We start from the raw sequence: 120,496 nt of genomic DNA on the forward strand, positions 1-120,496 counted from the left end.
TTGGAGTTTGGAACTAAAATGATTTTAACATCTTTGATTGTTAACATCTTCAGTGTCATTTTTTTATTTCACAAATTCATCCTGCGGGCCAGATTGGAACCTTTGGGGGGCCAGTTTTGGTCCACGAGCCACATGTTTGACACCCCTGATCTAAATGATCAATGAATTAAATATAGGAAAATACAGGATTTTCACTGAAAAATTACAAAATACAGATGATAACACTGGTCAACAACACATTTATTGTTTAAGTTTTTTGAGCTGATTTAGGATCATTTTGGTGTGCTGAATCCAAAAATCACATTAATTTTGCTCAATCAGGTCAACTTTCTGAACTATGCTACATATTGGCTTTTTAACATTTTTGCTTACATTTATGGGCATTTTCACATCATACGATACAAAATTCTTTCATATTTCTTGCAATAAACGAGTTCTGAAGATTTTACTTTTGCCAATTTATGATTAATGGTTTTTTTAATGTTACAGGTGAATGAAATGGCTTTGACTAGAACATCTTGCAAAAATAAGCCTGACGTATTCTGCTACATCTGCGGTGAATACACCATTGTACCTAACAGGTACGATGGTGAAATGATTTTTTTTTCTCTTAAAACCTATTTTGGGTGAGAACTATATAAAAAATCAACTGATAAAGTCACAAAAATGTAATCAATTTTGTGAGATCAAATTTTCCAAAATCAAATTAGCAAAAAAACCTGACCTGATTGAGAAAAACAGATGTCATTTTTGGATTTAGCAGTGCAAAATGGTCCGAATTCAGTTGAAAAAACCTAGACAACTTGCAAAAAACATTTTTTGTAACCCAGTGTAATATTATAATAAATGGTGATAAATCACTTCAGAAAGGTTACACTAGAAAGAAAAACTCATTTGGAAGTAGCGCTGGGTCTTTATGGGTTAAAATGTGAATAATCGTAGTTTAGGTTCAGCAACACTAACAGATGAGTTGGAATAGATAGACGAAGGTGCTGAAAAACCTGAACTCTATCTGCCTTTTGTTGTAATTCTTCCACATACCAGACCGGTCTATTTTATCTGTGTGTTTTATTATCCATGTAGACTGAACACGTGTTTCAATTTCAGGAACAAATGGACATAAAGGACAGTTTATTATTCCAACACTCCGCCTTTGCCAAGCCGACCCTTTTTGTGGAGATGAGAGGGATGTCACTATCGCTGCAGCCTGACGTGTTAAATAACCGTGCAATGGGATCCTCAGTAAATGGATGTACTGGTGGAGGACGCATGAGGACAGCGCTCAAATTCGAGGTAAATCATACTAATTTGCATGTAAATCTGAATCTTCTTTATCGACCACATGCGTAAGTGCACACCAACACAAAATGCAGACAAACCAGTCTTGTAGCTTTCCAGAAAAACACAAGAAACCCACCAAACCAAGCTGGTTGGGTTGATTTCTAGCCTCAAGACCTGTTGTTAGGTTTGGAATAAGACAGCGCACTTTACTTTCTGACTACATAGATGCAAACATGTCAAGCTTCTTCATTGATTTTGGTAATAACTTTACATGAACACACTGATTATTGTTTAAATGCGTTTTATATCTTAAGATGTACAAGTTTTCCTGTCATGGAAAATCCACCATTAGCTGAAAAACTAAATATTTGAAGTAAGTATATGTTGTTGACCATTGGTTATTTTGTTGCAAAATAAAATCAGAAAAACTACATTTCTGTCTCTTTTTAAATTTTTTTTGTTTTTTAAACAAAATCGGAAAAACCTTAAAGCAGTCATATTTTGCTATTCCTACTTTTATTAGTCTTTGCTTCATTTATTTGTGTATTTGGACCCTAATAGTTCCAAAAGTTTGAATTTGAACGCTCCAGGTGCTGCAAAGCTATTTTATATTCAATTTGGCAAAAACTGAGTGGATTTCTACAACCCGTTTTAATTCCTGCTTAATTACTAGTTACGTCACGACATTTGCACATATAAGGTCCAGACTTACGATGAACATTTCTCCGAGTACGACATAATTGTTTATCAGCAGTTGTAGTAAAAACTGAGAATATGTCCAAACTTCGAACGATTACCTAAAATGTTCAGTTGTTAAAAAACACGAGAAAACCACCAAACCAAGCTGGTTGGGTTTATTTCTAGCCTCAAGACCTGTTGTTAGGTTAGGAATAAGACAGCGCACTTAACTTTCTGACTACATAGATGCAAACATGTCAAGCTTCCTTATTGATTCTTGCTAATAACTTTACATGAACACACTGATAACGTTTAAATGCGTTTTATATCTACAGATGTACAAGTTTTTCTGTCACGGAAAATCCACCATTAACTGAAAAACAAAATATTTTGAATAAATATATGTTATTGACCGTGTACTGTCCATTCATTGGTTATTTCATTTCGAAATAAAATCAGGAAAAACTACATTTCTGGCTCTTTTATAAAAGGTTTTCTTTTTTAAACAAAATGGAAAAACCTTAAAGGGGTCATATTTTGCGATACCCACTTTTATTAGTCTTTGGTCCATTTATTTGTGTATTTGGACCCTAACAGTTCATACAGTTTGAATTTGAAACCTCCAGGTGCTGCAAAGCTATTTTATATTCATTTTGGTAAAAATTGTGTGGATTTCTACAATGTGTTTTAATTCCTTCTTAATTTGTTACGTCTATAACTAGTTACGTCAACACTTGCACATATAAGGTCAAGACTTCCGACAAACATTTCTCCAAGTATGACATAATTGTTTAGCAGCAGCAGCGGTTGTAGTCCATACTGAAAATATGTCCAGACTTCGAGCCGATTACCTAAAATGTTCAGTTGTAGGTTGAACGGGACAGAGCAGCACAGCCAATAACCTGGAGGGGGTGGGGCCTGAAGTAGCTCATTTGCATTTAAAGGGCCAGCGCTCAAAACCACCTTTCTGGTGTCATTACTCAGAAATAGGGTTAAAGATGAACCTGTGGATTTGAATTAATGAAGATTCAGACCCAAGCATAGCATTTACAGTTTATGTAGACCACAGGAAATGTTTTAAAATGCATAATTCCAGTTTAAAAAAAGAAGTAAAATATCACTCTTTTAAACTTAAAATGAAACATCAGACCGTTTTTTAGTTATAGACCTCTGTCCATAATGAAATCTGCAGCCATCATAGATAAAACCAGAGATACTTTAAGTGACTTTGATGAAACTCATCACCTCGCACTTCCACTTCACACTTCTGGTGTCGCAATAATAATAAAACCAAAATAATAACTTCATGTTTTCTTTTGAATTAGCAAAATTACATACAGGTATGTTAAAACATTAGATGATACATTTTTTTTCTACCCAAGTTTAGAAAAGGAAAAAACAAAAATAAAACCCAAATATTTTTTTTTTCTGATTTATTTTGAAATAGAATAACAAATGAACACATGGATACAATGAATACATGGATTCTGTTGGATACAATAAAGATTAAACCACATTAGTACATTACATTTTACAGTCCAAGATAAATATGTGTAGCCCTGGAAGCTCAAATCTATTCAGGACTTTTCATCTTTTATGTTCCTGCTATGAATTTTGAAAGCAGTGCGAACAGTTCACACTTAAGCAGGTTTCTGGGTTGTGAGCATGCAATCTATGTGACATAATGAGACAGAGTGTGAAATACATATTCCTGTTTAATCTGGGGCTCTCCAATGCGTTCATCTCATTACATAGTCATATGTGTGGTTCTTCACAGGCCTTTCATGTTAGATATAGTAAAACAGTGTCACTGCTCCGTGATTGGCAGCAGCACATTGACTACAGCCTTTAGTCCATTTGTTACTGTCACTGGGTCAGAAAATGGAGATGTGATCGAGTCCTGTCAGCTGGAGCTAAAGGAGGTAAATGGCTGCAGATATAAAAGGCTGTCCTCTCATTTACAGTTTATTATAAACCCTTTTACATGTGTATTAGCCAGAGGTGAGAAGTAACTAAGTACAAATACTTGAAGTGTTCAGGTATCGGTACTTTCTGACAACTTTTTACTTCTACTCCCTATATTTGAACACAAATATCCATATTTATAATTCTTACATTTTCAAAACAGGCTTTAATTTTAAGGCATTTTACGGAAAATGTTGATGATTTTGCTTTCTTTGTGATTTTATTCTGCACCATTGCACACCCTCTAAATATTGAGGCCAGTTTCAACAGGAATGCATGGAAAAAACAATCCCTTTGGGGTATACTGTATGTCACAAACAACAAATGTAACAAAATAAAAATAATGTTCAAGTAAAACAATGTACTAAAAACTTAAGAGGAAGAATTGTGCAATTTTGTTGCGCAACTGGTGGAATGACAATAATGCTATTCTATTCTATTCTATTCTATTCTATTCTTCTTTCTACTCTTTTCTACTCTATTCTATTCTGTACTATTCTATTCTATTCATTTTTATTCTATTCTATTCTGTTCATTTTACTCTATTCATTCTATTCTTATTCTATTCTATTCTATTCTATCTATTCTATGTAACATGTTGAAAATGCGAAAATGATGAAACATGAAAAATACAGTATAATTGGCGAACGAAACTTAGCTTGTCGAAAAATCTGAATCTGAAAACACTGTGATATGATAAAAACAGTGTAAAAAGGACAAAAGAACAAAAGGTCACATGCCATTAGTTTGATAAAAACTAAAGGAAGAAAACAATGCAACATGTAAAACCAAAAAGGAAAACGTATTGTGCAATAACCAAAGAGCTAGATAACAGAATCATCAAACAGAGTAAAGGACAAAAGAAGGAAACAAATTCACATGGTGTGAAAGACTGAGACACATGGCGGAAATAGAAAAGATGAAAAGAAGAAAACACGATAAAAACAAAATATGTAAAAGATGTAAGATGAAGGAAACAAGATAAGATAACATGTTGAGAATAGTGTGAAAGATAAAAGAAGAAAGAGCAAAGTAATGAGATAAAAAAGACAACACGGGCTATTTTTCAGGGTTATACTTTTAGTACATTTAAGAGCTGAGTAAAGAAGGTAAATCAGTACTTCTACTTCAACCTGAATCTGTTTTTTTTTTACGTCCCTTTTCCTTCCACCATCTGCGATATGGCTGTGAAACTGCTGTTCAGGTCATGTCATACTTTAGTGATTGATGGTCTTTATTCTTGTGGCTGTACGGAATGGGGAAACAACTGTTGTGTGAAGGACAAATAAACACATCTATCTTTCTATCTGTTAACCCGGAAAGACCCAGTGCTGCTTCTGTGGCAGTTCCCAAATGAACTTTTCTCTCTGCTTAACCTTTACTTAAGTGATTTCACTATTTATTATAATATTATCCTCTAGATTTTGCATTTTTCATATTTAATTTCCTATATTTACTTTAGATGTTCATAAAAACTCAGGGTTAATTTAAAGGTTGTTATATCAAAACCGATTAAATTGTGGGAAAAAGTGACTTTTTTTAGCAAATATATCAATAACCGAATATAAAAACTAGCATCTCCATCCATTGTTTTTTTTTAAATCAAACTACATGGGTTTTATTAGTGAATTAATGTTAGAGACGATGACAGTGTTTCTGTGTTCACTATTGCGCATCTGATGAGTCATATCTGATGACAAACTGTATTTTACACTAATTATTTACATGTATTAATAGGATTAACCCTTTATCAGGCAAGTGACTATTTTTGGTAATTTCCACAAACATTAAATATGGGTTTTTATAACACTATACAGCGATTCAGAGAGATTTTATAGAAATTTTGAAGCTGTAAATAATGAATATGAGTTTTTTGGGGGTTTTTTGGTCAGTTTATGAACTTACAAAAGTTGTTTTATGGCATGTGTTTACTTTTTAGCAAGTAAAGTCACAGAAAAAACTATTAGACTATCAAAAGTCATCAAAAAATTGTGTGTGGCAATAAAACAAATATCAAACATAATTCAGTTTAAAAAAAGATATAAGAAATTATTCTTGAGAGATACAGTGTTTAATAATGACAATGACACCTGTTTGTTTATGGATGACGTTGTATTGATAAATATGCTGTAATATTGAAGAAAATGGCTGAATTGTTGAGTCTGTTTGTATGACTGTACTGCCATGATCATATTGTTGTGTGTAATTCAGTTACTGCATTATGTATTTGTTGTGGTTCGATGCTAAAATTAGGAAAATTGTATTGTTTGATTCTTGTATCAAGTTAGTGATAAAGGTGTAAAAGCACTGAGGGGTAGGATTAACCCTTTCATGCATAGTGGTCACGCCAGTGGACAGTTCTTCTCCAGCTGTTCTCTTGTATATTCATGGATTTTGTCATTTTAGTTCCATATCAGCCAACACAGTGGACGCTTATGCATCATCCCATACACTGACATTCATACCATTACTGTAACTTTGCTGTTCTTGATAAAACTAACCTACAGTAAGATGTCTGAGTGTAAATCAATTGCTTGTTATTGTTACTGTACTGTAATTAACAGTTTTTTGCTTTTTTTTTTTTTTTAAACAAAAAGGTTTATTTTTGCATGTTATCTCCATGAAGTGAGTAGTAACCAGTATTAGAATATGTTAAAATGTGAGAAAACATCAAATTAGCAGCATTAAAAATGTTTTTATTTCATAGTGTTCACACAATACAGGGTGGGGAAGCAAAATTTACAATATTTTGAGGCAGGGATTGAAAGACAGTGTATGACCATTAGTTTATTGAAAGTCATGAGAATTTATTTGCCACAAGAAAATTGACATCATAGAAAATGTTTTTATTCTATGTGTCCTCCTTCTTTCTCAATAACTGCCTTCACACGCTTCCTGAAACTTGCGCAAGTGTTCCTAAAATATTCGGGTGACAACTTCTCCCATTCCTCTTTAATAGTATCTTCCAGACTTTCTCGTAATAGTTTTGCTCATAGTCATTCTCTTCTTTCCATTATAAACAGTCTTTATGGACACTCCAACTATTTTGAAATCTCCTTTGGTGTGACGAGTGCATTCAGCAAACACACACTCTTTGACGTTTGCTTTCCTGATTACTCATATGGGCAAAAGTTTCTGAAAAGGTATGGATAATAGTGTTAGGTATGATTATGACATCAATATATGTTTGGTTTCAAAACAACTGACGTAGTGCCTGCTGAGAAAAAGCAACTAAATGTTGATTGTAAATTTTGCTTCCCCACCCTGTATATCAAACACATGTTTTTTGCTTCAAAAATTAAACAAATGGTGTCCAGCTGAGTGGACATTTTTGGAACTCTATGAAAAATTGGTTCATAAGAAAAATTTCAATGGCATTGTCTTTTTCATGCCTAAAGAGGAATAAAAACACTAAAGAAAAAAAATCTTGATTAAGGTTCTCATAATTCATGCATGAAAGGGTTAAATAAGTTTATACTTCTTCCTACTCCTTTTCGACCATGCAAAATTCCGACTTGTATGTGCTTGAAGATAGATTCTGTCCATTTAAATTTTTTTTTGTTTTATTTGGTTTTGTTTTATTGTTTCTTTGCATGTTCGAAATAAATAAATAAATAAAATAAAATCAAAAACAATGGTTATAATCCAGTACTAACTCCTGTGTGTGTCATGTGACTAAAACAAACAGAAAAGAAAACATGAAATGCCTAAAAGCACTGTTTTAGGCAGTACAATGCCATAGATATTGATGTAAGAACTGAAGGGATTTTGATTATTATCAAAAAACCATGGAAAATGGATAGATATCAGCTCTGAAATTAAACTCTTATGAGCTATTTTTGTTGTTATCATTATATTTGTCCAAACAAATGCGCCTTTAGTTGTACCAGGCGTTAAAATGAACAAGAAGTTGAAGAAAACAAGGGGTGGTCTAATAATTTTTTCCACGACTGTAGGTAGATGACGATGTCCAATAACACACCACAGTATTTCAACGAGTTCCCTATAAAGAGTTAAAGGTTCAACAGTTCTTTAACATTTTAGATCAGTAGATGCTTTTGGTCGATGATGGAAGTTTGTGTCTTTATGGGTTAACATGTGATCTCTCTCTGGTTAAGGATGTGTGATCAGTGGCATTTAGGGGAAAAAACTTTGCTCTTATCTTGACTGTGGCCTTTGATCAGGTCATGCAGGAGGTGGATAAGCTTTCAAGTTTTTTTTTTTTTTTTTTTTTTTTTTTTCATCTTTGAAGAATGTGGTTGTGCTGGACTGGACAGACCACACTGATACTACACCTATCTGAGATTTAGATGATAGTCAAAGCGTATCCAGCTAGAAACGGGGTGTGTACCGCGTGCATCTAGATCCCATTTTAACCCATAAAGACCCAAACAATTACCATCATCCAAAAACATCTACTGATCTAAACTGTTTTATACCCGTTGATCCATTAATTCTATCAATCCATGTAAGTTATTGATGTAAAATGCAGTTTGTTGTGTTTCATGATCATCAGATAGGCTCCATAGTTAGCGTGGAAACACTGTCATCTTCTACAACATTGATTCACCAGTAAAACCCATGGAGTTGGATCAATGATAGTGGATGGAGACACTTGGATTATGTTCAGTTAATGATATCTTTGCTGAAAAAGTCAGTTTTCTCCATTTCTGATATAATAACCTTTGAATTTATGCTGAGATTTGTGAACGTCTACATAATGGTACATTAAATATACAAAAATACCTGTTTTTTACTGAAGAAATGCAAAATAAACAGGATAATAACATAATAAACGGTGAGAAATCACTTAAGAAACATAATATAAAGAAAAATTCATTTGAAAACTACCACAAAAGTCACACTGGATCTTTATGGGTTAATGCACAGGTGTCAAACATGCGGCCCGGGGACCAAATCCGGCCCGCCAAAGGGTCCACTCCGGCCCTTTGGATGAATTTGTGAAATGGAAAAATTACATTAAAATATTAACAATCCTTTTAGTTCAGGTTCCACATTCAGACCAATTCAATCTCAAGTGGGCAGGATTCAGTAAAATACTATCATAATAACATATAAATAATGACAACTTCAAATGTTTCTCTTTGTAAATGTCAATATTTTTTATGTATTTACACTAAAACAAAGTATAATTTTGCAAAAAAATATGAACAACCTGAAATGTCTGAAGAGAAGTAAGTACAATTTTCCAAAATTCTGCCTGTTACTCAATGTTTGTGTGTTTGTAGATCCACTGTGATCTCTAAGTTATAATGAACATGTGTAAACGATAAACTGAGGCAGAATATTGTTAAAATTGCACATATTTTTTTCAGTTTGTTCATGTTATTCACATCTTTGGAAAGGATAGTTTGTAGATGTAAACCTGTTCATAATGTAAATTAACTTTTTTCGCTCTAAAACATAGAGAAAAGTTTGGAGTTGACATTATTTATATTATTATGTTATTATTTTACTGGTTCGGCCCACTTCAGATCAAATTTAACTGAATCTGGCCCGTGAACTAAAATGAATTTGACATCCCCGGGTTAATGCTACAAATTGAAAGGTAGTCCTCGGAGTGTCTTAGCACATGTAAAACAGCAAAAATAACGATCTGTTGTGTTTTTAACAGAGCTTCCCTTGTAAATATGGCACCAACTATGACATTTTAATTGGTCAACCTGGTAATGATGTCATTTCTACACCATCTCATACATGCAGGGTGGGGAAGCAAAATTTACAATGAACATTTAGTTGTTTTTTCTCAGCAAGCACTACGTCAATTGTTTTGAAACCAAACATATTGATGTCATAATCATACCTAACACTATTATCCATACCTTTTCAGAAACTTTTGCCCATATGAGTAATCAGGAAAGCAAACGTCAAAGAGTGTGTGATTTGCTGAATGCACTCGTCACACCAAAGGAGATTTCAAAAATAGTTGGAGTGTCCATAAAGACTGTTTAGAATGTAAAGAAGAGAATGACTATGAGCAAAACTATTACGAGAAAGTCTGGAAGTGAGGAGAAGCAACAAAAACGTACCAAAGCTTTTATTAAAGCTCTCAAATCCAAAATCCTAAAGGATCCAACCAAATCCATGAGAAAAATGGCAATTGAACTTGAGGTAGACAACAAGACCGTTAGAAATGCAGTAAAATGTGATTTGAAGTTAAAATCTTACACAAGAACACCAAAACACTTGTTGACAACAGCAACAAATCCAACTTTAGCAATTTTTGGGAATCATGTTTATGGCCGCCTTCTAGCCCAGATCTAAACCCTCTGGATTCTGCTATTTGGGGCGTTTTAGAACATGCTAGTAGAACATCACACAGCAATGTCGACTTTCTTAAAGATACTATTAAAGAAGAATGCGAGAAGTTGTCACCCGAATATTTGAGGAACACTTGCGCAAGTTTCAGGAAGCGTGTGAAGGCAGTTATTGAGAAAGAAGGAGGACACATAGAATAAAAACATTTTCTATATGTCATTTTCTTGTGGCAAATAAATTCTCATGACTTTCAATAAACTAATTGGTCATACACTGTCTTTCAATCCCTGCCTCAAAATATTGTAAATTTTGCTTCCCCACCCTGTATTGTTAAAGATTAAAAGTGAAATATGTACATTGGACTTGTGGGTCTGCAGTAAAGTGTCATAACTCATGTGTTGATATGTCATAAACAACTTGCTGCTGGTTTTCTACTGGTATTTATCTCTCATTGTGTTGTTTTGAATACAACATCCTGGAGGTAAACACACTTTTCTAACGCCAGATGCACCACATAAAAGGGAAGGTGAAACTCGTGCGGCGATAAGGAAGTTGAACTGATTACAATGTCTGCAAACGAGGTAGTAATCAGCCAAGTCATCTGCTGCTGTGAGCTGGTTGGCATGAAAATGTGCAGACTTTGTGCCTCCAAATCACAATGTGGCTTTTCTTGCTCTTCACACTGTTTGCCCTGAAAAGAAGAATGCGTTTGCAATAGTTGAATAGCCAATGGAAAGTTCCTGTTACTCAGTATTTGAGCAAAAAAGGGGCTTCTTTTTCTTTCCTTTCTTTCTATCCTCTTTTTCCCTTAAGCTTCTTTCTATACCATTATTTAAAACCCTTTACTGATTTCTCGCTTTTGACCCTCGTACTTACTAGATTGTCAATTTTGTTTTCATTCCCTCTTTGATCTCCACCTGAATATGTCCAATTCGCACAAAATAACCATAAATAATCACACATATATACACACGCATGCACAAACACATGTAAAAAGCCCTCTGTTTGCACCCGTCTTGTCCGTGTCTTATGAATTTTTTTTTTTTGTGGTCTGTTTGTTTGGTTTCGTTACCCCGTCACAATATTTGTCGAGCACTAAATAAAAAAAGTAAAAAAAACAAACAAAAAACAATGGCTTTGAAAGTCCTTCAACTGGTAGCTACACTCTAAAGGTAAACATAAGATCTAGGTTGTAGTGTTTAACCCTTTCATGCGTACTGGTCACTACAGTGGACAGCTATTTTACAGCTGATCTCTTGTATATTCATGGATTTTGTTGTTCTTTTCGTTGTTGTTTTTTTTTTTTTTTTTAACACATCTTTATTAAAGTTTTAAGACACTACATATCTTTTCTGACATGAATTGGTAACATTATGTAGATCTCTTCTGAGCATAAACCCCCAGAATCACAAGCCCTCCCCATATTTTTATACAATTTATCAGTAAATACATGTTTCTGTGCATCAAAAATTAAACATGGGTGTCCAGCTGAGTGGACATTTTTGCAACTTCATGAAAAATAGGTTCATAAGAATTTTTTTTTTTTCTCCATTATTTTTTTTAATGTATTTTTCTAAAAATTTTTTCATTATTTTTATTTTATTTATTTATTTTTATTTATTTTCAGATGAAAATTTTCAATCGCATTTTTTTTTCATGCCTAAAGAGGAATAAAAATACACAGGAAAAAAATTTTTGATTAGGGCTCTCATAATTTGTGCATGAAAGGGTTAAAGTGCTAGTGGTTATTACAACTTAATACATTTATACTTATTTGTCTAAATGGAGCGATTGATTTGAGACACTGTTAGAGTACATGACGAAGTAGTTAAAAAAGGTAGCATGAATTGTAACTAAGGATTTAATTTTTTTATATAATTTATTTTATTGTATGTATTTTGTATGTGCGATTGTATATACAGTCGCGGAAAAAAAAATTATTTGATTATTTTTAGATTATTTTATTTTATTATTTTAATTATTAGATTATTTTAATTATCTAATTATTTATTTATTCATACTGACATGCATGCAGTAATACATGTGGGCTCACATTCACACATCGCCCATAACGTCTGTGCATATTCATTGTATTTTTGTGAGTAGGATTTTATTTTATTTTTTTAATAATGTGACATTGTGTAATTCCAGACAGATGACATTCGTTAAACTGCACTGACACGATTACACTCAGGTTGAAAACAATTAGTAAAACACCTTTGGATGCATTCACACTGCAGGTAAAAGTGGCCCAATCTGACGTTTTTTGCTCATACAGTCACGGAAAAAATTATTAGACCATCAAAAGTCCTCAAAAACAATGGTTATGCAATCACGTACGAACTCCTGTGTGTATCATGTGACTAAAACAGACAGAAAAGAAAACATGGAATGGTTAAAAGCACTGTTTTTATCAGTACAATGCCATAGATATTGACGTAAGAACTGAAGTAATTTTGGTTATTATCAAGAAAACCACTGAAAATGGATAGATATCAGCTCTGAAATTAAACTCTTATGAGCTGTTTTTCTTTTGTTATCATTATATTTGTCCAAACAAATGTACCTTTAGTTGTACCAGGGATTAAAATGAACAAGAAATTGAAGAAAACAAGGGGTGGTCTAATAATTTTTCCGGCGACTGTAATATCTACTTTAACCATACTAATAAAAGCAGCTAAATAAACAGGTAAAAAAACAAGCGTAAACCTATTACACACACATAAACGTATGTTTTGTTATTGCACTGATCCCTTTTAAAATATTTTGCACATCAGATGTGTTTTTCAGTATTGAATGTGGTGACTGCTATTGGGTAAAAACTGTTCTTATTTTTGAAAGATACAGTATTGGGTCAAAAATTGAAATTCTATGAATTAATGAGAGAATACTCTAAAGCAGGCATGTCCAAAGTCCGGCCCGGGGGCCAATCACGGCCCGTGGTCAGATTTTATACAGCCCGCAGCTTCGGTTTTATAATGTATTATTTATGGCCCGCTTGGACTGTTGAACCGAGTACATGAATCATAAAAGGTTCAAAATGCAGTTTCTCCTTTCACCTCATGGTGGCAGCACCACTCTAACTCTATCTGCCTCTGTGACCTCGCCGTGAACCCTTTTCGCTAATTTCTAACCATGGCGTCTGTAAATAAAAAACGAAAGTTGACAGTGAGGGCCGCCGCTTCCAGGAGAGATGGGAATTACAATTTTTTTCCCCTGAAAATCGAGGCGATTGTGTTTGCCTAATCTGTCAAGAGACTGTTGTCTTGTTTGAGGAATTCAATGTAAAGAGACACGAGCAGACAAAACGTGCTAACGCATACGACAAGCTAGCAGGGAGTGAGCGTTCTGAAAAAGTGAAGCAAATTCAAGCTGCTTTAAACTCACAACAGTGACTCTTCATGTGAACCAGTGAGTTCAATGAATTCACCACCAAGGCAGGCTACCAAGTTGCCAGGTTAGTTGCCTGTAACTGCTGGTGTTATGTACTTGTAGATGTGACACAAATATTACTTTCTGAATGATTTTGTGAAAGACAAGAGTAAGAGTCATATGTTTTCATCTTAAACGTTAACAGACTTTGCATTACTGAGTAATATATGTAATGATTACTCATATAAGTCATGTTTAAAATGAATGTGGGGTTAAGATTTTTATCAACTTCTTGGGCGTTTAAGATACTCCACACAGTTTGTTCTATGTTATCTGACTCCAGTGTGAAAGGAAGGCAGAAATGTCTTTTTTTTAAAACTTGTTCACACCTGAGTGGCTTAGATTTGGTTACATTGCCATTTAAAAAAATGATATTGTGACAATGAAAATAAAATTGTTGTAGAACAGTGCTTTTATATGTAATTTTTACTGTTTAACAAAACATCCGAAGGGACCACTGGCCCCTGGCAATCTCCACATTATCAGATCTGGCCCTTTTAAAAAAAGTTTGGACACCCCTGCTCTAAAGAAATGTTTGTCACAGAGCTCCCAGATCTACTTCAAACACTGTCTTCACATTAGAATCCATTCACTTTTCAGATTCCTTTAAATGTAAAATGTAAATGTAAATGTAAATGTAAGATTTATAAATCGATTATGTAATATACACTGTGTCCCATGAAGTTGGAATAAAACATTGATTGTGACACTGGTTTATTCTTAGATAAAGTCTAACTGGGACTCATTGAACCTGGTCAAAGGTGATTATTGTGTATAAATAGGAATAAAAAGAGGAATCTGTCTGAAAACAAAATTTTTGCAACATTATGGGCAACAGTGTATGTAAACTTTTGTATATACAGTACAGGCCAAAAGTTGGGACACACCTTCTCATTCTTCGCATTTTCTTTATTTTCATGACTATTTACATTGTAGATTCTCACTGAAGTCATCAAAACTATGAATGAACACTGTGGAATTATGTACTTAACAAAAAAGTGTGAAATAACTGAAAACATCTCTTATTCTAGTTTCTTCAAAGTAGCCACCCTTAGCTCTGATGACTGCCTTGCACACCCTTGGCATTCTCTTGATGAGCATCAAGAGGTAGTCACCTGAAATGGTTTTCACTTTATAGGTGTGCCTTGTCAGGGTTACTTAGTGGAATTTCTTGCCTTATTGAGGGGTTGGGACCATCAGTTGTGTTGTGCAGAAGTCAGGTTGATGCACAGCTGACAGCCCTATTGGACAACTGTTAGAATACATATTATGGCGAGAACCAATCAGCTAAGTAAAGACAAACGAGTGGCCATCATTACTTTAAGAAATGAAGGTCAGTCAGTCTAGAAAATTTCAAAAACTTTGAATGTGTCCCCAAGTGCAGTCGCAAAAACCATCAAGCGCTCCAACGAAACTGGCTCACATGAGTACCGCCCCAGGAAAGGAAGACCAAGAGTCACCTCTGATGCTGAAGATAAGTTCATCTGAGTCACCAGCCTCAGAAATCGCAAATTAACAGCAGCTCAGATTAGAGACCATATGAATACCACACAGAGCTCTAGCAGCAGACACATCTCTACAACAACTGTTAAGAGGAGACTGCGTGAATCAGGCCTTCATGGTCAAATAGCTGCTAGGAAACCACTGCTCAGGAGAGGCAACAAACAGAAGAGATTTATTTGGGCCAAGAAACCCAAGGAATGGACATTAGACCAGTGGAAATCTGTGCTTTGGTCTGATGAGTCCAAATTTGAGATCTTTGGATCCAACCGCCGTGTCTTTGTTCGACGCAGAAAAGGTGAACGGATGGATGCTACATGCCTGGTTCCCACCGTGAAGCATGGAGGGGGAGGTGTGATGGTGTGGGGGTGCTTTGCTGGTGACGCTGTTGGGGATTTATTCAAGATTGAAGGCAACCGGAATCAGCATGGCTACCACAGCATCCTGAAGTGACATGCCATTCCATCCGGTTTGCGTTTAGTTGGACCATCATTTATGTTTCAACAGGACAATGACCCCAAACACACCTCCAGGCTGTGTGAGGGATATTTGACCAAGAAGGAGAGTGATGGAGTGCTGCGCCAGATGACCTGGCCTCCACAGTCACCGGACCTGAACGCAATCGAGATGGTTTGGGGTGAGCTGGACCGCAGAGTGAAGGCAAAAGGGCCAACAAGTGCTAAGCATCTCTGGGAACTTCTTCAAGACTGTTAGGAAACCATTTCAGGTGACTACCTCTTGAAGCTCATCAAGAGAATGGCAAGAGTGTGCAAAGCAGTCATCAGAGCTAAGGGTGGCTACTTTGAAGAAACTAGAATATAAGAGATGTTTTCAGTTATTTCACACTTTTTTGTTAAGTACATAATTCCACATGTGTTCATTCATAGTTTTGATGCCTTCAGTGAGAATCTACAATGTAAATAGTCTGAAAATAAAGAAAATGCGAAGAATGAGAAGGTGTGTCCAAACTTTTGGCCTGTACTGTATGTATTAAACTTAATCATATATCTTAAAAACATATCAAAAGCAGCACATTTTTCATTTATTTTACTGTTCATCTTATCAAAATGTGCAAGAATTAGCTCAGTTTTATCTATGAAGCAGATAATTTACAAAAAAAAAAAAAAAAATTAAATTGTAAATTATAAATTATATGCAAACACATAGACTGTAAGTTAAATGCTGATGTAATAATGATAGTTTGGAGCAGTTGTTGAAAAGAAATGATCTTTACTCTGTTAGATACAGAATATTTAACATGATTTTTATCATTTTGATGTCTTATCATCCCTCAAACTTAAAAAAAAACCTCTTATTAATAACACTGGTCTAAAGTGAAATGTCTCCAGAATAAATGTAGTGAACCTTTACTAAGTTTAAGTCACTAATAAGCCCAATTTTATGTCCGTATTCAAATGTTGTGAGGTATGCTGAGCGATTTTAGCCTCTCTCTACTTTGAATCTTCATTCCTACCGCCATACTCCATTTTCGGAAGTGGTTATGCTGCCGTTCATGAAATTTCTACTGCTAGCAGACGATGCCGCAGTGTGAAGGCTGCAGTTCACTACCGCTGTGTGAATTTAATCATGTATGACAGGCCAAACAAATACATGTTCTTCCCTTCATGCCTCACATGTTGACTCACATCATTACCTGCACAATGCATGATTAAATGGTAGTTTACAAATGGATAGTGGTGGCAGACAAGTTCTACTTGTCATTCTATCGTACATGAGATTTTCATAACCTGGTTGCCAACACCCTTACCATTGTAAACAAGCCAATCTCTGCTGATATTTTGTCCCTTTTCTGCTTACCATGCGATGCTGACACTTGAGTAAGCAATGTATGTTATTTATCAACAGATAGACAGATCAAGTGCCAACTGATAGTTGCTGGTGGATCTCATTTAAAATCTATCATTTACAATAATATATAGGCACTTTTCACACACAATGGCACCACGGGTACAATGCCGCTAGTTTGACAAAAGCAGATCTTCACATAGGCGTTTTCTCTGGAAAAGTGCGGTAATCAAACACAGTTATCATGATAATTATTAGGCCTGTAACGGTACACGTACTGAACCGAACCGTTTCGGAACACACCTGTTTGGTTCGGTACACAGCTGTACCGAAACGGCACAGTATGTTGAGAAAAAGAAAAAGGAACGAAAGACGTCATTCGATGCAGAACTTTAAATCCACACAAGTTCCACACAGACATATTGAAGGAGTGCACATGGACCTGAAATACGAAATAGCAGCTGATACAAGGTTATAAAAAAACAACAAATATGATGTGAACCTGGAAGGAAGAGACTGAAGACCCTCCACCATCATTACAGTCCAGTTTGGGATCACATCAGGTCCCGGTGAAAACAACAACAGGGAAAGAGATGATAAGATGAACATTGTTTGCCGCCTATGAACTACAGTAGTTCTAAACACTCACACTCTGTGTTTCTCTCTCTCTCTCTTTCTCTCTCTCTCTCTCTCACACACACACGCTGATAACAGAGGAATAGAACCCGGAGTTGGGTGTTGAAAGTATGTAAAGTTTCACTTTTGTTTCACACCAGCGTTAGTTACGTTAGTTATGGCCTGCATCTCCAGGTATATAACTGTGCCCCCTCCGTTTTGACAAATCGCACCCTGCAACACACATACACAAAGTGGCCTAAACAGTCTGTTAGCTGTTCTGATATAAATAATGTGGTTGATTGTGTTGTCAGTGTTGCTCTTCAGTTTGTTTAAACAGAATACCAGTTTGTCCTCTTGTTAATGTTGCACTTCATGTGGAATTTTTTTGTTGTTATTTTTATGCAGAATGTGAACTGACAGAACTGTAATTAGATTTTTGTTGTTTGTTCAAAACTACCTGTCAGGGAAAAGTGCAATACTAATTTAAAATACATTTAGTAATATGAATAATTTATTTTATTTTCTATTTGATTTGTAGCAGCAGAATTAAATTATTCCTGTTTTTTATATTCTATTGTGTCCAAAAATGTTCAGAAATTCATAATGTATTAACCCTCCGGTATCCTATCCAGCAAGGCCCTTACTAAGCACCAAGTGTGCCTCTTTGGCACACTTGTGGAATAATGTCAAAAAATTTCATACAGTATGTTTTAATTCTTTTACACTTTTTTCTATTTCATGAACTTGAGCTGTAAATAAAATACCAAATACTCAGTAATTTTCACATTTTTTAAGCCTTTAAATGCCTTGGTTGTAATGTAAACAAACCATTTTTTGGATGCAAAAAACACAAAAAATATTTTTTTTCAATATACTACATAAAAAGTGGATCACATATTTGATTTTTGCATCCTGGCATATGTCAGTGATTAACTCCAACATTGGTTAATGTGCATTATTATTTTTGGCGCTAGGTCAAATGTTCAAAAATACTAGCATCTGTCACCAAGTGTGCGTAAAATGCACACCTATGAATCAAACTATTAAATATTATATATGATTTATTTTTTCTGCTCTAATTTGATTTTATTTTTGCAAATCAAGGTCAGCCCTAATCATACTATCAAATGGTCATACAAATCAAATATCAAATAGTGCGTTTTAGGCACACTTGGGAGACAGATGCTAGTCTGGTAATTTTCTTTTGTTTACAAAGGTGCACATTTTAGTTGGTGGCCAGAATTTTAAAGATCATGCAAAAAATGAACAACTTTTGAATTCTAACCTTATTTAAATTGTGAAAAATACTATGAAGTTTTTTAAAACGAAGTGCAAAGTGTGCCTGAAAGCGCACCCGGATACTGGAGGGTTAAAGACATTTTGATGGATTTTCCTTTTCCTGTACCGAACCGAAAAAAAAAATGAAGCGTGGCTTTGAAAACCGAAACATGTACCGAACTGAAAAATTTTGTGTACCGTTACAGGCCTAATAATTAGAATTTACAGGGTGTGGAAGCAAAATTTACAATGAACATTTAGTTGTTTTTTTCTCAGCAGGCACTAGCGTCAATTGTTTTGAAACCAAACATATATTGATGTCATAATCATACCTAACACTATTATCATACCTTTTCAGAAACTTTTGGCCCATATGAGTAATCAGGAAAGCAAACGTCAAAGAGTGTGTGATTTGCTGAATGCACTCGTCACACCAAAGGAGATTTCAAAAATAGTCGGAGTGTCCATAAAGACTGTTTATAATGGAAAGAAGAGAATGACTATGAGCAAAACTATTACGAGAAAGTCTGGAAGATACTATTAAAGAAGAATGGGAGAAGTTGTCACCCGAATATTTGAGGAACACTTGCGCAAGTTTCAGGAAGCGTGTGAATGCAGTTATTGAGAAAGGAAGGAGGACACATAGAATAAAAACATTTTCTATGAATGTCAATTTTCTTGTGGCAAATAAATTCTCATGATTTTCAATAAACTAATTGGTCATACACTGTCTTTCAAATCCCTGTCTCAAAATATTGTAAATTTTTCTTCCCACCCTGTAAACGGTAATAGTAACTGTCTGCAGTTTTATCATGGTTTATCGTTATACCGGTAATTGCTGACATCCCAACACACACACACACACACACACACACACACACATAAAGATGCTGACAAATGCTGCCTGCTTTAACTGATAACAGCCTCCAGTGTTTTGTTGAAGGTGTTGAAATCAGATCCCAGAGGCAGATACCTACAGGATGTTTTCTGTGTTTGGGTATAAATCAAAAGGAGGATGATGTGTCAGAAGCAAAGAGAGAGAGAGAGAAGGAGAGAGAGAGAGAGAGAGGGAGACAGAGAGTGGGAGAAGGACTGTACCACATGTACCCAAACTAAACACTGGTAGTTGTGTGTAGTGAACGGTGAGGCGCTGTTCATCATCCGCTCCGTGGAAGCACTCGGCTCCTGCACAGACAGTAAAGAGACAGACAGCCATGGAGAGGTGGAGAGCGGACTGTTTTCTTTGTTATTTTTAAAGTGTTGCAGGTCGTAGCTATGACAGTGTCGGCGATGACTTGTGCGCCTTCGTACGCCCGACGCAGCGGCAAAACAGCGAGAAGATTTCCACCGGTTAGTATATGACACTTTTTTCCTTCTCTCTCTCTCTCTTCTCTCTGTGTGTGTTGTGTGGTGTGTGTATATATGTGTGTGTGTGTGTCCAGCTCAAGAGATGGGATTGCGGTAGTCGGTAGATATGTGCCATCGCTTGCTGGTTGTAAATATATTCAGATTTTGGGGTTTGGAGACGGGATTCCCTCTGTGCGTCCTTGGGTTAATGCGCGTCGTGCGTTCCGTGCGTTCCGTGCGTTCTGCGTTTCGATACAGTGGGAATATTAATAGTGTGACAAAGTTGTGCACTTGTCGGTCGGCTGCTGAAAGGCCCTAGCTATGTGTGTGTGTGTAAATGTGTGTAAAATGTGTGTGTACGGAGTTTGTTTCTGGCTCCCCTCCCCCATTCGCCGCTGCTGTTCTGTTCTGCTCATTCTGGAAAAGGCCAAGACATGAATGTGATGAGAGGCTCACTTCAAAGCACCAAAAAAAAAAAAAACAAAAAAAAAAAAAAAAAAAGACAGAACCGGGACCATTAAAGCTGCTATCAAACATGCATGGCGTGAACTGTGACGCCACAAACCTTTGGCGTTGGAATATTCCTGTCAAGAACGCACACACCTGTGAGCGCACAACCAATTACCACATTCATATTAATGCGCTATCAGCTCCTTTCTCTTGCCAGTGCTCATCATCATCATCATCATCAGGTACATCAGTGTATTTTTTTTTAAAGCATTTTACACACAATCTTTGCACACCTGGCCTTTTTTGCACACTTGCACGTGCTGCTCACACTTCAGGGGTGTGCACATAATATCCTCTGATTGCCAGCACTGTCTTTGTTAAATCAGATTTTTTTTTTTTTTTTTTTTTGTGGGTGTCAGTATTGAATAAGACAGCGAGTGGGTGTACCCTTAAGCGACTGATTGGCACCATTAAAATAAGAAGTATTTTTTGTTAAATTACAGGAATACCGCTTCTAAAAACGACACACATAAAAAAAAAACAAAACTGACACATATAGTAGAAATTTCCTTAAAAATGTAAATGTTTTTTTTTTTTTTTTTTTTTTTGGGTTAGAAGCCCTATCTGTGTGAGAAAGGCTTTTTTTTTTCCTCCTTCCCTTCCCTCCACTGCAGTTCCATTCACATATCAGCACTAATATGGCAACTGACACCACTGCAAAGCTTAAATATGCAGTAACCTATATGTCTGTGGAGATGGAAGAAGGCTCAAGGATGTGTCCTTGAACGAGACATTGAAACCCCTAAAATCATGTGCTAGGCTGTTTCTGCTGCTGACCCCCGTGCTGTGGCAGGAAGGGGATGTAATAAAAAAAGACTGAAAAATCAATGTAGAATCACTGACAGCACTGATCATGTTATGTCCCCATAAAGAGAGATAGGCTCATTCATTACCATCTCGAGTGACCGTGATGATGCACTGATAATAATTTAGATGAAACTGAAGAATCGGGTGAATTAATGACAATCTGAGGCGTATAAAGGAGTCATGAAATACATATTGTATGCGTAACAATGTCACACGTAAGGCAGATTATCCCTTATTCATGGCCTGGGTTATCTATAAACATTAGTCTGAATGTTACCTGTAAATGTTCATTTAAAGATAATCAGACCACGTTGTATTATATACAGATCAGATTTGAATTACTGGCTTAACGATCTACATATTTATCTCTGTAAAAAAACGAATTTGCATATGCGATGTAGAATCTTTGACCCCTAGACTAAGTACAAGTGCAGTACATTCCTACATACAGAGTGTAAACAGCCTTCATCATCCCGCCTCGTCTGTAATGCGCTGTATTTAAAGATGAACCACCGGCTGTGTTTTAGCCGTATCCTTGGAAAAAAGCTGTTATCGCTTTGAAACCCTCTGGATTTTCAGCAGAATTCATTAATGCTAGTCTTCGGATGAATGCCGGCCACATCCGACTTCGTATGAAAATCTGACAGAAAATACTAAGCTGTGCAGAATTAGAAATTGACCAAGAGTCTCAGAATGGTGCATAACTGATTGACCTTTTTATAAGCAGTATTTTAGTCATGTTTGACCTTATTTATTCATCGGGCTGAGTGTCGGTCAGACATTTTTTTGATAGGTACTAATAATGGAACTGCGGCTTTGATATTACTTCCTTAATGCTGCTTTTTGTAATGCTAATTTATCAGTTTAACAAAAAGAAAGTAACATTTCACATCTGTATTTTATGCATTCAAAGTAGCTTTATAACATACAGTATATAAATGTATTTTTTACATTTAACCCTTTCATGCATAGTGGTCTCTACAGCGGACAGCTATTCTACAGCTGTTTTCATATATATTCATGGGTTTTGTTGTTTTAGTTTCATATCAGCCAACACAGCAGACACTTATGCATCATCCCATACACTGCAATTGATACCATTACTGTAACTCTTGCTGTTCTTGATAATCCTGATCTGCAGTAACATGTTTGAGTGTAAATCAATTGCTTGTCATTATTATTAAACAGTTTGTTATTGTTGTTTTTTTACATAAAGGTTTTTTGGTTTTTTTGCATTTATCTCCATGAAGTGAGTAATGACTAATATTAGAGTGTGTTAAAATGTGAGAAAACATCAGATTAGCTGCATTAAAAGTGTTGTTATTTCATACTTTTCACATGATATGTCAGTAAATACATGTTTCTTTACTTCAGAAACTAAATGCTTGGTGTCAAAGATGAGTGGACATTTTTGGAGCTCCATGAAAAATAGATTCATAAGAAAAGTTTCAATCGCATTGTTTTTTTTTTTTGATGCCTAAAGAGGAATAAAAACACTCGAGGAAATAAATCTTGATAAAGGTTCTCACAGTTCATGCATGAAAGGGTTAAGTATTTGTTTCAGCAATTCCCATTTGTCTTTTCAAAGCAGCACAACATAAAAAATAAACCTATTTAACACAACTTGAAGTTTTCTGTTCACATAATATGAAAGTAGAAGCCGTATGTGACGCTGATGAGTTTTATTGTAGTTCAGTATGAAACAAGATATTTTTACTTCCACAGTGTCTTAAACCATTTCGGTCTTAAAATCTTAAGTGCACCCAGCCTCTGTTTAATGGATGATATGACACTGCATCTCATACTATATTTTCCCTCCTTGCAGGAGTTTTTTTGCCGTGTCGTAAGTAGAGGTCTGGATCTGATAGTTGTGCTGTGTGGGCTCTACGGGGACGTGGTTTATGGATGCTGCTGTGACTATGAGCATAAGCGACAAACGGGGCTACTTAGTGGACCTAGGAGGCAGCTTCACTGAGGACGCTCCCAGACCTCCAGTCCCTGGGGAAGAAGGTGAGCTGGTGTGCAGCGATGGACGCCAGCAAAACAACCTCAGCCTTAAAAGCGAGGCCTCTGTGGCGACGCCCAGGCGGCCTGACTTGGACCTGGGTTACGAGCCGGAGGGAAGCGCTTCCCCGACGCCGCCTTACTTAAAGTGGGCAGAATCTCTTCACTCCCTGCTGGATGACCAGGATGGCATCCTCCTGTTCAGGATGTTCCTCAAGCAGGAGGAGTGCGCAGACATGCTGGACTTCTGGTTTGCTTGCAGCGGCTTTCGCAAACTTGAAGCGAACGAGGGTTACGAGGAGAAGAAGGTGAAACTAGCAAAAGCTATTTATAAGAAGTACATCCTGGACAACAATGGGATCGTGTCCAGGCAGATCAAACCGGCTACTAAGTCCTTCATCAAAGACTGTGTCCTGAAGCTTCACATCGACCCCGCCATGTTTGACCAGGCTCAAACTGAAATCCAGACTATGATGGAGGAAAACACATACCCTTTATTCCTTAAGTCTGACATATACTTGGAATATACACGGACAGGAGGAGAGAGCCCAAAGCCATACAGCGATCACGGCTCCGGTTCTGGGAATGGAGAGGGGCTGTCAGGTTATTTACCGACTTTAAACGAAGACGAGGAGTGGAGGTGCGACCAGGAGCCAGAGGAGCCGCCCGAGTCCGACCCCACACCGAGCAACCGGCTTACGCAGAAGCTGCTAATGGAGACGGCGTCGCAGCGTGTTGCCAACAGTTCCAGATTCCAGGACAGTCACGAGTTCAGGTAAAGCATCCTCCAGCAATCTAGAAAACCTCACTTCAGCAGTATCTACTCAGCTTTTTTCTCTGCAAACTGCTGAATTAGAAATAACCCTGAAACCCCACACCAACTTGAGGGCTGCCGAAAGTTTGATACGAAAAGAGAGTGAGAGTGTGGCTCAAGAGACAGGTGAGATAAAAGGGAGGTGGTGTGTGAAGTGGTTCTGAGTGTTTACACCTGTGGTGTCGAGGAATGTCAGAGGCTTTTGGAGCTGCTTTACTTGTTGTTTGAAGGTTGAGGCTGAGTTCTTGTGTTTTTTTTTCTTGTGCAGGGATTGTGGTTAACACTGCTCTTATTGAGAGGGTTTTGTAGTGAAAGATTATAACACAGCTGAGCTTTCCAAACTACCTCCAGTCCCTGAAATATTAATTGCTGCCACTCTCAATATATCCTCCTAATTATTCATGTCTGTACCATTAACCTTATGTTTGACTAGATAGATAGATAGATAGATAGATAGATCCATTCAAAATGATTTTTTTCTCTACATTTAACCCTTTTCTAAGTGATTTATTATAATGTTATCCTCAGCATTTTACATTTTTCAGGCAAAAACAAGTATTTTCCTCTTCTTAATTTTAGTCAATTCAAAAATGATCAGATCAAAACAGAGAAAACTAAAAAAAAGTGACTTGTTTAGCAAAATATATCAGTAACTGAACGTAAAAACAAGCATCTACGACCGCTATCATTTGTCAAAATACATGGATTTTACTAGTGGATGAAAGTTGAAGACCGTGATGGTGTTTCCATGTTCACTACGGAACCTCTGAACGTCCAAATGGATCACAGTTGATATGAGTGAACAGTTGAGAAACTGCATAAAAGGTATTGATTGGATTAATGGTTGAAAAGTTAAGGTATTAAGCATTTTAGATCAATAGATAGATAGATACATAGATACATAGCAAGATCAACCATTCAAAATGATTTTTTTCTCTACATTTAACCCTTTTCTAAGTGATTTATTATAATGTTATCCTCAGCATTTTGCATTTTTCAGGCAAAAAACAAGTATTTTCCTCTTTTTAATGTATTGATCATGTCGAATTTTACAAAGAATTCAGTCAATTCAAAAATTATCAGATCAAAAAGGAAAACTGAAAAAGTGACTTGTTTAGCAAAATATATCAGTATCTGAACGTAAAAACAAACATCTACGACCGCTTGTCATTGTCAGAATACATGGATTTTACTAGTGGATGAAAGTTGAAGACAATGATGGTGTTTCCATGTTCACTACGGAACCTCTGAACGTCCAAATGGATCACAGTTGTTATGAGTGAACTGTTGAGAAACTGCATAAAATGTATTGATTGGATTAATGGTTTGAAAAGTTATTAAGCATTTTAGATAGATAGATAGATAGATAGATAGATAGATAGATAGATAGATAGATAGATAGATAGATAGATAGATAGATAGATAGATAGATAGATAGATAGATAGATAGATAGATAGATAGATAGATAGATAGATAGATAGATTTTTTTTGCTGTAGATGTTGCTACAGTGAAATGGACACTGTGAGATAAGATTATGCTGCAGCATTCACAAATACAATACGCTTCTTGAAGGTGAAACCATTTCTATCCTACTCCTTCATCAAAGCAGTACAGTATCCTTTTTTGTTTTCTTCTCAGCTGATTCACAACATTTCCCTGGATATCTATATCTACTTAAGCAAATTTGGCATAACTCACTTCTTAATATTTCCTTTTTTTTTTGCTGCAGTGCAGTGGGTGTGTGTTTTTGGCAACACATGCATGTATGGAAGGTGGGGTTAGTCATTCTAATCCAAAATTCTGTGAATAATTCTTCACAGTGTGCCGGTCGTTGATGCTGTATGCAATGTAAGATAATCTGGTGTTTGTACACAGTCCTAGACCCGTAAATGGGGAATTATATCTCAGATCAGTCCACACAATGGAATTAAAGCAACAGAGACGTGTATCAGGAACCACATCTGGCAGATCTGGATCTCTCTGTATTCGTGATAAAGGGGTGGAGTTGGCATCAGGTGGACAAGTCTATGTCAGCTACGTATTTCAAGATGAATAAGATATAATTTCAAACTGATATGAGGAATTTAACAATATACAGGCTGAAAGCATCACCTACTTTTCCTGGATCTTCATTCTGATAAGCATCATCAAAGTGGATCTGCTTATAATTCCAACTGAGTATTTTGTTCAGGGGCTGAAATCAGGAAAATACACATTCCGTGCGTTTACATGACAACTTTTATTCCTGGTTTAAACTGATTAAAGGTTAGATCCTATTTCAGATGCCCATGTAAACACCTTATTCCAGTTGAAAAAGAAAAGTTCGGATTAAATTTAAACCTGATTAAAGTCACTGGTTTAATCCACTTTTGAATCCGGTCTAAATTATTCCTCGGACATGTAAACCCTTTATTCCGTTTGGACTTTATTCCTGCCATTCTGCACATGCTTGTTGTCTTGTCTTTTCTTGTCATGATGACGCATACATTCTGCCCTGGCGGAAGAATATGCAATGCAGTCTAGTCAACCCAAACCGTTCCAGTGGCTATTCTGATGGGATCTACCAGCCTCTAAAACCCTGAAGGAAGAGTTCACCACCTGTTTTTTATTCATTCATTTGTCATGCACTAATGAGTTCGATAAGTGGGCAAATCAGTTTGCACTGCAGTGCACCGATTGCCTTGTTCTCGCAGCCCTTCCGTTAGCTTAGCTTAGCCTAGCTTAGCATAATCACTTCATTCCTATGGTCAGACGTAGCCAGACTTTTATAGGTGATTTGTTGTATTTTATGAGTGATTTTGTGAAATTCAATTCTCCCGAATCATTCCTTTAGTCCACTGGGGTCAATATGATCACAAATTGAGGCTCAAATCATGGCGATGTGACTTACTGCAGTAAGAAAATCTTGGGAAATAAAAATTAATGCAAAGCTAAACCGGTAAAGCAAAGCTAATTTAGCGCACACATCCCTTCCAACAAAAAGATTTTCCAACTTCTGTCAACACAACAGTCCCAAGATTGTATGAGTGCAGTAAGTCGCGGATCTAAAGAAATAATGAGAGAGAATCGGATTTCACAAAATCACTTACAAAAGACAACAAATCACCTTTAAAAAACTGGCTGCATGTGACCATGGAAATGCAGTGACTATGCTAAGCTAAGCTAACAGAAGGGCTGCCAGAACCGAATAAACGTTTCTCATGTAAACCTTTATTCGGGTTTAACATTTCCATGTAAACAGAAGAGAAAGTACTTTAGTTCCGGAATAATTTCTTCTGGAAAAATAAATCGGATTTAAAAAACATTATGTAACCGTACCCACTGTCTCCTTGCAGCTCTCTCCTCTAAGTCCAAATAAAACACCTAAATAAGTACAAATAACCTGACATCATGTCCTGCAGACATAATCGTATCATTGATTGGTAATCACAGCTGTCAATCATGCATTTAACCCTCCTACAGGTCTGAAAACACCTGATTAAACAAAGTCTGTATCACAGGTTAGATGTTCTACAGCCGGAAAACACAAGAAAAAATAGATGTAGAATTCTCACGTCCTCAGAGGCCCCTTCAAATACAATATGCTGAGAGGTAGTTTTAAGAATTTTTTTTCCAGCTTTGATGTGTTATTGATGTATTTTTCATAGCGTTAAGGACGATTCAAGCATTCTTCTTCTTCTTCAGCTTAAATCTTGTCACTGTTAAACAATCTGAGGGCAGTTTAAGAAGCAGAATTAATACATTTACTGTCAGATAATGTAAGGACAAGTCTACCAGTGTCCATTTAAAGATGTTATATTACATAAGAAATCAATATAAGTGAATCCCCAATGGAAGTTTGTGTTGGTAAATGCAAGTTATGCAAATTTACAGGATTTCAGTTCTGTTGCAACACATTGATGGTCATATGAACTATGTTTTAAGGTCAAAAATGTCCAATTTCATCACAATTAATGCTATATTTTCATGTCACAAATGGCCAAGTTATATTTGAACTGAATTTACCTGAAAAACAAATATTCTATTCTTTTAGATTCCCCAATTTTTCTTACAAGATTCTATCCTACATATCACATGTTTTATTTTTACAGGTTCAATATGGAGTATGGTGCTGATCCATCCTGCTTGTTACGCCAATACATACATTAAGAATGTCACACGTCACTTTTGAAATCAACAGTTTTCTAATAATAAGCATTTTTATAAAGAAATAACAATTCTATATTGTTATTTACTCTTTAGTATGATGATAAACTATACAATAAATAATTCTGATCCTAGTTTTTGCACAGGGATCATTTGTGGAAACGGTGACATGGCTGCCGAGCATCAGTATGATGGGATCTGTAACGACCATGTCACATCCGTCAGCTGCCACATTTTGTGTTTCTGTGTCAGCTGTTATTGTTTTAGATCCACAATACTAACATTTATGAATAAGAGGAGAATTAGCAATAGTAAGTCTATAAGTTTATTACTAATAAAGTACTGGTACTGACCAGAGCATCATGGGTAATGTCACGTCCGTCCACCAGCAAAAGTTTTCACATACACGTGCTATTCAAAATCCAATATTTCTGAAAATATAGCTTCCACTGTCAAATAATATCAGTAGTCTGTGCACAAATGTATTAGCATTATTTCAACACAGTTCTATGCATTTCTTACAACTGTTTTTTTTTTTTTTCTTTTTTTGACGAAAATGGCCACTCATTTGACCCCCTAAGTAAATTTTATCCTTATTGTTATACAAGAGAAACCAGATTTTCACACCCTTTTAATTCCTTTTATATAGGGTCCATTGAATCTGTTATTTGCCATTGATCTGCTGTCTTTGAACATAACCCCATCCAGACCAGATCAGGTATTCAGGATACATTACTAGCTGAAACTCTAGGGTTGAATCAGAAGTTACCTCTCCAGATGCTCCCTTGAATTTAGGGAGCGGAGGTTCTGCAGGAGACGTCTGTTTGTCTGACCGTCGAGTTCAGATATCAGCAGTATCTCTCCTCCACCTTTAAATCTGTCACACTGTGCTTTTATTTTTAGTCTCATAGGTCAAGTAGGATGGAGCCAGATGTTCTACTGCTGTGCTACTGTTTGCTAATTCTCAGAAAAGGCAGCTTTTAGACAGTTTTTATGCCTCTAAATTCATATTTAGAGGGCAGTACTCACATTAGATCCACTGTTCTGTTGTTTGTTTGATGCAGAGCCAGCTATTCTGCTCTTTAACTGTTTTGTCTGCAGTGATGACTGAGTTGTCTGCATTTTGTGCATGTGTTTGTATCTCGCTTTTCCTTGTCTTCCACCTAATTGTGTTTTGCATAAATTACCCCTTTGCTGACTCTGTTGCAACAGATTGTAACAATAAGTGGTTTAGTTTAAATTATGCTGTTTTTTTTTTTTCTCTCTAACGCTGGCAGTTTTTTTTTTTTTTTTTTATGCGATTCATAATTCGACGATTTAGCCATATTTACTGAATTTTAGAAGCAGTGAAATTTGATAGAGCTGCAGCTGTACTTTGCATATCTCAGCCCTTGAGTGTGTGTTATGGTGCAAATCTTGTAGGTCATTATTACCTTGATAGTGAACAAACCTAACAAAAACAGATTGTACTAGATGGGAGAAAACCAGACTTGGACATGTAAGTGATATTTTTGTGCTTTGAATCTTTAATATGCTTTATTCATAACCACAAGTCCGTTGATAGAAAAAAACAGGCTGTAGAAGTCTCTGATGTCAGTGAGGTTAGGGACAGAATAATCAGATTGTTGGCTGTTAGAAATGTGGAGGCTGACTGTCAGAAATATGCTTATGATGCAGGTGTGGGCTGGGTGATCTGGCCAAAAGATCAAATAGCTAATGGGTTTTTTGGTTGTTATCTGACTAGAAACTCGGCTGTTTTGCATCATGTTGGTTTTGTACCAGCATTATTACAATAATGCCTGGTACAACTAAAGGTACATTTGTTTGGACAAATATAATGATAACAACAAAAATAGCTCATAAGAGTTTAATTTCAGAGCTGATACCTAGCAATTTGCCATGTTTTCTTGATAATAACCAGAATCACTTCAGTTCTTACATCAATATCTATGGCATTGTACTGCCAAAAACAGCACTTTTAAGCATTTCATGTTTTCTTCTCTGTCTGTTTTAGTCGCATGATACACATAGGAGTTAGTACTTGATTGCATAACCGATGTTTTTGATGCTTTTGATGATCTAATAATTTTTTTTTCGGTGACTGTATGCTTATGATGCAGGTGTGGGCTGGGTGATCTGGCCAAAAGATCAAGTGCCTAATGGTTTTTTTTGTTGTTATCTGACTAGAAACTCTGTTGTTTTGCATCATGTTGGTTGCGCACCAGCATTATTATAATATTTTGACATTATCCAGATGAAGTAAACAGTAGTCGACGTATTTCAAACTGTACATGCAGTCGCTGAAAAAATTATTAGACCACCCTTGTTTTCTTCAATTTCTTGTTCATTTTAATGCCTGGTACAACTAAAGGTACATTTGTTTGGACAAATATAATGATAACAAAAATAGCTCATAAGAGTTTAAGTCAGGGGTCACCAATCCTGGTCCTCGAGGGCCGGAATCCTGCATGTTTTAGATGTATCCCTCTTCCAACACACCTGATTCAAATGATAAGCCTATCATCAAGCTCTGCAGAAGCCTGATAATGACCGTCAGGTGTGCTGGAAGAGGGAAACATCTAAAACATGCAGGATTCCGGCCCTCAAGGACCAGGATTGGTGACGCCTGGTTTAAGTTAACGGCTGATATCTTGCCAGTTTCCATGTCTTCTTGATAATAACCAAAATCACTTAGGTTTCTACATCAATATCTATGGCACTGTACTGCCAAAAACAGTGCTTTTAAGCATTTCATGTTTTCTTTTCTGTTTTAGTCACATGATACACATAGGAGTTAGTACTTGATTGCATAACCATTGTTTTTGATGCTTTTGATGATCTAATAATTTTTTTCCATGACTGTATGCTTAAGATGCAGGTGTGGGCTGGGTGATCTGGCCAAAGATCAAATGCCTAATGGGCTTTTTGTTGTTATCTGACTAGAAACTCTGTTGTTTTGCATCATGTTGGTTTTGCACCAGCATTATTACAATATTATCACATTATCCAGATGAAGTAAACAGTAGTCGACATATTTCAAACTGTACATATGTCTGTGTCGCTGCAGTGTTTCCATTCATTACATACACTTTGGCCATATTAGTCTGGCCAGAATTATAATGACTGAAAATGTTTTTAGACTCTAATGTATCCTGAAGCATCAGCGTAAATCAGACTTACTGCTGTGTTCAGAATCTAATGTAGCAGCTCATGGAGTCACAGTAATTGTTTGCTTTCTGAGGTCGTCATCCTGTCAATCATTATTTCTTCATCGGCAGAAGAATGTCGCTATGCAAACTCAAGTGCAACTTAAATACGACTAAAACTGAACCCTTTAGTGCAACAGAGATGCTAAAGGATCACAATAAACAGATGGTAATAAACTGACTAACCTAGCAGCTCATGCTAGCATTAATACTGTAAGTTTATATATGGCAGGGGTGTCAAATATACAGCCAAAACTGGCCCACGAAAAGGTCCAATCCATCCTGTGGGTTGAATTTGTGAAATGCAAAAATTACATGAAAGATTTTAAACATAAAGGGTGTCAAAATCATTTTAGTTCAGGGGCTACATTCAGACCAGTGTGATCTAAAGTGGGTCAGATCAGTAACACTCATAATAACCTATAAATAATGACAACTCCAAATTATTCCTCTTTTATTGCAAAAAAGTGAAATTGCGTGAAAGTGTTCACATTTACAAACAAAAATGTCAGTAACTTGAACAAATACGAGCATTTTGAAATATCTTAAGAGAAGTAAATGCAATTTTATCAATATTCTGCCTGTTACTGAATGTTTTATGCCTTTTTACATCCACTGTGATCTGTGTAAATGATAAACTGAGGCGTAATATTGTTAAACTGGACTTACTTTTTCTTTTTCAATTTCAGGTTGTTTGTTGTTGTTCATGTTATTCACTTTTGTAGATGCAAACATTTTGTTAATTTAATTTGATGTTTTTAACTGTAATTATATTCCCCAAAATCAAATTTATATATAATGGTATAATGGATATAATGGTTTTAATAATAATAATGGATTAAATTTATGTAGCACTTTTCCATCAGTGCATACTCTAAGTCAGAGGTGTCAAACTCATTTTAGTTCACGGGCCAGATTCAGCTAAATTTTATCTGCAGTGGGCTGAACCAGTAAAATAATAACATAATAATATATAAGTAATGTCAACTCCAAACTTTCCTCTATGTTTTAGAGTGAAAAAAGTTAATTTACATTATGAAAAGGTTTACATCTACAAACTATCCTTTCAAAAGATCTGAATAACATGAACAAACTGAAAAAATAAGTGTAATTTTAACAATATTCTGCCTCAGTTTATCATTCACACATGTACATTATAACTTACAGATCACAGTGGATCTACAAATGCACAGAAACATTTAATAACAGACAGAATATTGTTAAATTGTACTTACTTCTCTTAAGACATTTCAGGTTATTCACATTTTTTGCAAAATTATACTTTGTTTTAGTGTAAATACATGAAAATATTTATATTTACAAAGAGAAACTTCTGAAGTTGTCATTATTTATATGTTATTATGATTGTATTTTACTGGTCTGACCCACTTGAGACTGAATTGTTCTGAATGTGGAACCTGAACTAAAAGGATTGGTAATATTTTAGTGTAATTTTTGCTGTTCACAAATTCATCCCACGGACCGGACTGGACCCTTTAGGGGGCCAGATTTGGCCCCCGGGCCACATGTTTGACACCTGTGCTGGAAATGGTCTTACCCCGACCTCCACCACTGGATATCCTTCGTGTGAATGTGATAACTAGGACAGATTTGGTTGGATTTCTTTTCCCTTGATAACCAACGTAGTGGACCTCTAGTGGAAGAACCCTATTGATTTCAGCTTCTCTATGAGTATTATAAGTCATCCAAATGGGGGTGCTTTAGTTAAAAATAATTTTTTTGGACACAAATCAAGCAATAATAGGCCAATTGAGATAAAAGTTGGTTCATATTGATTGTCTTCGGCTAAAATTTACTTAGGGGGTCAAATGAGTGGCCATTTTTGTCAAAAAAAAAGTTGTAAGAAATGCATAGAACTGTGTTGAAATAATGCTAATCCATTTGTGCACAGACTACTGATATTATTTGACAGTGGAAGCTATATTTTCAGAAATATTGGATTTTGAATAGCACGTGTGTGTTAAAACTTTTGCTGGTGGACGGACGTGACATTACCCATGATGCTCAGGTCAGTACCAGTACTTTATTAGTAATAAACTTATAGACTTACTATTGCTAATTCTCCTCTTATTCATAAATGTTAGTATTGTGGATCTAAAACAATAACAGCTGACACAAAAACACAAAATGTGGCAGTGGACGGATGTGACATGGTTGTTACAGATCCCATCATACTGATGCTCGGCAGCCATGTCACCATTTCCACAAATGATCCCTGTGCAAAAACTAGGATCAGAATTATTTATTGTATAGTTTATCATCATACTAAAGAGTAAATAACAATATAGAATTGTTATTTCTTTATAAAAATGCTTATTATTAGAAAACTGTTGATTTAAAAAGTGACGTGTGACATTCTTAATGTATGTATTGGTTGTAAACATAAGCAGGATGGATCAGCACCATACTCCATACTGCAACCTGTAAAAATAAAACGTGATATGTAGGATAGAATCTTGTAAGAAAAACTGGGGAATCTAAAAGAATAGAATATTTGTTTTTCAGGCAAATTCAGTTCAAATATAACTTGGCCATTTGTGACATGAAAATATAGCATTAATTGTGATGAAATTGGACATTTATGAGCTGAAAACATAGTTCATATGAGCATCAACATGTTGCAATAGAACTGAAATCCTGTAAATTTGCATAACTTGCATTTACCAACACAAAGTTCCTTTGGGGATTCACTTATATCGATTTCGTATGCACAAAGACAGAAATAAGACCTCTAAGCAAATTTTAGCCGCTATGAGTATTATAAGTCATCCAAATGGGGACGCTTTAGTTAAAAATAATTTTTTTGGACACAAATCAAGCAATAATAGGCCAATTGAGAAAAAATTTGGTTCATATTGATCGCCTTACAAATGTCCATTTTCTTGCTACCATCCAGATGGTGTCATTTTCATTCACTAGGTGGAGATTTGTGGGGAAAAATTGTTTCTCTGACCATTATTCTGCCACTATCAGGTCGATGCAGCTCAAATTGAGTTCATATCGATTGTCTAACAATTATTGTGGATGGATTTATATACAGCAGATGATTGAGGGGATTTCAGGGACGTACACTTGCTGTCGGCCCCCACAGTGTAAAACTCGTTATTTTACTGGTCCCACCCACTTGAGATCATATTGAGCTCTATGTGGAACTAAACTGAATATGACACCCCTGCTATTGTGCGATGCTCTGTGTAAAAGCAGTAATTGCACCGGTAAAAGGTTGTTTCAAAGCAGAGTTTTTAATAACCATTAATCTGCAGTATCCCTCTGAAAAGCAGATCATACAGTGAAGATCATGATCACGATTATGATCTAAGGCCCGCGTAGATACTTATACAGTGATATAATGGTGTGAGTCATCCTTTTTCATCTTAAACAGAGGAGACAAACCAGTAAAACCGTAAAAGACCACATGCCAGATGTCGTGTTTAGAAAGTCGGCGGAAGCTTCCTCGTCTTTGTGACAGATTCGACAAAACCAGCGGCTTCAAAACCTCAGTGTGAATGCGGTTTTGTTTATAATACGACACAAAAACCACATCATACCAGGCACAAAAGACACTTCCTAATACTGTGACCTCTATTGCTCCAGCTGCAGCGACTGCTACCAAGGTCAGGAATTCACATCAGCTGACAGACAAACATTGCTGTCTTGATAATCACTGAACACATTGCTGAGACAGATAAGGCTTCAGCCAATGAAAACATGGCAACTGAGCCATAGATTGAGCAGCTGCGATTCTCTGCCTCCTTTTACCGTCTGGTCTTGTCACATCTCATCACTGTGCAGCTTTTCTTGTCGGTTTCTGCAAGATGAACCCAAAACTTGTTTGTGTAGAACCACTTTTTTCTGGTTTTTTTTTTTTTTTTTTTATTTTTATTTTTTTTTTATAAACATCACCATTGGCAAGTTTGTTGGAGATCAGTGCTCGCTTGAGATCAGAGTGTAGAAATGCACCAAACGCTTCAACATGAGCCGAGCCATGTGCGTGTGCGGATATGCATAGAAAAAAAAAAAAAAAAAAACAACCCCAAAACTTCATCACAGCGCTCCCACATGTGATGAGATTTAATTTGTGAGCAAAATGCAGCTCTGAGCTTATTTTCACATCATTATTTCAGCAATCAAGCATTTGGCTAGAATTACAGAAAGACACGCTTCATTTTTAAAAGCCTTTTTAGCGTTACCCTTTGGGTTTTTGTAAAGCTAAATTTTACATCAGTTCTGTCTGATCTCCTTGCAGACTTACAACAAAAGACATTAGATAGTCTCTCAGATCATGTTTAAGAAAGCAAAGGACTTGAAAGAGAATGACCTACACATTCATTAATGTTGTCAGAAGGCTTTTTAAACATGAACGGCCTAGTTTTGTTGTCATTCGAGGTCAGAGACGAAACTTACGGCTTTTGGGATTGTAATGAAATCACAGGATTATAATGATCTGCAACATCAAAGATCATATGGATGAAAAAACCGATATGTCTCTTCCTAAACTGTAATACTGCTTTTTAAGTGAAGGTTTTTTTTGTTCAGTTCAGAAAAGCACTGTACTGAATTGAAGTTTAGGGAAATGGATCTAAAACAAACCTACACTCTAAAATAAACCTTAAATAAGAGTTATTAGAATAATAAATAAAGTTGGATGTTGCAAGCCCTAATAATTGACTTTTTTAATGTTATACCCTGAAATTCGTAGGTATTGTGTGTTTAAAAACATTGCACATACTTTTTCGAATTAAAGCTAAAATATTCTGTTTCTATACATAGATTTTGTAAATTAAGAGAGAAACACAGAAAATGTGAACAAATGTAAATTATAGGTGTATTTCTGTTCTAGGATTTAAACCTAATGATGAGTTGATGTTCTATTTAGTGTCAAAGGTCTAAAAATATAAAATACTTTTAATACATTTTAATAAATCACAATACAAAATGACTTCAATGTCACATAATGAGGAAAAAATAATCTTTGACTTAAGGCTGGGTGATATGGAAAAAATCATATCACAATGTTTTTTTTCATATCAGATGATATCGATATGTATCACGATATAAATCAAATCACTATTTTTGTCAAGCTTAAATTTACCGTTACTCATATCGACTAAATTTGCTTAGAGGTCTTATTTCTGTCTTTGTGCATAAGAAATCAATCTAAGTGAATCCCCAAAGGAACTTTGTGTTGGTAAATGCAAGTTGTTCAAATTTACAGGATTTCAGTTCTGTTGCAACATGTTGATGGTCATATGAACTATGTTTTCAGCTCAAAATGTACAATTTCATCACAATTAACTGCTATATTTTCATGTCACAAATGGCCAAGTTATATTTGAACTGAATTTACCTGAAAAACAAATATTCTATTCTTTTAGATTCCCCAATTTTTCTTACCAGATTCTATCCTACATATCACGTTTTATGTTTTACAGGTTGCAATATGGAGTATGGTGCTGATCCATCCTGCTTATGTTACACCAATACATACATTAAGAATGTCACACGTCACTTTTGAAATCAACAATTTTTCTATAATTAGCATTTTTTTAAAGAAATAACAATTCTATATTGTTATTTACTCTTTAGTATGATGATAAACTATACAATAATAATTCTGATCCTAGTTTTTGCACAGGGATCATTTGTGGAAACGGTGACATGGCTGCCGCGCATCAGGTATGATGGGATCCGTACAACCATGTCACATCCGTCCACTGCCACATTTTGTGTTTCGTGTCAGCTGTTATTGTTTAGATCACAATACTAACATTAGTGAATAAGAGGAGAATTAGCAATAGTAAGTATATAAGTTTATTACTACTAAAATACTGGTACTGACCAGAAATCATAGGTAATGTCACGTCCGTCCACCAGCAAAAGTTTTCACATACACGTGCTATTCAAAATCCAATATTTCTGAAAATAGAGCTCCACTGTCAATAATATCCAGTAGGTCTGTGCACCAAATGTATAGCATTAATTCAACACAGTTCTATGCTTTCTTACAACCTTTTTTTTTTTTTTTTTTTTTTTTTTTGTTTTTTTACAAAATGGCACTCTTGACCCCCGAATGTAAATTTAGCTGATAAGTTAATTGTGCAGATTTCAGAAGGCTATGTTGATTTATTTTGGTGTCAGAGGTTGAACATAACAGATGTGTTGGAAGAACATTATCCAACTGTTTCAGAGATATAAAACAGGTACATATATTCAAAATGAAACTAAAAGTCTGACCAGCAGGCAAAAGCTTTGAAGTTTTAAAATAGAACACAAACAAAACAGACCACTCTCACCACACAATGCCGGGGGTATACACGTGGGGGTGCATTCCTTAACTGGCGTAAACCAAAATGGAAACTTGCGCTTTTGACTGTCTGACTCCCGGCTTCTATGCTGCACCCTACTTTTCACTAACCCGGTCACCTGAGTTCTCGGTCAAATTTTCTCCTGAGGGAACCCTCATTACCTCCCGCTGCAGCCCAAACATTAGCCTGTGTGTTACTGTGCTGTGCGCATCAACCTATCTGACTAGCGTGGCTGTAGTGTGATTGGTTCGGTGCAGCGCTACTTAATTATGATTGGCTGTTCTTACGTCTGTCACCAACATGGACGAATGAATTGTATCGAAATTGTATCAAACATGTCTCATTTCTATCAAGGAAAAGATATTTTGTGATATAAACTGTTATCGTTTATTGCCCAGCCCTACTTTGACTTATTCATGCATGTTTATTTCTTTGCATTGCTGGTATCTGGGTAATTCAAGGGGAGAAAAACAGGATAAGGAAAAATTCGCCTTTGCCTCAGCTTATTATGACTGAAACAAAGACATCTGTAGAAATAATCTTTGTTCTGTATATATAAACATATATAGGAAATAAAATTATTCATTCTAAGGAAGGAAAATAGATGGAGGGCAACTGAGGACACTGCATTAAACTGACATTACTGTCGTAGCTTTCTCTATAATAAGAGTTGATACTTTGGAAACGCATATGGCTCGAATAAATAAGCGTGATAACAGATGGAACAATCTCTCAACTGGAAGTCAAGGTTTTGCTTTTTTTTTTTTCCACCGATAATGCTCATAACTCTCCTGCTCCTTCAGAAATTACTGTGGTTTTGAGTTTGACGCTTGTATCTCATTCGCCAACTCAATTCTGAGCAACATTTCCAGACAATAACACCCATGTTTCTTATCTGTTAATCTGATCAAATAGGGTTTTGGTTTAGAGTTAGATTCAATTATGTCTCCTTCCCATTTTTTTTTTTTTTTTTTTTAATGTTTTGCATCATATTTTGCTTCATCAGATAGGCAAACCGCAGTACGATGGGTGAAACAGTCCTCCAGCTGTTAAAACGTCAAACTGTAACCCTTCAAATCATTTCCCGTTTACTGCACTCGTCCCATCTCTTCGGCGTAATTATGCGCCACTATTGAATTTAGATGCTAATGAAAACGTGTTGGTCATAAAGGTTTCATTTTGAACTCTGGTTGCTTCTGCATTCCAAAACGGAGAATGCATGGGATATAACGCTTCGGGGAATTCCAATTTGAATAAAAAGAGATGATGCCTAACATCTATAATTCATGTGTACGAAGGCTTGTTAGAAATATGTTGGCTAAAGTCAATGACTGAGAATGTAAATGGTGTCAAGTGAAGCCTCCGTGACTTTCTGCTGCTGCTCTCTGAAGGATATGCAATGTAAGGACAGCGGTTCTATGCTCTGCAGCTGTTTCTGTTTGGGTTTGTTCACAAAGGCAGGCAAAGCTCTACCAAATGCAGCATAGCAACACATAAAAACATCAGTTCCTTTACCCCAGCTCAATTTCTGTTTCTTAATCTTACCCACCAAAGGTAACCGAGCCCATTTGGCGCTCAGGAATGAGGTCGCATGGAGGTTTTTTTTTTGGATAACTATAGCAGGCAATCATACACACAGTATAGACAACGTGTTTTCAGCATTTCATGTTTGTGTAATGATTTCTGTACCTCAGCAGCAGCAGTAGCAGCTTTTTTTTTTTCTCAGCATGTCTTGTGTTTCTTGATTTTCTTCCAGGCATGCACCATGTCGGGAGCCAATCAACCCGTACTATGTCAACACTGGTTATGCTTTGGCTCCGGCCGCCAGCGCCAATGGTAGTGAGCAGCAGAGTATGTCCAGCGACACAGATACGCTTTCTCTAACCGACAGCAGCGTGTATGTATTTTCTCGTCAAGAAACCTTTTCCCATCTTACATTAACCCTTTAACATTTGACTTTATTTCAGTGGAAACAGCTGAATTTGTATCTGTTTCAGTGTCATAAAGCTGCTGTGAGTGTACAGGGTGGGGAAGCAAAATTTACAATATTTTGAGGCAGGGATTGAAAGACAGTGTATGACCAATTAGTTTATTGAAAGTCATGAGAATTTATTTGCCACAAGAAAATTTACATAATAGAAAATGTTTTTATTCTATGTGTCCTCCTTCTTTCTCAATAACTGCCCTTCACACGCTTGCTGAAACTTGCGCAAGTGTTCCTCAAATATTCGGGTGACAACTTCTCCCATTCTTCTTTAATAGTATCTTCCAGACTTTCTCGTAATAGTTTTGCACATAGTCATTCTCTTCTTTCCATTATAAACAGTATTTATGGACCACTCCAACTATTTTTGAAATCTCCTTTGGTGTGACGAGTGCATTCAGCAAATCACACACTCTTTGACGTTTACTTTCCTGAATTACTCATATGGGCAAAAGTTTCTGAAAAGGTATGGATAATAGTGTTAGGTATGATTATGACATAATATATGTTTGGTTTCAAAACAATTGACGTAGTGCCTGCTGAGAAAAAACAACTAAATGTTCATTGTAAATTTTGCTTCCCCATCCTGTATGTTTGTGTTCATTTCTTCAGTGGTTTTGCTTGACTGCGTGTTTTAGCTTCAAAACAGGGTGGAATAATAGAAAAACCAAAGAGAGGATTTGAAATACTACAGGTTTTACTCAGAATGTACATCAATAAGAGGTTTAGGATGTTGAACATGGACTGTGAACTGGAACACACTGAACATCAAGTATTTGAATTTGGGTCCAGTAGTTTTTGTTTTAGGCTCTTTGTTTTTTCTAAATCAGTCCAGCTGTTTTTTGGCACCTGGTTGAACTCCAAAAAGCAGTTACACAGTCAAAAGTAGTAAAAACACAGTTTAAAAAAAAAAAAAGAAAATCATGACAACACTGCAAACAACAGTAAAACACCACAGGTGGTAGGAGATTCACTGAGCATGCTCAGATGTCTGTGGAAAGAACAAGGTCTAGTCCAGGGGTGTCAAACTCATTTTAGTTCAGGGGCCACATTCAGCTAAATTTGATCTGCAGTGGGCCGAACCAGTAAAATAATAACATAATAATATATAAATAATGTCAACTCCAAACTTTACTCTATATTTTACAGTGAAAAAAGTAAAATTAAACATCTGTTGTTATTATTTGTGCATACTGTATATGTTATATTTTCTGTGCAGATGGAAATGTAAATACAGTTAATACAAACACACCCGTTTGTACTTTTTTATTCCATCACCCAATGAGAATCGATAAGGAATCGAATCAACAAGCAAAATCGATAATGGAATCGGAATCGTTAAATTCTTCACGATTCCCATCCCTAAGCGTAAGTGACTGTATGTGTGGACCACAGCCCCATCTACATGCACCCCCCCACACACTCACCCTGCTCTGACAGATTGACAAGATACTGAATTTTATGAAGGGTCCACAATGTTTACAATTGGTAGCGGCACCCCTGACAATAGGCACCCTAAAAAAAAACAATATCACTGGTCACTTTATGATGCTTTGGTCAAAGGCTCCGTAGTGTTAGTTTGTTAACCGTGGGAGACCGACAGGCTGACCCACTACTTCCTCCAGTAGTCACATAAATCTATGGATCTGAATAGATTCAGTTCATATCTCTACAAACCAATACACTGATGTTTTTGGCTTAACTTCAGAGGTCTTTATTTCATGTCATTTTTGTAATATTACTAAGTACAAATACAATATAAAGCTCCTTTAATTCATGACAGATATGTTGTAGATAAATAAAAACTAACTGACCTCCTAAACAAAACATTACTCAAGAGCTGGTTTGAAATGTTTCCAGACTCATTCATTTAGTCCCAGCTTTTAATTATTGGCGACGAAAGCAGAATGTGTGCTTTCTTCTTCACACTTAACTTTGTTAGATTTTCACCAGCCTGAGAACCAAAGCCAGTATTATTATTTATTTATTTTTTTTTTTTTTTTTAACCATCTTCGGTCACTTACAAACAGGGCATCTGTTCCACTTGAGTCTGCAGATCAGGCATGTGTTGGTAAAAAACTAGAAACAAAATATTTTCAAGTTGCAGAGATGGCACTGGGGAATTATGCCAGAGGAACTTAAAAGCGTTCACAACTGGACAAAAATGTGTTTGCGGACGCCTGGATTAGAGGCTGTTAGGAGCTAATTAGTCCAGAGCTTCGAGCACAGGAGAGTGTGAAACTCAGCATGACCAAATACCACGTGGAATTAAAGAATCATGGTTGTGTTAACATGTACCTGTAATCTGCCAGACCACTCGTGGTGCAGAAGGGACATAATAAGCCTTTGAGAATACCTGTCCTTCTCTATTTGATTAATCAGGACTTAGTAGGTGTTGGTTTTTAGGCAAAAAAATGCAGTGGAAAACTTTCAACTTCAAAGCTGTCTGTGTTGTTTATTCATGAGGATGTATTATGAAAACGTCTTTGTTGTTAATTCCAGAGATGGGGTTCCACCCTACAGATACCGAAAACAGCATCGGCGGGAGATGCACAAGAGTGCCAAAGCAAATGGACGAGTGCCACTACCTCATATTCCAGTGAGTTATTCATGGGTTATTTCCATGCTTCCCACTTTCTGCCTCTACACCTCTCTCTCTCTCTCCCTCTCGCTCTCTCTCTCTCCATCTTTAACTGTCTGTTTCTGCCTTATTTTTCTTCACTTCTACCGTTGGAGATGTGCATATTTAAGCCGTGCTGTGTCGCAGGGCCTGTGATGGAGTATAAGAATAGCTGATGGTGAAAGAGAACGCTGTCTAAATGCAGCTTGATGCTTTTCTAAGCTGTGTGTGCTGAAGCCTAGCAGACATGAATCCTCCCCTGTGACAGCCTGATGCCTCCCTCTGCAGCTTATGCTGTCTCTTGGTAGGAAAACCCCAGCCCTAATTAGGCCTGGGAGTAAAGAGTCAAATTAAAACTCCACACATAGCGTCCTATTAGGATGCATGGTTTGTCTGTATAGTCGAGCACAAATCCCCAAAGCATATCCACAACGCTTCTCTGCTCCGACAAATTAATCATCAGTCGTCGTTGGCACTGAAAGATTGACAATACATGTAGGTGTTTTTTTTTTAACCTTGTTCCCAGAATAAAAAAAAAAAAAAAAAAAAAAAAACAAAGTGCTTAAATGTGCAAAAGACATCACATATCGAAAAAATAGACATCACTATTTGATTTTGAACTATATAAGTACATTCACCTGGAGACAAAACAAAGGACGGTCATTACCATGTCACCAAGTGTGCCCTTCATTTGTATTCAGGTGTCAAGTCTTGCAGGGTCATTAAAATTCACTTTGATGCACCGTATCCTGCTTATGTTTTATTCCTTTCCTATGAGGCCTGGTCAAGAGGTGACAGGGATGCAACTGTGACAAAAAAAAAAAACATGTTTACCGTAAAATGTGAGAGTGGTTGGTTGTTTGTCTCTATATGTCAGCCCTGCGATGAACTGGTGACATGTCCAGGGTGTACCCCGCCTTCTTCCAGATGTAGCTGGGATAGGCTCCAACGACTCCCCGCGACCCTAGTGGGGATAAAACAGGTTGAGATGATGAATGAATGAATGTTTACCGTAAGTAGGGATGTAACGATTACCGGTATAATGATAAACCGTGGTAAAATTCCCGACCGTTAGTATTACCATTTAAATTCTAATTAACATGATAACCGTGTTTGGTTACCGCACTTTGAAAACTCACCGTACCGCACATTTTCTGGAGAAGCAGCATCTATGTATCTATCTATCTGTCTGTCTGTCTGTCTGTCTGTCTGTCTGTCTGTCTGTCTGTCTGTCCGTCCGTCCGTCCGTCCGTCCGTCCATGAAAAAGAAACTAAAGCAACTCCAACTTGATATGGAAAATGGTCATACAGTGTCCATAAGGTGCCATCTTTAATGCACATTTGTATGTTTGATTTTTACATGTTAATATTTGAATGTTTCTGCCAACAAGAAGTACATTGTGCCTATTATTTTTTTGTTTTTTTGTTTTGTTTTGTTTTTTTGTTTTTTTTCAAAATACAACTTGGTTACATTATTTCAGTGTGTGTATACGTATAAATACCATGATAATAATGATAACCGTGATAATTTTGGTCACAATAACCGTGATGTGAAATTTTCATATCTTTACATCCCTAACCATGAGTCGTTCATCTCCTCAGCGCACAAACCGGATTCCAAAGGATATACATGTGGAACCGGAGAGGTTCGCCGCAGAGCTGATCAGCCGACTGGAGGGGGTACTGAGGGAGAGGGAGGCTCAGGAGAAACTGGAGGAACGTCTGAAAAGAGTACGACTGGTATGTTTATACACACACACACAAGCACAATCAGGTCAACTTTGGGGTAATTCGGGCTACATCCTCATAGTACTTTTCTTTTGTGGATTCTAAACGTTTCCATACATGTATTATTTCAAGAAATATCTGCGTCCAGATTGAAATGGGAAAACTGGGGTAAAATGGTGTAATACGTATGCCATACCTATATGTGGCACTATACACAAACACGGAGCAGCAGAATACACTAATGCCGCGTTTCCACTACGTGGAACCCACTCGACTCGGTATTCCTGGAGACCGTTTCCAATACAGGATGCTACTGACTTTACAGTACCTGGTCGTCATAGCGATGCGGCGTGTTACTTCTGTGTCGTCTGCTCAGAGAGTTGCTGAAAACTCGCTCGTTGCATGTTGCCTCATCTGAATTTTTACGTCGGCCACCAAAGACTGAATCTCCTCGACCGACCATGGTGTAGTTTTGGGCTGTTATCATGTGGATTAATGTACCGCTTTATTTACTGTCCACTTCTGCATCTGTTTTTTTTAAAACAGCGAGGTCACAGAGACGACTGTCTGACCAATCAGTGGTCTGCAGTGTTATATGTCATGGTTTAGTATCGCTTGGAACCTTGGCGGAGGTGATACCAAAAAACTAGTGCCAGGTACCAGATTCCAGGTCCTTTTTCGTAATGGAAACGCCAAAAGGCCGAGCCGAGTCGAGCTGGTACCATGCAGTGGAAACGTGGCAGAACACAGAGCAGCAGGATACGCTAAAATCACAGAAGAATGCAGTGAGCATGTGCATGAGGTACTTCTTCAAACGTAACACAACAAGAAGAAGCATGACCAGGTTTTGTTGTAGTAGTGCTAATAAACTTAGCAGAGCCTGCAGCACAAACACAACTCTGTAGTCCACTATTATTGTTGTTGTTGTTACTGAATGTTATGTCCGGGGTTTTCTTCTTCTGGTCACGTGGTATGGCATCATTGTTACCAAAAAGTGGCATTTTGCCTCTCCACACGGCTTTCTACACGGAGATTTTTTTTTTAGCTCTGGGACCCGTTCTCAAAAAACACGGTTTCAGGGCACAGACAACGCTGGTGCGATATTAAACTTGTGCGTGTTGACATAATTTCATTGTCGTGTGGACAGGCTCTTGGTGTAAATCGGTGGTATCTTTAAGAAAAGGTGAATGTTACATTCGGTCTAGGGGTTGTTGAGACGCAACGTGATGTGAGACTCCCCTCCCTCCATGTCCCTTAACAAACAGGAGCAAGCTAAAAAAAAAAACAAATGACCAGCAATCACGCCACTGCAATTTGAGATATTTATTTACAAAAAAGAAAATTAAATCAGGTAGGGAATCAAAGTAACAAACATAACAAACAGAGTCATACTTCAAGCTCACTAGGCTGATCTACAAACACAAACCAAGGAAACCAAAATATATCAATCTTACCTATACCCTAACGGAAAAACAGGAGAAAACTTAAAGAAAAAGATTCCCTCCTTTTGCATCAGACTTTACAAAGTTCCAACAAAAATTACAGAAGGCTGGTCACAAACGAGGGAAATGGGACAAGAGGAGTCTCCTGGGAGGTAGGGTGTTCCTGCTTTAAATTTCCCGGCTCATCTCTGAGGAACCAATCAGTGGCAGCCAGCAGACCAGTACCACACCTGCAGCTCTTCCTCCATTAACCACTATCTGTTAGGAAGCAAGACAGAGAACACACACCCACACACAGAAGAGAAAAGAATAACTACAAAAATACAACAGAATCACAAATGACAGCACATCACAGAATCAAAAATCACTAACCCTTAACAGTGAAACACTGAAGAACGGAGCTTTTCTCGCCTGCTTTTACTCAAAGAACACACACATCAAGTCAAATGAGGCAGTGTTTATGTTATTTCCTGGTGTTAGCTTCTAGTGACACCGGATTAAGATGATATATAGATGGAGCAGCCATTGCACAGAACAGTTTACACTGGAGTATCACACTTCAATCCTGTTACATGTCATTTATTGTGAGAAAGACAAACGATAAAGAAAAGCTTCTGGTTTGGTCTGACATGATGCTCTGAACTGAACTCAGAATCCTTAAATCGACTGAGGCGTTTAATAGTTAATAGAGAACGATTAAATAAATTATGACAATGGATGATGTGTTATAGTAAAGCCGAGTGAATGCTGGGAAATATCTGATAGTGTCAGTGTGTGTGAGTAACTCACAAAAGGTCTCTCCAGAGCCAGAAACATGATGTGTGCCTGGCTGTCGGGCTAAAAGTTTTTATAACAAAGGACACTTGAATTCATCTGGTCTTAATGAAATTAATGAGGCCAGCCATTTAAGTATGGAATAAAAAAACATGAATCATTTGGAGAGGTCCATCCTTGGCCTGTCAGCGATCTGGCTTTGTGGATAAATCAGATGGAGCACCTGCACACTCGGCCACTTGTAAGCCTGGAACAGCGGGCCGGCTGCTTGATGTCACTTGAACAGTGATTAAATGGTTTCTGCTACCACAACTGAAATCTCCCTCAGTACACGGAGCCAAGTATTAAGTCTCAAGGCAGACAATTTATGTGTGTTTTGGCCCTGTGACGAGAGAAGCTGCCATCACGCAGCTCCAGGTTTCCTTTATTAAAACCTGGAGGCAAGCATGAAATGACTGCCTTTATCAAGCGATTCTCTGTGCATCTGGAAAAGGATATGCAAATATACTGGAGGCTGGAGCTCTGGTACAGCAGATGAGGACTTTTCCGGCAGAAAATGTGCATCATCTGGTTAGAAATTATTAAAATAGCTGTGAAGATTATTCAGTTAATCGATTAGTTGTCAAGTATTAAATCAATCAGTTGCTGTTTTGCTGTTGGAGTACAGTTTGAGTCATTTCATTAGGAAAAAAAAAACACTTGAATTCATTTCAATTTGGCGTCTATACTCAAATTTCAAGGTAAACTGAATTACTTTTGCTAAAACAATAGAGCTTCACTATTTTCTAACATTTTAAAGACTAGACAACTAATGGATTAATCAAAAAAACAGATCAGCTGACAGTAAAAATAATCATTACTTGTGGCCTTAACCCGTAAAGACCCAAACTTCCACTCGCAACTAAAAGTATCTATTGATCTAAAATATTTAGTAACTAATGAACCATTAATGCAGGTAAATAATTGGTGTAAAATGCAGTTTGTCGTCTTTTCACAGTCATCAGATATGACCCATTTGGATGTTCAGAGGCTCTGTAGTTACCATGGAAACACCATCATCTTCTACAACGTTGAGTCACCAGTAAAACCCATGGAGTTGGATCAATGACACACTTGCGTATATGTTCCGCTATTAATATTTTGCTGAAAGAGTCACTTTTTCCACAGTTTTCTCTGTTTCTGATTTAATAACTTTCAACCTTAATCTGAGCTCTTACAAACATCAACATCAGGGGTGTCAAACTCATTTTCTTCCGGGGGCCACATTCAGCCCAATTTGATCTCCAGTGGGCCGGACCAATAAAATAATAGCATGATAGCCAATAAATCATGGCAACTACAAATTGTTTTAGTGCAAAAAATGACACTCAATTATGCCAGTATTTACGTTTACAAACTATTCAAACAAAAAGGATGTTAATAACTTGAAAAAAATGAAATTTGTTAAGAAATGTAAGTACAATTTTATCAGTATTGTGCCTCAACTTATCATTTATACATATGCATTACAGATCCGATCTACAAAGGCACAAAACTTTTCGTAACAGGCAGAAAATTGTTAAAATTGCACTTAATTTTCTTTACACATTTCAGGTTGCTCATATCTGTTTAGGATGTTCAATTTTTTTGTTAAAAGATAGTTTGTTAATGTAAACATTTTCATAATTTAATGTTTTTTGCATTAAATCAAAGAGAAAAAAATGGTGTTGTCATTATTTATAGGTTATTATGATATTATTTTTGAGTTGGAGGCCCTAATTTGCACTTTGCAAATTCATCCCGCGGGCCGGTTTTGGCCCCCGGGCTGCATGTTTGACACCTGTGAGCTACATGATCAGTACTGTACATATAGGAAAATACCAGATTTTCACCAAAAAATGCAAAAAACAGAGGATAATATTACAATAAATGGTGATAAATCACTTCAGAAAGGTTAAATATAGAGAAAAAATCAATTGGGAACTTTGACAAAAGTAGCACTGGCTCTTTATAGGTTAATTATTGTATTCTTGTCAACAGTTTGATAGGAGCATCTTAAAGTGTGGGAAAACATTATAGCTGTCCTCAGATCAGTTTTTTTTTTTTTTTTTTTTTCCGGAACAATGGTTCTTTTGGCCCGGCTGCACAATTCATTCACATGCACATGAGCAGCAGCATGATCCTCACAAAAGTCAATGCCTCGTTTCAACAGGACGGCCGTTGTTTGTCTGAATTGGTCAAAACAAGATAATACAGCACGACAATCGTACGCACCGCGAATCACTGCAAGGACAGGAAAGGGTTTTGTATAAATGAGGTAGTGTGTTTACAGAGAAGCCTCCTCCACCACCAACTATGCTAACCTGTAGAGCATCACACATTCGTTATTGTTTGCCAAGGATTTTCATTTTTTTCTCTGGAAGGAGATAAACATTGGGGAAAATGTACTCAGATGAAGATGCCACAGTTTCATGAATAATCTCCATTGGGCTCAGCTCGCAGAGATTCAGTACCTGGATCCTACTCTCCCTGCAGACACATCAATCATTGAAATTGTGTCAGAAAATATTTAAGTGGATGCAACATATTTTACAGTATTTTCTTTCTTTTTTTTTTTTTTTTTTTTAAAATATGAGAACACAGAGAAGTGAAGGTTAAGTCTGTGCTATTTTTGATTTTTATAAAAACCAATAACCGACAGGGAGCACAGGGCAGCAAGAAGCATTCAGATCTCATTCACTCTGGCAAGTTCACAAGTGAAAATATATTCACTTCTTAACATAAAAGCGTTGGCTGGCTGAAAACTAACAGTGGAACCCCTACCTACTGTTGTCTTTCCACTATATCTCTTTGTTCTCCGCTTCCCTTCTCTCACAGCCAGTGTTTCAAAGTTCGACCACGGAACAGATGAAAAGATAAAAGCTCAACCATATGGCGCTCGCTGCTCCAGCTGCAGTCAAAAAGGGTTCAAATCTCAGGAAATACTGTTGAAAAAGCCCGTACTTGAAAGTTTTCGTTGCTCGTGGCATCGGCTTTTGTGTCAGGATGTATTTTATTGAGGCGCACAGCTACCGCTCTGTGTTATTTCATCGCTACATGTCCTGCAAACCCCACACTGCTGTTATGAATGTCTGCAACACCCCACCCCACGACTCCCCCTGGATCTGGTTCTGTCAGACGGACAGATTTTTTTTTTTTCTGAATCACACAGAGCCCAAACTGTATCAATTCAACCACACGGATATTGTTTTTGAGTGCTTTGTCTGACTGATCTCACCTGGTTTTTTATCTGTGGTTTATCATCAAACCTCTGCAGTAAGAACTAGAAGAGAGCAGGATATGACAATGTTGGAAAAGTATATGGGTAAAATGTGCCATCTGCAGGTTGAGAAGAGCAATGACATTTGCAGCCTGATAAAATAACGTCTGTAATCTGAAGCAATCAGTGCACAAAGATTAAACAGGAAACATTAAACTTTAGAAAATAACAAAATCCTCATATGTAGATTTCAAATTTTTTCAGTGAGGAAGGAGGAGAAGATGCCAAATTAACTTTTTTTTTTTTTTTTTTTGATCAGGGAATTGATATTCTGTGGAAAAAAAATCAGTTATTAATGATTTATTTGACTAATCATTCATTAAAACATTAAACTGAGCAGTGTTATTGTCTGATAACATGAATAAATGGTCGTATTTCATGTGGCAAGGTTGATTTTAACATTTACACACCACACACATTAACCCATAAAGACCCAGCGTTACTTTTATGTCAGTTCCCAAATGACATTTTCTCCATATCCAACTTGCCTTAAGTGATTTATCCGCATTTATTCAAAATATTACTCTCTGTATTTTGTATTTTATCAGTATGAATCCGGTATTTTCCTGTATTTAATTCACTGATCATGTAGATCAGGGGTGTTAAACTCATTTTCTTCCGGGGGCCACATTCAGCCCAATTTAATCTGAAGTGGGCCAGACCAGTAAAATAATAACATGATAGCTAATAAATAATAACATCTCCAAATTGTTTTAACGCGAAACATAACATTAAATTATACCAATATTTACATTTACAAACTATCCAAACAAAAAGGATGTGAATAACTTGAAAAAAATGAAATTTTTAAGAAATATAAGTACAATTTTATAAATATTCTGCCTCGACTTATCATTTATACATTACAGATCAGATCTACAAAGGCACAAAACATTCAGTAACTGGCAGAATATTGTTAAAATTGCACTTAATTTACTTCAGACATTTTAGGTTATTCACATTTTATTGTTAAAGGATAGTTTGTTAATGTAAACATTTTCATAATTTAATGTTTTTTGCACTAAAACAAAGAGAAAAAATGGTGTTGTCATTATTTATATGTCATTATGATGTTATTTTGGAGTTTGATGACCTAAGTTGTACTTTTCAAATTCATCCCGCGGGCCGGATTAGAACCTTTGACAGGCCGGTTTTGGCCCCCGGGCCGCATGTTTGACACCTGTGATGTAGATGTTCATTAAAGCTCAGTTTAAAGTTGGTAATTATATCAAAATACAGAGAAAACTGAAGAAAAAGGTGACTTTTTCAGAAAAATATATCAATAACTGAACATAAACCAAGCATTTCCATCCACTGTCATTGATCAAACTTTATGGGTTTTACTGGTGAATCAATGTTGAAGAAGATGACAGTGTTTCCACGTTCACTACAGAGCCTCTGAACGTCCAAATGGGTCATATCTGATGACCACGAAAAGATGACAAACTGTATTTAACTCCAATTATTTACATGTAGTGATAGGATTAGTGGATCAACAGGGATTAAACAGAGTAGATCAGTAGATGGTCTAGGTTGACAGTAGATGTTTAGGTCTTTATGGCTTAAGTTAAAAGATGTTTTTAGATTTTGTTCACTATTGCACTGTCGCCATCTAAATGTTGATGATGATTTTGTGTTTTTCTGCTCTAGGAGGAAGAAGGGGATGAAGTCAACACGTCCACATCCACATCACTGTCTGGTTATAGGTTCCCCCCTAGTGCATATCTGCCGAATTACAACTCCCGCTATGCAGACGTCAGCTACAGCAGCCCCTTCATGAGAGATGCTCATGAAGAGAACCCTGAAAGCATCCTGGACGACCACGTCCAGCGGGTCATGAAGACTCCTGGCTGCCAGTCTCCAGGCACGGGCCGCCATTCTCCTAAGTCCCGCTCACCAGATGGCTTCCCAGCAGGCAAAGGATTTGGACTGGGTTTATCCTCAGGCCAGAGCAAACATCCACCCAGACACAGTCTCAAGGGAGAGCCCAGTCACCTGTACCATCACAAGCATGTGCACCACATCCATCACGCAGGTGTCGGGAAGCCCAAAGAGCAGGTGGAGGCTGAGGCGGCCACGCGCGTGCACGGCGGTCTGCACTGGGGCATGGAGACCAGTCATTATGGATCAAAGTCTCGATATGCAGATGGAATGGGATCTAGCCCCATGGAGCACACAGGATACAGGTACGAGGACAGCTCAATGAGACCCAGTTTGGGCACGTCAGAAAATATCACAAAAAGTGGTGTCAGGCACAACAAACCCCGCCCCTCGCACGTATTGTAGCTTATTTTGGCATCGATCCAGCTGATGTCATCATGTCTATGGGTGTTCTGATGTTAGCATATCATTTACCTCCATATACACTACCAGGCAAAAGTTTGGACTCACCTGTTTTTTCTTTATTTTTATGACTATTTCCATTGTAGATTCTCACTGAAGGCATCAAAACTATGAATGAACACATGTGGAATTATGTAGTTTAAAAAGGTGTGACAAAACTCAAACCATGTTTTATATTTTAGATTCTTCAAAATAGCCACATTTTGCTTTTATTACTGCTGTGTGCATTCTTGGCATTCTCTCGATGAGCTTCATGAGGTAATCACCTGAAATGTTTTCCAAAAGTCTGGAAGGAGTTCCAAATGATGCTGAGCACTTGTTGGCCATCTGTGGTCCATCTCATGTCATTTAAATAAGAAGGTGAGTCCAAACTTTTGCCTGGTAGTGTATGTGCCAAGTTTGAAGTCAATTGAAACAAAATTTATGTTTTTACAGACATGTGAAATTTTGCCCATTGTAAGTAAATGGGAGAAGAAAAAAATTTCAAAAATTCATAAAAAAAAAAATTTGAACTTTGACTGACTTTTCCCTACATATAATCACATCTATTCTGGATCACTAGTAATCTATTAACCCAACTTGGTATGAATTCAACCAATAGTTTTGCGGCTACAGACATGTGAAATTTCGCCCATTATAAGTAAATGGGGGGGGGAAAAAAAAGATTTAAAAAATTCATAAAAAATTACACTTTGACCTGCTGTTCCCAAAATGTAATGAGATGTATTCTGGGTCACTGGCAATCTACAAATCAAATTTGGTGTGCTGCTGGAGTGTTTAAGGTGCTGGAGACTTTCGTGACCAATTTTTCATCAGATCTGTAAAGCCTCAGTCATAGCCTAAGTATCATGAATCTGTAAGTCTTTCTGTGATTATTCAACTGGATCTCTTGCGTTACAGTGAACAATTTCGAAGTGCCATCCACCATAAACAAAACGTGTGTTTACAAACCAACCCGGGATGTCACTCGGGCATCTTCGGAATTTTGTCGCGACGTGCATTGTGGGAAACGGAGATTTGCACAGCCACGTGACAGTGGCAGCGTGACCATCTGGTGTTATATGGATGAAACAAACACACGGAAACGTGGAAGCGGCTGGAGGAATATGCATAGAAGGAAGGGAGTTCCTGCCGTTTCCGATCGTGTCTGTTCCAGCCGCCGCTGTAAGGTGGCTGCGTGAGCCTTCGCTTCCCACAATGCACGTCACGACAAAATTCCGAAGATGCCCAAGTGACCTCCTGGCTCATTTGTAAACACATGGACTGTTTATGGTGGATGGCACTTCGAAATTGTTCACTGTAACGCAAGAGATCCAGTTGAATAATCACAGAAAGACTTACAGATTCATGATACTTAGGCTATGACTGAGGTTTTACAGACTTGATGAAAAATTGGTCATGAAAGTCTCCTGCACCTTTAAACAAACAAACAAACAAACCAAACCAAAAACAATACCCCTTATCTCCCTTTCTGGGGACGGGTAAAAATACACTATATTGAATAAATATGTAATTATGACACAAAAAAATTTATTAGGGCTACACAAATAAATGAGTCATAATCGCAAGCTGCATGTGCACTCATATAATTGTAAAAGGTTCAGATGTAGGAGGGTGTAGGATGATCTAACAGCAGAAATAGGGAATAAATAAACATGAACTCTGTTGGGTTTAATGGATTCAGTGACAGTGAGCAGAGGGAAGCACTGTGTAAAACTGGCAAAATGAACATAATTACGCCTTGTTTTCTGTCTATGTTTTTATATTTAATGTTTCAGTTGAAAAGTAGACATATGAGTAATCCAGTATTCTCCACAATAATTGTAATATTTTTTAAAATAATTATTATAACCTTTATTTAAGCAGGAAAAAAGTTCATTGAGATTAAAAATCTCTTTTTCCACAGTGACCTGGCCAAGACAGCAGCAGCAAAAGTTACACAAAATAGAACTGACAGCCATACATCCACACTAAAAATAAACATAAAACACAATAAAAGTCAGCTCTAATGCCATACATAAAACACTAAACTAAGAGCATACATATATAACACCACCATTATTTTAAAAGGTATTAAAAGTATAACAATGTTCCTTAAAAGCATCTCAAAGCAGAAGTCGATTCAATCCCTGCTCACCTTAGAGTCCAGTTTGAGTGCATGTGGAGTGACAGCCTTAGGCAAAAGTTGCATAATACATCACATGTGGTCTAAAACTGAGATTCATACCCAAAAACGATGTTAAACTGCACAGACATCATGCTCTTTGAATTTTCAGTCAAGCTCAAAAATGAAAATCCCCTAAAGTTTTTTGCAAAAAGAAGGAATTTAAGCCCTTGTTGTATTTTTGTTGTGCAGTGCTAAAGGTGGCGCTCAGTGTAAAAGAGCTTTCAAGAAGGGTGAGGAAGGACGGCCGTACGACATGCCAGGGCCCGCAGAGGAGATGGAGAAAAACCAGAAGATCCTTTTGTGGTTAATGGAAGGACAAAAAGAAATGGTTCGACATAAGAGGAGCCCATACGGGTACGTAATAATGACATTTACACATGGTACTGGTAGCATGAACGTGATGCAGTATTGGAGGTATGGAGTCTGAGTTTAGTTCAAGGTTCATTTACTGTCATTCATTCACTATAGCACTTGAATCTAATTCTTTATTCATAGAAATATTTGCATGAATACCAAATTTCTTATTTTTCTCTTTATATTTTCATTTTTTCACTCATTTGTGGTCCTTCATTCAATATAGCACGTGAAAAACGAAATATGTACTCAGCTCCCAGCAATGAGATAAGAATAGGATAAAATAAAAAATAGTAAAAATATCTTAAAAAAAAATAAATAAATAAATAAAACACAGATGCATAAAAACACATACATAAATAAAACACACTGTAAACACATTCACCATTTAAAGACATTCCCCAGCAGCCGAGCATTTAGTCATTTAGTCACAGTCATTTCCAGGGCTGCGTAAGTATAAAAAAACAAAGAATGTGGAAAAATCTTTGTGTTTTCAGACTATTGCCTCTGTTCAGATTTAGTAGGCAGTCAAAGTGTTTACATCTGTGTGACAGAGTGTGGGTCAGACTGAGGTTGATGTCACTGAAAGTAAGAAAAAGTACGTAAAGAAAGTAAGAAAAGTAGTAGCTATAACTCTATAACAGATCCCAGTGATGATGTAAATATGTAAATAATATTTCATTTTTAATTCTAATTCTTTATTTGTAGAAATATTTACATGAATACCAAATTTCTTATTTTTGTCTTTATATTTTCATTTTTTCACTCGTTTGTGGTCATTCATTCAACATAGCACATGAAAAACAAAATATGTACTCTGCTCCAAGCAATGAGATAAGAATAGGATAAATAAAAAATAGTAAAAATATCTAAAAAAAGAAACAAAAAACACAGACATAAAAACACAAAACACACTGTAAACACATTCACCATTTAAAGACATTACCCAGCAGCCGAGCATTTAGTCATTTAGTCACAGTCATTTCCAGGGCTGCGTAAGTATAAAAAAAACAAAGAATGTGGAAAAATCTTTGTGTTTTCAGACTATTGCCTCTGTTCAGACTTAGTAGGCAGTCAAAGTGTTTACATCTGTGTGACAGCGCGTGGGTCAGACTGAGGTTGATGTCACTGAAAGTAAGAAAAGTACAGCTTGTGAAGCAAACTCCTACGCAGAACTACCTCTATGTTGTACAACTCACAGTTCACAGAGAGTAAATTCATTTTTTTTCCTGAGAATTGGCTCAACAATCACAAATATAAACCCTGGTTGACTAAAGACTAAACTGAAAAAGGCAGGTAGCTATAACTATAACGGATCCCAGTGATGATGTAAATATGTAAATAATATTTCATTTTTAATTCTAATTCTTTATTCATAGAAATATTTATATGAATACCAAATTTCTTGTTTTTCTCTTTATATTTTCATTTTTTCACTCATTTGTGTTTTTTTTCTACCCTTTTCTCTGCACTTGCTTGTTGTATTGTTGCTGCTGCTAACCGTGAAATTTCCCCACGATGAGATAAACAAAGTCTTATCTTATCTTATCTTATCTTATCTTATCTTGTATAAAAAACATCGGATATTCAAGGAAAAACACTGGACTCATATTCACAAATTTAGTGAATATATTTATATATTTAATATGTTTATTTATTATATTGGGCCGCAAAATGTCATGAGTAAACTATATACAATTTCTACATCCATCTATCTATCTATCTATCTATCTATCTATCTATCTATCTATCTATCTAGAAGAAGTTAATATTGATTGAAGCTGTGTAAAATGCAGAGAGGCCTGAATAATAAAGACATAAAAAATGTAAAAGATGTTGTGATATGAAAACGACAACATTTGCACAAAAGATAAAAAGGAGACAAAAGCTACAAAAAATTCATAATAACATGAAAGCAACATAGAATATCAAACAAGATAAATATGGCTATTATTATATTATATTCTCTAACAGTAACATAACAAAATGATGAAGAAACCTTAAGAGACAGTATTTTTAGTTACAGCGGTGGTTGATGTTATCTTTCTCTCTGTGATTGATATTCCAAAAGGTGCATTTATTTAGTCAAAGATTCAGTAAAAATGTGACACAAACTAGTCCCAAAAAGTGTGGGAAGCATATATCAAATCATTGAAATCCCTGTTTTTGATTTTTTTTTTTTAATTTAACCTTTATTTAACCAGGAAAAATCCCATTGAGATGAAGAACCTCTTTTACAAGGGAGTCCTGGCCAACATAGGCAGCAAATACAATACACATTTATTATAAGATTATACAGTTAAACACATTTAACAGACATCTGACAATAACTAGTTAGTAAAAATAGCATTTAGAAGCAGATTAAGAAAAACAGATGCAAGTGCTGTAGCCTCAGTTTCCTGTATTTTCATAATAAACATGACGCTATATGAAAACTCTCCTGACTAATCTGGAAATCTGATTCTGGAAAAGTTTGAAATGAAAGTGTGAATGACCCTGGTGATATTCAACCCTGTAAAGCCTGAACCATTAGAGAAAATTCCAGTTCTTTGAAACTGGAGCCTTTATTGGTCCGTCTGAACAACCAAAAAAATCTTTTTTCAAATCTCAATTTCCACGTATGAGTTTAAATTTTGTATCATATTTCATACATCGGGTCTCAATGCTCAAATATTATTATTTTTGAACAAACAAAAGCATAATATAACACAAACATGTCTAACAAATTGGTAATTTCTTTTCAAAATTGGCAAAGTTCTACCTCCTTCCTCATTAATGACAGTCTTGTAGTGTGACTGGAAAGGCCTCTGGTGAACGAATTCCTGCCCCCTAGTGGATTATCCTTGTATTACATGTATCTAATTCTGTACGTCAGGTTTTTCAAGAAAAAAAAAATCACACTGATCATGTAGAGCAGGGCTGTCAAACTTATTTTAGTTCAGGGGCCACATACAGCCTAATGTACTCTAAAGCAGGCCGGACCAGTAAAATAATGACTTAATAACCTATAAATAATGACAAATCCAAGTTTTTCTTTTTGTTTTAGTACAAAAAACCCCCAATTACATTATGAAAATATTTACATTTAAAAAAAAAAGATGTGAATAATCTGAAAAAAAAGAAATTTCATTTGAAAAATTTGTGCAACTTTAACAATATTAAGCCCCGAATTATTATTTCTACAAGTACATTTACACACAGTGTTACATAAACATTTGGTAACAGGCAGAATATTGTTACAATTTTGGAGTTTGGAACTAAACTTTGAACAATTTCTGCAATATTCCATCTCTTATTATTATTATTATTATTAACACAACTACAGATCACAGTGGATTCATAAATGCACAAAACATTTAGTAACAGGCAGAATATTGTTAAAATTGCACATTTGGGGTTGATCATCTTTGTTTGTGTTTATGTATTTATTTGCATTTTATTGTGAAAGAACAGTTTTGTAAATGTAAATATTTTCACAGTGTAATGGGGGTTTTTTTCACTTCAATTTTTTCCACATAAATTTTCAAATAGAAAATTTGTAGTTTCATTATTTATGGGTTATTGTGTTGTTATTTTTACTGGAGATCACATTTGTCTGTATGTGGAACCTGAACCAAAAACATTTGGACAACCTGGACTGTTCAGGTTAATTTTTACACTTTCATCCTGTGGGCCAGATTAGACCCTTTGGTAGGCCAGATTTGGCCCCTGGGCCACATGTTTGACACCTGTGATGTAGAGGGCTTCAAAACTCATGTATCAAATATGATACATTTGGCGTTAAAGGGTTTAACTTATTTGTCGTCTTTGCTAATATAAAATTCCTGACTTTTTTCATGGCAGGAGTACGACCGGATCTAAGAAGACCACCGGCCACGAGGGGTCCCGCCTCAGCTCCGCGGAGCGATCGGCGTCGGTGCATACGTGCGTCGGCGCCCAGATGCGTAACGCCGTCCAGCCGTCTCACCCGTTCATCCAGGATCCCACCATGCCCCCCAACCCGGCCCCCAGCCCTCTCATCCAGCTGGAGGAGGTCTGCCGTCGGCTCGAGGAGGAGAACATTAAGTCTGGAGCGGTGCAGCCCAAGCAGAGGTGAGCGGAATGGACATGTGCTGTTGCCATGGTTACCGTGACCTTGTGGATAAGGACTGAATCTTTTTAACCCTTTATAGGGCACTCATAGAAATACACAGAAATTCCAAATTTCAACCTTAGGGTGTTATTGGAGGACATAACAAGACTTTATTACTTTTATGGATTTTTTTCTAAATTTTTTATTGTCATGTAGAAAATCAAGGTCAATGAAGTTACCATATTTGGTTACTTGCCCTTAAGTGGCAAAAAAAAAACAATTCAAGAAGTATATATAAGAATAAAAGAAAAACACATGTAAGGTGAAAGGAACATGTATTTTAGAACATTTTTTTTTTTTTATTATGGAGAAAATCAAGGTCAGTGAAGTTACCATATTTGATTCCTTACCTGTAAGTGGCAAAAAAAAATCCTAGAAATAAATGTATAAAATCCAAGAAAAACACATGTAAGGTGAAAGGAACATGTATTTTAGAACATTTTATTGTTATTGTTATGTAGTAAAATCAAGGTCAGTGAAGTTACCATATTTGGTTCCCTGCCCTTAAGTGGCAAAAAAACACAATTCAAGAAGTATATATAAGAATAAAAGAAAAACACATGTAAGGTGAAAGGAACATGTATTTTAGAACTTTTTTTTTTTGTTATTATGGAGAAAATCAAGGTCAATGAAGTTACCATATTTGATTCCTTACCTGTAAGTGGCAAAAAAAAAAAAAAAATCTGAGAAATAAATATATAAATTCCAAGAAAAACACATGTAAGGTGAAAGTAACATGTATTTTAGAACTTTTTTTTTTATTGTTATGTAGAAAATCAAGGTCAGTGAAGTTACTATATTTGGTTCCTTGCCCTTAAGTGGCAAAAAACCAAAAAAAAAAAAACAATTCAAGAAGTATATGTAAGAAAAAAAGAAAAACACATGTAAGGTGAAAGGAACATGTATTTTAGAACATTTTTTTATTATGGAGAAAATCAAGGTCAATGAAGTTACTATATTTGATTCCTTACCTGTAAGTGGCAAAAAAAAAAAAAAATCCCAGAAATAAACGTATAAAATCCAAGAAAAACACATGTAAGGTGAAAGGAACATGCATTTTAGAACATTAGAACATCTCTTTTAGAACATTAGACCAACATCAGTGCTGATCCAGACTCCTGTCCACATCCACATTCTCCCTTTGAACATCATTCCTTACATTAGTACCATTACTTCATGGTACCTAACAGAGCAGGTACACTCACTGTTCATGCACAGGTGGACCTGACAGACCCTGTTGACCCCATTGGACCTGAGATTGTTGACTCACTGTCCTCACTGTAACTGTCAATGTCTTGTAATGTGTAAGTGGAAATGACCAAAACTAGCCCATTAAAGGGTTAACTTGATCCAGGAGAAAAGGGGGCCAGTGTGTGTCTAACTGCTGGGGTTGTTCGGTCCTTCAGGTATGTGATGGAGGTGATCCAGAGGGGTCGTTCTGCAGTCAGGCCTGCACTGTTCCCTCCACTCAGCGTGGTGCCCGCCGTTTCAGACAGCGAGCTCTCCGAGCCCGAGTATGTCCACCGTGTCCACTCAGTACCTTCTCCCTCTGTCTCCAAACTCCCCTTAGGTCTCAGCAGTTTAACCCATAAAGACCCAGAGCTACTTTTGTGGCACTTCCCAAATGAATTTTTCTCTCTATCTAACCTTTCTTAAGTGATTTATCATCATTTATTACAATATTCTCCTCTGTATATTGATTTTTTTTCAAGTGACAATGAAGTATTTTCCTATATGCAATGTACTGATCATGTAGATGTTCATACAAATTTAGATTAAAGTTGAGGGTTATTATATTACAAACAGGGAAAACTGAAGAAAATGTGACTTTTTCTGTAAAATTTACTCATCATGTACATGTTCATAAAAACTCAGATAATCCATAAAAACCCAGTGCTACTTTTGTGGCACTTCCCAAATGAATTTTTCTCTCTATCTAACCTTTCTTAAGTGATTTATCATCATTTATTACAATATTCTCCTTTGTATATTGATTTTTTTTCCATTGACAATGAAGTATTTTCCTATATTTAATGTACTGATAATGTAGATGTTCATAAAAATTCCGATTAAAGTTGAGGGTTATTATATCAGAAACAGAGAAAACTGAAGAAAATGTGACTTTTTCTGTAAAATTTACTCATCATGTACATGTTCATAAAAACTCAGATAATCCATAAAAACCCAGTGCTACATTTGTGGCACTTCCCAAATGAATTTTTCTCTCTATCTAACCTTTCTTAAGTGATTTATCATCATTTATTACAATATTCTCCTCTGTATATTGATTTTTTTCACGTGACAATTAAGTATTTTCCAATATGTAATTTATTGATCATGTAGATGTTCATAAAAATTTAGATTAAAGTTGAGGGTTATTATATTACAAACAGGGAAAACTGAAGAAAATGTGACTTTTTCTGTAAAACGTAAAATTTACTCATCATGTACATGTTCATAAAAACTCAGATAATCCATAAAAACCCAGTGCTACATTTGTGGCACTTCCCAAATGAATTTTTGTCTCTGTTTAACCTTTCTTAAGCAATTTATCATCATTTATTACAATATTCTCCTTTGTATATTGATTTTTTTTCCATTGACAATGAAGTATTTTCCTATATTTAATGTACTGATAATGTAGATGTTCATAAAAATTCCGATTAAAGTTGAGGGTTATTATATCAGAAACAGAGAAAACTGAAGAAAATGTGACTTTTTCTGTAAAATTTACTCATCATGTACATGTTCATAAAAACTCAGATAATCCATAAAAACCCAGTGCTACATTTGTGGCACTTCCCAAATGAATTTTTCTCTCTATCTAACCTTTCTTAAGTGATTTATCATCATTTATTACAATATTCTCCTCTGTATATTGATTTTTTTCAAGTGACAATTAAGTATTTTCCAATATGTAATTTATTGATCATGTAGATGTTCATAAAAATTTAGATTAAAGTTGAGGGTTATTATATTACAAACAGGGAAAACTGAAGAAAATGTGACTTTTTCTGTAAAACGTAAAATTTACTCATCATGTACATGTTCATAAAAACTCAGATAATCCATAAAAACCCAGTGCTACATTTGTGGCACTTCCCAAATGAATTTTTGTCTCTGTTTAACCTTTCTTAAGCAATTTATCATCATTTATTACAATATTCTCCTTTGTATATTGATTTTTTTTCCATTGACAATGAAGTATTTTCCTATATTTAATGTACTGATAATGTAGATGTTCATAAAAATTCCGATTAAAGTTGAGGGTTATTATATCAGAAACAGAGAAAACTGAAGAAAATGTGACTTTTTCTGTAAAATTTACTCATCATGTACATGTTCATAAAAACTCAGATAATCCATAAAAACCCAGTGCTACATTTGTGGCACTTCCCAAATGAATTTTTCTCTCTATCTAACCTTTCTTAAGTGATTTATCATCATTTATTACAATATTCTCCTCTGTATATTGATTTTTTTCAAGTGACAATTAAGTATTTTCCAATATGTAATTTATTGATCATGTAGATGTTCATAAAAATTTAGATTAAAGTTGAGGGTTATTATATTACAAACAGGGAAAACTGAAGAAAATGTGACTTTTTCTGTAAAACGTAAAATTTACTCATCATGTACATGTTCATAAAAACTCAGATAATCCATAAAAACCCAGTGCTACATTTGTGGCACTTCCCAAATGAATTTTTGTCTCTGTTTAACCTTTCTTAAGCAATTTATCATCATTTATTACAATATTCTCCTTTGTATATTGATTTTTTTTCCATTGACAATGAAGTATTTTCCTATATTTAATGTACTGATAATGTAGATGTTCATAAAAATTCCGATTAAAGTTGAGGGTTATTATATCAGAAACAGAGAAAACTGAAGAAAATGTGACTTTTTCTGTAAAATTTACTCATCATGTACATGTTCATAAAAACTCAGATAATCCATAAAAACCCAGTGCTACATTTGTGGCACTTCCCAAATGAATTTTTCTCTCTATCTAACCTTTCTTAAGTGATTTATCATCATTTATTACAATATTCTCCTCTGTATATTGATTTTTTTTCAAGTGACAATGAAGTATTTTCCTATATGCAATGTACTGATCATGTAGATGTTCATACAAATTTAGATTAAAGTTGAGGGTTATTATATCAGAAACAGAGAAAACTGAAGAAAATGTGACTTTTTCTGTAAAACGTAAAATTTACTCATCATGTACATGTTCATAAAAACTCACATAATCCATAAAAACCCAGTGCTACATTTGTGACACTTCCCAAATGAATTTTTCTATATATTTAACAATTTTTTCAAGTGATTTATTACCATTTATGATAATATTATCCTGTGTGTTTTGCATTTTCCAGTTTAAATCATGTATATTCCTGTATTTAATTCAATGATCATGTAGATGTTCATAAAACTCAAAGTAAATTCAAAGGTTATTACATCAAAATAGATTAAAAAAAAAAAAAAAAAACCCTGAAGAAAAAGTGACTTTTAAAAACAAGTTTCTCCATCCACTGTCACTGATCCAACTCCATGGGTTTTACTGGTGAATCAGTGTTGTAGAAGATGACGGTGTGTCCACGGTAACTGTGGAGTCTGAACGTCCAAATGGGTCATATCTGATGACCATGAAAAGATGATAAACTGCATTTTACACCAATTATTTACATGTATTGATAGGATTAGTGGATCTACAGGTATTAAACAGTTTAGATCAGTAGATGCTTTTAGTTGCAAGTGGATGTTTGGGTCTTTATGGGTTAACACATCACATCCACTGATTCACATTCCAGGGTTCATACAGGTGCTTGAAATCCTTGAAAATGCTTGAATTTCGATGTTGTGTTTTCAAGGTCTGAAAAGTGCTTGAATTTCAGTTAAAGTGCTTGAAAGTGCTTGAAATTATAACCAAAGCTACTTACAGAGAGATGATACACTTTGGAAAGAAAACATTTATGTAAAAAAAAAATTAGCAGCGCTCTCAGGTCGACTCCAGGTACATATTTATCTTAATCTTTGTTTCGGTGTAAGTGTACCCAGATAACGCTAAGTAGCTTCCCTTTTTTGGATAAAACTTTGTGTTCTCCTTTAATTTCTAAACTTTTCGCGATTTCATCTAAAACATAGTTTTGGGTGTTTATAGCATAATACAATGTACATCATTGTGATAAAAAGTAAAAAAAAAATAATCAGGAGTATATATATTCCTGTAAATATGTTTTTTAAGGTGTGCGCTGGAGAAATTTGAAAATGACCCTTAAAAGTGCTTGAAAAGTGCTTGACTTTGACCCTGTTTAGCTTCAGTCACTTCTTCCCCTAATTACTTGTATGTGTATCTGCTTGCAGTATTGTATATTTATTTTAATTCTAGACTCTTGATCACTTTGAGTTAGTTAGATTATGTCGTGGAAATTTACCGTTCAACTGATGACCCACACAAACAAAGAGGGAGAAAGTTAGAGTTAAAATAATAAATGCATTTATTGAGAAATCGATCACAGACAAAGCTCGGTAAGTGAAGTCTGATTAACCATGAAAATATTAAAGATTATATAGACCAAAAATCCAACCCCCCCAATGGTGACATCCAAGTGACAACCCCATATGTAAATCATACCACTCCATACCAGTCCTTCTGGTTCCGGGGGGGGAAGAGGCCATATTGGCCTCTAACCCCTTACCTTGTTTAAATAATATCTAGCATGCAGGCGCCATCACATAACCAGACATTTAGGTGTTTGGGTTTTAACTCGAGGTAAGAACTCCGTTCCCGAGCCGGGGGTGTTACAGAGTGGTAAACATCACACATAACAATGACTCAGCATGTACTTAACAGTATAACATATTGAAAGAGTATAAAATATAAAGAGTATAAAATATAAAAAGTAAATTTTTCCACCACAATTATTACAGTCAGTGAAAGCATAGACTAAAACAAGTGGTGCCAGACACAACAAACTCCGCCCCTTACACATATTGTTGCTTATTTTGGCATCAGTCCAGCTGATGTCATAATCTCTATGCTTGTGTTGATGTCAGCATATCAATTGCCGCTATATTTGTCCCAAATTTGAAGGAAATTGAAACAAAATTAATGTTTTTATAGACGTGAAATTTCGCCCATTATAAGTAAATAGGAGAAGAAAAAAGATTTTAAAAATTCATAAAAAATATGAATTTTGACCTACTTTTCCCAAAATGTAACCACATCTATTCTGGGTCACTGGTAATCTATAAACCAAATTTGGTATGAACTCAAGCAATAGTTTTGCTGCTACAGACATTTGAATATTTGCCCATTACACATAAATGGGGAAAAAAGATTTGAAAAATTGTTTAAAATTTCCAATTCCTCCAATAGTTTTGCTGCTAGAGCGTTAACAAACTAAAAAACAATCAAACATACAAACCAAACTAAAAACAATCCCCCTTGCCTTCCTTCTAGGGGGTGGGGTAAAAATTCATTATTATTCAATTAATTTTGGGATGGCTCAGAGCAAGAGTATAATTTTTTTTGCATTATCTGAGGTCATCATTCTGGGGATAAATATGTCTAACTTTCTGTTTTATTATTGGGTCTAAAAAGCTGGTAAAGTGCCAGATACCAAAATTAACCAAGTTTCATGGAAAGACCCAGACAGAAAGAACACGGCAATGTCAACTCAGTTATACAAGCAACATAGGGGCATTATTCTACATAAACTAATAAAATATGAATAATGAGTAGTTACCATAGTTACCATCGTGTCTACAGGCCCTTATAATGTCTTAAAATTGCATTAATATTCAGCCTTAAAGTCTTTCATTAGAAATTACTGGGTAAACCTTTGATCCAACATAATTTATGTATCTTTCTTTCTGTTTGTCAAGCTCTCCTCTATAAAGAACTGTTACCATCGAGAATTGCAATATTCTCTTCAGCTGTGATGAATGCTACCCGCTGTGTCCCAGCCCTGAAATGAATTTCGAACACCCGTTGTTTGATGCAACAGACGCAAACCTTAAGTCGACATGTGTTTCTTACATTTTATCCACAAAGCTCACATCCCAATATTTTAATCCACTTTCATCTGTAGAAAAAAAGGACTACATAGAGTACTTCATCATAAACTACTGCAGGTTATCTCAACAGGTGCCCAAAACTTATCCACAGCCTTCGACACAAACTGTATTACACCTCAAAACATCCATCATGTACTCTTTTCAAAGGCCAGTAGATTGCAGAACTCGATAAAGTCTGCTGTCTTTGACTGCACAGCATCGCTCAGCTCTTCCTATTAGGGATGCACCGATACCACTTTTTTCCAGACCGAGTACGAGTACTTACATTTGAGTACTTGCTGATACCGAGTACTGATACTAGTCTTTAGTAATCCCATTCCAGTTCTTTGTTCCTTCTGTAAATGTGCTTTATTGTCGTTGTCATTAGTCTGACTGGAACAAAGTGCTGTTACTGACATTTAATGTGTTGGAATGAGTGTTTCTTAATTAATCCACCAGGGGGCACCGCTCTGAATTAACCATACTGGACAAATACCACGAAGAAGAGTAAAGTTTTATGAGAAGAAGAAAGTCAGTACTAACAAACATGGAGACGACAGAGGCAACACTAATGTGATACTAATATTGGAGCGTTTTCACTGGTGAGGTTTAAAAGTTTAGTTTCAGCAGGTAGAGAAAAGAGAAAGGAGCGATAACTTTCGTTTTCACTTCCGCTGGCGGCGGTCCGCACCGCCCCATACTCCTGCTGGTATTCTCTGTCTGGGTACGCATCTGCCAGCACCTGGAAAACAGATGGAATGTACGCAGAGGACAGACAGAACGCTGCGTCCGTATCTGTCTGTGTCTGTGTCTTTAATGTTACTGTCAGTCAGCGTTACTTTTATCACCGTCATTTATTTGGAAAAATCTCCACACTCTTCACACTCCCCACACATTATTCCTCCTCCTCGTACCTGCTGCACTGAACTGTGAATGTCACACGGCCGTAAGTGGTATCGGTGCATTTGTATCAGATTACTTTTACAAGTACGAGTATGAGTACACATACTGAGTACACTGGTCTACGAGGAAAATGCTTCCAGAATAAAAGTGATGAAATTTTACCACATGAGAGTCACTGATAAAGAAACATCAAGTAAAAAATGCTATTTGGCTGAACTTTCCAAGATACAGCCTTGGGTCAAAATGTGAAACTCAAGAATTAACGAGAGAATGGGTTTGACTCAAAAGGAATATTTGTCTCAGAGCTACAAGATCTACTTCAAAACACTGTCTGCACATTAGAATACATTCACTTTATAGGTTCTAGTTAGTGGAAGATTTATTAAGCTATTATATAAATGTACATAAACCAATATACATGTGTAATAACACTTAATCATATACCTTGAAAACATCAGCAAACTGGCACTTTTGTCATTTATTTTCCAATTAATCTTATTAAAATACATAACATTTAGCACATTTAATGTCTGAAGCAAATCATTTCTAAAAAATTGTAGACCAGTGGTATCGGAGTCGATACCGATACGAGTATCGGTATCGGTGCATCCCCACTTCCTATAATTAATATCAATATAATCTGACTCTAATATACAGTGCTGATTTAATGTTGACTCTAACTTTCTGTACATTTACACTGGCTGTGTTTGTATTAATCAGATTGGGCAGAAAGTGATCCAGATAATACTTTTCATCACTGTCTTTGTTTAGTTTCTGGTGTGATCTCCCACTGAACCCAATGACTTGGAAGAATTTTTAAAACTTTATAGTTATAGTTATGTCCAAACCTGTAAATCAGGCATGTCAAACTCATTTTAGTTCAGGGGCCACATTCAGCTGAATTTGATCTGAAGTAGGCCGAACCGGTAAAATAATAACATAATAATATAGAAACAATGTCAACTCCAAACTTTTCTCTGTGTTTTAGAGCGAAAAGAAGTAAGTTTACATTATGAAAAGGTTTACATCTACAAACTATCCTTTCAAAAGATGTGAATAACATGAACAAACTACATTTACACATGTACATTATAACTTACAGATCACAGTGGATCAACAAATACACAAAATATTTAATAACAGGCGGAATGTTGTTAAAATTGTACTTATTTCTCTTTAGACATTTCAGGTTGTTCATATTTGTTCAGGTTATTCACATTTTTTGCGAAATTATACTTTGTTTTAGTGTAAATACATGAAAATATTTACATTTACAAAGAGAAAAATTTGGAGTTGTCATTATTTATATGTCATTTTGAAAGTATTTTACTGGTCCTGCCCACTTGAGATTGAATTGCTCTGAATGTGGAACCTGAACTAAAAGGATTGTTAATATCTTAGTGTAATTTTTGCATTTCACAAATTCATCCCAAGGGACCCTTTGGCGGGCCGGATTTGGCCCCCGGGCCGCATGTTTGACACCTGTGCTGTAAATCTATGACAAAACTTAATGCATTATACTTCCACTTAACACCTGCAAATCCACATTAACCCATAAAGACCCAATACTACTTTTGTGTCAGTCCCCAAGTCACATTTTCTCGCGATTTAACCTTTCTAAACTTATTTGTCACCATTTATTATAATATTAGCCTCTGTATTTAGCATCTTTTCAATGAAAAGCAGGTATTTCCCAATATTTAATTTACTAATCATGTAGATGTTCATCCAAGCTCAGATTTAACAAGGTTCCTGCGGGGTCTTAAAGAGTCTTAAGTCTTAAATTTACAAATCTGCATTTAATATCTTCAACTTTTTAAAAGGTATTAACCCATAAAGACCCAGTGTTACTTCTGTGGCAGTTCCCAGATGATTTTTTTCTCTGGATTTAACCTTCTTCAACTGATTTATTACCATTTATTGTAATATTTTCCTCTGTATTTTGCATTTTTTCGGTGAAAATCACGTATTTTTCTGTATTTAATTTCCTGATCATGTAGATGTTTATGGAAGGTCAGATTAAAGTGGAGGTTTATTATGTTAAAACACAAAGAAAACTGAAAAAAGTGACCAACTGACATGTAACATCTGCAAAATCCACATTAACCCATAAAGACCTAATACTACTTTTGTGTCAGTCCCCAAGTCACATTTTCTCACGATTTAACCTTTCTAAACTTAATTATCACCATATATTATATTTTCCTCCATATTTTGCATCTTTTTAATGAAAAGCAGGTATTTCCCTATATTTAATTTACTAATCATGTAGATATTCATACAAGCTCAGATTTAATAAGGTTCCCACGGGGTCTTAAAAAGTCTTAAGTCTTGAATTTACAAATCTGTATTTAATATCTTCAAGTCTTTAAAAGGTATTAACCCATAAAGACCCAGTGTTACTTCTGTGGCAGTTCCCAGATGATTTTTTTTCTCTGGATTTAACAGATTTATTACCATTTATTATAATATTTTCCTCTGTATTTTGCACTTTTTTCAGTGAAAATCATGTATTTTCCTGTATTTAATTTCCTGATCATGTAGATGTTTGTGGAAGCTCAGATTAAAGTGGAGGGTTATTAGGTTAAAACACAAAGAAAACTGAAAAAAGTGACCAACTGACATGTAACATCTGCAAAATACACATTAACCCATAAAGACCCAATACTACTTTTGTGTCAGTTCCCAAATCACATTTTCTCTCTATTTAACCTTTCTAAAGTAATTTATCACCGTTTATTATAATATTTTCCTCCATATTTTGCATCTTTTTAATGAAAAGCAGGTATTTCCCTATATTTAATTTACTAATCATGTAGATATTCATACAAGCTCAGATTTAATAAGGTTCCCACGGGGTCTTAAAAAGTCTTAAGTCTTGAATTTACAAATCTGCATTTAATATCTTCAAGTCTTTAAAAGGTATTAACCCATAAAGACCCAGTGTTACTTCTGTGGCAGTTCCCAGATGATTTTTTTTCTCTGGATTTAACAGATTTATTACCATTTATTATAATATTTTCCTCTGTATTTTGCACTTTTTTCAGTGAAAATCATGTATTTTCCTGTATTTAATTTCCTGATCATGTAGATGTTTGTGGAAGCTCAGATTAAAGTGGAGGGTTATTAGGTTAAAACACAAAGAAAACTGAAAAAAGTGACCAACTGACATGTAACATCTGCAAAATACACATTAACCCATAAAGACCCAATACTACTTTTGTGTCAGTTCCCAAATCACATTTTCTCTCTATTTAACCTTTCTAAAGTAATTTATCACCGTTTATTATAATATTTTCCTCCATATTTTGCATCTTTTTAATGAAAAGCACGTATTTCCCTATATTTAATTTACTAATCATGTAGATGTTCATCCAAGCTCAGATTTAATAGGGTTCCCACGGGGTCTTAAAAAGTCTTAAGTCTTGAATTTACAAATCTGCATTTAATATCTTAAAGTCTTTAAAAGGTATTAACCCATAAAGACTCAGTGTTACTTCTGTGGCAGTTCCCAGATGATTTTTTTTCTCTGGATTTAACAGATGTATTACCATTTATTATAATATTTTCCTCTGTATTTTGCATTTTTTCAGTGGAAATCATGTATTTTTCTGTATTTCATTTCCTGATCATATAGATGTTTATGGAAGCTCAGATTAAAGTGGAGGGTTATTATGTTAAAACACAAAGAAGACTGAAAAAAGTGACCGACTGACACGTAACACCTGCAAAATACACATTAACATATAAAGACCTAGTGCTACTTTTGTGTCAGTTCCCAAGTCACTTTTTCTCTCTATTTAACCTTTATAAAGTGATTTATCAAAATTTATTATAATTATCCTCCATATTTTGCATTTTTTCAGTGAAAAGCAGGTATTTTCCTATATTTAATTTACTGATCATGTAGATGTTCATACAAGCTGAGATTTAGCCTGAGGGTTATTATATCAAAAACTGAGAAAACTGAAGAAAAAGTGACTTTTTCAACAAAATATATAATTAATTGAACATAAACCAAGTGTCGCAATCCACTGTCATTCATCCAACTCCATGGGTTTCACTGGTGAATCACTGTTGTAGAAGATGACGGTGTTTCCACGGTGACTGCGGAGCCTCTATATACTGACAACTCAACTGGAAAAAACTGAAATTTCTTAAGAAAAATAAGTGCAATTTTAGCAATATTATACACTATACATGTGCACAATGGATCTGATCTACAAAGGCACAAAACATTTAGTTACAGGCAGAATATTGTTAAAATTGCCCTCATTTGTAGAGGTCTAACTGTCATTATTACTCTCCATAAACTAAATATACTTTGTTCTGTTGTTGATATCATTGAGGTCCTGTTAAGCCTCTGTGTGGTGAACACTGGAACACACTCCCTGCCTCTGGTGTGTGTTCAGATCTTATGATGAACCACAAACAGTAACAGGCCACAGGTTACTATGGTGACGGGACATACGTCACTACCGGTCAGGATACTTTTTTTAACAATTTTTTCACAAGAATGTCATCAGAGAGACCTAAATACAAAGACATACTTATAATAACACCAATTGGTCATAAACTGAATCAGCGAACACAGAATATCCTACCACACATGTATCTTTAAAATGCAGTAGATTGAAGAATTATGGTCATCTTTAAATAATCCTGACACCAGTACTTGTAGAAACCCCTCAGGTACATGTGTAGTTTATATTCAGTGTCAATCCTCTTTCAGGTCATTTCCCCTTAAGACCCACTGAGAGGATCACAGAGGAAATAGACTTGTGTATTTTCCAAGTCCACACCAGCTGAAGTCCTGCAGAGATGGAGGCGTTTTAATGTTTAGTCAGAGACAGGTTTCTATTTGATGTTCGACTACCCTCTCTTAACAAATAGAGAGAACTGGTGGAGTGTGGAAGAGGCAGATGAAAGCCAGATTATGTGGAGAGTCTGCACTCAGTCTGATGTTCACCATCATCACTGCAGTTATCAACAGTTTCAAATGTATTTTTCTGAATTTACTTTAACCCATAAAGACCCAAAACTCCACTGGCGACCACAACCATCTACTGATCTAAAATCTGAATCAGAATAGTTTTTTAATCCCAGGGGGAAATTATTGGGTGCTACATTCGCTCCATTCAAGTATAAGAAAAAGTATTAGGAAAGAACGCGTTATTACCGCGTTAACACATTCATTAAATAACACCGAGAATTTTTTTATCTCACGTTAATGCCGTTTTATTCTAACTCCTATTATTCTGCCCCTGCTTGTGTGCGTGTAGTGATTTGCTCGGCAGATAGACAACAGGTTTCCCAAGAAAAGCCGGACGCTGAAAACTTCTGTCCAAATCTTTTACTTGAGACTCACTGTAAAACTGCAACATACAAACAAAATATGTCTCAGTTCTGTTCATTTTATTAGTACATTTACATGGTATTATACATTTAAATGAATGGGAAAAAGATCACTGCTAACTTGAATGGGAAAATCCATAGACATGCTAACAATTAGCATTTACAGATTAATTTAAGATTTACAACGTCTTTTTATCCAGCAACAAAGGTTCACATCAGAGATATTTTATACTTTTCATTCTTACAACAACTGAACATAAAATACTCACAGGCAAACGTTTTTGGGACCATACAGAGTGAAAGAAACGTGTCTGTTAGTTCCTTCTTATGTCCCAACTGACTACAGGAACACCGAAAGGACAAAACATATGTTAGTGCAACTTATTCCGACCACTAAAGGGCCCCCTTTGCTTGCTTTTAACAACTGAACATCACATATTATTGGGCTTATTAGTATTAGTACTTATTAGTGGGCTTAAGACTCCTGTCAGTCACTGACAACCGGAGATAAACTGGTGTGGACATAAACATGGAGAAAGGTACCGGTCTTTTGCATGGACATTTTCATTTTAAATGTCTTCAGGTGGTGGGGTTGAGAAGGACAAAGTTGTTTGTAAGCACTGCAATGTGGAATTTTTTTTTTTTTTTATCACCAGAGTACTTCGAGTCTGAAATATCACTTAAAGGCAATACATGCTGTTGATGCTGGCAACCCGCCCCCCCGCCCCCCGTCATATAACTATGTGATTAATTATGAATAATTGCAGAAATCCACGCGATTAATTGCGATTAAAATTTTTAATCGCTGCATATATACATATATATATATATATATATATATACATATATATATGTGTGTGTGTTTGTGTGTGTGCTGTCAAATGATTACAATTTTTAATCAGATTAATTACAGCGTTGCTGTGGATTAATTCCAATCAATCACGATTAAATATAAATTTTTTATCTACGTTTTAATCTATATTAATCGCGTGTAATTTTGTGTGAGCAAACAGACTCAAGAAAGAAGGGAATATATATGCACTTAACGTGTTTATTAAACACCTTCAACAGTTTCAACAAAACATCTTAAAACAACTGTTCTATCTTGGGTTTTTTTGTCCTCATATTTCCATTCAGAGGGACAACGTGCTGTTTAGCGTCTTCCATCTGTATGGGTTGGTTCTGCTGCCTGTCACTACCTGATCAACTGCCCATTTGTTCATGAGCGACGCTAACTCTACTTGGACAAACTGCCCCAAATGTGTCGGCAGAGGCGTTCAGAGTCATTCTGAGCTGCAGATGGGTTAACTGAGTTAAAATTGTTAATCAGATGAATTGTAATCATATATCATCAAATATACAAACATATATAGCACTGAATGTATGTGTGTGTATAAACACTCTGTTAAGACACAAAATTAGAGCAGCAATTTGTACAATATAATAATGATAATGGATTAGATTTATATAGCGCTTTTCTATGAACGCATACTCAAAGCACGTACAGTGGACAATGGGTATTCGCAGCACTGGAGGCAAGGAGGGTGAAGTGTCTTGCCCAAGGACACAACAGCACATGACTAGGACAGAGCGGGATTCGAACCACCAGCCTTTCAGTTATTGGATGCTCTACCCCCTGAGCCACGGCCGTTCCCTAGTATATGTACTAGACAAGAATTATACATAATAAGTGTGCAAAAATATTGTTGTCTGTAATTGTAATTATGTGGTTATAAGGTGGAGTTGAACAGTCTGATGGCCACAGGCAGGAGGGATTTCCTGTCGTTTAGTGCTGCATCTGAGTGGAATCAGTTGTTTAATACCTGTTGATCCACTAATCCAATCAGTATGTTGAAATAATTGGTGTAAAAGGCAGTTTGTCATCTTTTCATGGTCATCAGATATGACCCATTTGGATGTTCAGAGACTCTGTAGTGAACATGCAAACACCGTCATCTTCTACAACATTGATTCACCAGTAAAACCCATGGAGTTTGGTAGCAAATTACCCGATTTTCACTGAAAACTGCAAAGTACAGCGGATAATATAGTAATAAATGGTGATAAATCATTTAAGAAAAGTTAAATATAGAAAAAAAAATGTTGGAACTGCCACAAAAGTAGCACTGGATCTTTATGGGTTAAATAATGATCTTAAACTTTGCTGGAACACAACTTAAATAAAAAGCACATATAAGCATCTATAAAGTACTGAAAACACTCATGAAACACATCGATCGGTCCTATTTCCTGCGATCCAGCTCTGCATGGTTTTATCGATATTTACCGATGACCTTTTTTTGTTTATGAAGTGTATAAATGTGTGAAAAGCCGACAGCGGTGGGCCTTTTCACCAAAAATAGTCCAAAACCTCAGGGTGTCTGCTCCAAACGTAATTGTCCACAGTCAGATCCCTTCATTCTTTTTTTTTCTTTTCTTCTTTCTATCACCACTTGAGAATTCGCACACTTCCCTCTTCTGTCTTGCTGAGGCTGAGGCTTTATCTGTCGGTTTCCTTCGCTTCCTGTGTTTTTGTTCCCGCTCTGTTTTATTGAGCTGCTTTCAATCCAAAATACAGCAGTCTGGGTCGACACTGATAATGTCACTCAGTGCATTTCATTCCCTTGAATTCGATACTAAACACTAGAATGCGTTTTTTGAGCAATAAACTGAAATATACGACTTAATTGCGATAAAACACCGCTGAATGAAAGAAGCTGAGAGCCACTTATGTTTATAATATCAGTAACATTTATTTCACAGCTGACCTGACCCAAAACCCGTTATAATTTTCTCTTGTGTGAACATTTACACTTATTTTTTCTTAACTAGGTCACTTTCAGACAGAAAACCCTCAGAAAAGTTCTTGTCGCACTCGGCAATTCATCTTTTACTGACACTGTTTTACTCGATTCACAAATGAGACACGCACATTTCATTCACCTCCATAAAAAAAGGATAATATTTTCCATCCTTCATGCAAATAGAATCATTTTCACCTTTCACTGTTTTTTCTGAGTCACCGTCTAATCTTTTGTGTGCTTGCTGTTGTGCTGTTAACGCTTAATATATGGTGGCAGCTGCAGCGTTACTAACCATTCTGTGTCAGTAAAGCAACTAATGAATGAATGAATGAATGAATGAAATCTTTATTTCGAACATGTCAACAGTGAAATCAAAACAAAAATAAACCAACAAAATATAAGTAGTGGTACATAAATGATTGATTAGCAAACAAACAACAAAATGAATAAATAAATAATAATAGTTATAGTAAATTAATAGTAGCAATAATAATAATAATAATAATAATAATAATAATAATAATAATAAAACAAATGAAATGAAATTATACGTGCTCAAAAAGGAGTAGAAAGAAGTAAAAACTTATATACTCCTACCCCCAATTTCTATTCCTTATGATCATTATATAGCAATTATTATTTTGTATGAATATCAATATAATATTAATACTACTACTACTAATAATAACAACAATAACAATAATAATAATAGTATAACAATATCACACATCTGTTTTCCTATATACACTAATATGATAATACCCATTTACGACGTATCCTACCAGATGTTAATAAAAACTAAAAAACAAAAGAAAACAAAAAACAAACAAAAACACATACACAAATATAATATAAATGCATATAATATTCTATATCGTCCTATGTAGTAATATAGTAATAATATCTTCATATATTCATATTTAAACTAGATATTATCAGCACATATGTGGCAAAGCTCCACTATGAAAAACAACCAGATTCCCCCCCTCAAGCCCTTTCCTCTCTGATGTTTTAATAGACTGGATTTTATTAAGATTTATATTCTCCATATATTCTTTGACTAGTAAAACCCACAGTTTGACAAATGGCAGTGGTTGTAGATTCTTGTTTTATGTTCATTTAGTGATGTATTTTGCCAAAAAAGTCACTTTTTCTTTAGTTTTCTCTGTTCTAATATAATATCCTTTGAATTTACTCTGAGTTTTTATGAACATCTACATGATCAGTGAATTGCATATAGGAAAATACCTGTAAATAACAGTAAAATCCATGGAGTTTTATAAATAACCATAGATGGAGACACTTGGTTTAGGCTCAGTTATTGAAATATTTACCAAAAAAGTCACTTTTTCTTGAGTTTTCTCTCTTTTCTATATAAAAACACCCAACTTTAACCCATAAAGACCCAAATAGACACTGGTGACCAAAACCATCTACTGATCTAAACTGTTTAATACCTGTTGATCCATTAATCCTGTCAATACATACAAATAATTGGTGTAAAATGCAGTTTTTCATCTTTTCATGTCATCACATATGACCCATTTGGACGTTCAGAGGCTCTGTAGTTACCATGGAAACACCGTCATCTTCTACAACATTGATTCACCAGTAAAACCCATGGAGTTGGATCAGTGAGAGTGGATGGAGACACTTGTTTTAACATTCAGTTAATGATATATTTTGTTGAAAAAGTCACTTTTTCTTCAGTTTTTCTCTGTTTTGATGTAATAACCTTTGAATTTACTCTGAGTTTTTATGAACATGTACATGATCAGTGAATTGAATATAGGAAAATACTTGATTTCCAGCAAAACCCATGGAGTTTGATAAATAACCATAGATGGAGACACTTGGTTTATGCTCAGTTATTGAAATATTTGCTGAAAAAGTCACTTTTTCTTGTATTTTGTCAGCTTTTTTCTTTTTATAATAACCCTCAGCTTTAACCCAAACTGACAAAACCATCTACTGATCTAAACTGTTTAATACCTGTTGATCGATTAATCTTATCAAAACTTGTAAATAATTGGTGTAAAATACAGTTTTTTCATCTTTTCATGTCATTACATATGACCCATTTGGATGTTCAGAGGCTCCGTAGTTACTGTGGAAACACCGTCATCTTCTACAACATAGATTCACCAGTAAAACCCATGGAGTTGGAACAATGACAGTGGATGGAGACACTTGTTTTTACATTCAGTTAATGATATGTTGTACCGAAAAAGTCGCATTTTCTTCAGTTTTTCTCTATTTTGATGTAATAACTTTTGAATTTACTCTGAATATTTATGAACATGTACATGATCAGTAAATTAAATATATGAAAATACATGATTTCCAGCAAAACCCATGGACTTTGATGAAGAACCATAGATAGAGACACTATATTGTACTGAAAAAGTCACATTTTCTTCAGTTTTTCTCTATTTTGATGTAATAACCTTTGAATTAAATATAAGAAAATACCTGATTTCCAGTAAAACCCATGGAGTAACCATAGAAGGAGACACTTGGTTTATGCTCAGTTATTGAAATATTTGCTGAAAAAGTCACTTTTTCTTGAGTTTTTCTCTATTTTGATGTAATAATCTTTGAATTTTTTTGAACGTCTACATGATCAGTGAATTAAATATAGGAAAATACATGATTTACACTGAAAAATGCAAAACACACACGATAATATTACCAGAAATGGTGTTAAATCACTTAAAAAAGGGTTAAATATAAAGAAAAAATCATTTGGGAACTGACACAAATGTAGCATGGGGTCTTTATGGGTTAATCTGAGCTTTTATGAACATGTGCATAATAAGTAAATTAAATGTAGGAAAATACCTGATTTTCAGTAAAAAAATGCAAAATGAAGAGGATAATATTCTATGAAATGATGATAAATCACTTAATGAAGGTTAGATGTAGAGAAAAATCCACTTGGAGGTCACCACAGAAATAGTTCCAGGTCTGTAAGGGTTAAATGTATCAGTAATAAAGTGGTTAAATGTGATATTATGGTCCGTGTACTTTTCAGACGATAAAACACTTGTTCCTGTACGCAGGCAGGTTCCATGCGGTTTGTTTAATACTGTTTTTCGTCTTCTTCTGCAGACATAAAGCCACTAAAAAGCAGCCGTGTGAGAAAATGACTGTGGCCTATTACTTCTGCGGCGAGCCCATCCCGTACACGACGAGCATCGACAAAGGCAGGGTTGTTACGCTGGGCCAGTTTAAAGAACTGCTGACCAAGAAAGGAAACTACAGGTGAGATTTACAGTCAGGTTTAATGTCTGCGAGGTGTGTGACAGGTGCAGGGCTCAAAATTAACTTTTTGACCTAGGAGCACTGTGCTCCTAACCCTAAAAAGTTAGGAGCACAGGCTAAAATCTAGGCGCACCACTATTATATAAAAAATTTGGAGAACAAGCAAAACTCTCGGCCATACCAAGTAATATTCCTATATGTATTTAAGCAATGTTAACAACCTGGAATAAAGTATTTGAATAGAGTATGAAAGAAAAAGCTTACATTGACACAGGTGCAAAACAATTGTCAATGTGTGGTATATACTTTAGTTGGTTCTTGGAGAAGAAAGACGAATCACACCATTATTTGCAACAACCAACTTTTTTATTTCATGGCCTAAAGGCCCTTAGTCACTGTGGTCTACACCACGCCTGAAGTCAAGTCAAACTTTTGACGAATCATGTACACGTCTGGATACCGCATGTTGTTTATTCATTAGCCCCTCGATTCGCTGGTTACGGTCAGCTGATCGTGTAGCAAGTTGATTCGCGCAACATGATCATCTGACTTGCAGGCTACATTACGTCATGGGAAAATACTTGGAACAACGCCAGCGCTACTAACCGGGTTTGGCGGGAGATTGTTTCAAACGTCGGTGGAGTTATTTGATCCCTTTGTTTATGCCGCCTGCGCACGCGAGGGGGCGGGGACTAGTTTTTCCGCTTCAGTCAGCGGGGCGTGGAGCTTGTTTATTTTCAGCTGACGAGTTACTTCTGCAGCCATTATTCTAGGCGCACGTATTAATTTTCGCTCATTTTTTTATTGGCGCACCGTGCGATCGTAATCTCAAAAACAGTCACACTACCGAAATTCTCAGGCGCATGCGACCGTAATTCAGTCACAGTCACGAGCCCTGCAGGTGTTTTACATTCCCCATGCTCTGCTTTTAGAATCCATATCAAACACTAGTGTCAAACAGTGGCATAAAACACCTAACTAATACGTACATAATATTTAATTCTAATTCTACATTTATGTAAATATTCACGTAAATACCAAATTTCTTATTTTTCTCTCTATATTTAATTGTGTCTCGTTTGTGGTTTTTCTACCTGTCTTTTTCTCTGCACTTACTTGTATGTTGCTGATGTTAAATGTGAAATTTCTCACCTCACCTTACCTTACCTTATCTTATCTTATCTTACCTTATTTTGTCTTAGATTTTTTTTTATCTCATCTTACCTCACCTTTTGTTATCTCACCTCATCTTATCTCACCTTATCTTGTCTTATCATATCTTATCTTATACTTTTTTTTCATCTTATCTCACCTCACCTTACCTTACCTTATCTTATCTTATAAAAATAATAATAATGGATTGGATTTTATATAGTGCTTTTCTAGACACCCAAAGCGCTTTACATTATTGATCCATTATTCATCTTACCTTGTCTTATCTTACTTTTTTTTTTTATCTTATCTTACCTTACCTTTTCTTATCTCACCTCACCTTATCTTATCTTACCTTACCTTACCGTTTTTTATCCTATCTCATCTTATCTTCTCACCTTATCTTATCTTACCTTTTCTTAACTCACCTCATCTTATCTTATTTTACCTTACCTTACCTTTTTTATCTTATCTCATCTTATCTCACCTTATCTTACCTTTTCTTAACTCACCTCATCTTATCTTATTTTACCCTACCTTACCTTTTTTATCTTATTTTATCTTATCTCACCATATCTTATCTTATCTTTTTTTTATCTCACCTCATCTTATCTTATTTTACCTTACCTTACCTTTTTTATCTTTTCTCATCTCACCTCACCTCACCTCACCTCATCTCATCTCATCTCATCTCATCTCATCTTATCTTATCTCATCTCATCTCATCTCATCTCATCTCATCTCATCTCATCTCATCTCATCTCATCTCACCTTACCTTATTGTACCTTACCTTACTGTTTTTTATCTTATCTCATTTTATCTCACCTTATCTTATCTTACCTTTTCTTATCCCACCTCATCTTATCTTATTTTACCTTACCTTACCTTTTTTTATATCTTTTCTCATCTCATCTCACCTCACCTCATCTTATCTCACCTTATCTTTTCTAATCTCATCTCATCTTATCTTTTCTCATCTTATCTTATCTCATCTTATTTTATCTCACCTTATCTTATCTTATCTCATCTTATCTTATCTTTAGGTATTATTTCAAGAAGGTAAGCGACGAGTTTGACTGTGGGGTGGTGTTCGAAGAGGTACGTGAAGATGACGCTATCTTGCCCATCTTTGAGGAGAAGATTATCGGGAAAGTTGAAAAGATTTATTCAAGTGCATGTTGAAAAAGAAGAGTCTGTGCATGATGGTGAAGAGGAAGTGTTTTCAGATGGAGGAGGAGGAAAGGTTCGGCCACGTGAGACTTCTGAGGCTTGGGACGGTGGACTAGAGGAAAAGACTTCATTCACTTCTTTGAAGTGCGATGTAGCATTGTAAAGTTTACTAGATAATGAAGAACAAAAACGGCTATTACAGCTGCATATTTTTGATATGACGCTTCAGAAGGTGTTCTTTCTAAAGTAACCACACTTGTAATTTTTTTATATGTATTGCTACCAGATGTGTACAGTTTGTGTTAAAAGATAACTAAATTTTATATCTATTTAAGTATTTAAAATGCTCATTTTCCATCCTCTTAAAGCAGGATCGTTGTCCCTGTTGAAGACGATCAAAATCCTCTATAGGGCTGTTTTATGTTTGTCTCGTCTCATGTTTTGTAAGAGCCCTCGGGACTAAAATGTTTTAGCTTTTCTAAGTGCTTTTAATACTTCATGTACCAATACTTTTTTGCACTTAATTTGTATTTTATAAACCACTGAATATGTCTCAGTGTAGGCTGTAAAATGATTGTCTAAAAAACACAGAGTGACCAGTAAAATCAAAACAGTTAAAAGTTTATAAGCTCCAGTGAACTACTGTTACAGGTGCAGTGTTTCGGATTTAGCTGAATTTCTAATATTAGTAGTACAGGGTGGGGAAGCAAAATTTACAATATTTTGAGGCAGGGATTGAAAGACAGTGTATGACCAGTTAGTTTATTGAAAGTCATGAGAATTTATTTGCCACAAGAAAATTGACATCATAGAAAATGTTTTTATTCTATGTGTCGTCCTTCTTTCTCAATAACTGCCTTCACACACTTCCTGAAACTTGCGCAAGTGTTCCTCAAATATTCGGGTGACAACTTCTCCCATTCTTCTTTAATAGTATCTTCCAGACTTTCTCGTAATAGTTTTGCTCATAGTCATTCTCTTCTTTCCATTATAAACAGTCTTTATGGACACTCCAACTATTTTTGAAATCTCCTTTGGTGTGACGAGTGCATTCAGCAAATCACACACTCTTTGACGTTTGCTTTCCTGATTACTCATATGGACAAAAGTTTCTGAAAAGGTATGGATAATAGTGTTAGGTATGATTATGACATCAATATATGTTTGGTTTCAAAACAATTGACGTAGTGTCTGCTGAGAAAAAACAACTAAATGTTCATTGTAAATTTTGCTTCCCCACCCTGTAGGTTTTCTTTGGTTTATCATCATCTAAAACTGTTTCTTACATTAAAATGAGGCATCATCTTCCGTGGAGTTCTATTGTGGCCCGTAAACTAAACCAAACACACATTTTCAGTTTACCGGCCAACAGGCTGTAAGCTATTGTCGTCTGTCGTCGTCTGTCGTCGTCGTCTATCGTCCGTTACAAAAATTTCAATCATCTTCTTCTCTGAAACTACGATTCCGATTGACTTCAAACTTGGTATACAGCTTCTTTATAATCATGTCAACAAAAGTTAGTGAAATTATTTGGATCTGGATCGGATTCTGGATTTGGTGCGACTTTGAAAAATTTCCCCATTATAAGAGATAGGAAGTGGATCGATGCAATAACTCAGTAAATATAAATGATATCCAGTGTAAATTTCTACGGTCCAGCCCTGATGGGGAGATGACCAAAACATAATGTCCACATGCTGATCAGGATCTTCTTCTGGATCCGGAAACTTACGGAAAATTTAACATGGGCTCTTAAGGGGAAAAAATTTCAGGCATCTTCTTCTCCCAAACTCCAGTTCTGATTGACTTCAAACTTGATATACAGCTTCTGTATGATGATGTCAACACAAGGTATTGACATTATTTCGATCCCGATCTGATTCTGGATTTGGTGCCACTTTGACAAATTTTCCCATTATAACAGATAGGAAATAGATTGATCCAATAAATCAGTAAGTATCAATGATATCAAGTTGGAATTTGAATTTTTTTATAGATCTGATTGGAATATGACCACAACATGGGCTATTTCTGTAATATAATGAATACACTAAAACTGGGGGAGAATAAATGGCATCTGGATACATTTCCCAAAGCTTTTAATTTGGCTGGCAAGATACAGGGCCATTGGTCCTATTTTTTTTTTTTTTTTGACATTTAGTAAATATCGGTTTCATCGGTTTTGCACAGAAGTCCAATGGAAAAGCAACTATTGTTATCGTTTTATCGCCCAGCCCTAAGTATATATTATAGTACCATATTAAAGTGACAGTATAGTGATGAAATTATAACTTGTAGTTTCAGGTTTACTGTTCCTCCATTGTTTACTTGTAATTTCATTTGCATTCAGAATGATTTTTATGTTGCGTTGCCATGATGACCAGCCAACGCTGAGGTAGTACTATACCTGCAGTGGAAATACAGTGTGTCGATGGCAAAACTGAGCCAAGTTGAAGCGATTTAAAAGCTGGTTTTAGATTAAATTGTCAATAAAACCTCTCTTTAAACTTTTTTCTCCAGTCACTTTTTCTTTTTCTGTGGTTTGGTTTTGTTTCGTAGGCGATATCTGTTACTCTCCTGGAAAAGGAGGCTGAAGTTCTGCAACTTTACCACTAGATGGCACTAAATTCTAAACAGTGCACCTTTAACATCCCATTCAAAGTTTCCTCCCTTGTCCCATTTCATACATTTTTATATTGGATGAAATCCCTTTTTACCTAAATACTGCAAAACATTAGAAGCTCTTGACAACGTGATGCTAATACTCCAAAAAAATTAGCTTTATATAAATAAGAGTCACTTAGTTATAAACAAATAATTGAACATATTATATAAGATGTTTTTCTGGTCACTTTGTGTAAAACGCTACATAAATGAGCCTCGAGCTACATTCACGTTGAGTCTTTTTTGCTTCGTTGTTTCTTGCCCAACATATTTAACAGGTAAAAAAAACTGCCTTGAAAAACCACAGCGAATATGATGAGTCTTGTGTAAATGACATAATTGGAAATTTGAATATCTATGCAACTGCTTGTATTAAATGTAATCGGCATCGTGTTTTATAATTAGAAGCCACAGAAAAAAGCAACTACAGCTAAAAATAAATTATATATGTTGAGCTAAATTGAGCTAAATTGACGAAATGTATTAATAACAAGGGATAAAGTAGTGCCAGAGTGAATGAAAACACAGCGACTATTCCCGTTAAAAACAATGACAGTGCTGAGTGTTCAGTGTCCAGAGTCGAGTTCTGCCTTCAAGCTTTTCTTTCCGTAAACCTCCACCGTCACAAACCTGTTCGTCACAGGTCGTCTCAGCATTTGAATGAAAAGCCTGTTAGAGCTCTGTAATGACGTATTTCAGCGTTAAGTGCCCAGAGAGTTCAGCTTATCTCTCATTTTCGAGAAACGACGAGGGCTAACATCCACCGACTGAAATCCGACAATCATGTCAACGCTGGTTTTCACTTTGAGGCCCGTAAATGTACGTCCCGTCGGTGATACGCAAAGACGTGAAAGCCTGAATCACTGCGTAGTTTATTAATTATTAGCTCTTTAGCTTAGCAACGCTTCATCTTGTGTCTCGCAGGAATGAATTAATAGCACAAATGATCTACTTTTCTGTTAGATCACATTACACCAAAGAGAAAAAAAAAGAAGCTAGGTACTTTAGCTGTGCTCTTAAGTCACACTGAAACACATCTTCATACTGTGGGAGGCACTTAATTTATACTTTTAACCCCTTAAAGACCTACTGCTATTTTTTGTGGCGACTTCCAAATGTATTTTTGGCTATTTTTAAATTTTCCTGATTGGTTTATATCAGGGGTGTCAAACATTTGGCCCGGGGGCCAAATACGGCCCGCCAAAGGGTCCAAATCTAGCCCGCGGGATAAATCAGCAAAAATTACACTTAAGATATTAACAATCAAGGATGTCGTAGTCGTTTTTGTTCAGGTTCCACATACAGACCAATGTGATCTCAACTAAAATAATAGCATAATAACCTATAAATAATGACTCCAAATTTTCTTAGTTTAATGTGAAAAACATAATATTACATTACATCTATGAATAAGTAAGGACAACTCCAAATTTCTCTCTTTGTTTTAGTGTAAAAACTTACATTAAATGATGAAAATATTAACATTTACAAACCGTTAACAATAAAATGCGAAAAACCTGAAATTTCGAAAGTGAAATTTTAATTATTAATTATTCTTCCTGTTATTAAATATTTTGTGCCTTTGTAGATCCAATCCGTAATATGCATGTGTAAATGGTAAGTTGAGGTGTAATACTGTTAAAATTGCACTTATTTTTCTTAAGAAATTTAAGGTTTTTTTCAGGTTGTTCACATCATTTTTGTTTGGATAGTTTGCAAATGTACATATTTTTATAATTTAATTTTGATTGCACTAAAACAAAGAGAAAAATTTGGAGTCGTCATTATTAACAGGTTATTATGCTATTGTTTTACTGGTCCGGCCCACTTGAGATCAATTTGCGCTGAATGTGGCCCCTGGACTAAAATGAGTTTGACACCCCTGGTTTATATTATAATAACACAATCTGCATTTCGCATTGTTCAGTGAAAATCAGGTATTTTCCTAGATGTAATTCACTGATCGTGCAAATCCCTGGTCCTCAAGAGCCACTATCCTGCATGTTTTAGATGTATCCCTCTTCAAACACACCTGATTCAAATGATAAGCCTACACAGTTGCGGAAAAAAAAAAAAATTAGACCACGCTTGTTTTCTTCAATTTCATGTTCATTTTAATGCCTGGTATAACTAAAGGTACATTTATTTGGACAAATATAATGATAACAACAAAAATAGCTCATAAGAGTTTAATTTCAGAGCTGATATCTAGTCATTTTCCATGTTTTCTTGATAATAACCAAAAACATTTAAGTTCTTACATCAATATCTATGGCATTGTTCTGCCAAAAACAGTGCTTTTATGCATTCCATGTTTTCTTTTCTGTTTGTTTTAGTCACATGATATACACAGGAGTTAGTACTTGATTGCATAACCATAATTTTTGATGATTTTTGATGGTCTAATAATTTTTTCCGCGACTGTATCATCGAGCTCTGCAAAAGCCTGATTATGACCATTCTCGAGGACCAGGGATGTAGATGGTCATTAAAGCTCGGACTGAATTCAATGGATATATCAAAAATGAGAAAAGGTGACTTTTTCAGCAAAATATATCATTAACCCATAAAGACCCAGTGCTAATTTTATGTCAGTTCCCAAATGAATTTTCTTCTCTTAAGTGATTTATCACAATTTTTAAAAAAAATATTATCTACTGTCTTTTTCACTTTTCACTGCACATCATGTATTTTTAATATATTTATTTTCCTATACTTAATTTAGATGTTCATGAACACTCAGAGTAAATTCAAAGCTTATTAAATCAAAACAGAAAAATTAAGAAAGGGTGACATTTTCAGTAAGATTTATCATTAACTGAGCATAAAACAAGCATAACCTCCACTAAGTGATTTATCATCATTTCATAGAATATTATCCTCTTCATTTTGCATTTTTCAGTAAAAATCCAGTATTTTCCTACATTTAATTTACTCATTATGCACATGTTCATAAAAGCTCAGATTAACCCATAAAGACCCGGTGCTACATTTATGTCAGCTCCCAAATGAATTTTTCTTTATATTTAATCATTTTTTAAGTGATCTATCACCATTTATTGTAATATTATCCTTTGTGTTTTGCATTTTTCAGTGTAAATCATATATTTTCCCATGTTTAATTCACTGATCATGTATATGTTCATAAAAACTCAGATTAAATTCAAAGGTTATTACATCAAAATAGTGAAAAACTGAAGAAAATGCGACTTTTTCAGTATAATATATCATTAACTGAATGTAAAAACAAATGTGTCCATTCACTGTCATTGATCAAACTCCATGGTGAATCAATGTTGTAGAAGATGGTGGTGTTTCCACGATAACTACAGAGCCTCTGAACGTCCAAATGTGTCACATCTGATGACCATGAAAACATGACAAACTGCATTTTACATCAATTATTTACATGTATTGATAGGATTAGTGGATCAACAGGTATTAAACAGTTTAGATCAGTAGATGGTTTGGGTCTTTATGGGTTAATATTCAACTCGAGTTTAAGTTATTGAATATTATCAACCCATAAAGATCCAGTGCTACTTTTGTGTCGGTTCCCAAATTAATTTTTCTCTCTATTTAACCTTTCTTAAGTGATTTATCGCCACTTGTCATAATATTATCCTCTACAGTTTACTTTTTTCAGTGAAAATCTGGAATTTTCTTATGTTTATTTGACTAATCATGTACTTTAATCATCATACTGAGGTTACATTTGAGGGTTAACATCAAAAACAGATAAAACATGAGAAAAAAATGACTTTTTCAGTAAAATCTATCATTAACTGAACAAAATCGAACATCTCCACTTAATGTCATTGATCCAATTCCATGGGTTTTACTGGTGAGTCAATGTTGTAGAAGATGACGGTGTTTCCACGGTAACTACTGAGCCTCTGAACGTCCAAGATCAGTGGATGGTTGTTGTCGACGGTGGCTGTTTGGGTCTTTATGGGTTAATTGTAAATAAAAACTAGCATCTACAACCACTATCATTTATCAAACTACCTGGGTTTTATTGGTGATTAATTTTTGTAGAAAATACATGTTTCCATGTTCACTATATAGTCCGTAAACGTCTGAAAGAGACAAATCTGATGCTGCTGAAAAGCTGAAAAACTACATTTTACCTGAATTTTTCCATGTATTGAAAAGATTAGCGGTTCATCAGTCGGCGCTTGTTGTTGCCAGTGGCTGTTTAGGTCTTTAAGGGTTAATGTCCTTGTTCTGCAAATGTTGTGGTGTCTCTTGCAGTGCAGGACAGAATGTTTTATATTCTTTGCAAAGAGCAAGAAAGCCTCTCGGGATGAATGCATAAATATATCACTGACGGAAGTATTCATGAAGCTTGCAGGAATATTGTAGGTTTTCATTATTATTGCAACATAGGAAAAACTCAAATTGGACCTTATGTAAAGAAACTGCATAGAAAATGAAACTGAAAGGAACAAACAGCTGGGGGATCATTCAAGGCTAGCATGTCCTTTTCTTCAGACTATACATTGTGAACAAAAGTTTAAAGAAACTAGTACAATAAAAGCCTGTTTGGTCTGAAGAATGAGCAGAAAAATAAGTGGACCTTGAATCCAGAGCGTTATATCATGTATGTTGTCGCATAGAAACTCAGCATAAGGATTATTTGTTTATTTGAGATGCATTTATTTGATGCTGCCTTTGGTGATGATGCTGATTTTTTTTTTTTAAATTAATATATTATGTGATTTTTTTTTTTTTTTTTCTAGTGGAATTGTGTTAAATTATACATTTTTGAGCACATAAGTACGATTCTGTACGTGTTACCTTGAGTTTCACTGTTATTAGGATATTCAATTTATTATGATTGTTTTTGTTTTTTTTTGTTACGCTTGTTACTGTGAAAGCCCTAAAAGCGAACTTCCCTTATTTAAGATCAATGTAATGTATATAATAAACATCCGAGTGCCTTTATCACTATGCTAATGATGTCTGCAGTGCAACTTTGAAACAGATATGGGAACATATGTAAGAGACTAGCCTTACTTTGTTTTGTTTAGACTTTTTTCATGTTTTGCAAAGTGTTTCTTACTCATTGTCACTATTCCACATTTATTCTGTGTAAATATGTACAACTTGAATTGACATCAACCAGCAGCCCAGTCAGCACATTCTGGACCTGTTTCTGTTCACTAACTAGCATGGTTACCATTTAAAGGTACCTGGACAATAAATACATGCAATAAACCAGCACTGGAGTTCGGAGTTTTTTTTACTTGTTTCCGTTTTTCAGCCTTTATATGTGAACGTGAGAACACAAACCCAAGAATATTTATTCAGGGTTTCTCTTGGTCATTAAAAAGCATTAAAAGTTATTTGATTTTGTGAAAATTAAGGCCTTAAATGGCATTAAAAAAGCATTAAATTCAATGTCCAGAGACATTAAAAAAAATTGAATACACTTGATGGAATAAAGCAATGTTATTCACAATTCATTTTGATTATATAAACATTTAATACTTTTGATCGGAAGTATAGTGTGATGATTGACAGGCAGAACCCTTTAATTGGCTATTGTTTATGGCCGATACACAAAGTCACAACACCGGATGCTTGGAATGCAGTGTACTGTGAGTGTGCTCATGCTACGGCGAAAGAGCAGAGGTAATATCAGCAAATGTCGGCAAAATAGGAAAATGTAAGTTTCAACAGAAGTGATTGGAGGAGGACCTATTCAGAACCTGGTTAAAGCCTGTGGACGATGAACTCATAAATCTATATCAGCTAAAATTTACTTAGGGGGTCAAATGAGTGGCCATTTTTGTCAAAAAAAAAACCCAAACAGTTGTAAGAAATGCATAGAACTGAGTTGAAATAATGCTAATCCATTTGTGCATAGACTACTGATATTATTTGACAGTGGAAGCTATATTTTCAGAAATATTGGATTTTGAATAGCACGTGTATGTGAAAACTTTTGCTGGTGGACGGACGTGACATTACCCATGATGATCTGGTCAGTACCAGTACTTTATTAGTAATAAACTTATAGACTTACTATTGCTAATTCTCCTCTTATTCATAAATGTTAGTATTGTGGATCTAAAACAATAACAGCTGACACAAAAACACAAAATGTGGCAGTGGACGGATGTGACATGGTTGTTACAGATCCCATCATACTGATGCTCGGCAGCCATGTCACCGTTTCCACAAATGATCCCTGTGCAAAAACTAGGATCAGAATTATTTATTGTATAGTTTATCATCATACTAAAGAGTAAATAACAATATAGAATTATTTCTTTATAAAAATGCTTATTATTAGAAAACTGTTGATTTAAAAAGTGATGTGTGACACTCTTAATGTATGTATTGGCGTAACAAGCAGGATGGATCAGCACCATACTCCATATTGAACCTGTAAAAATAAAACGTGATATGTAGGATAGAATCTTGTAAGAAAAACTGGGGAATCTAAAAGAATAGAATATTTGTTTTTCAGGTAAATTCAGTTCAAATCAAACTTGGCCATTTGTGACATGAAAATATAGCATTAATTGTGATGAAATTGGTCATTTTTGAGCTGAAAACATAGTTCATATGACCATCAACATGTTGCAACAGAACTGAAATCCTGTAAATTTGTATAACTTGCATTTACCAACACAGAGTTCCTTTGGGGATTCACTTATATTGATTTCTTATGCACAAAGACAGAAATAAGACCTCTAAGCAAATTTTAGCCGTTTAACATAAAATTGTTGGATTATGTTGAATTAAAAACCCACAACAGCAGCGAGTCCACCAGACCCGTGAACACTGGTTGAATAACAAAAATCTGAACACCACACAAGGGTTAATAATCCAATGATGACAGTCATATTATTATTATTATGTTTTTTTTTGTTTGTTTGTTTGTTTTTTTTTACCAGTTCTACATGTTTACTTGTACAAAACATATACTTGGGGCATAATTGTAGTTTTTGGCTTCAGACTGAGGAGGGCACTCTTAGTTAACCAAGATGCTCCTAGTTTATGTAATCCCTTAACCAAACCATTCAGTCAAATACATCTCATGGCGTACCAAAGATGAATTGTGTATCAGTGTGTGTGTGTTTTCTGAAAATAAGTAGGAATGTGAGTATGTTCCAGACTGTATGTGTTAAATAACCCTCACTTACATGATACGTAACAAGATTAGAACACTGGATCCACAGTCTGTACGCTTCTGTAATAGTGTGGAATAATAACTAATACTATGGAACTCCCATAAGGGGTCATTTTCAGTCGTAATCAAGACTTTGTAAATAGACAGATTACGTGACTGCTGCTGTGAGTTCACAAAACCCACAGGCTTTTATTGAATTAATGCTTTATTATCAAATGGTCTGGGTGATAAAGAACACGCTGTTCAACCAATGATGTGAAACACCTTCTGGTAATTACTGTACCTGAGACTGTACAGCAGTGAACGCAACCATACGGCTGCACCACAGGTGTCTTAACAACGACTTCACACCGTTCAAACACATTAACACGTCTTGGGATCTTGACTGATGATACTTACTGTACGCATCATTAATTACATTTCATTAAAGATCTGCTCGTTCCCTGCAAACACATGCAGATTTCAGTTATTTGAGTGTTGTCAGACCCAAGTTAAACCAAATATCATCGGTTTTACAAACAAAAACTGATTGATTTTAACCTTTTTAACCCCTGAGACATTATTCCAGGTGAATGAGCCGCTGTGAATTTGTATTTGTATGTGCTTGTTTTCCTTTTCTTCAGTGGTTTTGCTTTATTTTGTGTTTTAGGGTCAAAACAAGTTGGAATAACAGAAGAAGACAAAGAGAGGAATTGAAGTGTGACAGGTTTTTACTAAATAAGGCAGTCAGAATGTACAGAGATTTAGGATGTTGAACATAAACTGTGAACTGGAGCACACGGAACAACAAGGATTTTAATTTTGGCCCAGTAGTTTTGGTTTTAATGCTCTTTTTTTTTCCAATCCAGCTGCTTTTTGGCATCTGGTTGAACTCCAAAAAGCAATTACACAGTCAAAACTCAGTAAAAACACAATAAAAAAAATAAAGGAAAATCACCACAACACTGCAAACAACAGTAAAAACAAAAAAACGACAAGAATGGTGTAAACAAAAGAAAAAAATCCCAAACTGGGGGTGCGCTGAACATGCTCAGAGGTCAGTGGAAAGCACAAGGTGTATTCTATCAGCATGTTTTGACATTTGTCATATTGGGCAAACGGTTGAATTTTTATTATGAATATTTAACCCTTTCATGCATGAATTATGAGAACCTTAGTATTTTTTTTCTTGAATGTTTTTATTCCTCTTTAGGCATAAAAAAAACAATGCAATTGATTTTTTTTTTTTTTTTTTTTTTTTTTTAATGAACCTGTTTTTTGTGGAGTTACAAAAATGTCCACTCAGCTGGACACCATGCATTTAAGTTTTGAAGCAAACAAACGTTTATTTAAAAATAATCATCAGAAAGTGATATACTGTGTGAAAACTATGAAATAAAAACATTTTTAATGCCGCTAATCACTAAATTGCTAATGTTTTCTCACATTTTATCATACTCTAATATTAATTATTACTCATTTCATGGAGATAATATCCTCTGAGACCCAGGAAATTGACAGTTTTTTACAGTTTTTTTTACATTAAAAAATTATCTTGATTGGAAATAGCATAATGCAACAGTTTTTTCAGATACATTTTTAAAATTATTTTTATTTATTTATTGATTTTTTAATGGAATGTCCTTTGCAATGCACAGAATTTTTAAAGTAAAACTGTCAAACTTTTGTCCCCTACAGAGGACAAAATGCATTGTTGGGTTTCAGGAGGATATGCAAAAAAAAAAAAAATAATAATAATAATTTTTCTTTCAGAAAACTGTTAATTACAGTCTAATAACAATTAGCAATTGATTTACACTAAAACATGGTACTGCATCGGGTTTATCAAGAGCAGCAGCGTTACAGTAATTGTATGAATTGCAGTGTTTGGGATGATGCATAAGTGTCCATTATTTTGGCTGATATGGAACAAAAACAACAAAATCCATGAATATACAAGAGAACAGCTGTAGAGTAACTGTCCACTGGAGTGACCACTATGCATGAAAGGGTTAAAATAAATCATACAGACACGTCAGGGGTTAATGGGTTAAAGGCATAAATATTTGATATAACACATGGCTCATTGTAGCTTGATTGATTGGTTAAAGGAGCTATGTGCAACTTTGCAAAAATAACAAAAACCTATTAATGGAGACTTGAAAAGATGTCAGTCTATTGTATCGATGGATAGTTTTCACCTGCAAAACACAGCTTCTTCCACGGCTCCACCACCACTGTTGTTTTTCCAGGTGTATTTGGCTAAAATGCCAGATGGTTGTCTCCCAACTGGATGCACTAACTGATGAGAATACAAGCGTGGGTTCTAGTTTTATAGAATCCCGTTTGGAACATTAGAAAAAATCTAAATCTTACAGAGTGTATTTTTCTCATTTCTTGTCAAAATATCTCATCACACTTAAAATAAAACATAATCACCTAAAGAGTAACTTTTCAGTGAGATATAAGAACTGATTTTTAGACAATAGATCCTGAAAATCTTATTTCAAGAAATCTTACCAAGATCGTTTTCACTTGTTCCATTGGCAGATTTTTTTGCTTGAAAGATTCTTATATCTCACTGAAAACGGATCTGCCTCAGTGGAGGTCTGTGCTCTCCGAGTGCTTTTCTAATTATTTATTTATTCACGCTGACATGCACTGCAGTAATAAATGTGGGCTCACATTCACACATCGCCCATAGGAGCTCAAAATAGTGTCTATGCATATTCATTGTATTTTTGTGGGTAGGATTTATTTATTTATTTTTTTTAATAATGTGACATTGTGTAATTTCACACAGATGACATTAGTTAAACTGCACTGACACGGTTACACTCGGGTTGAATACAATTAGTAAAAACATCTTCGGTTGCATTCATACTGCAGGTAAAAGTGGCCCAAATCTGACATTTTTTGCCCATACAGTCACGGAAAAAATAACACTGGGTTACAAAAAAATGTTTTTTGCAAGTTGTCTAGGTTTTTTCAACTGAATTAGGACCATTCTGCACCGCTAAATCCAAAAATGACATCTGTTTTTCTCAATCAGGTCAGGTTTTTTTGCTAATTTGATGTTGAAAAATTTGATCTTCTCACAAAATTGATTACATTTTTGTGACTTTATCAGTTGATTTTTTTATATAGTTCTCACCCAAAATAGGTTTTAAGAGAAAAAAAATCATTTTCTAACAGGATGCATTTATTAAGTGTTACAAACTTTAATTCCTGTAAACTGAATAATAGATATTGATAAAGGTAAGTACATGTAAATTGAATTGAGGCTGCTTCGGTTCTTTCTGTTGATTCCAGTCACATCAATAGCACAGAAGTAGCAGTCAGTGACGTGGTTTGTCGCCTCCCTCCAAATCATGGGAATTCCAAACTTCAGAGAACTCTTCTTGCCTTTGGTCCACTGACGCAGATACTCGGTGCATGACTTGCATACCATGTGTGGCGCCCAAACTTTATCTTGGTCACCAAGTTTAATACCAAAATCAGATTGGTAAGCACACTTTATGAAACTTGTGACTTGATTCCTGTTAGGTACAATGGTGTATTCACCGCAGATGTAGCAGAATACATCAGGCTTATTTTTGCAAGATCTTCTAGTCGAAGCCATTTCATTCACCTGTAATATTAAAAAAAACCATTAATCATAAATTGGCAAAAGTAAAATCTTCAGAACTCGTTTATTGCAAGAAATATGAAAGAATTTTGTATCATATGATGTGAAAATGCCCATAAATGTAAGCAAAAATGTTAAAAAGCCAATATGTAGCATAGTTCAGAAAGTTGACCTGACTGAGCAAAATTAATGTGATTTTTGGATTCAGCACACCAAAATTATCCTAAATCAGCTCAAAAAACTTAAACAATAAATTTGTTGTTGACCAGTGTAATTAGACAATCAAAAACCATCAAAAACAATGGTTGTGTAATCAAATACTAACTCCTGTGTGTATCATGTGACTAAAACAGACAGAGAAGAGAACATGGAATGCCTAAAAGCACTGTTTTTATCAGTACAATGCCATAGATATTGACGTAAAAACTTAAGTGATTTTGGTTATTATCAAGAAAACCATAGAAAATGGCTAGATATCAGCTTTTAAAATAAACTCTAATGAGCTATTTTTGTTGTTATCATTATAATTGTCCAAACAAATGTACCTTTAGTTGTACCAGGGATTAAAATGAACAAGAAACTGAAGAAAACAACGGGTGGTCTAATAATTTTTTCAGCGACTATGGTCTATTGATCAGAGAAGATGAACAGGAGAGTGCAGAGCTGGAGGCTGATGGAGAATAAATGACCAAGAAGGAGGGAAATATCGGAGTGTCAGCTGTGTTAAGAGCTGTTCTCATGATCTAAATGCAAAGGAGAGACATGCCCTTAAGTGTCTCCTTTAGCCTAGATGATACCCTACAATTCACAGTAGTGGCAACATCTGTCAAACCTACGTGACAGATGGGGTGTGCATTTTCCATCACTAAAGCAATGTGTGAATATGGACATGACAGGCGGTGTTAAATGTGAAGTTAATAATGTAGCAGAACATGCGTTTAGTTTGCAATAGTTATGCCCGTTCATTTTCAGAATCAGTATTATCTTTTGTAGAAGCCAATAATGTAATAACGGCCGATAATGTAATAAGTTTGCCATATTTAAAATGTAGTAAGCCAATAACACTGGTCAACAACAAATTTATTGTTTAAGTTTTTTGAGCTGATTTAGGATAATTTTGGTGTGCTGAATCCAAAAATCACATTAATTTTGCTCAGTCAGGTCAACTTTCTGAACTATGCTACATATTGGCTTTTTAACATTTTTGCTTACATTTATGGGCATTTTCACATCATATGATGCAAAATTCTTTCCTATTTCTTGCAATAAACGAGTTCTGAAGATTTTACTTTTGCCAATTTATGAGCCTGACGTATTCTGCTACATCTGCGGTGAATACACCATTGTACCTAACAGGAATTCTGTTAGAAAATGATTTTTTTTCTCTTAAAACCTATTTTGGGTGAGAACTACAGGGTGGGGAAGCAAAATTTACAATGAACATTTAGTTGTTTTTTCTCAGCAGGCACTACGTCAATTGTTTTGAAACCAAACATATATTGATGTCATAATCATACCTAACACTATTATCCATACCTTTTCAGAAACTTTTGCCCATATGAGTAATCAGGAAAGCAAACGTCAAAGAGTGTGTGATTTGCTGAATGCACTCGTCACACCAAAGGAGATTTCAAAAATAGTTGGAGTGTCCATAAAGACTGTTTATAATGGAAAGAAGAGAATGACTATGAGCAAAACTATTACGAGAAAGTCTGGAAGATACTATTAAAGAAGAATGGGAGAAGTTGTCACCCGAATATTTGAGGAACACTTGCGCAAGTTTCAGGAAGCGTGTGAAGGTAGTTATTGAGAAAGAAGGAGGACACATAGAATAAAAACATTTTCTATTATGTCAATTTTCTTGTGGCAAATAAATTCTCATGACTTTCAATAAACTAATTGGTCATACACTGTCTTTCAATCCCTGCCTCAAAATATTGTAAATTTTGCTTCCCCACCCTGTATATAAAAAAATCAACTGATAAAATCACAAAAATTTTGTGAGAAGATCAAATTTTTCCAAATCAAATTAACAAAAAAACCTGACCTGATTGAGAAAAACAGATGTCATTTTTGGATTTAGTGGTGCAAAATGGTCCTAATTCAGTTGAAAAAACCTAGACAACTTGCAAAAAATATTTTTTTTGTAACCCAGTGTAATATAATATCTGGGCAACAACATAACAAAAGTCCTGAACCGATAACATAATAACTTTTGGTCAGTAATGTTATAACTTATTGGCTGGTTATTATGTTATTGGACTGGTAAAAAAAAAAAAAAAATCTTTGCAAATGTAATAACTGAGCTAATAACATAATAAGTTTTAACATTACTGGCCAATAGCTATTATGTTATCGTTTAAGGACTTTTATTACGTCATTGGCCAGATATTACATTATTGGCCTATTACATTTTAAAAATGGCAAATTTATTACATTACCGGCTGTTATTACGTTATCGGTTGTTATTACATTATTGGCTTCTACATCTTTATTCGCCAAGTACGTAAACACATAGAAGGAACTGTGTGGTCTCTCTTGTAAATTATAAATACAAGATACAATAAAAAATGTAAGGAAAGTAAAATAAGAAAAGTAGAATCTCTATATACATATAAATCCTATATATGTACAATTATAAAAGTGGAAGTCAAGTGCAGTCAAATAAGGTTAGTGTAGTTTTGTAACAGATATTAAAATGAGCAAGAAATTGAAGAAAACAAGGGTGGTTGTAAAGGACCTAAAATATGATGTTTGTTCAGTTTATTAAGGTTTTCTGGTGATCTATGTTGATTTTGTCTCATTGGGTTCAATAGAGGGTATGCACATACGTCACTTCCCCCCTAAGCCACGCCCCTCTAAGTCAGACTGAGTGGCAAAAACCAACCTGCTCAACATGACGGAGTATAGCAGTAAACACAGCCAGACCAGGCAAATGTGAAATATGAAATTAAATTCAGGACAATTGGACTGGACATGGATTCGTATGAGCTACCAAAGAACAACTGGTCCACAAACACTGACATGTGGACAGAAATGGAGTATCCTGACATCCAGGGTGTAGGGGATCATCGCTATTTTGACCTGAAACAAATATACATGGTTTCATCATCACTGACAACCAAGGTCCAAAACTAGGGCCCAGAACCAGCTGATCCAAAGTGCATTTCCAGTAGACCATGTACTGACCCCAGTGAATATATGCAGGATCTACTGGGACTGAGGAGATTTACTGAGTCTAGTTCAGATCAAGTACTTTATGCAACACAGATACTACTGCTGTGGACCAGCAGGGGATGACTTTATTTTTGTAATATTATGATATTTTTCCCACCTGTTTTTAAATAACGACATTATTCTTGTAATATTATGGCTTTTTTGTCGGAATATGACGACTTTAATCTCATAAACGAATTACATTTTTGTTAAATTATGAGGTTTTTTTTTTTTTCATAAGGACAACTTTATTCTCATAACATTGTGATTCTTTTTGTAATCGACTTTATTATCATAAAATTACGGGTTTTATATCTATATTTTATGACTTTATACTTGTAGTGACAAGTGTTTTTATTTTCTTATGTGGCGCTAATGTGGCCATCTTTGTTCTCCAGTTCCCCCATATCGTCGGCTTCCTGATAAAACCTGCTGAGTGACATTTTTGGTTGGGTATAAAAACCTGCTATCTCCCCTATTATAGCTTCAAATTTCAGTCTCCTGTGAAAGTTGTTTATATTCCATCGTAAGTACTAACATTAAATGAACAGATATATATATTTTTTTGTCATATTTCACAGTTTCCTGTTATATAAACAGTTTTTTGTTTCTCCTGTAAAATTTGCCAAAAGTCACATCGCAGGTTTTATCAGGAAGCCGACGATATTTGAAAAACTAGGTTAGCCTCAGTTTAAGTTAGTTTACTAATCATGTAGGAGCACAAGGTTCAGAATCTCAAAATGAAGACAAAAACCATGAAAGATCTGATTATGAAACCAAGAGCTTTACTAAGAAGTAACTTTAGCCAAAACAATACGTCATTTAACCCTTTCATGCATACTGGTCACTACAGTGGACAGCTATTCTATGGCTGTTCTATTGTTTATTCATGGGTTTTGTTGTTTTAGTTCCATATCAGGACTCTTATGCATCATCCAAAACACTGCAATACATACAATTACTGTAACTTTGCTGTTCTTCATAAACCTGATCTGCACTAACATGTTTTAGTGTAAATCAATTGCTAATTCTTATTAGACTGAAATTAACAAACAAATTTTTTTTTTTGCATATCCTCCTGAGACCCAGCGATGCATTTTGTCCTTGGTAGGGGACAAAAGTTTGGCAGTTTTACTATATAAAAATGCTGTGCATTGCAAAGGACATTCCATTAAAAAAAAAAAAAAAAAAATCACTCAATAAATAAAAATAGTTTTAAAAATGTATCTGAATAAACTGTTGCATGATGCACTTTCCAATCAAGACAATTTTTTAATGTAAAAAAAGCTAAAACTGTCCATTTCCTGGGTCTCAGGAGGATATTATCTCCATGAAATGAGTAATAACTAATATTAGAGTATGAAAAAATGTGAGAAAACATTAGCAATTTAGCAATTAGTGGCATTAAAAATGCTTTTATTTCATAGTTTTCACACAGTATATCACTTTCTGATAATGAGTTTTAAATAAATGTTTCTTTGCTTCAAAACTTAAATACATGGTGTCCAGCTGAGTGGACATTTTTGTAACTGCATGAAAAATACGTTCATAAAAAAACAAACAAGCAAACAAAAAAAACAACAACAAACGGAACAAAAACACTCAAGAAAAAAATATTGACTAAGGTTCTCATAATTCGTGCATGAAAGGGTTAAAGTCTGATTTGACCCAAAAATACAGCATAAATTAAAGTTAGCTGACACCAAACAGGATCCACAGATCGAGGTTTGGTTTCCTGGATTTGCGGATCCATCTACGTCTCTTTTCTTTGTCTTTCGGTGTTTGTTAAACGATAGCTCCGACTGCTTTTCAAACCTGTTTATACAATTAATCGCACAACGGCTCTTCCTCATTTTTTTTTTTTTTTAAATTAAATATTATTCTTCAGTTTAGACAGTATCGAAGCCAACGCTGTCACTCATCTCCCTCTGTCTGCCACTCAGTGGGCGGAACCACGGTGACTTCCGCTAGCGGTGACGTCACGTGTACGCCTCTATTATAAAAACGGGTACTCTTATTTTGAAGGTGCTTTTATTTTGACGGCGGAAATGCGGTAACGGTAAACGTGAAGGAGTATTTCCTCCAGGCGAAGGAAAGGTCATTTTTCGTTTACTTAGCACCTGGTTGAAAAAGGCACAAGGTTTGTCAGTGTTTATATCATTTGTATGCAACACTGAGTTACTTTATAATGCACTTTTCGTAGTTTTTTCAGACTTTGTATTGTGCAGGCCTGTATGTGTAAGCTAGCTAAATTGTCATATTAGCTAAATTAAGATCACTACACTGTAAAAAATCCAAATCTTACCAAGTGTATTTTTCCTCATTTCTAGTCAAAATATCTCATCACAATTAAAATAAGACATAATCACCTAAAGAGTAACTTTTCAGGGAGTTATAAGAACTTATTTTTAGACAATAGATCTTGAAAATCATATTTCAAGAAATCTTACCAAGATGATTTTCATTTGCTCCATTAGCAGATTTTTTTTTTTTTCATAATTCAAGCACAAATGTCTTTTATTAATTTTTTTAAAACTTGTTTTTAAAGGGGTATTTTTTCCACTGTAGTAAGAGAAAATTCATGTTTAACCCTCCGGTATCCCACCCAGCAAGGCCCTTACTAAGCACCAAGTGTGCCTTTTTCGCACATTTGTGGAATAATGTCAAAAATTTTTTCATACACTTTGTTTTTTATTCTTTTACACTTTTTTCTATTTCATCAACTTGAGCCGTAAATAAAAATACCAAATACTCAATAATTGTCACATTTTTTATCCCTTTAAATGCCGTGTTTGTAATGTAAACAAACCATTTTTTTCGGATGCAAAAAACAAAAAAAAAATTTTTTTTTTTTCAATATTCTACATAAAAAGTGGATCACATATTATTTGATTTTTGCAGCCTGGCATATGTCAGTGATTAACAGCAACACTGGTTAATTTGAATTATTATTTTTGGCGCTAGGTCAAATGTTCAAAAATACTAGCATCTGTCACCAAGTGTGTGTAAAATGCACACCTATAAATCAAACAATATTATAACATCAAATATATATATCAAATATTATATATTGATTTGTTTTTCTGCTCTAATTTGATTTTCAGCCCTAATCATACATATCAAATGGAAGAAATAGTGCGTTTTAGGCACACATGGGACACAGATGCTAGTCTTGTAATTTTCTTCTGTTTACACTGTGCAAATTTTAGTTGGTGGCCAGAATTTTAAAGATCATGCAAAAATGAACAACTTCTGAATTCTAACCTTATTTAAATTGTGAAAAATAATATGAAGTTTTTAAAACGAAGTGCAAAGTGTGCCTAAAAGGTGCACCCAGATACCGGAGGGTTAAGCTTTTTATTTATTTATTTAGTTATTTATTTACAGTTGTTCTCTGTCTTTTAATCTATTCTTGTATTTTATTCTGTTATTTTGTTTTTTATTTATTTTTTTCTGTAGAGCACTTTGGACCGCTGTGGTTGTTTTAAAGTACTTTACAAATAAAGTTGGATTGGATAAGCTGTAAGATTTCTTTTACACTAACTGCAGTAAATTTGAATGTGGGAGAAAGCTTTTGAAACTAATTGATGTGTAATTTGCATATTTTTTGTAGGATTTATGTTGTATTATTATAGCACTATTGGAGATTATCACTAATTGTTAAAATCGGTTAAAAAGGGTCATTTCATAACTTCATTTGAATAGTAAAGTTAATTCATTTTCAGATTTAAGCTTTAATTTACAGTAAAATCTGTTCTTTTGTGATAAAATGTTACTGGAATATTTTAGGTCTCAAAAGGGATAGAATGTTAAAATAATGTCTTTGTTTTTTATTTTCTTCCTTGCTCTTACGGTGTGTTCAGATCATAGTTTAGGAGATACAGTGTTATAAATAAAGACTTTCAGGAACCATCAGTTGGAGAGTAAAGACCATCATTCAACTGGGGATGCTACAGTGGTCTAATAATTTGTATGCAAGACACACATGATTTTTTTTTATGTTAAATCAGACCCAGGTCACTTTCATATGTGCTCCTAAATCAGATACATATTCAGTGTTTTTTGACTTCAGTCTGAACAGTCATATCACAGAATCCATAACTTCTTTAAACACAGTGTAATGCATAAGATGTCACGTCTTCTTCTGCATATGCGAGTCACTTCAGAAGCGTACACTGTTCACACATGAGTCTGTAGCATGTGAAAGTAGCCTGAGATGCAATAAACATGCATGTGAACAGTTTAAATAAAGCAATTACTTCATAGAAAGTCTACACCTCTCGCTTTGTCACAGTCCAAATTGCTGTTGTAGTGTTTATGTCAAAACTCTGTTGAAGTGTTGAACCTCCTAATGTGGCTCTGGTACCTGTTCTGTTGACAAATGTAATTATAACAAATTCACAACATCTTCAACGCGGAATTAATTAGACATTTAATTAATTAATGTCACGTCTTTCTGTTTGTAATGACAGTTCCAGCTTGTGTATTTCCTGTAACACAGTCTGGTAACTCAACTCTTCTGTCCTTTTATGCTGGCATCATGTGACCACGTTATCAATCCACTTACCAAGGCCATCGTCAGGTAATGTATCATTTTTTGCATTAATTTTAAGATGATAGATTATTCATCCCACAATGGGGGAATTCACCAGTTAAGACAACAATAAGTTAAAGTGCAAGAAAATGTGCATGCATAAAGGTAGTGCAAAAAACAAAGAAGTGGTGCCAGGCACAACAAACCCCGCCCCTCACACGTATTGTAGCTTATTTTGGCATTGAGCCACTCTTTCATCCATATTTACTAGTTGTTAAATATGATAATTATGTATGTGCCAAGTAAACTGAAACAAAATTTGTGTTTTTATAGACTTGTGAAATATAGATAGATCAGCCATTATAAATAAATGGGAAATGAAAAAGATTTTAAAATGTTACAGAAAATTTCAACAATAAGCTATCACTTAGATATTTTTGCAGCGATGTCTAAAACTAAGCTCTATGTCTCTGCAACATTTGAAGTAAATTGAGTTAAAATTGACATTTTTATAGTGATTTTAAATTTTCACATTATAAGTACATGGGAAAAAAGAGATTTTAAAAATTCATATTTTTTTTTTTTTTACTTTGACCTACCTTTTTCCAAAATGTAATGACATCTATTCTGGGTTACTGGCAATCTATAAACTCAATTTTGTATGAATTCAATCAACAGTTTTGCTGCTAAAGTGTTAACAAACAAAGAAACAAAATAGTGGTGCCAGGCACAACAAAACCCGCCCCTCGCAAGTATTGTAGCTTGTTTTGGCATCAATCCAGCTGATATCATCATGTCTGCCTGTATCAATTGCCTCTATATATGTGTCAAGTTTGAAGAAAATTGAAACAAAATTGGCGTTTTTATAGACATTTGAAAGTTGGACTTTGACTTACTTTTCCCAAAATGTAATCACATCTATTCTGGGTCACCGGCAATCTATAAATTCAATTTGGCTTGAATTCAACCAGTATTTTTGCTGCTAAAGTGTTAAACAACGAAACAAACCAAACCAAAAACAATACCCCTTCCTTCCCCATTGGTGGGCGGGGTAATAAGAGTAGTAGAGTGATAACCTCTATAGGCTCTAAAACTCTATATACATATTTACATAAGTACTTTTCTGTTGTCTTTCATTAGAGAATATGATGTCAAAGTGCAGCAGCAACAGCTTCTGTTATGAAAATACGCTATATAGCCATGAACACTAAGTGGAGTGATTACCAGACGGTAATATGTACACAGCATCTGTATATGGATGATTTTGTCACTGGCTTTTTCATTTGTATTTGATCACTGTGAAAATTAGTTTATGGACATTCAGTATTATATTCAGTTTGAACACCTGTGTTTTGTTTTGTTGGGTTGAATAAACACAGCTTTCCCTCATTTATGATCCATTAAGAAAATCCATAGGAAATAGTGAATGACGGCTCAGGCTTTATGGCTTCATTTACCCTTATAAAGCACAGAATTATGATCAGGTCAGAAGTTCCGAACACCTCTGATATAAAAATAATTTCCTCCTTCTTCAGCCCTTTCAATGACAAGCTAAGCTGCCCTTGGCAACACATTGGACAGCAATGGATGATAAAAATAGGATAATACACACTAAAGTACCCAAGTATAGGCTACTAGTACAAGAGTCAGAAATGTAACAAATGTGTTTTCTTCTAATTTTTTTTTACGAGGTGATTTAAGTATTTGTGGCTTAAAGCAGATTTTAATTTGACAGGTCAGTGTGCAGCGTTGGCCGTCCAAGACTGGTGGTTGTGCACTTCAGGGATGGAAAAAATGGAAATGAATGGCAAAAAAACTATGAATCATAGAAGTCTGGACCATGATTCATAGAGGAGTGGGTGATAGACTGAGTAGTGGTCCACTGTGGGCGCGACACCTGTCTGACGAAGAACTACCTTCCTGTGTTAGGGGGATTACGCTTTGGGGCTTTGGGGCGTCCAGTGGGTTGAAAAATTATGACAGGGGGGTCTGTGATTCTGTAGCTAATTGTGGCCTCTTCAATCATGTGGAAGCACAGGTAGTGAACTGGAAACATCACAGTCAACAGAAGCAAAGCAGACAGTATCAGATGATCACCTGCAGTTGGAGAAACCAAGTTCAGACCTAAATAAAAGCATACAGTCGCGGAAAAAATGATTAGACCATCAAAAGTCATCAAAAACAACAGTTATGCAATCAAGTACTAACGCCTGTGTGTACCATGTGACTAAAACATGGAATGCCTAAAAGCACTGTTTTTGTCAGTACAATGCAAGGTTCTAATAGTTTTGGATTTTTCATTATAGTTTAGTTTTATTTAGTTTTGACTTTTTTTCTCTAATTCAGTTAGTTTTAATTAGTTTTTAGAGCAGGTTTGCTAGTTTTTATTAGTTTTCATTTTTTCTTAAATGCTTAGTTTTAGTTTAGGTTTAGTATAGTTTTAGTATTAGTTTTAGTTTTTTCATATCTTTTCTCTTCTTCGCCGTTGTATTCAACTAAATCCCATTCAGGACTCTGCTGCTTTCTCCCAACTTTAGCCTCCGTGTTGCCAGCTAGTATGGGGACGAGAAGACGACTCTAAACGACAAGTGACGGACCGTGAAGTGTCGTATGGTGCTGCTAGCTAAAATTGCTAGAGCGAAATAAATCGATTTTGTATCAATCCGACACTGACATAGATGAAAACGAAGGGAATTTTATCCATAATTTTCAGTTTCAGTTTCAGTTACACTTTCAGTTAGTTATAGTTTTTTCTTGCAATAATGGTTTTTATTTGTTTCAATTAACTAATAATTTTTTCCACAACTGTATAAGTAAATCAGCATCATTGTTTTTTCCTCAGTCAGTTTGATGCTGAAATCGCAACCTTCATTCTATACTAGTACATTTTTCTATAAAGGTGTAAAATTATTATAGATATTGTTAGCCTCACAGCATAATAAAGTCATACACAAATGGACAAAAGTATTAGGACACGTTGAATTCAGGGGGTCTGGGATACAAAACAATAATGACAACTATCATAATATAGTTTTATATGGGGATAAATATCATTGCATTGGTTAGTTTTGTTTAAAATGTTATCTTTGCTGTTATTTAAATATATATATTTTTTTTTCCGTATATGTAAATAATAATTTTCTACCACAACTAACCATCTGCTTTCTTCACATATCACTTAGGAAGAAAAATCTACCATTAAAATTAAAAAGGAAATATTGGTCTATATAGACTTTATGGACAAAAAATATTGGGACACATCATGGATACAGCTCATAAGATGTCCTGTTCATGCTGATTTGAGATATGGTCCCGTATTACATCATATTTCATATCATCATAATTAGGGGTGTGTATTGGCAAGAATCAGGCGATACGTTACAAATCCCAATACTAGGATCATGATACGATATATCACAATATATCATGATACTGTTAAAAAGGGAATTTTTTGTTTGTTTCTTTTTAAAAATTATTAATTGTTTGAATAATTGAATTACACCAGAAATATGCACAAATACAGAACACATTTTTATTTGATCAGCAAAGGATTTAATGCTATATCACAAAATGTTCCTGTGTTAAAACTTAAATTACGTCTTACAGACATTACAGTTTAAGATCCTGTTCAAATGTTCGCATTCTGTTAGTTCATAACTAACATCAGAACATTATTTTAGTGCAGTCCCAACAAAGGAACTAACATTATTTGATAAAAGAATGTTAAATAATAATAAATAAAATATAAACCAAAAAGAAAAACAAAAACACAAAAATGAACCTCCACAATATCTGCACTTGAATAAATACCTAAAAATATCAATACAGTACTTTTTAATATCGATACAGTATTGTGAAATGAAATATCGCAATATATTACTGAACCAATATTTTCTTACACCCCTAATCATAATGTTAAGCTGTGACATCATTTCCTGCTGGTGTGCCTGAGTCCATGCAATGCATCAACTTGTCACTCCACCACTTTCCATGTGATGATATTACAACTCTTAAATAGATAAGAGTAATCGCAGTCCTCCATTTTACTTTTACTTTCTACATATTACTTGTCAGTGATCATCACAACCATTAATCTCACAGTCAGGCTCATATAATACTCATAGTCATACAGAAGTTTGGTCTGTGTGAGTGAATGAAACATGGTCACTGAAACAGATGTGTTGAGTTAATGTGCAATGCAACACATTTTTTATGATCTGAAATGGCTTTAGTTTGGTTTGAACAAACCGTGTTAAGCACATATGTACACTACCAGTCAAAAGTTTGGACTCACCTTCTCATTTAAATGGCATGAGATGGACCACAGATGGCCAACAAGTGCTCAGCATCACTGGGAACTCCTTCAAGACTGTTGGAAAACATTTAGGTGACTACCTCATGATGAAGCTCATCAACAGAATGCCAAGAATGTGCAAAGCAGTAATAAAAGCAAATGTGGCTATTTTGAAGAATCTAAAATATAAAACATGCTTTGAGTTATGTCACACTTTTTTTAACTACATAATTCCATAGGTGTTCATTCATAGTTTTGATGCCTTCAGTGTGAATCTACAATGTAAATAGTCATGAAAATAAAGAAAAAAACAGGTGAGTCCAAAGTTTTGACTGGTATTGTAGTATTGGGTGAAATTAAGACTTTCTTAAGGTTAGAAAAATACCTTGGTTTTAGTTAAGAATGCTACTTAGTTACAATAACAACCATTTAATTAAGAGATTTAAACTCCATGGGGGTCTGGGGTTATGATGGTAGATAATTTTGGTAGATGGAGGATGTTTGGGTCTTTATGGGTTAAACACATAAAAAGTAAAGTAAAAATAATTGTATTGTTGCTGGTTCCCTTCACATCTGACAGGCTGGATCCTTATTCCCCTAATACAGAACATGTCTTTCATGAGGTGTTTCATGTCTTAACACTGCCTGTAATTTATCTGCGCAGCTATGGTGAAGCTAAATAAAGTACATTTTACATCAGCACAGTTGCATTTAGGGGATGGACACAGCTGAGAAGGAAGTAAAGGCAAAGATCAATGGACTAAAGAAGAAAGATGTCAGTGAAGGGATGAAATCATTTCACAGCCTGGGGATCTGGGGATTTCTTCTGGAGAGAGACCAGAGTCTGATCTGTCTCAGTGGAGTCCTGTCAGTTCCCTGGACCAATGTCCACTTTGTGAAAACTGTTAAATTCATTACAATCAGACGACCTCTGTGATGAGCTGTAACATCCTATCCCAAAAGGGTGACAGTTTAAGGTCCATTTACTGCAGCTAGTGATGATGAATCAAAGTTGTACAAGTGTTTTGAGTGTAAATTCAGGAGGGTCACACACACGTTAATCATTCAGAGGAGCACAATCTGAATAGAATAGAATAGAATAGAATAGGTTCTGTTTTCATTACACTGTTTGCACCGGATATACTGTGTATATATTGTTTATTTTTCTATGTCGATCTTTTTTAATAAGTGCCCTGTTTTTATACACACTGGGCCGGATCTACTAAGATCCCAATTTGTATGTAGTAATTTGCGTGTGCAATTTAGAATTTTGCATGTGGGGTGTGACCACGGTTTGCGGGTAATTTACAAAGATTGCTTGTGCAAATTACAAAAGGTGCCAAGTCCTGGAGACTGCCCTATTTAAATGAGGGTTTTGTGTGCACTACTGGAGACAATACGCTGTAGAAACTGCTCTGGGATACACCAGCACTAATGGGAACAGGCACTGAATGATCCAGACCCAAGGAAATGTAATGTTGGAGGAGTTTTGTCGTAGAAGGTATTGCTTGACTCATTCATTCATTCATTCATTTATTTTTCATTTTAAAGGGGTGTGTGCGTGCGCGCGGTGGGGGGGGTGTTAGTTGGATTGAATGACTGTCATGTGACGCGCGCATAATTTTGTCACACTGTAGCCAAATGTTGGTGCATATTCTTTAGTCACAATCATCAGGAGTGGAAAAGAGTCCCATAAAGTGTGTGTGTGTATATATGGGGGTGGCGGGGGTGGAGGGGGCATGTGTCTCAATTATTTTTTCTTCCGTCACTCCAAAAATAGTAAGTAAGTAAGTAAAGCTTTATTTATATAGCACTTTTTAAAACAATATGTTACAAAGTGCTTCACATAAAGGAGAGAACGATCAAATCAAATTTTAAGCCAATTTACAGAAACCCAACAGAATCCTCCAGGAGCAAACACTTATGACTGGTGACAGTGAAAATGAATGAATGAAAATGTTCAAACGAGAGTGAAAAATGCGTTCTCTGCATCTCATTTCATCATTTCTTTGTCTCCTAACCCTGACATGTGTGCGCAATTACGCATCCAAACCGTTTGCACCTCCTTTTGAGACGTGTTAAATATAGACGCAGTTTCTATGAGCAAAATTCCTTTTGGGTTTGATAAATCACTTTGCGTGTACTAAATTAATATATTTACATTTTCTCCTCCCACAACTGCATGTAAACGCCCCAAATTGCATATTCATAGTGGCAAATGTACTAACTGGATGCAGATGTGCTATTTTGCACCTTAGAAACACGCAACCCTTAGAGTGCACTGTTAGTAGATCAGTTTATACATTTTTTTTGCGTGTGCAATGAGTTTGCACATGTTTTAATACACGCAAACCTTTAATAGATCCAGCCCTATGGATGTTTTAAGGTGAAATACAGTTTGTGTCGAAGGCTGTGGATAAGTTTTGGGCACCTGTTGAGATAACCCGCAGCATTTTATGGTGAAATATTTTATGTGGTCCTTTTTTTCTGTTGATGAAAGTGGATTAAAATATTGGGATGTGAGCTTTGTGGATAAAATGTAAGAAACACATGTCGACTTAAGGTTTGCATCTGTTGTATCAAACAACAGGTGTTCGAAATTCATTTCAGGGCTTGGACACAGCGGGTAGCATTCATCACAGCTGATGAGAATATTTTAATTCTCGGTGGTAACAGTTCTTTATAGAGGAGAGCTTGACAACAAACAGAAAGAAAGATACATAAATTATGTTGGATCAGAGGTTTACCCAGTAATTTCTAATGAGAGACTTTAAGGCCTAATATTAATGCACTGAGTTTGCACACATTTTAATACATGCAAACCTTCGATAGAGCTGGCCCACTATCCTGTTTTCAAGTCATGTTGCTCATATGTGCTTTAACTTATCCCCTGGAGACAAAGTTTTCTGAATCTGAAAATAGAATAGAATAGAATAGCTTTATTTTTATTGTAATCCAGGCAGATAGTGACATTTTTGTACCTCTCTATGTGTATTCTTGATCTTAAGGTGATGAAATGGATGGTATGCATCACAGCTACAGTAAGGAATGTTCTGTGTTTCCACAGTTATCTGCAAACAGTGAACCTGTCCTTGCCATCAGAATAAGGGAATAATGTCAGTAATTTCAAGTACAAAACAGACCCTGCTTATCGCACATGAATGCGCCTCATGAAACACAAACATGTAGGATTAATTTCCAAATCACCAGCAGTTCATGGGTTATATTAGTCCCATGAAAGTAGAACATAAGGTGATAAAAATCAACTGCAGGTAAAAAACTGTCCACAGAAAATTATATTAATTGCTGTATTTGAGCTAAATAAATTCATTCAGCTCCATTGGAGCCTCATTCGTATGGACGTGACAGAAGAAAACAGTGCCTTTTTCTTTTCAGTGGAGTTTCTGTTTGAAGGTAAAAACGTGATGAAACTGTGATTCAGACGTAAAGCATGTAAACACTCTCTATTCAGTCTGTAATTAGAGACAGATAAATGAAAAGCAGCTCAGCCCCAGTGATCAGACATTCCTCTAGGGCATAATGATTTCACCAGAAAAACATTAAAAAAAAAAAAAAAAAAAAAGAGTAGAAACGTGTTGGACTCTTTAAAACACTACATACACAGGACACTTATTTACTTAATGGACTCCCAACACTTGTCGCTGTTCTATAACTGCTCACTTTTATTGATTTCTTCTGCGCCTCCACCTATCCTTGGAAGAAAATGCCTCTTGGAATTGCCTCTACAGAGTCTGTTGTTACAGTTCTACTTGTATTTTCATTGTTTCTCATTATTATAGGTCCACAGTCTTCATCCGATGCACTGTGCTGCAGGCAGTTGTATTACAGCCCTCTTGAGGTAATTATATAAAGGGAATAGAAGAGATTAATGAGTCTGTCATTTTAGTCCTTGAACTGTTCCATCCATTTTCTTTAACTAGGATTGTCCTTTTGATTCGAAACTGCAAACCGAGCCACTGTACAGAGCTTTAACGTGACCATCTACCTCTAAAAGTGTCGAAAAACTGCAGATATCAGCTCTGAAATTAAACTCTTATGAGCTATTTTTGTTGTTATCATTATATTTGTCCAAACAAATGTACCTTTAGTTGTACCAGGCATTAAAATGAACGAGAAATTGAAGAAAACAAGGGGTGGTCTAATAATTTTTTCCACAACTGTATAAGTAAATCAGCATCATTGTTTTTTCCTCAGTCAGTTTGATGCTGAAATTGCAACCTTCATTCTATACTAGTACATTTTTCTATAAAGGTGTAAAATTATTATAGATATCGTTAGCCTCATAGCATTATAAAGTCATACACAAATGGACAAAAGTATTGGGACATGTTGAATTCAGGTGTTTCTTTTCTAACAGGGGTCTGGAATACAAAACAATAATGACAAATGTCATAATATAATTTTATATGGGGATAAATATCATTACATTGGTTAGTTTTGTTTAAAATGTTATCTTTGCTTCCAAAATTCCTCAGAGATGATTTTTACTTAATTTCTCTTAACCTTGATTGATTGAGTGATTGATTGATTTACAGAGCTTTAACTCGACCATCTATTTCTAAAACTGCTGAAAAAATTGCATCGTTAGCCTCCTGCAACACGACTTTACCCTAAACATGTCTTTAGTATTAAGGGTAATGTAGTTTCCACGGCAACAATAGCACAGCCACAAACCCTGTCAAGGCTCTCAGTGACGTACGTGGGTAAATTTCCTGTAATCACTCTTGACCCAACAGTCCTAATTTCCGCAGCGACATCACAGACGCCGCTAACATCTGCACAAAAAACACTCACTTCGACTCCACTGAGGTCCAATTTTAGTCATTTAAGAGAAAAATGTGAGATTACATAACATAATGATAAAAGCTTTGCTCCAAACATCGTACATGTAACCTTTATGATTACGTGGATGCTCCTGATGCATGTTATTTGTTGTTTGTTGGTCTGTGGAAGGCTGTCGTAGTCACATTTACTGAGCTGCTGTGGTGTGAAATAAATGTGTTGTGATCCTTGACTTAGATGGAATGAAATCATTATATTGGAGATTCGTTTATGAGTAAGCAAATGGTAATCTCAAAGCAATTTAAAAGGTTTTATAGCGTCCTTTACATACACTCAAGATTACACTCGTAGGAGTCTAAATGTACATCACTGATAAAACTGATTTTATAACAGAACAGAATGATTTGCATTTAAATAACATCACATGCACAGTAAAATTTAGGTTAACTCATTTTATTATCCTTGTAGGGAAATTCAGTCACTGTATTTTACCCAGAAGCCCCTTTTCCACTGCAGGAACTTTACTAGGAACTTTTAACTTTACCCAGGATTTTGTAGTTTACATTTCCACTGAAATCACCCAGGTAAAAACTTTCCCTCAACCCCCAACTTTCCCTGAAAATAAATTAATTAATTAATAAAAAATTCCAAGTGGTGGGTAGGGGTGTAAGAAAATATCGGTTCTGCAATATATCGTGATATTTCATTTCACAATACTGTATCGATATTTTTAGGGATTTTTTCAAATGCAGATATGGCAGAGGCTCATTCTTTGTTTTTTGTTTTTCTTTTTTCTTTATATCTTTTGGGAATCCTGTGAGTTCTTTTATTTATATATTCACATGGATATTTTTCTCTGTTTGTAGACTAAAAAAGTAACTCATTAAATTAATGTTAAAACTGTATTTATCCAAATCCTGTGTTTTGAGTTTTTATAGAGAAAAGTTTTATGATATAGCATTAGATCCTATTCTGATCAAATACGAATTTGTTTAGTATTTGTGCATATTTCTGGTGTAATTACATTTTCCAATAAATAATCATTTAAAAAAAGGAACAAAACAACCAAGAAATATTGCCTTGTTAACAGTATCGTGATATATTGCAATATATCATATCATGATCCTAGTATTGCGATTTGTATTGTATCGCCAGATTCTTACCAATACACAGCCCTAGTGGTGGGGTAGGACTTTTCAGATTTCCCAGAATTCTTGAGAGACGGGGCTGTGTGGACAGTTCACCCACAGTGTTTAAGCCAGATTGCAAACTTGTTTATTCCATTTCTACAAACTTCACTTTATTTGGGTTTTAATCAACTGAAAACGGAGCAAAAAGAGGGACCTAAGAGAAGTAGATGGACGACGAAGTCCATTTGCTGAATACGCTCTTTGGGCTGGATCTACTAAGATCCCAATTTGCATGTGCTAATTTGCGTGCGCAGTCTAGAATTTTGCATGTATCGTTGAACTGCAGTGATTTACTAAGAGTGAATGCACAAATGACAGCAAGTGCAAAGTCCTCGAGGCCGCCCTGTTTAAATGAGGATTTTGCATGTGCTGCTGGTTGTTGCCATGGAGACAATACGCTGGAAAAACTGCTCTGGGATACGCCCACGCTAATGGCAACAGTGCTCTGGAATGATCCAGATGCATGGGAATGTAACGTTGGAGGAGTTTTAATAATAATAATAATAATAATAAACTTTATTTGTATGGCACCTTTCATACAGAAATTGTAGCCCAAAGTGCTTCACATTGATTGAAAAAAATACAATATTAAAATACATTAAGATTTGATTAGAAATACAATAAAATAAAAATAAATATAAAAACAGCGCACATTAAAATATTTGATTATGCATAGAAGAGTTTTGTCATAGAAGGTATTGAATGACTCCTCCTTGTGACTGAGACCAAATCATCCCTTAGTTCAGTGTTTCCCAACCAGTGTGCCGCGGCCCATATGTGTGCCGGGAGAAGTCATCAGGTGTGCCATGGAAAATTATCCAGTTTCACCTGATTGGTATTGTAAGCGAGTGGCGTGGTATAGATACATAGGACTGCACGCACCAATAATCCACTGTACGACAATTGTCTCCTGTTTCCCTTTGCAAAATAAAAGTGAAAGTGAACCAGCCCTGATGCAGTGTATTCTGTTGATACAGCCCCCGTCACTAGTGATGCACGGATTAGCGGTTTACCCACGAACTCCAGGCATCGGGTTGGGGCTGGGGAGATATGCCTCCCATACTATTATACAATGCACCTCAATCCGTAAACTGGGGGGTCCGTCCGAGGGGTCGCTGACACACCCCTCTCAGCTTTCTTGTTCCAAACGCCCCATGACAATGTCGCCCGTGCACCCCTATTGTGCTCCCTCCCTTCCTCTGTCCCTCCAGACCCCCCCCCTCCCCCAAAAAAAAGAGAGACTCAGAGCTGTTGAGGAAGATTTGTGTGTGTCTTTCTTCAATTCCTGTAAGAATATGAGCTTTGTTTCTGACTAAACAGGCCCAGGTTTCACACTGAGGAAGTAAATTGAGCGAACTAGATTTGCATTACATTTCAATAAATATACTTTTTGTGACATTTTTGTTTGGTGGTGTGCCTTGTGATTTTTCTCATGTAAAATATGTGCCGTGGCTCAAAAAGGTTGGGAAACACTGGCCTAGTTCATCTAGAAGTTCTAAAATGGCATTATTGGGCAGCGGCGCCAGATTCATTTTAGAGGTGGGTGGGGGGGCGCTGTGGGGGTTGTTGGATTGAATGACTGTCAGACGCACATAATTTTGTCACACTGTAGCCAAATGTTGGTGCGTATTTTTAATCACATCAAGTAGAAAAGTCCTGCAACGTGTGTGTGTGTGTGAGTGTGTGTGTGTGTGTGTGTGTGTGTGGGGTTACTAACTGGATGCAGATGCGCTATTGTGCACCTTTGAAAGACACAACCCTTAGTGTGCATTGTTACTAAATCAGTTCCTAATTTTTTTTGCGTGTGCAATGAGTTTCCACATGTTTTTACACGCAAACCTTTAGTAGATCCTTTTGAGTGTTTAACCCATAAAGACCCAAACAGCCACTGGCAACCAAACCCATCTACTGATCTAAACTGTTTAATACCTGTTGATCCACTAATCCTATCTATACATTTAAATAAAATAATTGATGTTGGCCGTCTTTTCATGGTCAACAGATATGACCTGTTTGGACATTCAGAGGCTCCTTAGTTACCGTGGAAACATCATCATCTTCTACAACATTGAATTCACCAGTAAAACCCATGGAGTTGGATCAATGACAGTGGATGGACACACTTGTTTAATGCTCAGCCACTGATAAATTGTAGAAAATATCACTTTTTCTTCAGTTTTCTCTGTTTCTGATTTAATAACTTTTGAATTTACTCTGAGCTTTAATGAACATCAACATGATCAGCTGATTAAATATAGAAAAATACCTCATTTACACTGAAAAAATTATAAATACAAAGGATAATATTAATAATAGTGATAAATCGCTTAAGAAAGGTTAAATAAAGAGAAAAAATAATTTGGGAACTGCTACCAAAATAGCATTGGGTCTTTAAGGCTCTCTTTTGAGTGTATTTGTATTTGGTTCGCTCCTACAAGTGCATTACAATCACCTGTCTGTGCATCCAGATGCACTAAAGAGTGCATTCACATTGCAGCTTCTATCTGACCTGAGATCTGATTAATGGAGGAAATAATTAAATGAACAGATGGACCACCTGATCACTTCTTCAGATAAAACAGATGAGACTGGAATTAAACTGAAAATAACAGACTGTTCTTGTGGATTTTCACTTTTTCATTCATAACTTGGAAACATAAATATAGACTATTTTTATATACACCTGGTTCATAGGTAGACATACTGTTTTACATTGATATATATATATATATATATATATATATATATACTGTTTTTATAGGAAATACATACGTTATATATGTTTATATATATATATATATATATATATATATATATATATATATATATATATATACATACATATATATATATATATATATATATATATATATATATATATATATATATACATATGTTAATACTGTTAATAGATACTCATACTGTTAATACTGTTAATCCTGTAAATTGCACCTATATTTTATCCAGTTTTATTTTTTATTCTACTAAACTCTATTCTTGCGTTACTTTGTTAACCCATAAAGACCCAGAGCTATTTTTGTGTAAAAAAAAAAAACAGTTCCAAAATGAATTTACCACAATTTAAACTTAAGTGATTTAATACCATTTACTGTTATATTATTCTCTGTATTTTGTGTTTCTTGGTGGAAATCAGGTATTTTCCTATATTTGATATACTGATTATGTAGCTGTTCATTAAAGCTCAGATTAAAGTTGAGGGTCATTATATCAAACACAGAAAACTAAAGAAAAAGATGTTGTTTTTTTTCCTGCAAAATATGTCATTAACTGAACATAAAATAAGTGTGTCCATCCACAGTTATTTATCAAACTCCTTGGGTTTTACTGGTGAATCAATGTTGTAGAAGATGACGGTGTTTCCATGGTAACTACGGAGCCTCTGAACGTCCAAATGGCTCATATCTGATGACCATGAAAAGATTAATAACTGTATTTTACAACAATTATTTACATGTATTGATAGGATTAGTGGATCAACAGGTATTAAACAGTTTAGGTCAGTGGATGCTTTGGTTGCCAATGGCTGTTTGGGTCTTTATGGGTTAAATTGTAATTTTTTTTTTTTAAACTAAATTTTCTTATCTTATTTTTTAGTTTTGTAATTCTGTATTCGCACTATTCTTATTTGCTGCACTGACTGCAGTTGTACTCCTAATTTCATTGTACACACAATGACAATAAAGTCTATTCTATTCTATTCTATTCTATTCTATTCTATTCTATTCTATTCTATATACAGAGTCTCTTCTCCTTCAGCTTCATTCAATAAGATCTTACTGTTCATATTTACTCTTATTCCACACTTATTAATCTGGCTTTTTACTGCTCATTTCTACCTCATGTCTGCATTATGTGAATCAGTATACCTATTGTAGCGCATTCTACGAGAATGCTTTATAATGTAAAATTGAACTAATAATGTAGGCTATATATATTCTTTGCTTTTTGTATACCGGGCAAAAATGCAGTATACAGAGATGTCTCAATGGAATCTTTCTGAAAATTAGCGTCCATGTCGGGAGCATTTTCAATGTCAGCAGGAGCTCAATTTATTCATTATTTTTTTCAAGTGCAGCACTGCCTGTTCAATAACAGCCCTCACCTCCCAGAGAAACAGAAATCTCTTGGGGATCTGCTTCGTTGTGCTGCATTTGTTAATCTTATTCCGAAGAAATTCCTGCAGCATCAACGTTTTACCATCCTCCAGAATGAAGGCAGCGAGTAAAGATGTAACGAGAAGAAAATCAATAGTTGTTCCATGTTGCTTTAGTCATGAAACAGATAGAGTATTAACCTTCACGTGTACAGGGAGGGTACCCTGTCAAAAAAAATCCACAGAGGACAGAATACAGGCGGCCTGATCACAATCAAGGGTACCAGAAAGGGTGCACATATAGATAAAAAATAATAATGCTCCATCAAAAAATCAGACAGGCCATTTTATTTGTCTGATATTTCTCTTTTAAAGTCCAAAATATTTTTGTATTATGGTGTCTACTAAAAATTTCGCAGGCTTGTACCCCTGTCAAATCAGAAATTATTCAGTGTACGGACACTCCAGCCTAATAGCCTCCATATTTAATGCCTACAAAGATATACAAATGTTTCAGCACTCAGGATAATCATGCATTGTTTATCACATAGATGTCGTGTTCAAAGCATGCGTGCTGAAAAATTCCATATATTGACAGAAACAATAAAATTAGACCCACATATTTTGATCTGGTGTATGGACACTACTTGGTGTACGGACTCCACAAGATTGGAATGGAAATCTGGCTTACCACATTTAACTTTAACTAAGTCTTCCTGGTACAGGAGTAAACAAACATTTGTGAACAAGTTATAACAATATATCTATAAGGCATATACGCCATATTATTGATGGAAGTATATTGGTGTACGGACACTACATGAATTTTGGTGAACAACGCGCCATTGAAAACATGCGGTTCGACGTAAACATCCATTTGCCACATTGTTACCAAATTTTCTGCAGCCAGGGAGCATACCAAAATCTATCTAGTTGTGCATATTTAGTCCTAATAATACTTAAATAACAGGTTCCCATTCTATTATTACAATTAAAGGGCTGTAAAAGAAGGGTTTTCAGAACAAAATGGTTGATTGTCTTAATACTGAAAATAAGAATTGATAATCAAACAGCTGTTCAACAAAAATGATCAATAAATAAACAATGTGATGTGTGTATTTTGTAATAAAAAAGACACAGGAGTTGAGTGGTAATTATTTGTGTTACAAAACATTATGTACAATAATTTTGCTCTCTAATAACAATAAAATTGTGCACGTTTTCATGCTCATTGGGTCGCCATTTTATCAGTTTTTATCCGATTTTCTTCAAATTTGGAGGATTGCAAGATCTAGTTATAAGATGGCCAAAGAAACATTTTGGGAATGGTTTTGGGGGTATCTTTTTGCAATACTGATTAATAACTGATGCAGATATACTTGTGCACCTTGATTGTGATCAGGCCGACGGGAAATTTTTATCTTAATAAACTGATAAGGAGTCCATGCATTTACTGTATGCATTCATCTTCTGCTACTTATTCAGGTGTAGGTAAGCCAAACTTTTGTGACCCCGACCAACTCCTCAAAGGGATTCTTGAACCAGATAAAGATATAATCCCTCCACCATGTTCTGGGTCTTCTCTGGGGCCTCCTCTTAAAAGGACTTGACCAATGCCATGTATATACATGTAGCCACTATCTGGAAAAAACAGACATTTTCTGCATTTTTGTCTTTCATCCACATCAAAAGGCCACCGAAAATGATTATTTCTGAAAACTCCAGCCAAAGCGGAGATTTTGGAAAACTTGTGTGTTTTTGTGTTTAGAGTTTTAGGGTCCCAAACATAACAGTATGTGACATAAAATACATTAACGACACGTGCGCAACTTTTTTGTATTCTATCCCCAACCACATGACGGCACTCTACAGGCGTATATATGCAGGTTTGTGTAAATGAAAACTTTTCTGAAAACAGTCGGGTGTGTACGATGTTATTATTGAAAACTGAAGAGGGGAAATATCAGTTTCTATAAATACTCAGTCGATACTGGAATGATTCGAGTGAAATTTGTTTGCGTGATATTAATGCACTTTTGTGATATTCATATGTTTTGAAAAAGTTTCTGTCAGTAAAATATAATTTACTGCAAATTATGTATTTATTCATTCATACATTTATCAAAAATCGCTTTCCGACTACACACAACAGGTACAATCTCAACCAAAAAAAAGTAGGCACGCAAGTATACTTAGCGCCATTAAAAATGCACGGGGCAGAATAATACGTATATTTGGAGATATATTAAATTAATTGGTTTAGGGTTACCTTCAAATTAAAGAGGGAAGCACTGGTCATTAGAGAATGAATTGTGTACAAATTGTGATAAACTTAACACGTTTATTCAGTCACTGAATACAGGTAGTCAGAAATTTAAAGTGTCATCATTCAATATCGGGTGTGTCCATCTCTGGCTTCCAAACAAGCAGTAAAGCGACGACGCATGGAACTAATCACATGATCCTGTCCTGAGGGATCCGATCACTCAGACAACTGATTATACTGCAATGACAGCGCAGATGGTGAGCAACTTCACCACGGTTCAGACCTGCTCGTAACATGCCAGTGGCACGTTCTCTCTGTTGTATCATAAGTTGTGGCATTTTGAGCTGGAAAAAACATTTTGGCATTTTCTTTGCTGCCTTTATATCGGCTATTGACCACACCTAAAGTTATCAGTGAAGTGTGACACTGTACAAGAGATTCGACTCAATGTCCGACATTAAGGGATTAGTCCAAACGCTGACTTGGTGTGTGTTGGGAATGAAAAAAATACAGCTGTTAACTGTGTTACTCATCTCGGGAGCAACATATACAAAATAGGCACCTGAGCAAATCATTTTCTGGAAATTACAGCACATGTTTGGATCATGTGTTTTTAATGGCGCTAAGTATATAAAAGTACAGAGAACCAAGGTCATGGGGAAAAAAATTGCACGTTTGAAAAAGTCTGGAATTTTTATTTGAATAAAGAGCAAGTACCCTAAATAAACAAGTAGTGTAGGTTATATGTGTTCTTTGTGATTGTTTGAATGAAATCTTTATTATCTCCACCTGGAGGTATTGTGATCACTTTGCTTTGCGTGTTTGTTTGTTTGTTAGCAACTTTACGGGAAAACTATTACAACCATCTTTACCAAATTGTACCCACAGATAGGCCTAGGGCCTGGGACGAACCCATTAAATTTTGGGCCAAGTAGGCCAAAGTTCAAGGTCACAGCAAGGTCACAAAATCTCAAATTTTCCTATCTCTCATCATTGAGCAATTTTCAAAAATTCATAAAAACTTCAAAACAACTCCAATTAGCCTCCAATTTGATATACCCGTAGCTTATAATAATATGTTGTATCTGGCACAAAATTTTCCACACCCACTGTGGAATGTGGACTCTGTGGACATTTACATTTAACACTGGAAATCCCATTTACGACACATTTTTCATTATAACTCAACAAATATTGATTGGAATTTAATATAATTTGACATACACATGACTGGTACCAAGCTTCCACTTTTTCTGCTGTATAGAACAACCTTGAAACTGTTTAATTTAAAAAGAAATAGTCGATCCACACATGCACACCGTTCGGGGTGCTTGGCGGAGGTTTGCGTTCTCTGAACACTTGTTTCAAACATGTAGACCATGAAATCAAAACAAAAATCAACCAACAACATATCAGTAATGGTACATAAAAGGCTGATAAGTAAACAATATTTAAAAAATAAATGAAATGAAATTATACATGCTTGAAAAGGAGTAGGAAGAAGTAAAAACTTATATACTCCTATCCCCAATCTCTATTCCTTATGATCTCTATACAGCAATTATTATTTTATATGAATATCAATAATAATAATAATAATAATAATAATAATAATAATAATAATAATAATAATAATAATAATAACTTTAATATGATACTGTTTTATACCCATTTATTGTCATAGTTTCCTTTTCTAAAGCACCAGTGTTTTAACATATTTCACAATCCAACCCCTCCATTATGTTTTAAAAGTATAGTCGTAGGTGATAGAGGGGAGAGACTGTTTTGGATCTGGCAGAAAAAAAAAAAAAAAACATTGGCAGGGACATTTGTGTTCTCATGTCAGAGTATAAAAGTACTGTGCGGGGGTGAGTCCATCAGGAAGGGATGAGTGAGCTGACAACTGGCAAAAACAGACATTAATCCACTCAAATCTCAGCACAAAAATATTTTATTTAGTCATGATATACATTATATAGTCTGTTACTCCTGAAAAAAAAAAAGGTGATGCAACACAAAGACACCAAAATAAGCAAAGTGGGCAATCACAGTAATGTAAGTAGTCAGTGCAAATGAGGATGTTCCATTTGAAAATAGACTCTTAAAGAG

The 120,496-nt window shown here is 35.4% G+C and overlaps 1 protein-coding gene across 3 annotated transcripts; it reads left to right on the forward strand.

The window, feature by feature from the left end:
• The first annotated feature begins 1,114 nt into the window (after positions 1 to 1,114).
• LOC115424920 (axin-1-like) lies at positions 1,115 to 80,571 on the forward strand. Of its 3 annotated transcripts, none has more exons than XM_030142315.1 (11): positions 1,115 to 1,293; positions 23,327 to 24,280; positions 39,756 to 39,896; positions 42,486 to 42,582; positions 44,206 to 44,343; positions 51,496 to 52,031; positions 54,545 to 54,709; positions 58,553 to 58,801; positions 60,248 to 60,355; positions 78,080 to 78,232; positions 80,429 to 80,571. In XM_030142315.1, exons 2-11 carry the CDS (start codon positions 23,403 to 23,405, stop codon positions 80,565 to 80,567), a joined length of 2,604 nt encoding a protein of 867 aa, XP_029998175.1. In that variant the 5' UTR covers positions 1,115 to 1,293; positions 23,327 to 23,402; the 3' UTR covers positions 80,568 to 80,571. The 3 variants fall into 3 exon arrangements, with proteins under 3 accessions (XP_029998175.1, XP_029998174.1, XP_029998176.1); XM_030142314.1 differs by lacking the exon at positions 1,115 to 1,293 and adding an exon at positions 20,162 to 20,187; XM_030142316.1 differs by lacking the exons at positions 1,115 to 1,293; positions 60,248 to 60,355 and adding an exon at positions 20,162 to 20,187.
• Positions 80,572 to 120,496: the final 39,925 nt, after the last annotated feature.

The sequence above is a fragment of the Sphaeramia orbicularis genome, chromosome 8 (genome assembly GCF_902148855.1).
Source record: "Sphaeramia orbicularis chromosome 8, fSphaOr1.1, whole genome shotgun sequence".
In the NCBI taxonomy this organism is placed as follows: domain Eukaryota; kingdom Metazoa; phylum Chordata; class Actinopteri; order Kurtiformes; family Apogonidae; genus Sphaeramia; species Sphaeramia orbicularis.

What these genes read in the sequence shown, in the direction of transcription:
- LOC115424920 (XM_030142315.1), top strand. Translation starts at nt 23,403, where the DNA reads ATGGATGCTGCTGTGACTATGAGCATAAGCGACAAACGGGGCTACTTA. An exon ending in GTCTGAAAAGAGTACGACTG is followed by an intron (nt 44,344 to 51,495) that starts GTATGTTTATAC and finishes TTTCTGCTCTAG; the next exon opens with GAGGAAGAAGGGGATGAAGT. An exon ending in AGCGAGCTCTCCGAGCCCGA is followed by an intron (nt 60,356 to 78,079) that starts GTATGTCCACCG and finishes CTTCTTCTGCAG; the next exon opens with ACATAAAGCCACTAAAAAGC.